This window comes from Nothobranchius furzeri, chromosome 10 (genome assembly GCF_043380555.1).
Source record: "Nothobranchius furzeri strain GRZ-AD chromosome 10, NfurGRZ-RIMD1, whole genome shotgun sequence".
NCBI classification, from domain to species: Eukaryota; Metazoa; Chordata; class Actinopteri; order Cyprinodontiformes; family Nothobranchiidae; genus Nothobranchius; species Nothobranchius furzeri.
The window spans coordinates 33,942,617-34,086,795 of NC_091750.1; the positions used below are offsets into that span (position 1 = coordinate 33,942,617).

The 144,179-nt window shown below is 39.0% G+C and overlaps 2 protein-coding genes and 1 pseudogene across 4 annotated transcripts; 2 read left to right on the forward strand and 1 right to left on the reverse strand.

Moving 5' to 3' along the window:
- Positions 1–39,271: 39,271 nt before the first annotated feature.
- Positions 39,272–88,794, reverse strand: nf2a (NF2, moesin-ezrin-radixin like (MERLIN) tumor suppressor a). The gene is made up of 16 exons (XM_015960552.3): positions 88,463–88,794; positions 87,675–87,800; positions 87,449–87,571; positions 79,090–79,173; positions 70,493–70,561; positions 70,278–70,360; positions 67,191–67,266; positions 65,321–65,455; positions 65,087–65,161; positions 64,882–64,995; positions 64,310–64,432; positions 63,914–64,131; positions 61,475–61,580; positions 59,472–59,590; positions 52,444–52,603; positions 39,272–39,763 (listed from the first exon to the last, which is right to left on the reverse strand). The coding sequence occupies exons 1-16, from the start codon at positions 88,574–88,576 to the stop codon at positions 39,713–39,715; spliced, it is 1,776 nt and encodes a 591-aa protein (XP_015816038.3). The 5' UTR covers positions 88,577–88,794; the 3' UTR covers positions 39,272–39,712.
- Positions 88,795–89,646: 852 nt separating this feature from the next.
- fbxo21 (F-box protein 21) lies at positions 89,647–102,003 on the forward strand. 2 transcript variants are annotated; one of them, XM_015960549.3, is made up of 12 exons: positions 89,647–89,915; positions 90,429–90,564; positions 90,745–90,854; positions 90,950–91,071; positions 91,333–91,479; positions 91,713–91,846; positions 91,926–92,062; positions 95,561–95,740; positions 97,579–97,711; positions 97,929–98,119; positions 98,208–98,365; positions 101,170–102,003. In XM_015960549.3, the coding sequence occupies exons 1-12, from the start codon at positions 89,692–89,694 to the stop codon at positions 101,409–101,411; spliced, it is 1,914 nt and encodes a 637-aa protein (XP_015816035.3). In that variant the 5' UTR covers positions 89,647–89,691; the 3' UTR covers positions 101,412–102,003. The 2 variants fall into 2 exon arrangements, with proteins under 2 accessions (XP_015816035.3, XP_015816037.3); XM_015960551.3 differs by having other exon boundaries at positions 90,760–90,854.
- Positions 102,004–102,373: 370 nt separating this feature from the next.
- LOC107386259 (nuclear factor 7, ovary-like) lies at positions 102,374–104,623 on the forward strand (annotated as a pseudogene). Its single transcript, XR_011521699.1, has one exon. The product of XR_011521699.1 is annotated as a nuclear factor 7, ovary-like (transcript).
- The last annotated feature ends 39,556 nt before the right edge of the window (positions 104,624–144,179 follow it).

Genomic DNA, 144,179 nt, shown 5'->3' on the forward strand with positions numbered 1-144,179 from the left:
TCTAGACGCAGCCGTGGTGTGGAGTGTGTCGAGTTTGGTGGCAGGAGAATCTCGTCTCTGCTTTTTGCGGATGATGTGGTCCTCCTAGCTTCATCCAGCTCTGACCTTCAGCTCTTGCTGGGTAGGTTCGCGGCCGAATGTGAAGCAGCTGGGATGAGGATCAGAACCTCCAAATCTGAGACCATGGTTCTCGACCGGAAAAGGGTGGCTTGCCAACTCCGGGTCGGGGGAGAGGTCCTACCTCAAGTGGAGGAGTTTAAGTATCTCGGGGTCTTGTTCACGAGTGAGGGTAGGAGGGATCGGGAGATCGACAGGTGGATTGGTTCGGCGTCTGCAGTGATGCGGACGCTGAGCCGATCTGTCGTGGGGAAGAGGGAGCTGAGCCAGAAAGCCAGGCTCTCGATTTACCGGTCGATCTACGTCCCAATCCTCACCTATGGTCATGAGCTTTGGGTAATGACCGAAAGAACGAGATCGCGGATACAAGCGGCCGAAATGAGTTTCCTCCGTAGGGCGGCCGGGCTCAGCCTTAGAGATAGGGTGAGGAGCTTGAACATTCGGGAGGGACTCGGAGTAGAACCGCTGCTCCTCCGGATCGAAAGGAGTCAGTTGAGGTGGTTTGGGCATCTGGTCAGGATGCCTCCTGGACGCCTCCCTGGGGAGGTGCTTCGGGCAGGTCCTGCCGGCAGAAGGCCCCCGGGTCGACCCAGGACACGTTGGAGAGGTTACATCTCCAATCTGGTCCGGGAACGCCTTGGGGTCCTGCCGGAGGAGCTGGTGGACAAGGCCGGGGAGAGGACGGCCTGGAGCTCCCTAACTGGGATGCTGCCCCCGCGACCCGGACCTGGATAAGCGGAGGAAGACGAAGACGAAGACGATGTTTTCATTTTGGCTTTCCTTAAGGTGTTTGACCATGGCAAACCTTTTATGTGACGAACATCTGATGCTCACAAAACAGTTTCATTCTGCATTTTCCTTCACATTTTTAGATCTGGTTGTTTGATTTAAGCCCACTGACATCTGGGTTAACCGTTAACCTGGTTTATAGCATTTACTTACATCAGTACAACCATACCTACAAGCTGAACTTGTAAAAACTTTTACAAAGTGTTGCAAGTATTAGTCAGTTATTGAATCACCTTCTGAAGACCCTTCTCTACATGGAAATAGGAGGAAATGCTAACTTCTCCCTGGTTAAAATCAATTATTCAGAGTCTTCTCCGGGGATGTGCAGCTCTTGGCAGCTTCCTAGGATGACCCAAAGTGTGTGTGTGTGTGTGTGTGTGTGTGTGTGTGTGTGTGTGTGTGTGTGTGTGTGTGTGTGTGTGTGTGTGTGTGTGTGTGTGTGTGTGTGTGTGTGTGTGTGTGTGTGTGTGTGTGTGTGTGTGTGTGTGTGTGTGTGTGTGTGTGCAAAAAAAATTGTACAATTGTGAGTATTCAACATGAAGAGTGTGTCCAGAGAAACACCCCCTTCCGCTGCAGCCTTCTCGTGACTGCCTCTCAGACGGGTCCGCAGGAGCAGATAGGAAAAGGTTATTGAGCAAGTTCAAACGCTGTACGTGTTTAACCCTCTGGAGGCAACGTTAAAACCTGCCTACCTGGTTACTCCACATACGTGTTTCATGAGCATTTTAACTCAGAAGTTCCCCTGAAGGACTTAGTTGTTCGTCCTTTTATCAAAACTTATTTTGAGCTGAGAGGGTTAAGAAGCATGGCTGCTCAGTATTATTTTCATGTGGCTGGAATGGTTTTCATGTTATTTTTGCAGCTCTTTCATTAAGCCCCAGAAAAAAAACAGTTAAGAGTTTTTATCCATTCAAATTCATTTCTAATGAGAATAATGTTTATAAATTACATCTGAGGTTTAAATGATCTGGTTGAGAATTTTAAACTAATACAAAATCAAACAAGTTTGCAAACTCTAAATGTAAATGTAATGTTTTTTTTACTTAATTTGTAAAATTTAAAAAATAATTAGCATCTGCGTGATGAGTGACTATTTTAACACAAAATTTTTTTTTTAATCTTTCAGTTGTTTGCTATTAGAGATACGTCGTATATTTTAAACAGGTACAACAATAGGTAAATGAAAGATTTATTTGATTTTATGTTATTAACCAGCTTGTCTGGGGCACAGGTGAGGATCTCAGTCTTATCTTCATTCAGCTGAAGAAAGTTCCCACCATCCAGGTTTTGATAGAGTCTAAGCAGGTGTGTAACAGCTGCAGCTTAGACATCTCATGGGGCTTAAAGGAGATGTACAGTTGGATGTCATCTGCATAAAGATGGTAGGAGATTCCTTTGAAGGAGCTCAGGATGTGCTGAAGAGGAAGCAGATAGAGGAGGAAGAGCAGAGGCCCCAGCACAGAACCTTGTGGGACACCATGGGTAAGAGAGGTGGTGGAGGACCTAAACTTGGAGACGGCCACAGAAAAGGAGCGCTCAGAGAGATAAGAGGAGAACCACTCCAGAGCAGATCCTGATAGGCCTACCCAGTCTCTCAGCCTCTCCAGTAGCAGGTGATGGTCAACAGTGTCAAAGGCTGCAGTCAGGTCCAGCAGGACCAGAACAGAACAGTCCCCTGCACTGTGGGTCAGAAGGTCATTAGAGACCCTAAGAAGAGCTGTTTCAGTAGAATGAGCTCTACGAAAACCTGACTGGAAGCTATCATAGATGTTATGTTCATCAAGAGCAGCTGTGAGTTGTTTAGCCACAACCTTTTCCAAGATCTTGGAGATGAACGGAAGTTTAGAGATGGGTCTGAAGCTGCTATGGAGAGAGGGGTCGAGACTCGGTTTTGTAAGAAGCGGGTGGATTACAGCGTTCTTAAAGTAAGCAGGGACCTGACCAGAGACCAGAGAAGCATTAATTATAGAGAGCACGCTGGGACCGATGGACTGAAAAGCACTTTTAAACAAAGATGAGGGTAAGATGTGGAGGGGGCATGTAGAGATCTTCATAGAGTTAACTAGTTTGGTTAACTCAGGCAAAGAAACAGGAGCAAAGCTATCTAGGATGATGGGCCTGGTTGGAGTCGGGAGAGGCAGCGATAAGGCTGAAGGAGAGATGCTAGATCTAACCTGATTGACTTTGTCCACAAAGAAAGACAGAAAGTTCTCACAGTCTGCAACAGAGTGGATGGAGGCTGTAGGAGAGGCAGGAGAGACGATGCTGCTGATGGTGTTAGACAGCACCTTGGGGTTCCCTTTGCTCTGGGACACCAGGTTGGAGAAATAGGAAACCCTGGCATCTCTGACTGCAGAGTTAAAGGATGTCAGAAGATCCTTTAGGTGCAGCAGATGGACGTGGAGATGGTTTTCTTCCACAAACGCTCAATGTTTCTGCAGTGGCGCTTCAGGCTGCGAAGGCTGTCATTAAACCAGGGACTAGAGTTCACTGCAGGAACTGATCTGGTTCTGACAGGACAGATGTTGTCCAGAATGGACCATAGAATGGACGTAGATCGAGAGTCTGGCTTTCTGGCTCAGCTCCCTCTTCACCACGACAGATCGGCTCAGCGTCCGCATCACTGCAGATGCCGAACCAATCCGCCTGTTGATCTCCCGATCCCTCCTACCCTCACTCGTGAACAAGACCCCGAGATACTTAAACTCCTCCACTTGAGGTAGGACCTCTCCCCAACCCGGAGTTGGCAAAGTTAATTCTGTGATTATGAACTAATGTACTCAGTTTTTTATAAAATGTAATAAAAAGATAAAGTATTTTATATTCAGATATAATTTCAAGCTCCAAAATTGTCCCTTTTGTGTGTGAATGTGTGTGGTGGTAGAACAGTAAGATGTGTCAGCAGACCATTGGGGAGCAGCGCTCCTAATTCCTGCTCAAATCCATTCCGACATTCCGATGCAGACAGTCCACTGACAAATGGACCTCTCACAAAGAAGCAGCTCAATGGAGCCCCTCCTCCTCCTGCCTCCCTGACACAAATCTCCCCCTCAGAGGAGCGTTTCCTCCAGGTAACAGCCCGCGGTCGATAGCTCACTATTGTGAAAGAATCTGTTTCATTGTGACACCATGACTCCGCGTTCGCAGCCAAGTATCGACACAGATGGACCAAGTGCTATTTCCTACCCTCTCAGTCTGTGGTGGATAGTAACACGTTGTGTGACTGATGCACGTGTGATCCTTTGGAGAGCTCTGCCTTCAGTCATCACTGTGAAAACTGCAAAAACATTCACTGCTTGTTCTGTGGGGATTGGTTCTTTGTAGGATGAGTCTGTAGGTCTAAAGTTTGCTAAAGCGGTGTTTAACCCTTCTGTGGTGTTCGTGTTTTTGTCACTCAGCCAGTGTTCATGCACATGATGGGCCCTCTAGAGTTTCGGCTTTGCACATCAACACCATCAAACTAATTTACGTTAAAATGCTCAACAGATGTTTACTTCATCCCAATTACAAACCATTTAAAGAGCAAACATGGTTAATATTTGGCCTTTACCTTTCTTACATCACATTTATCAATTAATGTACTCAGTTTTTTATAAAATGTCATAAAAAATAAAATATCTTATGATAAGTTTAGTGAGTTCACATTTTACACATACAGCAACATTAGGGCAGCAGTAGCTCAACAGGTTGAGCGGGTTGTCCAGTAATCGGAAGGTTGCAGGTTCGATCCCGGCACCGGACAGAGAATGCTGCTGTTGTGTCCTTGGGCAAGACACTTAACCCTCCTTGCCTGCTGGTGGTGGTGGTCGGAGGGACCGGTGGTGCCTGTGCTCGGCAGCCTCGCCTCTGTCAGTGCGCCAAGATGGATGGAAGAAGAAGATCTGAGTGAACGGGATGGCGTGTGAATACTTATAAGGTCTGAGATATATGGAGGAGAGAGGTTATGGATGGCTTTGAAGGTATGGAGGAGAATTTTGAAGATGGACCTGACTTTAACTGGGAGCCAGTGAAGCTGTCGGAGAACCGGGGTGATGTGGTGAAAGGAAGGGGTTCTGGTGATAATACGGGCTGCTGAGTTCTGGACCAGTTGAAGTTTATGAAGGAGTTTGTTGGAGAGACCATAAAGAAGTGAATTGCAATAACCGAGACGGGAGGTGACGAGGCTGTGGACGAGAATGGCGGCAGTGTGAGGGGCAAGGGAGGGACGGAGACGGTTTATGGAACGTAGATGGAAGTATGCTGTCCGAATTATGTTATTAATGTGAGCTTGAAAAGAAAGTGAGCTGTCGAGGATGACACCCAGACTCTTGACATGAGGGGAGGGGGAGACTGTGGCGCTGTCAATAGTTAAAGAAAAGCTGTCAGATTTGGAGATGGTGGATTTAGTGCCTTGGATTTAGTGATGCCTAAGGAAGAGTGTCTATTGAGGAGGATGGGATGAGAAATTGAAGTCAAAACTTCAATTAGCATTTCATTCTCTGGATGGAATTAACTGAAGGATCAGGAAAGTCTGAGGAAATGTTCTGCTCTACAGGTTAGGGTTGGGTTAGGGTTAGGGTACCACACAGTCACGGCAATCTGCTGTAAAACTAGCCTGGAACGTATGTACTGCCCCCTAGTGCCAGGAAACTACACTCTGCCACTTTAATGTGCACGTAGGTTTGATTTTTCTCTCAATGCATTCAAAACTCAGCGGGATGTTCGATGAAAACGTTCCATCTGCATGAAACGTAATCATCAGGATTCTGTTAACCAGCAACTAATAAGAAGATCGTGTCACAGTGGTGAACTTGGTTTTTCATCCAGTCATTTTTATTAAACAACCTCGTAAAGTTTACAAACTCCACACAGAAATACCCGCACAGCTGATATTCTAACTAGAAACCACATTTATTTTGGGTTCTATTCTTAAAAGCCTGAACATGAGTCAACACGGCCTCTCATACAATAAAAGCTTTATTATTACGATTGCAGCTCCTGTTGTCATGTCTCCTCGTGTTTAATCTTGTTCCGTTTCTAATTTCTTCTAGTTACTGAAAAATAATTCTCCATCACTCCTTGAAGGTGTGACACACCTCTTTTCTGTTAGAAACGCTGGTGTTTAATGTGTTTGGGTCAAACTTTGAGCTGATTGGTTCAGTCTCACACAATCTGACTCTCGGCTATCCAGGCGCGTATCTGTTCTCACCGCCTGTTCTGGTTTCTGGGCTCTGCTGGGCTGATTCCAAACGTTTTAACAAAGACATCATTCCATCAGTTAGAAGTCAATGTTGAGGAGGACTCTGCAACAGCCTCTGCAAAACATGGCTTCATCTTTGAAATCTGATCTTGTCAACAAATGGTAAGTGTAAGTTGTTTGTTTTTATTTATTTGTTTGTTTGTTTGTATTTATTTTTTTTATTTGTTTGTTTGTTTGTTTGCTTATTTTAATGTATTTATTTATTTACAATGACACAGATATGCATCAGTAATTGTTCCTTACAGTTAATGACATTTAACTTGTTGCCTGTTTTAAAATTTTGAGAACATTTTTCAATGATTCAAACAAAAATTGTGTTAATTTTAATTTGTACATCATCTCATCATCAGGCTATGAGCGTTAAAATAGGAATTATGGTTCATTAATAAAAAAAAACATCTTCTAGTTTTAAAACAACAAAAGACAAAACAAACATTTTTGGGCCGTTTGGCCTGAAAAAAGCTATATGAAACCATCTGGGTGTGAATGAAGCAAATCGTGTTAAAAAACATAAAAGTAAACATCTTTTTCAACAGTTTTGAACGACTTGAAACAGAAAAAAGTGAAAGAGGAGCTTTTGGACAGAGCGAACCTGCAGTTCTGAATATATTTTCTAACAAAGCAGCATCACATGGTTCGTGTCGTGTGCTTTTACCGGAGCTGCCCCACAATAACAGCCCAGCTTTGTTGCAGCCAGCGGACCATAAAGATGACTCGGCCTGCGTACAACAACGTTGTGCTGCTGCTGAACAGTGAGCCATAAATCACCGCTGATCACATAAATCAACGAGTGTTACACACCAGGCGGAGCCAGCGACTGTATCATCTCATATAAGCTGTCTCCCTGCATTCCTAACGTTTTCTGCTCAGCCTTAATATTCGCTTAACCGACAGTGATGACAGGGTGTCAGTCAGAGCTTTACAGGAAAATGACGAGGGGGAGTTTCCGAGCTGGTCCTGATCCATCTGCGTCTGCCTGGCTGTATTTACGCCAAACAGCAGCTGGATGGACAGGCTAATCTATTTCTGCCTGTCAGGAAATATCAGCTGTGCGTCTTGTGGGACGGCTGACGAGCCTTCATTAGTGTGAAAAGGCAAATCGGTAAATCTCTGCCTCCCTGAGCAGAGATTAGGGATTATGTTGCTTTGGCATTCAGGTAGGCCGTCTGACAGGACTGGGTATTTTCAGAAAGAGTGTCTGAATTTTTAGACTTGCAAAAGAATAACATGATATCGAAGACGAGCAGAGACGAGGAGTGCTCCTCACTAGCTTTAGGAGAATGCCGATGAGGAGACATCAACTGGAAATATGACAATATAATCTGCAGATAAAGGTGAGGTGTGGTTTGTAAGAGCAGGCCCAAGACGAGAGGAGAGAACACGCCATGCTGGATTTCAATCATCTCATCTCTATATTGCTGATTTTATGTACGACTTAAACGGGACCAAGAATCTAAACCAACATTTTCTTGTTGATTGTGAACAAAGACAGCTCGGGTGGTCAGAATTAGCATGCTAGCCTAAAAGTCTGAGCTGTGTGTGACCTACTTTTTATGTAAATTAGAAAGTTTTGAAAACGGAAGAGAGAAACGTTCATGTCTGAGAAGCCTCTCATAAAAACGTCACACTGTGGAGCCCTTCTCCATCTGCAGTCTCCAGTGTCTGAGGCCTTCTGGTTTAATCCAACCAATCAGGAAGCATCTCATTAGCATATACATGTCCTGGCCAGGTGGGAGGGGTAAACAGCTTTTATTCACAGCATTTAGGGGCTTTAGAGTGGCCAAGGCTCCGGGGACAGATGGAAGCCAAAAGAAAGAGTCTTATGTTTCTCAGAGATTCAAAGCAGTGTTTTAGATTGTCCCCTTTAACTTAATATATTGTTTTCTTCTTGTATTTTCTTTTTCTGAGTTTATATTATCCATATCCACCAAGATGTGAATTTAGAGGATAAATAGGTGGAGTTATGTGTTCTAAAATAAGTAATTTTCTTAACGACATACTCAAGAATATCATATTATCATCTAAACCGAAGTTTTTTTGCATAAAAGGCTCTGATTGGTTGGAGGATTGAACTCTTCCGTGGTGCTTTTGTATTTCTGCAGTGTTCACCAGTTATTAAAACCTTTCAAATGTTTCCCACCAAAAACTTCCAGTTCCTTACAGAACAAGCAAGCCATCAGTAAAAGTGGACATGTTGTCAGAAGTAAATCAGAAGGCAGACTGTTGCCCAGTCCTGGTCCAGGAGGGCTGGAATCCTCCATGTTTTAGTTTCAACTCTGCTTCAGCACACCTGATTTCCATCAGCAGGTGATTAGCAGGCTTCTGCAGAGCCTGATGAGCTGCTGCAGAGGTGACTCAACCACTGAATCAAGCGTGTTTGAGGAGAGAACCCACTAAATGTGCCGGATAGCATCCCTGCAGGACTCACCCCTGGATTAAACAGTAAACTGGGTTGCATTAATAAAGTTCTTACAACGTTTTAAAGGCTTGAAGCAAAACTTTCTTACGAAATAAAGAAGTCCAGTCTGCTCCTTCAGGATGTTTCTGTTGTCATCGTACAGTTAAGCTGGTTCTCCCGACAGCCGTTACGTGCAGTGGGGCTGCACCGATCACGTCGAAGTGATCTTTGTTGATCTGCTTTCTAGTTTGTAGTCTATATTTCAGTTCCGGTGTCGGCGTGTGCATGAAGCGCCGCTGTCAGTCACAGCCTGAGGTGTTGCTAAACTCAGCTCCGTGATGGGATAAACGAAAAGCTTGTGGAAAACAAATGAGACAGGACGGAAAATGAGTTGTTTGATTTAAATTCGGAGCTTATTTTCTGGCATCAAACTACTTTGATGCAGCAATCTTGGAGAATGGAAATTTTACACAAAGCTGAAATATGCTGAACTATCAGTCTTTTCAGTCATTTCTCCAAAATCGTTTAAGTAAAATTGTCCAAGAAATGTTATTTCACGTGACTGCATGCTTCAGATTTTACATTTACTCTCTAAGTTAAATCGAATATTGATAAAACCTTTTAGCCTGTTTATCAACATGTACACGTGGGACTAAACTCAACAGACTCCAAATTACATTTTCACTAATATTCTGAACATATTTTTACAGAAATTCAAACGGTTTTGTTATCATTTCAATCATGTTTGCACAAAATATCAAACAGACCACATAGAGATGTTTACATGACTCTGTGTGAAACCGAGGCATGATGACACCAGGCGTAGTAAACACCATATCAGTGATTTTATACTATTTAATTGGCATGCTGACATTTTCTGAACCAGCTGTGGAGATTAGAATGAGAGTGCTTGAAGTCTGTTTCAGGTGAGAGAGGAATGAGAAGAAAGGTTCGTCACGTGAATCGTGGAGAGAAAAGAGAACCAAACTGTTGCTTGTTGAATGGGATTCAGGACCGCCATGTCAGATATAATCTCTGTTATTAAAGCGACAGATTATTTACTCCTAGTTTCCTCCGATCAGAGCAGCTCCGGACCAAATCCTTTATTCCGCTAACAACTTCCTTTCAAAGTGGTTTTCGCTTGTTGGCTTCTGTCCACGTTCAGACGCCGCCGCTTCCAAACTCATTACGACTGGACAGCTGTTCCACGGGGAACTTTCCAGAATCAACACTCCGTTTCTGGACAGCACCTGACAGCCGCTGCTGGCTCAGGCAACGCTGTCGGAGAGACGCTGGCTATGCCGCGTCACATTCCCAACACATCTCAAGTTGGCATGCCAAGGTGGGCTGTGACTGTCGAGGGAGGGTGAAGAAAGTTGGCTTTCCCTGATTGTTTGTGACAAAGACGGTGAAAAGATAAAGTCCTTACAGCAAATTAAACTAATGAAGTCTCCAATTTGTGCCTGTTGTGTTTTTCCCCGCTGATTAACGCACATGACTGTTCATTATTATATTCTGCTGAGAGATGGCCGCCTCGTCGTGATCCCGCACTAATGCTGGGAATCACAATGCTTCCTAACAGAGAGGCCTCATTAGGGGTTTCTTTGTTTGTGGGGGAGATTTTGTGGATGATGGAGCAAAGTACGTTCTGGCTGAAGTTCCTCACCTTCAGATGTTCGGCACGGCAGTGAGGGAAACGTGGTGAGGTCGGTCCTCTGTTAGCCCCCCAGCATGCACACAATCCCAGGAATTTTTGTGTATATTCTTATTGTAAAATTACTGAAATGACTGTTTGAAAAACTGTCGTTTTCTGAAATGTTTGTTTTTCTCTAATCTGAGGTGAGTGAAGGAGCGGTGCTGCAGGCAGTTACTACAGGGACCGATGTAGTGTGCCACCCCAAACTTTCTACTAGCCTCACCTAGCCCCCATGAGCATTTCTTAGGTGTGCCCCTGACTATAGTTAAAGAAAGGAACCAGCAGGCACTCGAACCTCTCCAGACCAGTCTGTGCATCTTAACAAGGTCTTCGTTGTGCATTTGATTGCTTTTATTAGCTGAATGTATGCAGCAGGACTGGGACGTGCATAATTCAACAGCACCAGTGGGTCACTCTACGCTGAGGAAATTTCCATAAAGCTTCATAATTGGAGACACACAGCTGACATCCAGACGCTGCTCATGCTGGCACTCTGGCCTGCATGGATTCAAACCTTTCAACAGCAACTCTGCCAGGTAAACGTCTGCAGAGCTTCAATCTGAGAGGAAACAGGAAACTACGACAGATGATGCAACCAACACAGAAGAAAATATTTCCCTAGGAGGTTAAAAAATGAGAGAGCTCACAAGAAGTGATGTTTTTATTAGTAATCATCTAATCAGTACGTACTTTGTAGTTCCATTAGGTTTTAAAACAAACACCAGACAAGAAAAATATAAGATTTACCATCTTCATTATCATTACTACTATTAATACGACTACCAACACTAGTACTACTAATAATCCTAACACTAATACTACTACCACTGAAATAATAATAATAATAATAATAATAATAATAATAATGATAATAATAATAATAATAATAATAATAATAATAATAATAATAATAATAATAATAATAATAATAATCATAATAATAATCATAATAATAATATTATTATTAATAATAATAATTATTAATATTATTATAATATAATATTAATAATGACAATTATTCTGTTTGTGCTATTTTTAAAAAAGTATGTATGTTTTCTTAGTTTGAAATAAACTAAACTAATAAAATAATAATAATAATAATAATAATGATTATAATAATAATGATAATAATAATATTAATAATAGTAATAATAATAATACAAAAATAATATTGCTGCAGACCAAAAACAAATCATTGTTATTAGCATTAGTTAATAGTATTTTGTTGAAGTTGCAATTCTTTTATTACAGATTAAACATTTATTTTTTAATAAACAACCCCCTGCCACTAAAACAAACTATTCAGAATCAGTTAAACAACTAATTAACTTTTGGATTCAATCTAATTAAGAATGGCCACCAAGGCTAATCTACAGACCATAAATCTGCCAATAACTAAGTAAATTTCACTGATATAGATGCGAAACCTGCTGCCGCTGTGACTCATCTATGAGCTAATAGATCATGTGAAAACCAGTTAACAGTGGCGTGTCCAGATCTTTTAAAATGGGGTGGCCCATGTGAGGCACTACTTTGTGCATGGGTGGCACCAATGGTTATGCTTTTTTTGTTTTACCCCAAGCTTTTGTGGACAATAAAAAGACTATTTAAAGATAAATTTGTGTGGTGGCACCTGGGGTGGCCAATCAGATTACAAGGGTGGCATTTGCTACCCCAGGCCACTCCCTGGACACGCCCCTGCCAGTTAAAGAGATAATGCATGAAGATGTTTTTATACTTTGACTAAAACAGCTTGAACTCCAGTATTTGCCTGGAGTTGCCTGGGGTTTGTGCATCACCTGAACTGATGCTGAACCTTCATTTAAATGACATTTTATTTTTCCTGAACGTAAGCTGAGAAACTTAAAGGCATTTAAAAGCTGCAGAATTCTCACAAAGTGGCATTTCTGGCCAAATGGCAGAAAAGAATGTTTGAATTTTTTTCGTATTTGTTTTTTATTTAATCCCCAAACAGTTGGCATTACTGAGCCACAGACTGGGTCTGACTGGAAAACATCAGGAGGAATTTCCTACATTCTAACCCCATGCAGCGCTTATCTTCTGCATCTAAAGCGCAGGACTTCCATCAGATTATCGTAAATAAGTAAAAGTAATTAATAAAGTCATTCATCATCTCACCAGGTGTCCTGTTATTCCCCCAGTTCGGCAGCCCGTGTCTAATTGTTGCTTCCCTTTTAGATGTAAACAACATAATATGCCATTATGCAAATGTGCAATTTTGAATGCTTCTGCTCTGCGATGGTGTCGGGGCTCGTGGATTCACGCAGTCAAGGAAGAAATGCCAGTAAATCTATCAGTGTGTACGCTAAATCTCTCTTGTGCTGGGGTTCTAATAACGGACCTTGAGATGCTCCAGGTGCAACTACTGACACAGGTATGTGTTAAAGAACTGCAAAACTATATATATGTTTGTCTTTCTGAGTGTTATATAAAGTTGATTTGTTGGGAAAAAATCATTTTCCTTGTCAGGTTTTTAATTTGTTTTGTTATTTTTCCTCCAGTAAAAGTTTTTAACATAGAGAAAAACCTGTTGGGGAAACTACCATCAGGCACATTTACGGACCGTAATCTCATTTATGGTGCAAGTTTGAAGGTTTAAAAAATTTTTAGATTTTCGATGATTTTTTTAAAAGAAAAGACAAAAAACTTTAATTTTATGTCAGATTTGTGGCACACAGGAATGAATGTGAACTTGTAAAAGTTACTACTTGACTGTTGAATTATTTGTATTAAAGTGACAATGTGTAGTTTTTACCATTAACCTCTGGAAATAGCCATTGAAATGTTGAAAATGAGTTAAATGATGCCCAGTTGTTGGAAAACATTGGCGCCTTTGTAACATATGACCATAAAAACCAGGTCTAACATACATGGGAGCGGGTCTAAGTCTCTGGGCAGCACCATATTAGACACCATGTTACTTTCTACAGGAGCCTCTGAGGTCAAAATGCATGTACGGGTTTTCACCACTCTTAAACAAGGGATGCACCGATACCGATACCAGTATCGGTAAAAGTTAACCAATACCAGGAACCGATACCAATGCAGTTGCTTGAAAATGGCTTCACTGTAACTTATCATTTCTGTTCACCTAATATTTTAGTTTTGTGATCATTTCTATTCATATATTTTACTTTTTATCTACCTCACAGTCTTTTCCTGTTGAAAGCAGAGAAGGAAATAAAATCTGTATTCCATATCATTGCATTTTTTTGTGTGGTAGAAGTATCGGTATCGGTAATCGGTATCGGCGAGTACTCAGATCCAAGTATCGGTATTGTATCGGTTTGGAAAAATGTGGTATCGTTGCATCCCTATCTTAAACATTGTTGATTTAAACATTTACCTCTTCACTCGGGAGTCTGATGTGCTTGTCATTTTCCTGGAGGTTGCACTCCCAGGGTTTTTGACCCTAATGGCCACCCGTAGGAGAGGTCTTACTCAAACATAAAAATACTGTTTGCTTGCAATCATTTAGGTATGTACTGACCCCTATCGCTAGGGAAAGTACATGTTGTCACTTTAAATGAAACAAAATGAATTGCTTAGGAAATGCTAAAACCATCTTTCACATGTCACCTCAGATTAAGGTTGTGTGACTCTTTCCTCCAACGTCGTCCTGTAAAAACTCCAACCAGATTAAAATGACCAAGTTTTTCCATGAAAAGGCTGACCGGCAAAAACTGAACTTATCAGGAAAAACAAAACAGAAAAGTGTCTTTGTTTAAAGGAACTCTCTGCAGATGAAAGTCACACACGTTTTTGACATTTTTCATTGAAAAGTCATCCATAAAACCACACGACTGGTTTGTTTAAGAACACGAGAATAAAAACAATGGAGATGCGGTATGTTAGCCTGACTGCAACAAGATGGTAAATCAAAACGATAGCAAAAATGAGCAAGTCACAGAAAGTAATTCAGGAAAAGAAATGAGGAGAAAACTGTCGTAATGAGGTGCGTACCAAGGACGCAGTGAAAAGAGATCAAACTAAAGAGACCTTGATGAAGTAAACGCCTGATGTGACATGGCAGGAGAGTAAAACACTCGACTCCATCTTTACTCATGCAACACCTTCCAGACGAGGATGTTACACCAAAATGCTGTTTTAACACACAAGACATAAAATCATGGAACCAAACTGCATGTTGGATCTCCTTGCAGTACACACCCCAGCAGGGCTCTGAGACCCGTAGGAAGCAGCCAGCTGGTAGAACCGGGTCAGAACCAAACAGGGTGAAGCTGCTTTTAGCTACTGTGCTGCACACAACACCAACCCTAACCCTCGTGACCTCAAAGGTGCCCCAGCTCTAGAAACGTTCAAATCAAAATTGAGAACTATTAACGATTGTCTCTTATGCTGCGCTCTACCTACTCCCCCTTTAAATTTGCCTTCTGTCTCATTCTTAAATCTGAATTTCACTTGTATTTTTTATTAGATCTACATTTATTTGCGTGTTTTAATCATGCTGCCATGTTGATTTTGCTGTTCTTGCTCCTGGAAAGCACACTGAACAGCTTCTGTGTGTGACATGTGTTACAGAGAAAGCCAGCTTGCCTGTGCGACAGCCAGAAACACACAGTGTGGTCCCGCTCATGACTCAGATTGTCCTTATAGGAAACAGTTTATTTGTCTGTTTATTAATAGACCATTAAGATGTCTTCTGGGTGCACATGAATCAGGCCTGTGTGGTGTTTAGAGATATTTTAGCCTTTTTCCACTTTGTCAGGCAGGTTCTATTGAATTTGGATCTTTATTCCACAGGTCTGGCAGCAATCTGGCCCACGAAACTGAGCTCAGCTTTTCATATAAGCTGATAAATCACATTTGATTCATGACATGCATCACCATACTTATTTCACATGGAAATAGGCTGGAATGGAGAGCTTTGTTCAATTTTTTTCAGATTTCAGATTTATTGGCCAAGTAAAAGTACATTTACAAGGAATTTGTCTTCGGTAGATGTTCGCTCTCTAAAACAGACAACAACCACAATAAATAAGAAAATAAATACCTAAAAACACATAAGAACATGTATACCCACACAGATGTTCATTTACACACACACATATATACATATATACACACACACACACACACGCACGCACGCACACACACACACACACACACACACACACAGATATCCATAAGCATACTGAATAAGTATTAAAAACTATAGTAAAAGGACGGTAAAAGAATCGACAGATTCAGGAGAGAAATGGCTGAAGGAAAGAAACTGTTCTTGTGTCTGGTGGTTTTTGTGTACAGCGATCTATCGCGTCTGCCAGATGGGAGGAGATGGAAGAGAGTAGATGCAGGATGTGTGGCATCTTGGACAATATTCCCTGCCTTTTTCCTGATCCTGCTGGTGTACAGTTCCTGGACAGAGGGCAGTTGGGCACCAATGATTTTTCCTGCTGTTTTAATAATACGCTGTAGTCTGCATTTGTCCATTTTTGTGGCTGACCCAAACCAGACAGTGATGGATGAGCAAAGTATGGATTCGACTGCAGCAGTGTAGAAGATGATCAGCAGCTCTTGTGGTAGGCCGTACTTCCTTAGTTGCCGTAAGAAATACATCCTCTGCTGAGCCTTTTTGACGATGGAGTTGATGTTTGTTTCCCACTTCAGATCCCTGGAAATGATAGTTCCCAAGAACTTGAATGAGTCCACCATTGACACTGGGCTGTTGGATATTGTGAGGGGGGGGCAGCACTGTGGGAAGCTTCCTAATTGATGATTTAATTAATTAAATCATCTTTTGAAATTTTGCGTTTACTTACATTTTGTCAGATGCAGAATTTTATTGGAAACATTTAAGTGTAAGAAAAGTCAAAAACTGATAAACATCAGCTAAGTGGAACTTTTCTGGCCACTAGACCAAAAACAGCATTTCCTCCAGTCCTATCCTGAACGTGGAGAGAAAGTAAATCCAGATGCAACTATTGGAGCTGGAATCCAGACTCCTAGTCATTCACGAATGCTTCATGCGTAAACTACTTAATTTCAAAAGCATTCTGACTGTTGAGTGTGAAACATCTCGTCTCTGCAGGACAACGCCGACATAACAGACCAGTAGATAACAGCAATGGCCGTCGTCACTTTTGTCTCTTTTGTTGAGCTCATGATCGGTTTAAGAAAGATCTGCATCAGGCTTTCCTTCCTGTGTGTGTGTGTGTGTGTGTGTGCGTGCGTGCGTGCGTGCGTGCGCGCACGTGTGTGTGTGTGTGTGTCTCTGTGTGTGTGTGTGTGTTTAGATGGAAAATCCCCCGTATGTAACAGTGGAGTCATTAACATTCAGCTCAACACACTGCTGAGGTTTTTCTTGAGGGTGGACGGGTTTTTCTCAGGCTTTACCTTCTCTTCATGTCTTTTTTCTCTCTCCTCCCTCATGTGAGTCACACAGTCAGTTGTACACACACACACACACACACACACACACACACACACACACACACACACACACACACACACACACACACACACACACACACACACACATGCCTGTCTTTCTATCATAGTGAGGACCCTCCATTGACTTCAACTAATTTTTGTGATTTCACCATGCCTAACCCATACCCCAACCCTACCCATAACCAATCCTGATCTATTCCCAGACTTAACCTTAATTACAACTTAATTCACACCGTACCTCTAACCGGTATAGTAAGCTTCTGGTATGCTTCTAAAAAAGCGAGGACCAAAAAAATGTCCTCACTTTGTAGGGAACATTTTCAAAATGGTCCTCAGTATGTGGTATGTACAAGAACACACACACACACACACACACACACACACACAAACACACAAAGACTCTTCAGTAAATCTACTCACATCCTTCGCGCCCAAATGCTTTTCTTCCTGCCTCAGATTCCTCTCACTCATGAACACACGTATCTGCGGAGCTGCAGTGAAACTGCAGCAGAGTCCAGTTTAGAGAAAAAGAACCCGGAGGAGGGGTCCTACAACACAGAGAAACCGTTCTAGCATCAGAATTCTGATTTAACAGAGTAAAGAAGACGCTCCTGAGGAGGAAAAGATGGATTTTTGTTGGGCTTTCTAGAATAGCTTTATTAGATTGTAGTTTTTAATTTCTCCCTTCATATTTATTATGTTTTCTGAAGTTACACATCACCCAAAAAGACCTGAACATTTGTGTGTTTGGGCTTTTAAATATCCAATCAGCACAAGTGATATTTCCAGGCTTCCTGGTGAAAGCCAGAATTCACCAAACAGCCGAACATGAGTAAAAATTCACAGCATGACCTTGACAACAAGGTTGTAGTTGTAAGAAATGGAACAAGCTCCCTGTTGTGGGAAAATGTGGTTAGGATTAGATGAATAATTCTTGACTTATGCACTGAGTAACCCTCCGGCTCACTCATGTTCACACCAAACACTTTCTGTTTGAACAGGAAAGGAAGTCACCAGGATAAAGTTGTGACTTAGATTTGGAAGTATTTAAAACTTAACTCAGGACATAGGGACCTTACTAATCCTGCCTTCCATGTTAAAAGTCAAACCTGGCATTTGACATGTTGTTTGTGATCGGGCCAGCTCTCCGTTCGCGCTCCTGATGAAGAGCTGCTGTCTTCTATATGGAGCATTTTAGGTTTCATGAAGACGAAGTCATTCTATCAGGCTGTTGTTAGGGTTCCAGCCAGAACACTGCGGATGGTGCATCTTCTGCTCCCCGTTCCAGCACCATGGACAGCGCTGTAAAATACTTCTGCTTTAGCCTGATTTATACTTTACCATGAGCTCCGCTACAGAGAGAGACACACGGTGTGTCGGACAGGTTTTCACATTCAAAACAGAACTTTGCAAAGCAATTCCCTGCCAGGACAACAGAGGGCGTAGCGCTTTTCTGTGGTGTCCAGCCACCATAACACTCACGTATCTGGTCCACGATAGTTTATTTATTAATGTGCATGGACGTAAATTTCACTTTAGAAGTGCAGGGGACACGGGGGGGGGGGGGGGGGGGGGGGTCTTTACAGTATGTTCTAATGGGAAACAGGCTTCAACACAAACGGTTGTTTTCCGCTTGGTCCTAGAGCTCAACCAGTGTCAATTTAATATAGCGTAACATTGTTTTTGGATGGTAAAAAGTGCAGGGGTCAAAACTTGACTTTGGAAAAAGTGGGGGGGGACATGTCCCCCCTGTCCACCCCCAAAATTACGTCCATGCTAATGTGTTTATATGTTTCAGAGACTTTAAAACATAGACAAATTAGACCTTCATTCTCCTCCACCTCTTTGTGCAGTCATCACCTCTGAACCCACATTTCCCATCATTCCTGTCCACGTTTTCTCCGTATTTTGTACTTGTTCACTCACGGGTAAATAAATGTTCATATTCTCAGACTTTTTCCGTGATGCATTCTTCAATCTGTTCTGGGTCTGCCGCTAAATATCTTTTTACTTTTTAACAGAGCTACAGTGCCGCTGGTGACGAACTGACAGGAAGCGGCATCCTGACCAATCACAAGCTTGCGGTCTCCATCACTTTCGACGGATGTTTAAATTTTTGGCATGTCTCCGTTACCCTCTGTGAGCCCGTCGCAGAGCTGACGCTTAATGGCGTTGCGTGTCACCGCACCGACGCAGACGGAGGAGCATACATCAGGCTTTACCTTTCCTCTCTCCTGTGCAACGTGCACAGCTGATCACAACTAGTGATCACCAGAAGAGTCTTCAAAAAGCTCAGAGAACCAGACCTGCATGGGGCTGAGTGGAGCTCTAAGGCCCCGAGAACACTTTGTTTTGAGCCTGCCCGTGATGCCAGTGATCATCTTAGCCGAACATTCGGTTTAAAAAAAGTCCCATTCAAAGGGAAACATATGGAGCTTACACCGGTGAGTTGGCAGGACTCAGACCCACATCCTAGGTGCACAAACACGTCACATACACTAAAGCAGGAACTGTCAGGTAATGTTTTGTCTTATTTCATTTAGTTTTTCTTTTGCATAATTTTCTGTGTTGATTTTTTTCCTTTATCTGTTTGTCACACCTGCTTTTCATCTGATTAATGAGTCCATTTCCTCTCTACCCAGCTGCACCTCCTCTGCAATCAGCAGTTAAATGCTCCTGTGTTTCTCAGTCTCTTCTGTTTCAGTCGTCTTCTGTCTCGTCACCAGCCCTGCTGCTGCCATAGTTGTTCACCATGATTCTCCTAATCACCATGTTCCGGTTTTTTATAGTTTTCTTCTCCTGCTCTAACAAAAGATTAGATTTGTTTTAACACTAAATCAGCGTTGAGTGATTTCCCTGCATGCCAGTCTGCAGTTTGGGTCCTGTTACCATTCTTTATTCGACTGCTTAGTTTCATGAAGTCTGTCCCAAACTTTAAAATTTCCACCAAAAGTCTGTAAAGACTCAGTGTGTGTATCAGACCAAACATAATACACATTTTAATTTCCATCTATTGTTTTTTTTTTTAAACAAACCCTCTTAGCGAACACTCTGCTGCGTTTGTGGCTGACTGTCACAGGAAGTGGGCCGGAGGAGAACTGAGGACTCAAATGCAGGCACGAGATGAAACGACCTGGTGATTAAAACTTTCCTTTTAATGAGCTGAATGTCAGAAAATCTGGAGCAAATGAATCCGCTTTGGTGAGAGAGTAAGGAGCCAACAACACAAAGACCTGGCAGTGAAAGAGACGGAATAAGTGCAGGGATTGTGATGATTACAAATCCAGAACAAGAGCGATGAGAGACACAAACCAAAATGATCAAATAGTAAAAAAGGTGACACAATAGAGCAAGACACCTTAAAGATGAAATCTAAACCAGGACACCAGCGTGTTGTTTCCATGAATCAGATGTTCTCTCCCATGATGTCGTTTGCCATCAAAGTCAAATACGTTGTATTTTATTCCACAACACTTCAGAACAACACGTTCCCTTTGGTGAAACTGCCGCTGATCTTTTTATCTCATAATGTTGTCAGACATAATAAAAAAGATGAAAAGGAACGCCATGACTGCCCTCTGTCATCATGTCTCCATCGTGCCGCTGCGCGTGTTGATGTCGGTTCTCAGCACCACTAATACTTCTGAGCCCATTTATCATATAGAAACAAGCAAGAGACGAACTAACGAGGCCTTGCATCCAGACAGGATGCAGCTGATTCATCTGGTCAAGTCTCCAAACTCCAAACTTGAGAACATGATTGGAATTCCCTCTTTTAGAGGTTATCCGTGTTTCTATTGCTGTGCACAATAGATTAAATGGCTTAAATGTACCAAAATTTTATCTGTTTGGTTAATTTACTTTAAAGATTTAAATGTAAAACCATTCAAATCTATTTTTGACAGGATATTATTAGATTTTAATTGTACTGATTATTTTTCTTATTGTGTTGATAATTAATAAATCAAGGATATCAAGTGTTCACAAGTGTTCAAAATCTGTTATTCAAGGTTGTGATTTCTGCAAACTGGACTCTAATTTCATCTCCAACTCATAAAATTTTAATTCCATCCTCATTTTCAAGTCTGCCCTTCCAAAAAGTTCAAAAGAAACCTTCAGGGTTTGTGTTTTCCTGAACAACCTCTCACACAAGTCAGCAAATGTCTAATCAGCTCATTACCTCCCAGCTGAACCCCAAGCATGAATGAATGTGATGTCCTGACCTGTTCCTGTGCAGCCTAAAGTTTCACGAAACGCAACATTAAAAGGCAGACGAAGCTATCTGAAGGTGGCAGTAACTGGTGCTGGTGGGTAACTCTTTAGGATGAACGCATCCGTCCACCAGGAGCGTTGGCTTTCCACGGGGATAAAAATCCAGTCAGTTAAGTTTAGATAAATAAAGAAGAGGCTGCTAATTGGTGTCAAAGTGGAAAAGCAAAAGGTGGGAAAGCGTAAGTGTGTTGAACGTAAGGCAAGCAACAAGAATATGTTATATGTGGGATATGCAAAAGGGAAGCAGCACAAGAGTCACCGGTAACCGTGGAAGGACGGAAACAACTTCATAAAAGTAATGGAACGACACATTTATGTCTGTTAGAGTCAAACATGAGGACAGCGTGCTCACCTTGTCCCTCTGTGTGATTCTGCATCTTAAAAAATTCATCTCTGGATCACTCTGTGTCAGTGGCAGCGTGTTGTCAGCGCCAGTCTTGCGTGGTTAACTGTTTATAGAAAAACAACTTCCTGGACTTTCTTCTTTATTTTACTTATTTATTATTTTTGAATCAGCGGGCTCATCACCCACACTGCCTGTAAACCGACCAAGTATCTGCTTCACTAACAGCATACATTTAAAGGGGATATGTGACTTACAATAGGCCTGCGGTCAATACAAATCATGTTTATGCTGAAAATCCCTCTCACATAAAATCATTTCAGCTGTTTTAGAACTGTTTTACAGTTTCAGTACCTTCCATAATGAGCCGTTTCAGGGCTCTGTCACTTTAGGAAAACAAGCGGGAGCTGGCCACGCCCACCAATCTCCCAATCAGGCTGCTATAAACTGAGAAGATCCAATATCTGGGAGGGGCTTGGAGTGGAGCTGCTGTTCCTCCAGCAGCAGCTCTCTCTTACACCTGAGAGTTGGGTTTATGCTAATTTCCCTGTTTGTGACATCACAAATGGGGACTTTTTGTTTGGTTTTAGATGACATAATTCCTAAAACCAAACACTGACAGAAACCAGACGGGGAATTATGGGGAGTTTATAGAGGCAGCAAAGACACACATTTAGCACAATATGTCCCCTTTAAAAGCCTAAAGGACGAGCATCTGTCTGCAAGCGTAGTGTCGCTGTGGGTTCAGCTGTTGGTTGAGATCCTTTTGGGGTTTGGCTTTGATGTTGTGCTGGTAAGTTTAAAACAACAGAAAGAAAAGTCAGCGGTCTAGTTATCTAGCTGAGGTTGTTTTAAAAGCTTTAATTAGCAGGATTAATTTACCCGCATCCATAAAATGACTGCTTAAGCTTGAAGGTTTCTCCTGGACCAGGGCTTTCTTATTGTTTTTCACATTGAGGTTTACTTTTCTTACCCTTTTCATTAAGATTTTTTCTTAATTAATATTCTGCAGGGTGTGCAAAACCCATAAAATCGCATTCATGACAACGTGCTGCACCAATAGGAAGGGTTTAATTTGCATGTGCTGCATTTGCACCTGAATCTTGTGAAATGTTGAGCACTCAAGGACACCTACTGTCTTCCGGGTGGCCTTGAACATACAGCTAATTAGTAACAGCATTGATTATGCACATTCACACAACAGAGGGCAAATTAATTGTGCAAATCAGGAACGAGGGGCTCAACAAACAGCAGCATTCGTGAGCTGCTGGGCACACATCACGGATAAAAACAGATGTGAACTATGTCTGCCTCCTTTCAGCAGCCGATTAAAGCTTGGAGGAGCTTCCTGGATTGCTGACGTCTCGTTTCACTGAAAACTTTTTCTATTCTGTGACCTGGGACGTGTGGGTAGTTCTACTTTTGGAAAGAAATCACAAAAATCACCTTAAATATGGAAACCATTGTTCCCAGGTGGTCATAAAAATAACAGTGGGTCAAACATGTGTTTTTGCATTACCTGTGTAAACTAGTTAGGGTTCCAAAAGAATACAAATACTCTGGCATTTTCTTAAACTGAGCTTTAAAAAAGAAATGAAGTACATGAGAAAAAGGAATCCTGAAGAGTGAAGGCGTTCCTCACAGTCGTCATCGTGTTGCATGAAAACAAAGAATACAACTTCGTTATTTCTGTGCAGAATTAATTAGCTTTGCTGCTTAACACAAGCCAACAGCTGGAGTGTGAAATAGACACGAGCACGTCTTAATTCCCATTTGATTTAATTGTTTTTTCTTCTTTGTGTAGAAAATCCAACCCCCACGTCTCTAAAACACACACACACACACACACACACACACACACACACACACACACACACCATCTTTTGTTTCTGAAACCAGACATGATGCTTTTTGCGCGATACGGAGACTCACGAGAGACAAATGTTGAAGGACAGTGAAGTGTGGAGTCTTCTCTGGAGAAAACTTCAAAGGGGGGGGGGGGGGGTCATCAGCAACAAGCTGCATGTTTAGCAGAAGCTGGGAGGATTTCTCTTCTAACAAAAGTCTCCCAGATGGTAGCGACTGCAGCAAAAAGACGTGAGTGGGAAGCATTGTGGGAATGTCGGGAGGAAGTTTCATCAGCAGCGTGGATTCCTGCCGACACAGCTTCACGGTGAAACCGTCTCACAAAAGAAAAACGTACTGTTCCTTTTGCTTGCTGACATTACAACACTGTCAGTGTGATAGCTGGCCAGTTGTTACTGCGTAAAAGTGAGAGGCATCCTTACTGGTAGAAAACGTCATGAACAGCCACAGTTCAAGCTGGCCCTGCAGAAACCTGCAGGCAAGCACCAGCAGGGGGTCCCCAGGCCACTAGGGAACTAGCCTGGCCTGCCAGACTCGTCCGCCGTTTAATTCTGCACACAGAAAGAGTCTGGCGACTCACGGGCTGCGACGCATATGAGGGGCGGGACTAGGCAGCTCAAAAAGAACCACTCAGAAAAAAGACGGAAATGCTGACTGTACCATGCGACGCTGTCGTTGTTTAGCTGTAGTAAAAATAGGCGTCTGGCAAACATCTTTTATTTTTTTTAGAAGAAAGGCTTTTAGCGCGTCTACTTGTGGTTTTAAAGACATTCAAGTCATTTAGACGAGAGGAAAGAGCCGCAGCGAACTCCGCTTCAGTCGCCATGTTTATGACAAACTCAGCGTTGTGGTGTGTGACATACGCTACTCAGCGCTGATTGGCTGGGTTAGAATTCTCAGGGGGCGGGGTTATCTGAATAGGAGAGTTCCCAGACCCGTTCTCTGTACAGGATTAAACAGAGGAGGAGTCTGGCAGGCCAGGGCACTAGGGAACCCCAGAGGGTCGGACAAACGTTGAACCAAGTCAGAGCCACAACAGTAATGAGACAGGGAACCGGTTTCATTTGACAGCTCTGTCTCAGAGACCGCCCCCAAACCCCCTTCATACCGCCATCACCAAATCTTTTGTAAAAAAGGACACGATAACGCAACATTACCGTCATGGTCTGTGCACACCGACCTAAGGCTCTCTGATGCCGCTGCGGCACTGCGGCAATGTTTTCTAACATGGGCTATAGTTGCTAAAGGGGCCCTCTGCATCCCTCCCTCCCGACAGCTCCGCCACGCTTGCGTGTCCTCGTCGGACAGAAGGTCTGTTTTGCTTGTGACCCCGAGAGACCATTGCAGCGCCACTGAAAACGCCGTTGCTTCCTCTTGGTTCATTCATGAAGATTTATCCCTGATCCCAAAACGAACGAGCGTGAGCTTCTGCTTTTATCAGATCAGATTGTTTACGTTTATGTATATTTGTCTGACATTCCTTCAGGAGTCGTCTCTCTGAGTTTTATTTAAGGGTTACTATTAACATTATGTTTTCTGAATTTGTAATGAAAGTTGTATTTTTTAGTCATGTTAATGTGCAATAACGGTTATGATTAAATGTTAAGCAGCCGTTGACTTGATCACCCAAAGGAGTACTATTGACCAAGGTGGGCCCTCACGTTTCTTATTTCTCTGAACTGAGGCCATTCAGGAAGCTTTCTAAAATATAGCACGCTGAGTTTTAACTTGCACACAGGTCCTCGTTTAAAATGCTAAAAATATGGCTTTAACACAATTTACACAATAATAATAACAACAACAACAACAACAACAATAATAATAATAATAATAATAATAATAATAATAATAACAATAATTTATAACAATAAAAATAATTTATAACTATAATATAATAATAATAATAATAATAATAATAACAATAATTTATAACAATAAAATAATTTATAACTATAATATAATAATAATAATAATAATAATAATAACAATAATAATAACAATAATAGTAATATTACAATAATAATAATAATAATACAATAATTTAACAATAACAAATAATTTATAACTATAATAATAACAATAATAATAATAACAATAATAACAATAATAATAATAATAATAATCTGCAAAACCGCACAGGTAAAACGTGTTTTGCTCAGTTTCAACATGTAACAATATGATTTGATAAATTCATGTAAAGAAGGATTTTCAACCTGATTAACAGCAAAATGTTTATTTGTCTCTGCATGCGGGCATGTAGGAAACATCTAGTGTGTGTATTTTCTCAGATTAATAAACAAGTTTACAGCCAGAGAAATAAATAACGACATCACACACAACCTCAAACATCCTCTGTTCATTCAGCCGTGCGCGCTGGCAGCTGAAACTCCTCGTGGCTCCCCTTCAGCTCTTCTTTTCACCACAGTCACATTCATTTCACCTTGTTTATGTTTGCAGCCGTTCTGAGGGTAATGGAAACGGGCAGGAGAGCCAATTGTAGGCAATCCCGATGAAATTACCCCTGAAGAACAAGGCTCCCAATCCCACACACTCCCCGTTGATAGCCCCCAGATGAAACCGCTTCCCAATTAAAGTCACTGATGTGTTAAGAAAATCCGAACTAATACCGTCCCTTTGGCCGACCGGGACGGGCAACAGGGAGGCAAATGGAATTTCAAGTAACGTACTTTTTTCTTTTCTTCTGTTCTCATCTGGTTTTCCTCTGAGGCGTTTGGGCTGCAGTCCGCCAACAGAGAAGCTGTGGTTTCCAGAGGGTTTGTAAAGCGTTTTAGTGATGCAGTTAAACACTTTTGGTTGCATGAAATTTGTTTTATTGTAAAAAAAAAAATATATATATATATATATATATATATATATAAATAAAAGAAGAATGCTTTTAAAACCCTTCATGAGTACAAACATTTAAATAAATGGCTTCTCTGTTGTTTTGGGTAAGGTAAATAAACAGATGAGGTGACGAAAACACAACAAACAATTCATGTTATTGACAGAAACACTGATGATGATCTTGTTTGGGGATGTTTTAGGAAAAGAAGCTACATCTGTAGAAGTTTGCTTTTAAAGGCTCTGGCTTGTTTTCTTCAGTTACAATGGTTCCATTGTTGATTAACATTTCTTTGCTTTACATTCCTCTCATATGAAGCGCTCAGCAGTTTTATTGTTAGCATTTCCAGAACCTTCTAGAATAAGCCATTTCAGGGCTATGTCACTTTAAGAAAACAAGCTGGAGCTGGCCACGCCCACCCATCCCCCACTCACACTGCTACAAGCTGAGAAGCTCCTATATCAGGGAGGGCCTAGGAGTAGAGCCGCTGCTCCACCTGCAGCAGCCCTCTTACACGTGAGAGGTGGTTCTATTCTAATTTTGCCAATTGTGACATCACAAACAGGGACTTTTTGAAATGCCTCATTTTAGGCTCTCAGTTCTTGACAGAAAACAGACGGGTGATTTTTGTTTGGGTTTGGGGTGTTTATAGAGGCAGTAGAGATCCACATGGTGGCATAATAGGATCGAAACGATGAATTTTGTATAACGTCTTTTGTAACTAAATAAAACAGCTTAATCTTTAAAAATCAGTATTAAAAATCTAAATTTACTCTACATCAAAATCTGGATGAGTCCTCCACATGCTGATGGAACAAGATGCATTTAAAGAAAACTGCCAGAAGGATTTCAGATATTGTGGAGAGGATAGCGTATCAGCTCGGACATGCTCACCTTTAAGGTGCGTGTGTGTGTGTGTGTGTGTGTGTGTGTGTGTGTGTGTGTGTGTGTGTGTGTGCGTGCGTGCTGGAGGTGACGGAGATCTCCAGCGGCATTGCTAGAAGCTCACAGACATGTCAGGTGGTAAACAGAAGCCTGGAGAGTAGCTTGTGGCGTCAAAACCACGAGTGGACCTGCGAGCACCAGCTTCGATGCTCAAGGAGCGTGAAATCGATGAGAGCAATTGTGACGCAGGTATCGCCGCGCATCTGCACAGTGTTGCTACCAGAGTGGTCTGAGGCGCGTGCTGCCATGATTTCACATCTGTAACTGGGTTTGACAACGTGCCAGCTTTGTGTAACACTGCTGTGGTTTATTTGAACCCACATGAAACAGCAGGAAATGTGCTGTATGAAGGTTTACAACTCAGTCTGGGTTCTACCTTGCATCTACGTCTCTCCAACCCAAACTAACTCAGAACACTGAATATAATAAATCATCAAAACTGCTGTTTGACCAAAACCCAGTCCAACTGTCGATTTGAACATAAATACAAAGGGAAGAAGGCTGGATGTGGATGCGAGCAGCTGAAATGAGCTTTTAGCAGGACAAGCAGGCTTAACCATAAAGATGAAGTCAGGAGCTCAGAGATGAGCTGCTGCTTCTTCACATCAACAGGAGTCAGCGGAGATGGCTCAGGCGTCTGACTAGGTTACATCTCGGTCACCTTCTTCTGGATGATTCCCAGTCAGACTCTACAGGGAGGAGGTCTTTGAGAAAATCTAGAATTCTCTGGATGGAGCAAGGTTTTGAATAAAGGGATACAACTTACCTTTTTCAGATTATGAAATCATTTCTTGAACCAGTATGTGCTACAATGACCCTTTACAGAATACTGCATTTGCAACTTCAGAATGCCGGGCCACCACCTGTAGACTTAAGAAATGTGAGCTTGCATACCTGGCGCTGCAGTCTGCTTCCAACACATTACCTGCATGTTTTAGAACATAAGCACACCTGAACTGTTTAATTTAGTGATGAACCACTCTTGCGGAGCAGCAAGGATGGACACTAATGAAGGCTGAGGAGACATTTCAGCAGTTAGATTGAGATGTTTGCACAGCGAGGAGATACATTTCACTTTTTTGACCACATTTACTTTAACGTACGCTAGGGGGCGCTAAAATTAAACAAAACTGCATCCCATGTGGATAATCTCAATCCTACATATCTGCCTTTCTGCAGACTTGCTGATGGCAATAGAGACACTTCTGTGTAAATCAGTTGAGTCTGTGAGACACAAAGAGGTGACGAGCCAGAAAGCGTTACACTCACTGAATAACAACAAGTAGGTCACCAAACCACAACCTACAGCAGGGAGAAAAGGAAGGAGGATGTGATTCACCGAGCAGACAAAGACGAGTCTGGAGCAGAAAATAAGCAGGAGGCTGACAGCAACTGCTGAGTCGAGCAACGGCTATGAAAAGCCTCTCATTAAATCCCACCGCAGACAAACTCACGCCATTTCCTTTCATAATATGTTCGCTTGTGACCAAATGAGTCATATGACATTTATTATAAAGTTTTTCGTTTGAGGTTTTGTCAAAGTGTGTGTGACTCTGCCGAGACGGAGGCCGAAGGAAAGCGAAGCGGAGCCGCAAGGGTGGAGAAAAATCCGACAGAGCGAAGAAAAAGAGATTTTTCTCACGAGGATAACTTTCAACCTGCAGAAGGAAACGATGCATGAAGCAGAACTGAACTGTGCTGGTTTACCACCAGACTGAAAATAGGGGGAAGGCACGGCACTCCCAAACCTGACTGTGGTTGCAGTTGTGTTTCTTGAGCTGTTGAGGGAGAGAGAGAGGATATCATGGAGGGAGCAGGAGCCTCTGCCATGTGCATGTGAGTGTGAATCCCTGATGCTCAGCCAGGGATGCTGGGACGTCTGCCACCAGCCGCGCATGCATGAACAATGCAACCGACACCCTTCTTCAGCAATACAACCTTCTGGGCTGCCTGCTGACCCAAACCGCGCCAGTAAATGTTAAATAATGAAAATAAAAAACATACTTTGACATCCAAATTCCCTGGAGAGCAGATAAACAGAGCTGGCAGGCCTGGATTTTAAAAAGCATCCTTGTTTTTGCTGTTTTGACTTCAAACATGGAGCAAAGTCTTTTGGTCTTAAACTTTATTATTTCATCTAGGTTTAAAACCGTTATCTCAATAATGCAGCTTCTTTTTCACGCTGCAGCAAACAAACACAAAAAAGATTATTAGAACTTCTTCTAAACTGCAAGGCTCTAAAAATTCTGTGTAATTGTTTTTGTGTAGGAAGGAAACTACATCTGTGTTCATTATTTCCTCATTTGAGACATTTTTTGCATACTGGAGCATAAATGTGAATATGAATAAAAGAAAAAATTGTTAAGCTCATATTAAGTCAGAGAGGAAGAATATTGCAGCGCTTTGTTTATTGTTTTCTTTTTTCATGTGTTTATTATGATGAAGCAAAAAAAAATGCAGAATCGATATCAAGTTTTAACTTCTGTTCCACACATGTTCTTTGCAAATTTTGTGGGTGAAATACATTTAATTAAATAAAAGTTTATTAAATTAATTTAAATTCAACAATATTGAAAAGTAATTTAAAATTATAAATGTTTTGATAAATCATCACTTTTTTATTATTATTATTATTCTACTTTTACTCTGGGATTGTTGTACCAAGCTCACCTTTGCAAAATTTTAATTTCTTTATATTTTTTAACTGTTTTTTTATCCAGAAACATAATAATAATCATAATTATGTTTAACACATAAACTGATAAATGAATAAGGATAAATGGCTATTTTCTAAATGTGAACACAGATTTTTTATTTTGTTTATGTTTTTATTTTAAATCTATTTTTTCCTGCAGTAGAATCAGTGGTGCCCCAAAGGGGTGGCCAGGGGTGGCCACTGACCCACCCAGGAAAGGCGTCGCCCACTTAAATAAATCTTGTTCATGTTCACACAAAGCATTCATTAAACTTATTTAAATATAAAATCCAATAAATTAATCATTCACGTAGGTGTGTAGGAATTTTTTCTTAAGACAACAAGCAAATTAAATTGTTCTCAAAATACAGAAACAGTAATCATTGAAATTAATTTGTTGAAATGACTGAAATGTTTGTGTTTCTCAAATCTAATGTAAATGTGTGATGCGTGTCGTTTTTTAATGACAAAGAATGAAGGAGCAATTTGATGCACAGCTAAAGGCTAAACGCTCCCAGAGTTACCACAAGGACCAGTTTGGTGTGCCAACTGGCCCTCTCATGAATTTCACTAACGATAAATGTGTGACAGACTGCTGTAAGTCGTTACGAGTTCCTGGATTTAACTGAAAATCCAGTTATTACAAGGTCCTTTCATGTTAATGGCACAATAAGTAATTCATCCATCCAGCTTAACAGATACTCTTTATCGTTCACACGTGACCTGATATTTATCAGTAAACACTTTTAAGTTGAAGATTTCCACACTAATCCACATTCCTGCACCATAAACTCTGATGCACCTGCAAAAAACCAGCTTTTGCATCTCCTCTCCTGAGCTTCCCAGCGGTGTCCCAGAGTCACCAAACCAACACAAAGGTTAAAAGTTTCCACTAAAAGCAGCTCTCTGGTAGAACTTGCTGTGGCAGTCGCCTCCAAACAAACTAGCTGCTATTTTCTCACGGAGGATATGCTTGAAAATCATTTGGAGGCTTTTTTAGACCACTCAGCAGTCACTTATGGGTCTACTAACAACAAAAAGCTTTTTAGATCTTAGCATGAAAACACACCTCTGCGCAGAAAGACAACATGTAAGAAATGTCAGCGCTTTCGAAATTTGTGGGACGGCTGTCCTTCAGAGGAGGTGCGCGTTCTTTGGACGCGTTGATTCTAGTTTATTGTGTCTGACAGACGATGAGGTGAATGTTGGCTTACAGGTGTCCTCGTCCTTCTGAACAGGCCACAAGATTTTATTTTGGTCAGATAAAAGTCAGAAAAATAAAAGATCTTTTAACCTATAAAACCACAAACATTTGATTACACAAACAGTTTCTTCCCCTCAGCGGTCAGACTTCTGAATGCAAATCCTAGAACTGCCCATTCTTTTGTCCGTCTGAATAACAACGTAGTTCCAGCTGTTGTTGTGAGTGAATTATTTCTTTTTTCATTCTGTCAGAAACAAACAGATTGTTCTGATTGTTGGTCAGCATTGTTGGCTGATGTAGTTTAAAATATTCTGATGAGAGTCAGATCAATTCAGACTGAATATTCACAGCTTTAGTCTTGTATTAAATCTGTTTACACATCTCTACCCATATGAATAAGATCATATATCCTACATTTACAGTATTAAATAAAAATAAAACAGTACTGACACATAAACAGCTTTTTTATAATTAAAATGTCCACGTTGGCCCGTAATCACCTGGATCTGGCTCATGGGGAGCCAACGTCTCCTCCCCTTCTGGCTGGCTCATGGGTCCCCGATCAAAAAAAAACCAGAATGTTAGCGAACTGGGCTATAAAAGTTATTTTCTTGTCTTTCTGGGCTTTGCCTTACGCCCTGAGTCACATCTGTCAGGCTTTCTAATCCTGGAGTTTCACAGTCTATCAGATTTTCTATCAGAAGCTAATGCAGGAGATAGCGGTAGGAGACTATGTTCCTGTTCAGCCTGCATGAAACACTCAGTGGCACGCTAGAATCAGAAATAATCATTAAATGTATTTATTTCAGTGAGGTTGACCTATATATTGACCTACAACAGATTTGTTAGATTTCCAAAATGTGCCCCCCCACCCCCACCCCCCCACCCCCTCCCAATATTAAACTCGTTCCTATGCCCTTGACTTTCACTGAAGTTAAATTTGGCTCCACAACCTGCAGGCTGCAAATTGTGGATTCATCAATAAGCCTCCATGACATAAATTAGCATGCAATGTTGAAGACCATTAATAGAATTAAAATTAGGAGAAAATGTTCACAGTATTGTGTATTTTCTGAACATTTAGACCAGTGGCGGCGCCAGGGAGGGCGCTAGAGGGCGCTATAGCTACCGCTGGATTAGTCATTGCTAGAGCCCTGCACGGGCCTAAAATCTGAGCCCGTGTCCGGCCCGGCCCGAGGGGGTGGAGCCCCAGCCCGACCCGGCCCGAAAAGATTTTCAGGATTCTCTGGCCGACCCGAGCCCGGCTTTTTTTTAACCAACTAAATGAAAACAAAGTGCTTCAATCTTGACTAATGTGTTAAAAGACGTGCAGGATCCGATCAATTTGTTTTTCCCTCATTTATCATCACGGAGATAACGGCGCACTGGCTCTGGTGTTAATCAAGTTAAATTATATCTCTTTCCAACAATTTTCACAAGAAAACAGAACAGTTAAAAGCAGGGCTTGTGTTGACCGGACAGTTCCCGTATTTGACCGTTCATTTTGACGGAGAAAGAATAGAAAGAATTACCCCGACGCATGCAGACGAACTGACACTTTATTCTACGCACATCGCAGATGTAGCTAAATCACCCAAGAAAAGATTCCCATCTGAACAACTGAGCTGGACACTGCTCAGCGCAGCTCGCTGTCAGCGTGTATGTCCACAGCGAGCTGAAGTTGTGGAGACTGGCTTGGAGCGCGTTGCAGAACCAGAGCGCATGCGGGAAGGTTCCTCCGACTGAAGCGAGTGTTTTCCAAACCCTGTCTCTCAGAGAGACTTGTCACTTAGAAAATGTTCCCTGATGATGAAACTTTGGCTGAATAGCGCTTGTTCCTGTCTCCAATGTGGCAACACATCCAGGAACCGTCTGAGGAGAATCCCAGAATCTCTTCAGCTCAGATGATTACGCACAAGCATGACACGTTAACCCGGTCTCACAGTAAGACCGGGTTGGGCCTGCTCAGGTTTATGCAGACAATCTTTACATAGAATTGGCATACAGATATAAAATTAATTCAGTAAAATATAAAGCATTTTATTTAAATATCCATTCATTATTTTACAAGCACAGAGAGCCGCATCAGATGGATGGAAGAGCCGCGGGTTGTGACATGTTTTCTCCAGGACCAGAGAGGACGCAAACTCAATACATCTCTTTTATTGTGAGGTAATAATTTCTCCGAGTTTTGCGGTTGCGGGCGGGAGTAGACATGCACGCTGCGGGTGCGGGCGGGAGTGTAACACACACGTTGCGGTTGCAGGCGGTAATGGTCAGAAATTCAGCGGAGCGGGCAGGAGCGGGATGAAGAAAACAGTCCCGCGCAGGGCTCTACTGCTGCGTTTGTGTTTCAATTTTTTTAATGAATTTGATTGAAAATAAAGGTGCCCGGCCCGGCCCGTGTCCGAGGTGATTACACAGTTGTTGGCCCGACGGCCCGAGGGCCTAGGGCTTCAGTGCAGGGCTCTAGTCATTGCACCCCCGAGTAAATATTAGATTTTTTTTTTTACAACTTAATTTTAATGTAACATGTGGATGTGATAATATTTAACAAACAAAACAAAAATAATCAGTAAATTATCATATAGATAGTAAAAACTTAAACCGAAACAGGAAATTGATGTTAACCTTTGACCTCATTTTCCACCTGTGAACGAGTGAAGGGTAGCGTTAGTGGTAAGATGGATCGGTGTTTGTTGCCCACACGGGTTCAGTCAGAAACGAATGAATGTTTGGAAGTTATCTCAGACCCACAAACACGTATGGATCTGGATGAAGAGAGTCGACCCTCAACCGCCGCAGCAGTCCAGGGTTCTACCGCTGGAAATGCTAACGCTAACGTTAGCTAACCTTGCAACACTATAGATGGTTTTCTGTGTGGCTGTATGTGTTTATGATTTCATGGAAAAGTCAGTGGTTGTTCATATGTTTATGATGTATATTAATGATTGTTTCAGGTGTTGTTGAGGTGTTGTGCACGCATGTGTATCTGCTAGTGTTGAAGGTGTTTTAGAGAACAACAGGTACGCACGGCCACTTCCTTCATAGCACCCTCAATAAAAACACTAGCTCCTTCATAGCATCTGCAGAAAAGCATTTCTGGAGCCGCCACCGATTTAGACGTCTTCTTGAATGTGTGCGGCTACAATGAGGCCAGATCTCTCTGAACAGTAGATGTAGAGATGTGAGATGGAGCATTTTCTTCTCTTTTTAAATGTTTTATGCAGTTGATAACAACCTCCACTGCATCTCTACCTCTTCAATGTTTGACCAGCGAGTTGCTCCTTCTGCTGTTGACTTTACTTTATTTATTCAAGAGGGACATTGTACGTGGGTGAACATTTTAGATGAACAGTATATTTTATGTCAGTTTAATGAATTGCAGCCAGAAGCTATTTTGCATTGTTAGTCCGTGGTGCCAGATGGTTCAGGCTACATATCCTATCCTACAAACACATTAAACTGTAAACACACACACACACACACACACACACACACACACACACACACACACACACACACACACACACACACACACACACACACAAGAAATAAGAGGATATTTAAAGGAAGTTTGATGTAGCTTCTTGGTGCTGACGATGATGGTGTCTGGTGGAAACAAGCTGAAGCAGGGCAGTTTTAACACACTTGTTAGACAATGAAAGGCCTCCAGAAGGAGGGAAAAAAACACCCTCGTATAAATGTCTTCCTTCAACGGCAGACAAATAGGCAGCTGCAGAAAAGGGTCAGTAAAACGGGTCAACCTGGAGGAAAAAGGAAGTTCTGACTCAGTTTGTTGAATACCACCGAGACTTTTTAGAGCCACATAACCTCAGAATGCACAAGCACACATTAGTGTGACGACTGGAGATGAGGAAGTATAATCTAACATGCAAGATGATGAGTAGGCAGGAAAGTTTGTAAAAATAAAATATTTTGTCATAAATGAAGAAGAAAATGTGCGTTCAGCTTTTTGGTGGTATTTGTGTTGTCAATCAGCACAAAGGTGTTTTCTTCATTAATATTTCACAGCTCACTCGTCACGAAGCTTAGTGCCCTGACAGACAACACAAATCTCTTCCTCCGGTTGTGAGGAAAGAGGGATAACAGCAAAAAAGGACCTCCGACTCCCGTATCAGCACCAACTCCCAAAGAGCGCTGAAATAAGCATGGAGATAACTGATGCTGAGGGGAAAATGAGCGGAAATGACTCAAGATCGAGTAATATCGTGAGACAGACCCGCATAGACGCTCACGCTGTAATTCATAACAGGCTGAGACAATCATAGCAGAACACGCTGTTATTAAGGGTCACGAGAAAATGCATTCAGAATCCTTAATCAAGAAGTCAGGGGACGTAGTCAAAGCAGGCAGCAGCATCTCTCCAGTCTAATGAGAGGACGTTTGCAAAAAGGGGATTTCATTGTTATTATTACTATTATTTTATTCTAAAATCATTTCTGTGCAATCAAACCCTGCAGGAAGCACACTGAACCCAATAACGGTGATTTTTCACTGGTATTTCACACGGAGACGTGGTGAACGCCAGGCATGAAAGAAATCCTAATTTGGCTTGAAGGACTAGAGAGGATTTTTGTGAGACTGCGAGTTTAAGGCAGTCTGTCAGAATGTGGGTGAGACATACACACACACACACACACACACACACACACACACACACACACACACACACACACACACACACACACTCACACAGCTGATGCATCGCCACAGAGCTTCCAGGTGTATTCACATTGCACACACATCTTACCACACCTCTTGCCCTGGAGGAGTTTAATCAGGTTAAACGTGTGTGTGTGTGTGTGTGTGTGTGTGTGTGTGTGTGTGTGACAGTGATGCACTAATACATGAATGACAGTGTGAAGTCAATAATGGTGTGAAGTCTCATGCAGAATATCTAGAGATTAAAACCTGTTGCCAGAGTAAAGGCTGCTGCAGCTCACCTCCACACGCTGAAGTCATTCACCAGAGCAGGTTTCGCAATCAAACAGTGGATGGGATGTCCTGCAGGGATCCTTTAACATTCAGATGTGCAGGTGCTTTGAACATGTGTAGGCCTGCATTTGCATTTTTAAAATGTATTTTTCTTTGCTTATGGAAAAACAAACCCACTGTTTTTTAAACATAACTGAAATCCTTGAGTGGGCAGAAATGCTGAATAGCTTTAAAAAAAAGAAATGAATGAAAATATTTGTTATTCTATGATTTCTTGTAATTTGTCCTAAAATGAAACATTTTAACATGTACAAAAATTTAAAGCTCATTTAAAGCTCCTTAATGGAATTTCAGCTATTTTTAAAGGCTGAATTATTTTAATAAACATCACTTAAATAATTTTGTTGTAGTTTCAAAATCTTATTTTTTCCTGCAAATTCTGTTTGACTTTCAAAATAAAATAAAAAAAAACCCTAAGAAGGTTTGCCCTATGTGTTATATAATTTAAACAAATACTTATTAGAAATATATTTATTAGACCTATAAATGCTAATGAAGATCCCAACAGAAAATTGGCTTCAATTAAAAAAATTAAACAATAAACGTGGATTTATGATCTAATTTGTATGGACATTTTTCAATTGAAAAGCAGCAGCTTGTTGCCTCCCTTGTATAGTTCAAAGCATTTCAATAAATGAGCAACAGGCAAAAGGTAAGAACAAGAAGTAAAGGGAAGAAGGAGGTCACACAAAGAGCAGGATTCAAAAGCAAACTCCCTCGGGGAGAAGCAGGCTGGTCATGAAGGAAATGCATGAAAGGACGGAGCAGCAATGTGGCTGAGCGTGGCTCCAAGGGCAGGTCCGACTGTGGCTGAGCTGTGAATGAGAAAATGTACGTGCGACTTAGAGAAAACCAAAAAATGATGTTATCACAGCTAAGGACGTGTCCCTTTATAAGCTCCTCTGGTGACAAAGAGGTATCTTCCTGGTGCCCCAGCAAGATAAGCCTCAGGAAATTGAATAAATATAAAAACAAATACAATTTTTTTTAATTCAATGAAAATATGTTTCTGTCTTCGATGAAATAGCTACTAAAAAAGAATGAAAATGTTTTCTGTGTTGGTGGAAAGAGATTAACAGAAGTAGATTAGAGGCATCTACTGATAAGACTCCAGGAAATAGCCAGTGCCATCACAGCTGGTGCAGATATAAAGGACACAGCGAACGGTTTAGAAATCCAAATGCATTAAAGCGACAACGTGTAGTTTTTAACCATTAATCTCCAGAAATATCCACTGAAATGTTGTTGAAAAAGAATTAAATGCTGTCGAGTTGTTGAAAAATGTTGGTGGCTTCGTAACATAACCATAACAATCTGGTCAAAAACACTCCATCCAAAACTGGCCTTAATAAAACAGACATGAAGGGTCACTTATGAAGTTGCTATTTTTGGTTATTTATTTAGGACAGTGTATGTTAATGAACATACATGTGGGAAAAAATTACGTCATGTAAACACACCAGATTATAGCCTGAGGCTAGTTTGCATGTGTTGTCCTCAAGGATGGGTCACATGAGGGCCAATACACATTAAACAAAACGTATAACAATATAGATCCACATCCCATTAAAATATTAAAAGTACACAACAAAGCAGAAAATCACAGCCAATAAAAAAAGAATACATAATAAAAATTATTAGTAAAAGTCAAGGGTTTAAAATGCCTGGTAGTAAACGTGGGCATCATAAAAAGGCCCAGCAGAGGACTTCCTGTGGCAGCTAAAGAAATTCAACCAACCAGTCCAGTCGATGAGGCAGCTCTAGTCCACCCTCACCTCCTCCATCACTCTGTGGTACGTTGGAGCTACCACCAGGGACAAGAAGAAGCTGCAGCGCGTCGTGTGCTCTGCTGAGAAGATCATCTGCTGCAAACTCCCCTCCTTACAGGACCTGTACATCTCACATTGATGCGTGCAGGTCCGATAACCGCCGAGTCGTCTTGACTCGCTCAGATCTATTCGGACCAGAACCTCTCGCCACAACAAGTTTCCTCCTCTCTGCAGTTGGACTCATGAACGACTATCCTAGGGCTGCCCACTCCAGTCACCTGGCCTGGTGTTGTGTTGCTACCTGAACTGTTCGCTCTGATTAGTACGTATACTGTAGCCGTTTCTCTAAGTATCGCCACTTTATATTATTATTTTATCATTATTTTCTTACTTCCTATATTTGCTCATCTCTTATTTTTATCTTTCTGTTTTGCACCGAGTAGCGCAGCAGTGTCCTGATGTTGTGATTTCTCACACATACGGCAATAAAACCACCTGATTGTGTTTGTGCGTGAACGGCCACATGACGTCAGCTGTGGTCCCTTGAGAATAGATAAATGTCTCAAGATGTGACATTTTTTCCTTCCATCTTCCTTCCTGCTCAAGTGACGGAGCTGAGGGTCACTGAAGAAGAATCTGTCAGTTCGCCTGAAGCCCCTGCACAACCCCCACCTCCGTCCCTCTGCAGAGTTCCAGAAGATCCCACTCTGTCACAAACGCTGACAACGCCCGGCGACGGCAGCCATTCGCCGTCTCACGCCGAAGGTGACACCGTCTGAGAGGAGCCCCGTATGCATACCGCTTTCCAGTAGCAAGCCACCAAAAGCTACAAGCAGGAACTCACATTCTGCACAACAGATGTCAGGAGAGAGGAGGCACACCCAGTTCACCCACGCATCTGTAAGTAAACCAGCACACACACAAAGACCTTGTCACTCAGGCAAACAGGGTCTGTGATCTGACACGAGATGGAGGGTGCGTATGCAACACTTGATTCATTTCAGAGGTGTAATTGGATGCCTGTTTGGGTCGGGTGAAAAAGGCTCCTGGCACCAGAAATATCAAAGCTGACATCCATCAAAGTCTGCCAAAATAACACGAAGATCTTTACGGGAAAGCAAAAAAACCCAGACACATGAAGTCGGACGTGATGTTTGTTTATTTGACATGAAAATAAAATCAGAATACACACATGTTAGATTTTCAGTAAACATGTAAATGTAGTGATGAAACTATGCAAAAGTTTTGTTTTAAATACTGTTGATTATCCCTGGAAAACCCAAATAGACAGAAAAATACATATTTTTTTCACATTAAAACTCCACATTAATTGCTTTCTGAGGGACAGCAACGCTAACTCCAAAGAAATGCTAATTCATGTTTTTGAGTAAAAAAAAGTGTTTTTCAAACTTACGTTTTACCAAAATAGGATCTCTAATGACCACTCGGTCCAAAAGTCCAGTTTCCAGAGCAGAACATGAACTCCCCATCTGAGACTTCTGCTAAATATCACGTAAACACATATTATATAAAATAAGTGGATTTCTGAGTTAAACAAAAGTTCACGAGGGATCATGAACTCTGGATTACTCTGCTTTAATATAATGATGTCAGAAAAACGATCCGCATTTGCTCCTGAAACGTTCAAATTCTATTAAAAAAAGTTATAAATCTTAATAAAACTATCATATCATCTATGTTGTAGTATACTGAGTCACATACTGAATACCAAAGGCTCAGTTCACTGTAAGGTTAGTGGTTTATTTCCTGATAAAAACAGTTCATGACTGACGAAGCGGTTTCCTTCTAATTCACATTTATTATCCTAAACTCCAAAAATACATTCTCACTAGACTCACGGTGAAACTAGAGCAAAACCGTTCCCCTTTTCAAACAGTCAGACTTCTATACTTGTCTATAATGAAGTCTGCACGCGTTCTGTAAACACAAACTCGTTACATCACATCTGATCCTGCAGACTAAGTTAGTGGTTCTGTTTGTGGAGTTCTTTTGGTTATTTGTACATGAGGTCTTTGTAGTTTGGTCAGGACTGACCAGGAATGCAGAATGAAGACGTAGTTTAAAGCTCTTCAAAGAAGGCCACCTTGGTCTTGGTGCTCTGTAGCGTCAGCTGTTGATGAGATAAAGACAAAACCTCAGAAAGGTTCAGACAAAAACAGATCTTATTATAAAACTCACAGATGCAAAGTGGACGCATGACGGGTCCTCCTGTGTGTGGTATCCGGCCACACGGCAAGAACCACAAACTCACACATGAGCGTTCCAGGTCGGCCAGGAAATCTTACAAAACCTCTCAAAACCAGACGTGACTTCAAGGTAAACAGACATGGTGGCAGAGGAGTGGGAAACGTGCGTTTTTCACCTCACTTTCTAATCGGCTCTGTATCAATTCAACTTTCAGGATGCTTGTTTGTCCTTGAAATTGGACCTAGACAACCCGACACATCTGATAACCCAGATGTACGATTAGCATGGTCCAGCCTTTTAAGCATAGTTTATACGTCTCATATGTGGAGGTGTGGAGACACGCAGCTAGGGTTGGGCATCGGGAATCGAGCATCGATTGGAACCGGATCCAAATGTTCATTTTTCCCGGAATCGCTCGACGTTTTATTATTTCGATTCCTAGAATGCCGACGGAAGAGGAATCCGCGGCCGATCTCCATGAAAAATAAACGTGATCAGAGCTGATCACACCAGTTGTCTGTGTGCAGCACCGTCCCCCCTCCCCCACCCAGATATAAACAAACGCGTCTGCCGAACTTTTACTCCGTGATGTAAACGTTAACTCCTGCAGCGTAGAGGACACGTGTTAAATACGTCAACACGGTGGATTTAATAGCAGTTTAAAGAACAAACTCTGGACGGTGTGAGGTGAGTTTGTCTCACTGCAGAAAAAAAACACACACGGAGCGTCAGCAGTCAGACGCAGCCGCTCACCAACACTCGTGTGTGTGTGTGTGTGTGTGTGTGTGTGCACTTCCTGTACAACTCTGCCGTTGACATTCCTTGCAGATTAGAAAAACACCCAGCTACTCTGCATCCGGACGTCCTTCCAGACACTTGACAAGGGAAAGACCTGCGCACGTGCATGCAGCATGATCACGTCACCTTGACTGACCAATCATAAACCTTTCTCGGTTGATCACCCACTCACAAAACAACTTACAGCTTTTACAAGGAAAACTCATTTCAGATGAAAGCCACATCCGTATTGGACGTTTTAAATACATTTTTTATGTCAGACTTTGAGGAGAAAACAAAAACCACCACATGATTTTTTTCAGCAGCATGCCAATGAGGAGTGACATCACTGACAAGCAAATTAGTGTGTGCCGTCTTCTGGTGACATCTAGCAACTTTCTGGGTCATCTCTCGCTAGAGACAGTCGGCAACACTGGATGCAACCTTAAGATTGCCTGAAGGGGAGAATCGGGTCAACAATCTTGCCGTGTGGACCGGGACTTAGGAAAGCAGACTGCCAGAACTTGTGTTTCTTCTACATCTCCAGCTGTCTGCATGCCTTTGGATTCTGTAATTACAATCATCAAAGCGTGCTGAGCAGCATCCATTCATGCTGAATCATGGAGTTGGCTGTAGTTTCGAGGTTTGGGAGAGTTCCACCATTGAGATGTCTCAAACTGTGATGACTAAAGGACCAAAAGCTTTGATTCAGTTCAGGCTCAGGAGACGCTGCTTTCATCAAGTGTCTCTCCAAATGAATAAACAATTAAGGCTCCTGACTCCAGTAAAAGTACTAAACATTCAAAATGACTTCATCTCTAAAGTCATTCATTAACAATCTAATTATTGAAAAAATATTTGTGCTGAACTGTTTTTGAATTCTGTATAAAGAAGGTAAATATCTGAGAACACATGCTGTATTTTATATAGCGCCTTCCATGATTCTACAGCCCCCCAAGGCGTTTTACAACACTCATCCACACACACACACACACACACACACACACACACACACACACACACACACACACACACACACTGGTGGTGATAAACTACAATGTAGCCACAGCTCTACAGGGTGCACTGACAGACGAGAGGCTGCCGAGCACCACCGATCCCTCCGACCACCACCAGAGGCAAAGCAGGTTAGGTGCCTTGCACAAGGACACAACTGCAACAGACGGGACTCAAACCTGCAACCCTCCAGTTACAAGGCGGGTACTCAACTCCTCTGCCAGTGACAGAGGGGAAGAGTTTAGAAAATGAAGGTTATTTTAGTGAAGTATGGATACAGGATAGGAGTAAAGGTAAGGAGAGAGGAGCGATTTGCTGGGTAATATTTACTGGTTGGCTTGTTTTCTCGCTGCTGACGGGTAAGCTGAACGTCTCTAGTGAACAGAAAACCCTGACTGTGCGTTTATCTACGCTTAATTCTTCTGTGCTGCAGCTCCTAAAGGGATGCTTCTTTTAGTTTGGCTATTGAAGCTGAGAATGGAAGAATACAAGCTTATTGTCATAAAAGTGATCAGTCAGTCGGTGAGAATGAGTCTCCCTAGTTGACCGTCCCTTTAGATGCTCTGGTGTTGGGATTTAGTAGCTCTGCTGGAAGGAGACGATGCTAGCAGAGCAGAAACCGGTCTGGAAAAGGTGCACTGAGCTGCACTAAGAGGGCGGGCATTAATCTTTGACAGAAAGGGAGTGTAGATGCAAAGGAAAATAAAAACATTGCCCAAGGTTTCTAATACTTCTGCCAACGTTTCCTCATAACCCTCCCACCGTCCAACAACCTACCAGTCATCAAATTCAAAGCTTTCTCTGCACTTTTCTATAATCTAGGGTTTCCCAAACTCATTACTATCTGAGCATGTGGGTTCAGCTTCAGCCTTCCCTGAACTTCACCATCTACCCTCTCCCTTCGTGGGATCACAGCAACTCTGAGTCTTTTTGTGATGAAGGTGTTGTAGCTGCTGTCTGGCACTTCAACTGAAATACACACATTTTCCTAAACAATAACCAGCATGTGGCTATCAAACAGTGTTTGCAGTTGTTATAATTGGAGAAAACAGATCCACCAAATGAATGAATGCTCTAAATGTTTTCCCCAAATTCCAACTACGGGTGTGCGCTGACACAGGTTACCCCAGGACTCATTGCAGGTCGAACAGGAGATTTTTGTTCTTGTAACAATGACCGACGAAACGGGAAAGGAATACAGTTTTAAAAGTAAGTATATTAATATACGGCAGTACAAAAATGAAAAGCTTACAGCTGTTGTGTTGTTAGGCTTTATTGTTTGTTTTTTAACCCTCCCACTGTCCTAACGGGGTGAGGTGGTGCCCACTCCTCACTCCTGCTACGTGGACCTGCTCATTGGTTGACTTTCCTGGCGGGGTCACCCCCGTTAGGACAGTGGGAGGGTTAAATGTATTTTTTGTCAAAAATAAGAAAACTCCTCGTAAACAAGCTCGCATGGCGGGCCCCGTAGTTTTTCATGTGTTGCTGCTAAGTTTAGTTTTAACCGCTGTCATGGTCGCTAAGCAACAGAAAATACGTTGAGGTAGAGGCAGGAATAAATATAAACGTCAAAGCCGCTCTCTGCAGGTCACGGCCTGAGTGGACTGGGTAGGACGCTGACCGCGATATTAGACTCAGCCATCTTAGCTTCCTTTTACTTCACAGACATGGACACAACCTGCTGAGTGAATTTACATAAACTCAATAGGAAGCTACTGATAAGAGTCAGTTTCGTGAACAGTTGTCCCATTCTGCAGTAGAATATTTTACCACGACTCATTTAAACTAAGAATTAAAAGCCAAAGGGTCATCCTAAATCTAGAAATGGTTCAACTCAAGGAAATAAGACCGGGCCTCAGTTTCCTGACTTCCCTCCCGTCTTCCTGTAACACCACGTGCCACGGTCCCCCAGTTCCCTCCAACAAGATGAATGCAGACCACCTCTGGTTGAATTAAACCAACACTTTTAACTCTGCTCCTTCTCCTCTTTCATGTCACAGTAGCCTCCATCAATCCAGATGACTAATGATGAAGCAGAAATCAATTAGAGCTGCCTTAACGAGTACATTTTACACTCAGTGGCAATATGGACTATACAGTTTCCTACTAAATGTGCAGGTTACATGGATCAAATATTTAATAGGATTTTCTCTCTAGTAGAATTAGAAACACACGAGAGTGGGAAGACAAAGGAGATCATCAGAAGAAAGGGCAAACAAACATAACGCCTTTAACCAATCCATTTTAAAATCCGTCAAGCTTTAAGAGTTGGGTTTGGAACAAATTAAGATCATTTCTCACTAAAACTGAGTGATATGAAACATAAAAACAGTCTGACCAATCAGTTACTGTGTTTTCATTGTGAGACACCCAAGGCAGATGACCACTGAGGGCTTTCAGAGGTCACAGTAGAAGATGAATAATTGCTCCATCCAACCCAAAAGGCTCCATCGAATAAGAACCTGAAGGGTGAAAAATGAACGATGGGCAAGTGGAGACATATGCTGCTGAAAAATGGTTGAGAATCAAACAACCGCTTTGGTGTTACAGGCGAGGAACGGTGAATGATACACGGGGGTGGGGGGGAGTGTGTGGGGGGGTACTAAATGTTGGTAGTCATCTTTACTCTTGAATTAGAGCTTCACAGTGCTCTCAGCGTATGTGTGCGTGAGTCTACCCTAAAATGAAGGGTTCCTGACATGCAACAATAAACCAGTTTCAGTCGTACTTCATCAGTTTGCAGAAGCAGACCATGATGGGTTTGGTTTCATCGTATGATCGTGGTGGGTAACAGCAAAGTGTACAAATCGGGGCGTGGTAGATGTTTGGAGCTAGCAATAGAAGTTATGATGAAAACTTTGTAGCAAAGTGGAACGTGATGAAGGCGCTATTCCACCGACGGTTATTTACCCTCTCCTCAGATGCCTCTGACACAGAACTAGTCTGCAGGAGATAACCCTAACCCAACGTCTCCTGCATCTGCTTCTAAACTGTTTCCTTTCCAGCCCAAGAGAAGAATGAAGACAAAGGACTCTCTCCTTTTAATAAATCAAAGAACTCTATTTTTAATGAGCTAATCAAACAAAGTGTTAATCAATAATAAAATGTGAAGCAATCTGTGAAATGAAAATATTACTTACTTGATATTATAATCCTACAGAATATAATAAGTAATATGACTTTCATGGCGGTTAAAACGAAGAGTCGGAGTACCCGGCCCGGAGGGTTACCGGGGTCCCACCCTGGAGCCAGGCCTGGGGTTGGGGCCCGTGAGCGAGCGCCTGGTGGCCGGGCTTTCGCCCATGGGGCCCGGCCGGGCCCAGCCCGAACCGGATACATGGGCTCATCCAACTGTGGACCCACCACCCGCAGGAGGAACATGAAGGGTCCGGTGCAATGCGAATCGGGTGGCAGACCAAGGCGGGAGCCTTGGCGGTCCAATCCCCGGACAAGAAAACTAGTTTTTGGGACATGGAACGTCACCTCGCTGGCGGGGAAGGAGCCGGAGCTTGTGGCAGAGGTTGAGTGGTACCGGCTAGATATAGTCGGACTCACCTCGACACATTGCATTGGCTCTGGAACCCGAGACCTGGAGAGGGGTTGGACACTCTACTTTGCTGGAGTTGCTCCGGGTGAGAGGCGGAGGGCTGGGGTTGGCTTTTTGTTAGCCCCGAGACTCTCTGCCTGTGTGTTGGGGTTTACCCCGGGGGACAAGAGGGTAGCTTCCTTGCGCCTTCGGGTCGGGGAACGGGTCCTGACTGTTGTTTGTGCTTATGGGCCAAATATCAGTTCAGAGTACCCACCCTTTTTGGAGTCCCTGGGACAAGTGCTAGATAGTGCTCCATCAGGGGACTCCATTGTCCTGCTGGGGGACTTCAATGCTCACGTGGGCAATGACAGCTTGACCTGGAGGGGTGTGATTGGGAGGAACGGCCCACCTAATCTGAACTCGAGCGGTGTTTTGTTATTGGACTTCTGTGCAAGCCGCAGTTTGGCCATAACGAACACCATGTTCGAACATAAGGATGCCCACCGGTACACTTGGTACCAGGGCAGCCTAGGTCACAGGTCGATGATAGATTTTGTAGTCGTATCATCTGACCTGCGGCCGTATGTTTTGGACACCCGAGTGAAGAGAGGGGCGGAGCTGTCAACTGATCACCACCTGGTGGTGAGTTGGATCAGATGGCAAGGGAACATGCCGCGTAGACCTGGCAGACCCAAACGCATAGTGAGGGTCTGCTGGGAACGCCTGGCAGAAGAACCTGTCAAGACGGTCTTCAACTCCCACCTCCGGCAGAGCTTTGACCACGTCCCGAGAGCAGTGGGGGACATTGAGTCCGAGTGGGCCTTGTTCCACTCTGCGATTGTCGAGGCGGCTGTTGCTAGCTGTGGTCGTAAGGTGGCCGGTGCCAGTCGTGGTGGCAACCCCCGTACCCGCTGGTGGACACCAGAGGTTCGGGGAGCCGTCAAGCTGAAGAAGGAGGCCTACAGGGCGTGGCTGGTCAGTGGGTCTCCGGAGGCAGCAGACAGGTACCGGATAGCCAAGCGGGGTGCAGCAGTGGCAGTTGCCGAGGCAAAATCTCGGGCGTGGGAGGAGTTTGGTGAGGCCATGGAGAAAGACTATCGATCGGCTCCAAAGAGGTTCTGGCAAACTGTCCGGCGCCTCAGGAGAGGAAGGCAGCAACTCGCTCACACTGTTTACAGTGGGGATGGGGAGCTGCTGACGTCAACTGAGGCTATAGTCGGACGGTGGAAGGAATACTTTGAGGAGCTCCTCAATCCCGCCAATGCACATTCCGAGGAGGAACCAGAGCTGGGAGGCCTGGGGATGGACTGTCCGATCTCGGGGGCAGAAGTTGCTGAGGTAGTCAAACAACTACACAGCGGCGGAGCCCCGGGGGCGGATGAGGTTCGTCCTGGGTATCTCAAGGCTATGGATGTTGTAGGGCTGTCATGGTTGACACGTCTCTACAACATTGCGTGGTCATCGGGGGCAGTTCCTAGGGAGTGGCAGACCGCGGTGGTGGTCCCCATCTTTAAGAAGGGTGACCTGAGGGTGTGTTCCAACTATAGGGGGATCACACTCCTCAGCCTCCCTGGAAAGGTCTACTCCAAGGTACTGGAGAGGAGGGTCCGATCGATAGTTGAATCTCAGATAGAGGAGGAGCAATGTGGTTTTCGTCCTGGCCGTGGAACTGTGGACCAGCTCTATACCCTTGCAAGGGTGATGGAGGGGGCATGGGAGTTTGCCCAACCAATCCACATGTGCTTTGTGGATTTGGAGAAGGCTTATGACCGTGTCCCCAGGGGCACCCTGTGGGGGACGCTCCAGGAGTATGGGGTGGGTGGCTTTCTGTTAAGGGCCATTCAGTCCCTTTACCAGAGGAGCGTGAGTTTGGTCCGCATAGCCGGTAGTAAGTCGGACCTGTTCCCAGTGAGGGTTGGACTCCGCCAGGGCTGCCCTTTGTCACCGGTTCTGTTCATCACTTTTATGGACAGAATTTCTAGACGCAGCCGTGGTGTGGAGTGTGTCGAGTTTGGTGGCAGGAGAATCTCGTCTCTGCTTTTTGCGGATGATGTGGTCCTCCTAGCTTCATCCAGCTCTGACCTTCAGCTCTTGCTGGGTAGGTTCGCGGCCGAATGTGAAGCGGCTGGGATGAGGATCAGCACCTCCAAATCTGAGACCATGGTTCTCGACCGGAAAAGGGTGGCTTGCCACCTCCGGGTCGGGGGAGAGGTCCTACCTCAAGTGGAGGAGTTTAAGTATCTCGGGGTCTTGTTCACGAGTGAGGGTAGGAGGGATCGGGAGATCGACAGGCGGATTGGTTCGGCGTCTGCAGTGATGCGGACGCTGAGCCGATCTGTCGTGGGGAAGAGGGAGCTGAGCCAGAAAGCCAGGCTCTCGATTTACCGGTCGATCTACGTCCCAATCCTCACCTATGGTCATGAGCTTTGGGTAATGACCGAAAGAACGAGATCGCGGATACAAGCGGCCGAAATGAGTTTCCTCCGTAGGGTGGCCGGGCTCAGCCTTAGAGATAGGGTGAGGAGCTCGGACATTCGGGAGGGACTCGGAGTAGAACCGCTGCTCCTCCGGATCGAAAGGAGCCAGTTGAGGTGGTTTGGGCATCTGGTCAGGATGCCTCCTGGACGCCTCCCCGGGGAGGTGTTTCGGGCATGTCCTGCCGGCAGAAGGCCCCCGGGTCGACCCAGGACACGTTGGAGAGGTTACATCTCCAATCTGGTCCGGGAACGCCTTGGGGTCCTGCCGGAGGAGCTGGTGGACAAGGCCGGGGAGAGGACGGCCTGGAGCTCCCTAGTTGGGATGCTGCCCCCGCGACCCGGACCCGGATAAGCGGAGGAAGACGACGACGACGACTTTAAATGTTTCCACTAGAGACTGATCACACGTAATGTTAAGAAGTCACATGACACATTTCCTTTAGCTGATCCATTCAGAAGCTTCCAGATCTGACGGAGGCGTGGTTTTGGTGGTGCTTGGTAAATCTGTCCCTTTTTGATTCGACCATAAACCAAAACATCAGAAGTATAAAACTATGCCCACGTCATCTTTAACGCCAGTTCAAAGCGTTCTAGAGAAGTTGTCGGAGTGGCCAATCCGTAACTTTCCTCTTCAGCCGAAAGAACCAACGACAAGCTGGATAAAATCTGTTGCTGTTCCACCTGCTGCAACGGTTCCTTTCAGAATAAAAGCTGAACCATCACAACCCAGGTTTGGGTCTTGCTAGAAGCCAACAAAACTGTCGTGACCCGGAAGTATCTCAAGACTGGACTGGTCGGCAACCGCTGCTTTTCCTACAGGCTTCAGTTCCAGAGAGGGTGAAGCTGGACCTCGACGTTCCTGATCTAACGAGGACTTCCGCAAAGGGTACGTAGGCCGACAGAATGGCGTCTCAATGTGTTTATGAATCTCCAAATCAAAGCTTAGCATGAAACATCATCTTCACTCCCATCAGAACTAATCATTTCTCCGGATCTGCTGGTTCTGAAATATTCACACATACACCATTCTCAGTCTTACCTCACCTTAGTTACACCATACACCTAGTGTTGAGGTTAGTCTAGTTTTAAATTGTTTAGTAATAAATCTTTAAAATTTAAAACTTGACTCACTCTCTTTTCTTGAAGTTAATACAAAGTGTTGCTCAATCCCTGCAATGAAAAGATCCGATCTTCTGATTAAATTAATTTAAAGAACCATTACGGTGATATTTCACATTTTATGGTTTCTAATTAAATGTAGGAACATCTTCTCTACAAAAGCAAACCATGAGAAGGAATCTTTTAGAGCTTTTAGGGTTACGACATTGGATTGTGGACTTGTAGGCTATTTTATTGGAGGACATTACATGGACCCTTGTGGATGTAGACTTTTTGGTCAAGACAGCATCTTTGTTGTACAGGTGCTGGCCAGTAAATTAGAATATCATCAAAAGGTTGAAAATATTTCAGTAATTCCATTCAAAACGTGAAACTTGTACATTATATTCATGCAATGCACACAGACCAATGTATTTCCGATGTTTATTACGTTTAATTTTGATATTTATAGGTGACAACCAATGAAAACATCAAATCTGGTATCTCAGAAAATTAGAATATTCTAAAGGCCAATGAAAAAATGTTTGTTTCTCTAATGTTGGCCAACTGAAAAGAATGAACATGAAAAGAATGTGCATGTATAGCACTCAATACTTAGTCGGGGCTCCTTTTGCCTCAATAACTGCAGTAATGCGGCGTGGCATGGACTCGATCAGTCTGTGGCACTGCTCAGGTGTTATGAGAGCCCAGGTTGCTCTGATAGTCGTCTTCAGCTCCTCTGCATTGTTGGGTCTAGCGTATTGCATCCTCCGCTTCACAATACCCCATAGATTTTCTATGGGGTTAAGGTCAGGCGAGATTGCTGGCCAATCAAGGACAGGGATACCATGGTCCTTGAACCAGGTGCTGGTGGTTTTGGCACTGTGTGCAGGTGCCAAGTCCTGTTGAAAGGTGAAGTCTGCATCCCCATAAAGTTGGTCAGCAGCAGGAAGCATGAAGTGCTCTAAAACTTCCTGGTAGACGGCTGCATTGACCCTGGACCTCAGGAAACAGAGTGGGCCAACACCGGCAGATGACATGGCACCCCACACCATCACTGACGGTGGAAACTTTACACTGGACCTCATGCAACGTGGATTCTGTGCTTCTCCGCTCTTCCTCCAGACTCTGGGTCCTTGATTTCCAAAGGAAATGCAGAACTTGCTTTCATCAGAAAACATAACTTTGGACCACTCAGCATCAGTCCAGTCCTTTTTGTCCTTGGCCCAGGCGAGACGCTTCTTGCGCTGTTTCTTGTTCAAGAGTGGCTTGACACACGGAATGCGACACCTGAATCCCATGTCTTTCATGAGTCTCCTCGTGGTGGTTCTTGAAGCGCTGACTCCAGCTGCAGTCCACTCTTTGTGGATCTCCCCCACATTTTTGAATGGGTTAGTCGTCACAATTCTCTGCAGGGTGCGGTTATCCCTAGAGCTTGTACACTTTTTTCTACCACATTTTTTCCGTCCCTTCGCCTGTCTGTTAATGTGCTTGGACACAGAGCTCTGCGAACAGCCAGCTTCTTTAGCAATCACCTTTTGTGTCTTGCCCTCCTTGTGCAAGGTGTCAATGATTGTCTTTTGGACAGCTGTTAAGTCAGAAGTCTTCCCCATGATTGTGGTGCCTTCAAAACAAGACTGAGGGACCTTTTAAAGGCCTTTGCAGGTGTTTTGAGTAAATCAGCTGATTAGAGTGGCAGCAGGTGTCTTCTATATTCAGCCTTTTCAGAATATTCTAATTTTTTGAGATACCAAATTTGGAGTTTTCATTAGTTGTCACTTATGAATATCAAATTTAAATGTAATGAACATCGGAAATACATTGGTCTGTGTGCATTGCATGAATATAATGTACAAGTTTCACGTTTTGAATGGAATTACTGAAATATTTTCAACCTTTTGATGATATTCTAATTTACTGGCCAGCACCTGTAAATCAGGTGAGGTTTGGAAGGGTCGGCTATTTGGCATTTCTGAGCCATTGGACAAAAGCATTCAAAGGTTTATGATTGTGATTGTATCACGCCCCCCCCCCCCCCAAATAAAAACAAACACACTGATGTGAAGACTATAATTTACCACTTGTGGTGTATTAAACACCAAAGACTTAACTGTCAAAAAGACGACAGGAGTGCAGCAACCTAAAGTGATTTTTAATTCCTGTACGTTTCAGTGTATCAATAAATTTAGCAAGATTAGAAATAAATCGTATTGATTGATCGGATTGCTACACTAAAATCCAATCAATTATGGACAAAAACCGATCAAACTCAAGGTGTGTGATTTTAAAATCCCTTCATTAAATCTATTACATCCTAAATCTGAAATAAAAAGGGACTTTGTGTGAGGACGGAGTTGCGTATCGATCTTTTTGCACAGCTTTTATTATTTCCTGCCCACAGGCTTGTTTGTTTTCCCTCCACAGACTGTTGCACCTTCTTTGCACAAATCAAAAACTCTGTCGCAGAGATGGATTCAGTCTGATTCCATGTTTACCCAACGATAGAAATGTGATTTTATTTTTCTGGGCTTCAGATTTCTTCTATACTTTTGGTTTAGCTTGCTTTGGAGTTACAGTTTGTTATTCTGATGTGTTTCTCCATTACTGCTCTTTATTCTTACAAACCTAACCCTTAAATGCCAAACGTATCGTTTTTTTCTAAACATATTTAAAAGTTTCTTAACTTCTTTATCTTTTAACAGGATTGGTGCATTCCACAGACTTCTGCTCAAGTATGGGCTCGACACACGGGAGGCGACAAACGACCGCGATCAGCAAAATTCGTCGCTGTTGCTTTTATTACCTGACACACGGGAGGCGACCCGCGGCAGCGGCAAAGCCGTCTACGCGTTCTGTTCCATGGCGAAATCGAAACTTCCGTTGTTTTGTTTGGCTGTGTCAGGTTGGAGGGAATTAAGGTTATTTAAGCGGTTCAGAGTTAAAAAAGCGGTAGATATGATGTTTCACAAGGTGCTGCTAGAGTTATGTCAAATCTTACTTCTGAGTTTACTATATAAAAAAAACCAGAGAATGGGTTCTTTGGTAGAAATATGTACAGTTCTGGGAAATCCGTCACAGCAACTATCAACTTCTCCTCCATGTTTGCTCAGAGATGTACGGAGCATCCTGTCCGCTCATTGGTCAGTGAATGAAACCTCCGTTGATTGGTCCTCGACCGAGCGACAGCGATGAAAAGTTGAAAATATTTCAACTTTCTGGGATTGCGTCGCTGGGTCGCCTGTGCACGACACGTGCACGAGCGCAAAATTTCACACACATGTTTTTCGCGTTTCGCTTGGTAGGAGGGAGATCCGCGATTATCGCTTTGTCGAGCATGTCTCATTGAATATGAATGGAGGAGAGGCGACGTCGCCTCCCGTGTAGCCCATTAACCTCTGTAGAAGTCTTCTGCCTCCTTGTGGAGGATCTAAGTACTGCTGGGGAAAAGTGCCACTTATATTCTGTGATTAATTTAGTAATATTTTAAATTTACCAACTAAAATGTTTTTAATAACTGTATAATAGTTTTATTAAAATTAACAGATCAATTTTTTAAATGAAATAAAAATAAAAATCTGATGCTTATTTCATGTATCAGTATTTAAAGAGTTAAAAGAAAAAGTTTTTCTACAAATTCTGAAGGTTTTGGTGCATACAGAACAACAGAATCATTTTCCTGCGTGGTCTGAGGTCATTCTGTGACCGTACCTTTTTAAAATTGCTCTGCTTGCTGGTTCCCTGCTCTGTGTTCTGGTTGTGAATGATGTCCAGAGGAGTCTCCCTCTCTTTCAGCTTCAGACTCTCGATCTCCGTCTTCAGCTCATTCAGCTGCTCCTGCAGATGTTTGCTCTTCTCCATGTACTCCACTCTGTTCAAGGACAGATAAAAAGTTATTGATTTGTATTTATAGAGCCCGGCACATAATGTCGCTACTGTTAACCGTCCAACTGAGCTTTAAAATAAATAAGTTACATGCATGGTTTATTAATACACACTAATACGTTTGTTATTTTGTAGGTTTTGTGTCGCTTTTTATTTTTTTAAATTAAAAACCTCATTTTCAAGGGAGTCCTGGCCAAGAGGCGGCAAAAGTTTCAGTTACACATTTTTCTGCTACACACACCTTATGTACTAAATTACAGAAGGCAGTTACAGCACCGGGAATGTGTCTCCATGTTTCTCAGTCTGGTTTTAAATGTATTCAAGGAAACAAACTCCAGTATTAAAGTAGTAATTTCCAGTCTTCCTGCAGCCTGTTCCATGCAAAATGAGCAGTCAGCGAAAGCCCTTTTGCCCAGTTCAGTGTGAGCAAACAGCACACAAAGTAACAGCTGATCGTCTGCACGCAGACTGTGAGAAGTTACACTTTTCCGTGAGATTAAGTTACAGATGTAGTTAGGAAGCAATCCAAGCATGGCCTCATAAATGAAAGTGGACCAATGTCCCAACCTCCTGGTCCCACTTGAGAATACAATTCACAATGATGGGTCAGTGGTCTAGAGTTAGTAACAAACCTCAGCGAGGCACGATACACCACATCAACCTTACCAAGACACTGTGCCGAGGCATTCATATACACAGGGTCTCCATAATCCAGAAGACAGAAATGTTGGGAGTAACTAGTCGTTTTCTTGCCTCAAAAGAAAAACAGTTTATTAAAAAATCATTCTGAGTTTGAGTTTCTTCTCAAGATTATCTGTATGGTGCTTAAAGGGGAGCGTCATCGAGCCAGACACCAAGGTATGCGTATGTGTGAACCACCTCTATGATATTTACCTGAAGAGTGGACGCTGAGGGCTTAGAGGTCTTTTTTTGAGTTAGAAAACAACATCAGCTTAGTCTTGTCAGCATTGAGGGCCAATTTTAACTGCAGAAGTGTTTGTTGGACCTCATTAAAAGCTTTCTGTACGAATTCAACAGCTTTAGTGGCGGATGTTCCAAAACAGTAAATGATTGTGTCATCAGCGTAAAAGTGCAAATTAGCATCCGACACATTTTGACCTATGTCATTAATATACATAATGAAGAAGAGGAGTCCCAAAACCGAACCCTGTGGTACTCCCTTGTGGACACCCAAAAATTCTGAGGACAACCCATCACATTTAACGCACTGAGTTGTATCCTTCAAATAGTCTGTGAACCATGAGATTGCATGTTTAGATAATCCCAAACAAAGAAGCTTGTTTTAAAACTGCATGGTCTACAGTGTTAAAGGCTTTTGACAGATCAGTGAAAAATGAAGCACAGTACTGCTTTTTCTCCAGAGCAATAAGTATGTCATTGATATAGATAGATATATTCACTATAAATGTGTTGGTTTTGCTTAAGTGTGTGTGCCTACATGCAATCTAAATAATTTACACATCATTTATGTTAACTGTTTTCTCATTAAACAGTGAATTCCACCAACAGACTCACTAACATCTCTCCTGGGGCGCTGGGAAAAGTGCCCCTGAGCTGCAACTAAACAGCCAATCTGTTATGATTCGCCCCTTTTTGTGCTTGTGTTTAACTTTTTCTCTGTTGTTTTTGTTCAGGTCAGCTGCAGCTCCTCTCAGGAATCCTCCCCTTCCCTGTGAGCCTCCTGGAGTGCTGCAGCTGAACCACATCATCTTGATTGCCCCTCATTCTATTTCAGGCCACTGCTGCCAGTCATCAGTGTGGAGTTGTCTTTGCTGAGTTGTACATGTATGGATTGAGTTTGGTTTTGGTTTTTGGTTCCCACAGTCAGTGGAGGAAGTTTTGTTTATTAAATCTTTTTGAACTCTGGATAAAGGATCTTTATTCCTGCAAATGGGTTACTGCAGAGGCAAACCGTGACATTACAACTCCACCAAGATGTCTGACCCAGCAGGAAGAACCCAGAGACAAGACCCTTCCTTACCTGCCTCTGGTGAGGGTGCTGCAGGAGAAGCCAGCCTTCCTGTTCTGACCCAGGAGCTCCGCAGCTGCATGTCAGGGTTGCAGCAGTTGCATGGACGTGTAGCCAGACTGGAGCAAGCGCCTGCTCCCCCTCGACAGGTTCGTTTGGGTCGTCCTGAAACTTTTTCTGGTACCGCAGAGGATTGTCGACCATTCCTCACCTCCTGCCGGCTCCATTTTGACTTTAATCCAAGCGAATTCCCCTCGGAGCAGAGCAAGGTGGCTTTTGCCTTGAGTTTCCTGACGGGCAGAGCCAAGAGGTGGGGGCTGGCTGAGTGGGATCGTGGAGCGGAGGTGGTTCGTTCCTTCCGGGCCTTTTCCACTCAACTCCTCGTGGTGTTTGATCCCTCAACACCGCACCGCGCGGCTGCTTCTGAGCTGCTCCGGCTCAAACAAGGAGACGACAGCGTGGCGTCCTATGCAGTACAGTTCCGGACGCTGGCGGCAAGCTCCCGCTGGCCTGATGATGCACTGGTCGACGTCTTCCTTCAGGGGCTCTCCAGCGAGCTCAAGGACGAGCTAGCCGCGAGGGAGGTTCCTGAGGAGCTGGAGGATCTTATCGATCTGGCTGTACGCATCGATCGGCGGAGGATGGAGCGCCTTCATGATGAGCTCCGCCCACTGACTTCTTCACCTCGTCCTCACCCGATTTCTGTGAGTGTTTCTCACCTGGGCAGTGACGCCCCGCCCTCGGAGCCCATGCAGCTAGCGGGTCGGGTGTCATCCTTTTCTCCGCCCTCACGACCGCCCACCAGTGTGCGGTTGACATATGGGACGAAACACGGTGAATATGACACCCTTATTGACTCCGGCTCTGATGGGGATCTGATGTCCCAGGCAGTGGTAAGCGAACTTTTGATTCCAGTCGAGGAGGTGTTTCCTGCATTGTCCATCCATGCTGTAAACGGTTCCCTTATCCACAAGGTGACTGCACGCACTGTTCCTGTCACTGTGACGGTCTCTGGGAACCACACAGAGCGGATGTGTTTTTTTGTGGTTGACTCTTTAGTGCCTCCTGTGATCCTGGGTTACCCCTGGCTAAGCAAACACTGTCCCCATATTGACTGGGTTTCTGGCCGCGTGTTGACGTGGAGTCCTTTTTGTTTATTGAACTGTTTGTCTGCTGCTCCTGTTCGCCCTGTTTCTAGCCAGCCTCCCTTGGAACCACCTGACATCAGTAATGTTCCCCCCGAATATACAGACTTGGCTGCGGTGTTCAGTAAGGTTCGTGCTAAGAACCTGCCCCCTCACCGTCCTTACGACTGTGCTGTGGACCTCCTTCCTGGTGCTCAACCTCCTAAAGGCCGTCTCTATCCTCTGTCCATCCCTGAGACAACAGCCATGGAGGAATACATTCAGGAGGGCTTACAGGCAGGCATTATTCGGCCATCCTCATCACCTGCGGGGGCAGGGTTTTTCTTTGTGGGCAAGAAGGATGGGGGTTTACGGCCGTGTATTGACTACAGGGGTCTGAATAGCGTCACGGTTCGTAACACTTACCCCCTGCCTCTCTTGCAGTCTGCCTTTGACCAGATTAGAGGGGCTCGGGTGTTCACTAAGCTGGATCTACGGAACGCTTATCATCTGGTGCGCATACGGGAGGGGGATGAGTGGAAAACAGCCTTCAACACCCCGTGCGGCCATTTTGAATACCTGGTGATGCCTTTTGGACTGACAAACGCACCAGCTGTGTTTCAGTGTTTTATTAATGATGTGTTGAAGGACATGATTAACAGATTTGTGTACGTCTATCTGGATGACATTTTAATTTTCTCCCCAGACCGTAAAACACATGTGCAGCACGTCAGGGCCGTTCTGCAGCGCCTACTTGAGAACCAGCTTTTCTGTAAGGCTGAAAAGTGAGTTTCACACCACCAAGACTAAGTTCTTGGGGCATGTGATCACGCCTGGAGAGGTACAGATGGACAGTGACAAGGTCAAAGCGGTTCTCGAGTGGCCTACACCTACTGGTCGGAAGCAGCTTCAACGCTTCCTGGGGTTCGCCAACTTCTACAGGCGCTTCATCAGAGGTTTCAGTGGCGTGGCTGCACCCCTCCACAGACTCACCTCGGCTAAGGTACGTTTTGTCTGGGACACTGCTGCCGACATGGCCTTTGCCGAGCTCAAAAGACGGTTCTCTGCGGCCCCTATCCTGACCCAGCCTGACACCTCCAAGCAATTCATTGTGGAGGTTGATGCGTCTGAGTCAGGGGTGGGTGCTGTGCTGTCACAGAGAGCGTCTGATAATAAAGTACATCCCTGCGCGTATTTCTCCTGCAAGCTCACTCCTGCAGAGAGAAATTACGACATAGGGAACAGAGAGTTGCTAGCTGTTAAGCTAGCACTCGAAGAATGGCGCCACTGGTTGGAGGGTGCTGAGCAGCCGTTTTTGGTGTGGACCGACCATAAGAACTTGGAGTATGTACGGACTGCCAAGCGCCTTAACCCCCGCCAAGCACGGTGGGCTCTGTTTTTTGACAGGTTTAACTTCAACCTCTCCTTCCGTCCGGGCAGTAAGAACATTAAACCTGATGCCCTGTCCCGCCAGTACCAGCAGGAAGGTGAGGCTTTGGAGTCAGAGTCCACGTTCATCGTGCCGCCCAACTTGGTCCTTGGGGTCTCTCGTTGGTCCTTGGAGCGCAGAATCAATGCTGCAGTCCGAGACCCCACTACCATTCCGTCTGGATGCCCCCCGCACTGTTTGTTTGTTCCCCCAGGTTTTCGCCCGGCGGTGTTGAAATGGGGGCATTCATCACGCCTGGCCTGCCATCCTGGGGTAACCAGGACTGCCTTCCTGGTAGCGCAGCGGTTCTGGTGGCCTACGGTGTCGTCTGACGTTCGAGCTTTTGTCTCCTCTTGCCCAGTGTGTGCCAGCGTCAAGTCACCCAGAACTCCTCCGGCTGGACTCCTGCAACCTCTACCTGTTCCCTCCAGACCTTGGTCCCACATTGCAATGGACTTCATCACTGGACTACCCAACTCTAAGGGTAAGACTGTGATCCTGACTGTAGTGGACAGGTTTTCAAAGATGGTGCATGCTATACCCCTGCAGAGATTGCCATCGGCTCAGCAACTGGCGGAGGTGGTGGTGCGGCATGTTTTTCGGCTGCACGGACTTCCGGAGAACATCACCTCGGATCGAGGACCCCAGTTTGTTGCAGCTTTTTGGAAGGAGTTCTGCAGACTCCTTGGAATAACGGTCAGTCTGAGCTCTGGTTTCCACCCTCAGACAAATGGTCAAGTAGAGCGCTTTAACCAGGATCTGGAGACCACCCTGCGTGCTATGTGCCTGAAGAACCCCCAGACTTGGTCCTCTCAACTCCCCTGGGCTGAGTATTCGCACAACACCCTGGTTAATTCTACTGGCTTCTCCCCCTTCCAGGCTGCCTACGGGTACCAACCACCTCTCTTCCCCCATCAGGAGAGGTCGGCTTCCACCTCCGGTCCTGCAGCATTCGTGAGGCGCTGCCGTCGTACATGGACTGAGTACCGTTCCCGACTGGTTCGGAACCAGGAACGGTTCACCTCCGTGGCTAACCGCCGGAGGTCTGCTGCTCCGGAGTACAAGGTGGGTGACAGGGTTTGGCTCTCTTCGGCTGATCTGCCACTGAAGGGGGGTGCCAGGAAGATGCAGCCCCGATTCATCGGACCCTTCCCCATCACCAAGGTCATCAACCCAGTAGCCGTCAGGTTGGAGCTCCCTCGGGCACTGAGAGTCCACCCTGTGTTCCATGTGAGCAAGCTGAAGCCTGAGAGACTCTGTCCCCTGCAGACGCCACCTGCGGTCCCTCCAGCTCCCCGCATTGTGGATGGCGGACCTGTCTACAGCGTGAATAAGCTCTTGGCCTCGAGGAGAGTGGGCAGGGGCGTCCAATACCTCGTGGACTGGGTGGGTTATGGCCCGGCGGACAGGCAATGGGTCCCAGAACGCCACATCCTCAGCCGTGATCTGATCGATCAGTTTCACCGGGAACACCCCACCCAGCCGAGACGTCCGTCTGGGAGCCGGACTTTGTGAGGGGGGTTATGTTATGATTCGCCCCTTTTTGTGCTTGTGTTTAACTTTTTCTCTGTTGTTTTTGTTCAGGTCAGCTGCAGCTCCTCTCAGGAATCCTCCCCTTCCCTGTGAGCCTCCTGGAGTGCTGCAGCTGAACCACATCATCTTGATTGCCCCTCATTCTATTTCAGGCCACTGCTGCCAGTCATCAGTGTGGAGTTGTCTTTGCTGAGTTGTACATGTATGGATTGAGTTTGGTTTTGGTTTTTGGTTCCCACAGTCAGTGGAGGAAGTTTTGTTTATTAAATCTTTTTGAACTCTGGATAAAGGATCTTTATTCCTGCAAATGGGTTACTGCAGAGGCAAACCGTGACACAATCGTGTTTGGTTGCTAGGGAGAACAGGATAATCTTTGGCCAATCAGCATCACTGAATTTAATGTTTCCAGGGAGCTGGCAAATAGCATACTAGCATGCTAGAAGGTGCTAGATCTACTTTCTACTCTCTCTCTGTCACTCCATCATTCACACACTCACTGAAATCCTACCTGCAGCTGCTGCAGTAAAATGTGTTTCCTTGTTCTTTTTAATATGATTATAATGTTTAAAACTGGATATCTAGGTCAAGAGCCCTGGTAATCCCAGTAGCTACTGATAAACTGACTTAATGGTGGAAGCAAAACCAGCACTGCTCAGACTCTAAAACGTGCTCCTTCATGTGCAGCACAGCATCAGAGCCTGACACGTATAACCAGCCCACTAAACTTCCTAAAACAAAAGATGTTAAAAGAAATCAGCTGAGTGGGGTGGCAACTCACTTCTCCTTTTCGATTTCCATGGAAAGGCGTTTCATGTCGGTGTCTTTGAAGTCAAAGCTGAGGTTCTCTCTGCTGTAGCTCAGGTCAGGAGGAAAGCTGTCGGATGGCAAAACCGGAGACTAGGATGAAGAGGAAGAAGGAAAGAAACCGAGATCAGAGGGAAGGATGAGAACAGACGAAACAAAAAATACAAGAATGTGACAAGATAAAGGGAGATTATAATGTATCAAAATAAAATATGTGAAAACAACACCTGCAAAGATGACATAAGAAGAGGAAAGACCGCTGAGGTCCATGAACATGCATTAATATGCTTCTGAATGCAAACATGGTGAACGCATCAGTAACGTGTCACCTCAGAGTCAGCTGGAGAAGATCTGATCCTAATACACAATATAAATGTAAATCTGGCTCTCAGCATGGGAACCAAACTGTAGGTGGAGTAGATTCAGCGTCGGTGTCGGGTGAGGGCACGGGTGGCAGTCTGAACAGAGTGAATGCTGATGGAAATAAAAATAATGTGTGCAGACTTTTCACCCAGTAGTTGATGGTTAAAGTGCAGCAGCAGCACATGCTCTGTGTGTGTAGAGCAAACGTTTCATTTATAGGATGATACGAGTCGAGCAGCTGCTGTGTGTGTGTGTGTGTGTGTGTGTGCATGTGTGTATGAATATGAAACACGTGCGTTTTCAACATGTTAGAAGCTCCTGCGTGGGCTGCCTAATGCTCTGCTTGATCTTATGTAAGTACCTCTAGATCAGCGTGGATATTACCCTGGTGTTACTCATGTTAGTGAGTTTGAGTAAATCTGTCAAACCGATAAATTCATAGTAAGAAAAAACAATATTTTTCAGTAAAAACGGAACTCGGTCGTGTTTACGATCATGTGCGCCTCCTCTATGCCTGCATTTGCACTTCAGGCCTAATTAATGTTTTAAAGAAAATATTTCTGACTTTAAAAAAACTGAACATTTTTGCACTGAACTGTAAGAACTAAGGATAGACTGATATATTGTTTGGTCGACATTTACCAATCTTATCCAATGTCGGTATCGGCCGGTACACCTCTTTATGGCAGATTTAAAGTCAGGCAAAGCTGCAGACAGCCCTGTGATGTTGCAGGATTTTATTTAGATGTTTCTGAAAAACACCTTCCCAATAAATGCTTTAAAGGCCTCACTTGTAGTTTTACTTGCTTGTAGCTCCCCCTAGTGTTTGATAATAATTCACTGTGGTTAAACCGAAAGTGAAATCTATCTCCTCGCTGTGCATTTGTCTTTTTAACACCTTAACCTAACAGCTGAAATGCTTTCTCAGCCTTCATTAGTGTCTACAGAAGCGGTTCATCACTAAATAAAAAAAATCAGCTGTTTTCATGATCTAAAACATGCAGGAAACGTGCTGGAAGTGTACTGCAGCGCTAGCATGTCAGTTCCACTCCACTCCACAGCTCCCTCCACCAGCAGGCACTGGACTGGCTACTCTGATGTTGCAAGTGCTGTATTCTGTCCACAGAGGGGGGTGAGGTCTGAGTGACATTTCATTAACCCTGTAAAAAGTCATCTTAGCACATAGTGGTTCAAGAAAATGATTTAAAAATATGAAAAAGTTGCCCTTCACATTAGTATGCCTTTAAAACCTTTAGTGGCCTGTTTCGTATCTTTACTACTTGGTCTGTTGATTGATTTGTTTGATTATCTTTGATTAAATGTTTGATCTTAATCTTGTGCACAAAGTTAGCAAGCAGATAAGGCGGAAAACGTCTAGATATCTGCCATAAAAATCAGCCATCAGCTGAACAAGACCACAACATGTCTGCATCGGTATCAGTAATGGAAAAACCATATCGGTCCATTTCTAATTAGAACAACTCTTCTTGTTAATCAGTCAAATCTAATGTTTCACCCTTCTGTTTTTCTTTACAGGTTTAAATTAGAGTTGCACGATTTTTTGCACATGAACACCAGAGCGTGGGGTGACATGTCCGCGTGTGGCTGAGCTACCGCGTTGATAGCTTTGCTTGTAATCTCCAGGAGTTTATTCCTCGCTCTGCGCTCCGACTCTCTGGCCTCCTGCAGGTCCTGTTTCAGCTGCTCCGCTTCTTTAGTCCTGACAGACAAGCAGAAGCAAAAAGAAACACGTTTATTGTTTATATTTCGGACTTTTCAAAGAAAACAGAACAATCTAAAACAATACCAATCATTCTAAAAAACGTGTTCTTTGGAACTGTGGTTATTACCCAAAAAATCTTCCAAACAGCATTAAAGTAGAATTGATGACGTCACCGTTTAGAGCTCACAGATGTAATAATATATTAGACTAGTAATTATGTTTTTTTATTTTTGAACACTCTCTGATTCTTTGCTGCCTGAAGCATTTGAGTGCATGTGGTCATTTACACGAGTGGTGCAGGAAAGTGCTCCTCCTGAAATTGCAGTTTCAGATAAGTGGCTAATGCTGGCCGTTTGAAATGATTGCCTAATAAACTGTAACGCAGAAGCTGTGGAGTGATATCAGCAATAGCAACTACAGTGTTTAGTTATGTAGATGAAAGGATCGTCCTCTATTTGGAGCAGATGGGGAATTATGCCGTTCCAAGACACTATTTCCACCTGAGCTCCAAACACTCAAGTGTCGAGCACAAGACGTACTTGATTTGATCGATTCCATAAAGGATGAACTGCTTCGAACCGACTCGGATGAAAACAAGAGAAATCTTTTTATCGGTGTAGAGATTCAGTGTGAAGTAAAAGAGAATATCTGATGGGGCTTCCTCTGTCAGTCGATTCCTCTAAAAACAATAAACTACAACTAGGGTCGTCGTCACGGTGTGAAGATTTAACCTCACGATTATTGTGACCAAAATTACCACGGTTTTCGGTATTATCGCGGTATTTTTTTAAACGTGTCACATTTCACACAATTAAATAAACCCTGTATATCAGGAAATATTGTCCTCAGTTTGTGTCTAAATTTAGCCTAAAATGTGTTATTTTGTAATTATGTTGTTTATTTGTTTACATTTTCCCCCTTTAGTCTTTAAAATACCAATATTTGCCCATAACTTCTTATTTTATGTCTGTTTGATGTCATCATTTTAAAAATATTAGTTCAGATGATACTCAGTACTCAAGTAGCCTTCTAATCAGATACTTTTTTTTACCCTTACTTGAGTAATAAACCCTATATCAGGAAAGTATCGTCCTCGGTTTGTGTCCTTCCAGTGAGCTTTGCAGATGTGGGAAAATGTCATCAGGCAGTAATCGTTGTTAAATTCATAATTATTCTCGGAGAGAGACCAACTCTTATCGGCCCCTGGGAGCCCCGTAATGCATAGCGTCATTTCAACATGGCGGTGTCCGCGACACGGTTTATATGCAGGTAGCGGCGCTGCGGCTGCTTTATATAGCGACTCGTTGCGTTCTCCCTCAACCCAAATCCTCGGATCACGCATTTTAGCTAAAACGCTAACGTTATCTCGTCTTGCGTTGACTGTAGAGTTGTGGGTGATGGTCACGCAGATGTGTCATGAGATTTGAAGCGTTGCTGCCTTTCACAGACACTTTTTCTGCTCGTGCTGCAAACAGGATAGCCGTCTTCTATCGGCTGTCCCTCGACATTCTTCAAATATCTAAAAGATGCCCGTACTTCCCACTTTGTCTTCTTTGAGGGATAATAAATGTCCTGAGCGCTGCCGTCTCCTCCTTTGGCCATTATTTCAGCTTTAGCTTCAAGAAAGTTTTGGTTGTAAACAACAAAGTGCGCATGTGCCGCCGGCAACTTCAGCAGATGATACGGTGGCTGGTAAGGGTCACCGCGCCTACACCGCAGCCACGGTAAACCCACTGAGATGATATAGTTTTTTTTTAAAAGAAGACGGTTATTATTATTGTCAACTTTTTTTACTGGGGTTACCGTGACAACCCTAACTACAACAAATAAACTGCTGTGCCTCCATCCAATAAGGGAGATCTGATCATGAAAGCTCTGCCATTCCCTGCTTTTCCGACACTGAGCAAGAACAAAACCTCTGAAATTAAACGATTAAACAACTTAACATTTCCTATTATTTGTTTTAGCAATTAATTCTGCACCCTGAGCAAAGTGAGTTATAACTTTCATGTCAGCCGAGCAGACGTGAAGCAGAATGTTAGCAAACCCTCGTGTTAAACAACATAATAACTGGAAAAGCTGTTTGATGGGGGGGTTGCTAGTTATGTGAGTTGTTTATAACATGTCTCCGCTAGGAGAGCTGCTCTGCTTGAAGGATTCAGATTTCAAAACATAAAGAAACTCCTGGAAAGTTAGGAGGACGGGGGGATGAGTTATTAAAAGATGTACGAATACTGCACGCTGTGTGTGAGAGCTAGAGTTAATCCTGGAAAGTGACAGAAACAAAAGCAGATGTAATTGTGACTTCATTAATCCTCTCAGTCCCCCACCTCCTCTCTGACTCTTCAGACTCCTTGAGTGCTCGCATCTCGGCCTCCAGCATCTTTTGTTCCATCAGGCGCCGCTCCTCCTGGCCGCGCATGGCGGTCACTTTGATGCGCTGCATTTCCGTCTCGACCTCAGCAGCTTTCTGGGCCAGCAGCTTGGCCTCCTCCTCCGCGATCTGGGCCTTCTCAGCCAGCAGGTCCGCCGTCTGCTCCGAACGCAGCTGGAGAGGAGGGGAGGGGGTGCGGGTTAAATGGCAAACAGGAATAACAGGGAAGTGACGATGGTAACGGAACACCTGTGACTTATGAAAATACGTGTGGAGAAAGGTATAAAATAAAAACTACGGGAAGATGCTTTTGAAAGAGTGATTTTATTTGTGTGGACGGCTCAAACCTCACCAGAGCCTCGCTGGCCATGTGAGCCTCTTCCTGCAGCTGAATCAGCTTCCTCTCCATCTCGGCTCGGGCTCTCTCTGCCTCCTTCCTCAGCTTCTTCTCCCTCTGAAGACGCTGCCACTCTGCCTGCATGATGCAGGAGTTTATTTAGAATACGGCAAACATGCATGTGTGAAATTACAGACAGCATTACATTTGATAACAGGGTGGAGCTGTATGAAAATAAAACAAGTTAAGAGTAAAAATATTTAAAATGCATGTCTGTACTGTAAGAAAAACAGCGAGGAAATGAGAACCTAAACAAAATGATCTGATCCTGGGCTGATTGCATTCGGTGTGGATAATTGCGTTTGCCTTCCACCTGTTCACAGAAATCCATTGTGACAGAAATCTGATTAAAGTGATTTATTACAGAACAAGTTTCTAACACTCAGCTGCACTGGAAAAGAGTGTGTACTAATTAGAAAACAACACCTGGAAAAAAGACTTTGAAAGTATTTTGGTTCTGAATAAAAACATAAGAAAATATTGAAGATTAGGATTTGGTTTAATACACTAAACGTGTGCATCACCACCTGCTTCCTGGCCCTCTCTTTCTTAGCCTGAGCCTTCAGCTGCTGGATTTCGAGGGAATCCACTTGACGTCGACGCATGAACAGGTCATGGTTCCCTATGCACAGCTGGAGGATCTAAAGACAGAAATAACAACAAGAATGGGATTATTTTCCCCCGAATAAACTGATTTACTGCCACTTAAGCCATAATCTGAGCTGAGCTCACCAGCTTGTTGACGCGAAGTCGTGAAGAGATGAACTTGAAGGTGTTGCTTTTCTTGCCCACGGGTTTGATGGTGAACTAAACATCAGGAAAATCCCAGAATCTTTATCATCGTACAGAAAACGGACACAACTGGATGGTAGATCAGGACTTTCATTTTTATTTTTGGAACAGCAAAGCCATTTTTAAACATGTAAAAGATTCAAATGTATTTATTCCTGCAGCACGCTCCCCCACCTCCTTGTCGCTGTAGGATATGTTACGGATCTCGTTCCATGGGAAGGAGCACTTGGGCGTCAGCTTGTTCTCCGGCTCATAGATATGGAGACCCAGAGCATCGACTCCCAGCAGAAGACCCGTTCCCTTCTTGTTCTGAGTCACATAAGAAGTAATAAAGCTGTATTACTGCTCAACACGAGCGGGCGGAGGGGAGCCCGAGATCCCAGCCAAACTTCACTTTCAGCTGATGATGAAATCTTTCATTCAAACATAAACCTACAGTTGGAAACTGGACATGAAAACGTCCCCGGTCCTAGAGCATTTGTTGGAAAATTAGGCTTTTTTTAACTGTAAGACCGTCCAGAGCTATTTTTACTGTGTCAAATTCAAGCCACAGATGTTTGTAAAGGTCTCGTTCACTCATTTTGTTATACGTCTGCTGTGATTTCTAGTATGAATGAACGACTCGTGAGCTCTTGTGCAACAGCAACGCCACTTCTACAGCTTCTTAATGACACTTTATCTGAGCTGGCTCATTCTTCTTTTCTACCTCATTTTACCCGTTTTGGGTTGTTTGAGCTGTTATACAATGATTAATGATTTAGGAGATGGATTTTTTTATATCTAAGAATATATTCAGCATTTTATCTTACTTGACCTTAACGTGTATCTAATTTAATTCATTTGATTTGTATTATAATATTTTTATTTGTAAAGCAGTTTGGTCAACAACGGCTGTAAATGTACTACAAATAAAACTGACCTTGACTCTTCCACTTGCTGCGTTCGATCGTTTTCCTTGAGCAAAAATTGTAACGTTGATGTTTTATCTCCATTAATAACAAGCCAGAAGGAGTTCTGCTGTGTGGTGGAGTTGCTAATGCTAACTGTTAGCTTCTACTAGCTGAGATGTGCTCTGCTCTCTGCTGGTCACAAATACAACAAGGCCTTCAATGGTCTCAAGCCATGGTGGGCGGGGTCATGGATGCTAATTTTCCCCGTGACGTTAAAGAAACCGTGTTTTTCTGACCCGGCTGTTTCCTCGTCTTTTTGCTATCTCCTGCTAATGCAGGTGATGGCAATGTTCTCGTTCTGCGTGAATGTGAAACTCAGAGTGACCCGGGTCATTTCAGTGTAGGACACATTTGAAAAGAAGCAGAAACACTAAAGGCTGAGTCATGCTTCTCCGTCAGCTCCAACAGGGAGAGACACGCACGGATTGACGGAGACATTTTGTCCTCATACTTCTCCTGGGGAGTGTTGCAAAGCAATTCCCCGGCAGGACAGCAGAGGGCGTAGCGCTGTTCTGTGGTATCCTGTCATGTATCGGTCCAAGATAGTGTGTTTATATTGTGTTTTTTGTATATAAGAGACTTTTTAACACGGACATATTTGTCTCTCATCCTCCTCCACCTCTTCATGCGCTCCCCACCTCTAAACCCACGTTTCCTGTCATTTCTGTCCACAAATAAAACGCTTGCTGTGCATCTTTTCACTCCTCCAGTCACGGGGAATTAAACGTTCATATTTTTAGTTTTTTCACGAGGTATTCTTCAAGCTTCTCCGTGTCTGCCGCTAGTTATCCTCGGCTCTCTTTATGTTTTTGAGGGCGCAATGGCGGCGGTGTAGATGACAGCGGTGCCCTGACCAATCACAAGCTTGCGTTCTCCGTCTCAACGGATGGATGTTTAAAAAATTGGGCTCAATTGCGTGCCTGCCGGGGCCCTACGCAAGGACGGATAATGGCGTTGCGTGTCTCCGCGCTGACGCAGACGCATGAATCAGCCTTACGTTTAACAGCTTTTCAAAGCCATTTCACAACACAGTAAAGCTCACAATCTTTCAAAGATCACCTCGTAAAGAAAGTTGCAAACCAGCACGGACTCACCCTGATAAGGAAGTAATTGATGCCGTACATGTCCAGGTCCTGAGCTATTTTTAAATACTCCATCTCAGCTTCATCCCTGGTTCAAACAGAGAGAGAGAGAGAGAGAACGATTGAGAGGGATCCAAGAGAACGGAGAAGGGAAGTGGAGGAGAGGAGACGCATCAGACCTTTGGTGTGTTTTTGTGAGCAGCATCTGTTACCCTGTATCATCTCTAAAATCTCTGTCACAGTGAAAAAGAACACAGAAACGACGGTACTGAAACAAAACTCAACTCCACCTCCCTAACAGGCTTTAGGGGTCATGTTTGATGGGAACCAAGACTTATTCTGACGCCTCCAGGATAGTAAAGACAGCTGGAGAGAAAACAAAGGCTTCTCTTCTTCCTCTTTTCTCTCAGCTTGCTGGCAGATCTGCTATCATTTCAGGGTCAAACAGGTAAAAAAAAGATCATTAGAATACTTGATGACTGAGGGAAAATCGGGACGCGGTGCTTGAACTTGTACAACAAGATGCTGCGTATGGTTACTGACGATTTCAGCCTCACGGGTGTTTTGAAAGGCAAAAGCGTTGTGCCAAGTAAACAAAAACAAAACTAGGTTGGACAGCGCGCCGACTCAAACTTCCGTCTGGATCAGAGGAAATTCAAATAGTGCTGCTTAATTTATGCAGAGAAGTCCACAGCAGGAGAGCTGATGGTCGCGGCCTATGAAGAACATGCAGATGGAAGGTCAGCTGGTTACTTTGATGTGGAGCATTTCAATTTTAAATCCAGTTCTAAAAACATGTGGAAGAGTATACAGACGAGGGTACACCGGCGAAAAGAAGGCTCCTTTTCCTTTGGCAGAAGCAGCGCGGTACAACAAACAAATATAAGGCAGGTCTTCGTAGACGGTTTGCCCTGATTATAGAGACTGAGATCTTACGATTCCAGCTGCAGACCAGAGGAACTGGTCCAGTTATATTTAATGTCACTATCGGTGTGTTTGGTAAATATATCATGGAAACGCGAGTTAACCGTGTGTCTGCTGGGATTTTATGTTTCTGTGACTTCAGATATGAGTTTGAATAATTTCTTATCCCTGATTAATCTGATGCAACGGAGGGTGAAACTGGAACAAATCTAAATGCCACTTGTAGCTTCCCATTAGTGGGAGTGTGGAACTCCAAGAGTAAACTGTTCGGCGAAAAAGACTTACTTCATTTTTAAAACTTAGCATACATATAACACAATTTCATCACATTCAAAGAAGATATTCCCTAAAAATCTTCACAGACCAAAATCTTTACATTTTACATAATTACAGATAATCTAAACAATAAAATCTAAAAGTTTAAGCTAAAGCTTGTGGTTGAAGGCAAATTAACCACACCCCTCAAGCTACCCACTGTGGCCCCGCCCACAACAAAGGTTGACCAATTACGCTTACTTTATTTCGCCCTGGGCATTGGATGTGCTTCAAAAACGTAGCTCACAGATTTGGATTTAGATATATACTTTTGATTTAGATTAAACATTTAAGTTTAGATTTAAACTTCTAGATTAAAATTTACCTTTTAAATTTAGATTTAATATTTAGGTTTAAAACGTACGTTTACATTTAACTTATTCTAGATTGATTTAATATTTAGATAAAATTATTTTGAATTAAAACATGTTGGTATATAACGAACTGTAGGCAATTCACATTTTAACTTTGAAGAAAGCTTTAAAATACCACAAAAAAACAGACAATTTAGCTCTCCTGTGGAGACACATTAGCTCTGTGTTAGCCTACTAGCTAGCGGCTGCATGTTATGGCGTCTGAATCCCTGCCTGCCATAAATTGTGTGACATAATGGTGTGATTTCGTCCAAGAAACAAAGAAAACTGATGTAGAGCAACTTGTTGAAATAAAAACTAAGCAATTGTTGTTCTGTTTGAAAATCTCTATCTCAGAGTGAATTAAAAAAGTCATAAATGTTATGTCCTTTGAAAATCACATATTTGGGCCTGTTATCCGATCCCGTGATAACATTGGAGCATAGAAAAATGTGTATTTCAAGGAATTTGGTTAGAGATTAAAATGGAACCAAAAGTAAACCAATACAGACCTACAATACCCATGCTACCTAGTGAAAAGGGTGACTTTATACATGAGAAGTGTAAGAGAAAGTGATGTTCTCTAAGCACATTTGCCATGAATACATCCCATAAAACACAGCCCAGAATTCCTTTTGGCCAGGAGTATTCAATTCCGGGCCTGGAGAGCCGGTATCCAGCATGTTTTAGTGGTTTCTCTGCTCCAACACACTGGATTCAGTGGTTGAATCACCTGTGCAGCAGCTCATCAGGCACTACAGAAGCCTGTTAATTACCTGCTGAATGATATCAGGTGTGTTGAAATAGAGTTAAAATTAAAATGTGCTGGATATCGGCCCTCCAGGCCCGGAATGGAATGCCCCTGCTTTAGGCTTTAGCGTGAGTTTTACTGGGGAGCAAAAACGGATGGAGTTTACTCGTTGGATCGCGCATGCGGGACTGCATCATCGGAGAGGGGAGAGCGGGCAGCAGAGGGCGACAACGTCCTCTGCTGCCCGCGGATAAACGGAGAAGGAAGTGACGCCACCATCAGCGTCGGCCTGACGAAGTTTGCAGCCGCAAACGAAACGTTGCAGGTAAATAAAACCTTTCTGTGTTTTAAAAAGAACCAAAAGATGGAATTAGAGTTTTATTTGTAGTTTTCTGCTCTGAGTGAAGTTACTAGTACTTTGTTCCTCAAATCCTTCAGGATGAAAGGCTTGTTGGTCTGCACCAGTGCTGAGGTTTGCGCCTATTGAAGTCCAAAAATATCCCACCCACTAAATTTTAACACACTTCACATTCCTGCAATTTCTCCACGTCCACTTTTAATTTAGCTCAGGGAAGCAGTGAATTTCTCAATTATCCAGGATTCTGTTAGAAATTAGTCTTTTACAACTTTTTTCTGCACCTGACTTCCAAAATAGACCCCAGCTTTGCAGAACACGTGTTTTAAAATCTAAAACTTTAAATTGTGCTTCTGACTGTTCAACCTCGCAGTACTTCAGTCATGAGCATCAGTTTCTACCTCGTCCTGCCTCTGTGCTCTGCATAACACACGGTGATTCGCTCCTCCCACATCTCTGCAGTCATCTGGTACAAGTTGATCACCTGAAATTGAAAAAGGCCGACACAAGCTTCGTATGAAACGTACGGGCTGTGGAGTAGATATTAGAATACCGTCACACAGTGAGAGTATGAGACATATGTCAGCATCCTCACTCACGCCTGACAGGGACTCACCCTTTTTGGCAGCAGTTCCTCCTCCGCCAGGAAGCCTGGTTCATGAACATTAGGGTCATAGTCTCCATACTGTATAAGAAAAAAAATATGAATCAGCTTGATTCCAAAAGGTTGAATTAATCCAAACCCAAAGGCATGAACCAATATGAAATGGATGTCCAGTATTAATACAGCTGTTGTTATCGATAACCAATATTTATTGATATTGTGTATCATATATATCTCCCTAAACCTATAACACTGTGTAAAAGTAACCACACCACCTACACTGCACCTCTGTTTTAGCTAAACTCGCCCTACACTCCTTAGCTGCATCACTATCCCAAGGCTCTTTGTCTGTCTTCGGGTGTACGATGCTTCTGCATTTTTTCTGGAAACTGGGAATTATTAAAAATGGACTTTTGGTCTCTCAACGCAACTGACAACATTTTTTCAACGATAAGAACGGGAGAAGGGGCTCCCGGGTGCCCCTCTGGGACAGAGCCAGCTGGGCATATCATGGACTCCTGGAAACAGTGGAACCTGATCTGCCTCTCTCAACTGTCTGTAGAGGATTCTGAAGACGTCTGGATATTCGTGGTGTTGGTGTCAGGTTTCCTGCTTTTTGGCCTGGGAGGTTACCTGGCTTATCGGAAAATTAACGAGCTGTCGAGGAATATTGGCTCTTTCCCGGAGCTCAGGGATGGATTGCACCGCTCTGTGAATGCACAAACTCATATAATTGTCGAGATGAATCGTAAGCTTGGAACTTTGGCTGAGAGTCACTGTGCCCTCTAAACCCAACGACCTCCTCCCCCTGTCCAGACTGAGGTGACGAGCGCTGCTGATCATGGCTGCATGCACTGATGTGAGGAGAGTCCCCAACCCTACCACCCCACCTAGTGGACACTGATGTTGTGTTATGTCTGAGATCTGTTGCGTTTCTATCTGAGGTGACTTTTGCAGAGCAAAGCTGCTCTCCCTGTGGAGGGTAACTCTGAAGTGCCTTTTCTTTCCTCCACCTGACCCAATCCTCATGTAAACCCCTCTGATCTCTATTAAGGTAGCGCGACTCGGGTTGCGAATGACCACAGTCACCAATTCTTGTCATGTGTCTATGCCTATGTATGTATGTCTGATCTCAGAATTGTGTGTACTGAAACTCTAATTTCCCTCTGGGATTAATGAAGTATCTTTGAATTGAATTGAATCATTGTGATCAGTATCAGTGTTATTATTGACTCCGACCTGAGCTTCTCTGGACTTATTAAGGCAATAACAAAATCAGCGTTTTATCACCTTCATCAAATATCAAAAGTCAGAGGTCTCATGTCCAGACCAGACTTAGAGAAACGTATTCATGCTCTTATTTCTAGTCGGCTGGACTACTGCAATGGTCTCCTAACTGGTCTTCCCAAAAAAGCTGTCAAGCAACTGCAGCTTGTTCAGAACGCTGCTGCTAGAGTCTTAACATGGACTAAGAGAACGGAGCACATCACTCCTGTTCTTAGATCCCTGCACTGGTTACCAGTAAACTACAGAATAGGCTTAAGTGCTCTTACTAGTTTATAAATCACTCAACAGCATGGGACCAAAATACATGTCTGATCTCATTCCTGTATATACACCCAACAGGGCTCTGAGTGTCATGTTCTGTGTCCCTTTGGTCCCCAGCCCCCTGCTGGCTTCCCTCAGGTTCCCCCCAGTCCCTTCACTTTAGTTTTCTATAGGTTCAGATTTTCTAGTTCATATCTCCTTTAAGCCGGGCGGACACTGTACGACTTTTTCACTTTTTTGAGCCGATTTTCCACTCGTGCGAGAATCCAAGAGATCGGGGCGAGTTTTGAGCTGAGCGTCGTGTAGTGTACAGGGGGTTACGAGAGGCGATTAACACCACGTGACCAGCTACCGATCAGCAATCGTGAGCTCGCACGGACTTCTGGCGTGTTTGATATTTTGCTCGTCCCTCGTGAGGGTATCGCACTGTTGAAGCGGCGCTGCGACCCAAAAAGTACCAGAACCGCTCATGGCGCATGCGCAGTCCTGCATCAACACTGCTCGCCCGCTATTTCCCTAATAACACACGTTGTTCGTTTTAATTCCTACACGTTTTTTTACTCACAAAGATTGTCTAGAAAGCGTGTTTGTCGTGTTCGTGTCAAATTAAACTGATCACAAAACACAGATTTACTTTCTTTATTTCGTTTTCCTCATCCAACCCCCATAAATCCCTGTGTGTCCTCCTGCAGCACTCCCGAAGGACAACAGGCACGACAAAAAAGTCTGACGTGTTGAGTAAAAACTGCTATTTTAGCATATTTTTAGGTCCGACGTGTTGCTACCAGGCGTACAGTGTGAGCAGTCAGGTCGCATCCGAGAACTGGGTCGTACAGTGTGAACGCACGACTCGTGAGATCTGCCCTGCGAGGAAGTCGTACAGTTTGAGCTGAAGCTGAGTGCTACGAGGGAAAAAGTTGCACTGTCCGCCCAGATTAAGTGTGTTGTGTTTCCTTCCCCATTTAGGTCATTAGTTTACTCATCTTTAGATCTCCTGGGTCTTTGCTCTACGGTGTTTAGGAATAGTTTAATTTAGTTTTGCTTAGTAGCTTTTGTTTTACAGGATTTAGATCTGGGTCTCTCCCCTGCTTGTTTCTGCTCCTCCTCTCAGTTCATTAGTCTCACCCGCGCCCAGTTCCCTTAATCACCCAGCCCCTGTGTATATAACCCTGTCTTGTCTCTCTGTTTGCTGTGGGTCCATTGTCTTGTGTGCTCTAGGTTCCTGCTCATAAGTGAGCTTTTGTTTGGTCACTCAGTGTTTTTGTATGCGAGGCTTAGATTCCTGTCTCTTTGGATCTTTGCACCTCATCCTAAACAAAGGAATCTTATTTTTGCAACCGCTCCTGCCGGTGTAGCTCTTGCATTTTTGGATGCAATCCTCCTACCCTCATGCTGGAAACAATCAGCTGGTAGAACCACGAATCAGAACAAAACATGGTGGAGATGCTTTAAGTTACTATGCTGCTCACATATGGAATCAGGGTCCCCATGACCTCAGATGTGCCCCAACTCTAGTGTTGTTTAAAACAAAACTAAAACCCTCATGTACTCATCAGCCTTTAAATGACTTGTTTCTTATGCTGCGTCATCTCCACTGTAACCTGCCCTGTAACTGTCTTCTCCTTTAGCTTTAAACTGTAATTCTGTGTGTTTTTATGTTGTTTTCATATCATGTCCTGATCATTGTAAAGCACATTGAATTGCCTCTGTGTCTGAAATGTGCTCTATAAGAAAAGCTGCTTTGCCTATCACTGTCACCGGCCCAAACAAATACGACATGGCCAACGCCCCTCCCCCAAACACACAAGCAAACAGCAACAATATGGAGATAAATATCAGTTATTAGTATTTGCTCGGTTTGACTTACCTGATCAACATTGGTATGTTTATGATGTGTTTCAGCGCCTTGGCTCCCTGACAGTCCCGGAAGGTGCTTTATAAATAAAGATTTGATTTGATTGATGTTGAAAAAGACTGACATCGATATTGATGTTGAAATATCGTGGCTCACTAACTAAAACTCTTTTGTGAATTGGAACAATCATATTTGCACAAACATGCAATAATTTAACAATTTAAAGGGTAAATGACCTGTTTCAGAATCACAAAAGTTCTGCACCCAGCCATGAATTTTTATAGAACATCACGTTTATTTCATGGTTTGAGATAAGAAATTAAAAAAAAAACGACGAGTACAATTCCAGTTTACAACAAGGGTATTTTCAACAGACATCCAAAGCCTGTTTAATCATGAAAAATAAGATTTTCAAACACATTCGGCTACAGTCCTATCTTTTGTTTTCCCATTTGTAGGATTTTAGCTTTTATGATAAGAGTTGGATTTTGTTTGAGTCTGAAAGCTCTACATAATGGAGCTCACTTCCATAAGCTCGGTTTACACACTGCGAAGCCGCGAACACCAGTGCAGTGATTACCAGAATTGAGTTTCTCTGGATAATTTAATTAGATTCTGTCTCTTCAGTCCCCCACCACCTCTTCGGCTCCCCGGGGTTTCTCACCTGCTTATTTCTAACTGCTAAATAATTGATGATACATCGACTTATTGAAGTCGCCTCACTTAAAGAAGACAAGGTGGAACAATGTTCTCTGAAACTTTTATTGGATAACCTTTCTCCCAATTATTTTAAATAATCTTCGACTAACAGGAGCAATCCGATCCCACAGACGGGTTAATGTTGATTTTTTTTTTTTAGTTGTCAACAGCAGCTTATAGATTATCTTTTTTCAACAAAGCCATAAGGAATGTGTCCCTGACAAATATGAGAAGGAAAAGGACGCATCCTTCTGCCCCGGTGAATCATTAATAGCAATTCTATTTGGTTATAAAATCACTTCTTAATGATTATTTCTCTGTGTATTTGCTAACTTTTTTTGTACGTTCCTTCTGTGTAATCCGTCAAATTCCATTGCTTGGTTCTTTTCTAAACACAGCGTAGAAAAGATTTGGTTTTACCTTTTAAGTGGAGAAGTTTCGGCAAGCATGGCCGATGCTCTGAGGAAGGCATTAAACAAATCTTTACTACACTGTTTCGGCAAGAACCAAGCAATGGTTTTCACTAACTGTTTAACTTCTTCGTGCAATCCGTATTTTACATCAGTACCCTAAAACATTTTAGGGTACTGATGTAAAATAACTGACACATGACTTGTGGGGTAAAGGTAAAACTGCTCACTCTTGTAAAAATATATCATAATCATACACTGGTTAGGAATTCATTGGAGCCTCCTTAGAAAGTATTGTTTCTTGCCAATCATAGCGCTCTTATCGGTTTGGTGGACCAATCACAGTGCTGTGACTGAGTGAAACAGCAAAGACGGCGGTGGCACATTTGAAATGGTTTTGGCATCAAATTTGGACCATTTAGACATCAGGGTTTCCCCCAGCACAGGCTTATGCCTGGCGGCCCGCCAGGCTAAGCGCCATGCCCCGCCCTCCCCGACCCTACCGTGTCCGCTGACATGAACGGCGCATGGCAGTGAAACAAAGGTAGGGCCCTCCATCAGCTGACACTGGTGAGAAACAGCAGCGGATCGTGTGCACGTGCACGCACCCCCCCACCCCCCGCTGTCACGGATAAGCAACGGAATTCATACACCAAGCCCCCACCTCCACCCCCGCTCTGACGGTCCGGTCCGCCAGGCTTTACTCGTTTTCTGGGGGAAACCCTGAACATGTTATTTTATTTGAGTCAAGAGCAGATGTTGGTACTTAGGTCCTTTATTTAGAAAAAGGATGTATTTGTGTCATCTTCAACAGTGTATGGCGGTCTGCGCTGTTGACTGACATCCATAGAGGTGAATATGTTGTAATGTTTGTTGTCCAATAGAGCGCGGAGACAGTTTAACAGACAACCATAGATCCCGCCCCAAAACTGATCTCTGTTTATGGGTCATGGCCTAACTTTATATTCACATATATAAGATGACTTGTCAGGCTAGCATTTAATAATATCACTAGAAGGTGTGTCACAGAAAAGGGGGAGGGGTCATAACTGAAAATAATGGTGGCAAAATGACGAGTGTCACATGCTGCTGCAGTGCTGACTTTGTTGTAAAAGTCCTTTCACAGGACTTTTAAAAGAAGATTAAATCTGTGTATTTAAAAAAGGGCGTGACATAATAAACGTTTGCTTGCTAAATTGAATGTCATGACATAACTTTCATATTAAGGTTTTGTTGTTGCGTGATGAAATCAAATAAGAAATCCTCTCAGTGGCCTATTATGAAACAGGAAATAAAAGCTACAAAGTGGACAAGCCCAGTGATTAAACTTTCAAAAGGTTTTGTTTGAAGCAACCATGATTTCCATCAGTGCCATATACGCCAGTCTACCTGCCCCATGCCTCATCACTTTGAAATGGGTGAGCAAAGCACCCTCACCCCCTACTGTTAAACCAACCTGCCAACCAGTCTCTCTTTTAATTTTTTAAACCCCAGCTTTTGTTCTGATACTTCTGGTCCTTGGGACAACGCATCTACTCTGAAAACAAAGCCCAACTGTGAAGAAAAGGATGAAAATGTTTGCGTTCTTCTCAGATCTACTTGTGTTTCTGTTTGTTTTTAAAGAGCAAAAAACATCTTACAACACTAGACTGAAAAGTGATTCCAACCGTGTGTGTGTGTGTGTGTGTGTGTGTGTGTGTGTGTGTGTGTGTGTGTGTGTGTGTGTGTGTGTGTGATATACTGTCCAGGCCGTCATCATCCCAACTAAAGATATCATGGCACCAAAGTAGATTACAGTGTGTAGTATCCTCTACTTCACTGGCTGCACAGTGATTGTGCTCAGAAACACTTCAGGAGGAGATGAGAAGAAGGAAAGTGTGCCAAAAACCTCTCAACAGCTGCCATACTTAACAAGTAGCTGTTTCCCCTTTACCCTGCCAGTTTAGTCGTATTGACGCTAATGCAAGCTGACTGTTGATTTAATGAAAACAGACTGGGGCCTCACATTTGTGCTGCTTCCTCAATGAGGGTGCTGACACCGAGGAGCACAGCGCACAAGCTGATTTGCTGATTTTTCATTGATCCACACTGTCTCTTTGAAACCTGGCTTGTTAAATTGGCACGGGAAAGACGAGTCTCCCAGGACTCTCGGCCAAATCTTTAAGGTAAAGCTTCGCTCTGTCAAGAACCTATGCTACAGTACTCCTAGCATTGTCAGAGGGACTTCAAAGAGATGGGACCCTTCAAGCAAAACGACTGAGACTGCTTGAGGCTTGTTAGGAGTTTTTTTCAGTGACTCTTGGATGCATGTTTGTCTCTAAACTTGTAAATTAATAATCAACTAGAAGCCCCTAAGACCCGGTTCGCACAGCAAGATAAGTATGCCAATTTTTGACCCGATTCTCCTCTCCCGACAATTAAGGCCACACCTAACTCCCGTAATGGCTCTGAAAATCCTTCCTACCGTGTGTGGTGTGTTAAGAGAACTCTGGTCTGCTCAGAAGGACCTCTCTGATCATAAAAACATGACATTAAACACGTTGGATTGTCTTGCTTGTTTAATTAAGTGGAAAAACCTTGACCAGTGTCGCTCAATAGGCGGCCCGCGTGCCAGGTCCTTTTTCCGACCCTGAAATCACGATTTTTACCTTTTACTGAGGCAGCGTGGTATTGTGCTGGCTTTATTTAAATAATAACAGGAAGACCACGGCCCCTGTGTCAGCTCCACAACACAGCAACAGTACAGTCTTCTCCATGCTAAAAACAGTCCCTTGCATATTAACACAGCATCTGCTTGAGTGATGCGTTTTACTTTCCCTTTCGAAGCTGCTTGTTCAGTGATTATTTTCATATTCACTCGTCATTTTTCTCCATCCAAAAAACTGCCGAGGAATAGACAATTTAAAGATGAATGGACAGAACAATTTGCATTTATTCTTCCTCCATCAGACCCATGTGCTTAATTTGTCAAGAGTCCATTGCAGTGATAAAGTTTTCCTATTAGAAACGGCATTGAGAGGCATCACATGGAAACTGTATCGTATGCTTGTTGCTGCTCTGATTGAAGAAGGCAAGTTGTGCTCAAGCAAATTTTATTCAGGCGTGTTGATTGACAAATTATAATAAATGGACGTCTGGCTCATTGAAAAAGTTAATGTGGCCCTTCGAGACTTGTATTTGAGCCCGCCTCTAACCGGAGGGTTGCCCCTGTCTGTCTCTGTTCCTGTACCCTTGGTGGTGGTCAGGGGGACCATCACCATCAGTGTGTGAATGTGTGTGGGCGTGGATGAAGGACTGTTGCATTGTAAAGTGCCGGGTGGGGGGGAGGGGAGGGGGGGGGGGGGAATCTGAAGGCACTATATAAATACAGATCATTAACAATACCACACAGACAGTAGGACCAAAGTTGTTAAATCCATGATTTTTTATCACCCCCTGTGGGTTCTCTCATGCTTTTTCAAACGCTTCCCTGTGAACTGGGCCTAAACCATATCTGCCCTACGAGTTATCCCATCCAGTTCACAAAGTTTTCCATTATTAACAAATTATGCTAAATCAAATGAGGCAGTCAGGTAAAGACCAAGTTGAAAAGGAGTTAATGAACAAACCAATCAGAGCCCTTGCAGAATTGAAAGCCTGACATGGAAGTTAAGAAGCAGCAGAGATTGTGAACTTGATCATCTAAAACCGTCACTGTCCCTAGCTCCGAATCCTCTTTAGTTAGAAAATAATGAAATGTTGCACCAGCAGGTGCTGGTCTAGTTAAGTTAGAATCAGCAGGTCTGAAGCTGAGAAGGTTCGCATCAATGAACTGATCAGAGATTCTGAGTTGTGTTGGTCACTGCTGTCGGGGGTTTGGTGAAGATATTTGCAAGTGGAAACTGCAGATGTGTTGACTGTAAATCTATGTATACAGTTATGTTAACAATTGTATTGTTTTTTAACAATAAAAAAGTGTTTTAGAAAATATTCAGCACCTTATCATTCCAAAATAGTATGTAAGATTATAGAAAAAGTTCTTGTTGAGTCATAGATGTATGACTGGAGGTTTAAATGACTGAGAATAAAGTCTTGAGCCCAGAACAACGAGTACCCACCTTGGCGTGGACGGCGTAAGAGGCCAACAGCACAGACGCTTCAGGAGGACAGTGAATCTCTTCCTCGAGGATCTTCTTCTTCACCTAATGAGTAACCAAATCCCATCAGCGTGGAAACGTGACGGAAATCCCCTGATAATTATCCCAACTTTTATTTTACAAACATTAACTATGATATTAACCCTCTGGAGGCAGGCGCTGCAGATTTGCAACAGTTAAAACCTACCTACCTGGTTACTCCGCATACCGTATTTTCCAGACTATAAGTCGCACTTTTTTTCATAGTCTGGCTGGTCTAGAGACTTGTATACCAAAGTGACTTGTATACCAAACTATGTAAACTAAACCGCGCTACTGCGGGCCGGCTCTGGACCAGGAATGAGCTCCCCTGCCCCGCTATCACCTACTGGAGACCGTTGCGCGCTGCTGTGGGCCGGCTCCGATCCAGGTTTCAGCTCTTCTGCCCCGCTGGGAGGGTTTCAAACACCGCCAACCTCTGCTGGAGACTGCGGCGCGCTGTTGCGCCCTGATTGTTTATTCTGTTATTGTTATCGGTACTTGTCTTGCAATGTGAAATGCTTGGTCTCAGATTTTGTAAGAAAATAATAAAATTTTCCCCCAAAATGTGACTTATAGTCCAGTGCGACTCATATATGTTTTTTTTTCTTCTTCATTTTACATTTTATGCCTGATGCGACTTATACTCCGGAGCGACTTATAGTCCGGAAAATACGGTACGTATTTCATGATCATTTTTAACTCAGAAACTAAGGACTTAGTTGTTTTATCAAAACTTATTTTGAGCCTGAGAGGGTTAAAACTACTGATATTAAATCTGCAGCCATTATTCTGGTTTTATCGCTGTATGGTGTGATTAATGAATTGACCTTTTAAACAGCATTATTTCATTTGCTTTTGTTGGTATTTAAAGTGGTAAAAATAATGAACTCTTTTTGAGTATGTCACTTTTTCTATATAATTTATTCTGTATGATAGAATCTGTTTAAAATATTTGTTCAAAAATAAAGAAAAATGTACATTTTTCATGACTGAATAGCCTTTAAATTGCTAACTAAATGTCCGGAGAGCAGCCAGTTTTCGATGCTTCAGCAGACCGAGTCAAATGAATATTCAAAGACTTAAATAAAACAGTCACATGGGGGCCTATTAGCACCAAGCAGCAACATTTCATTTGATCATTAAGCTGATCCAAGAATATCACTTTGCTAATCAGAGGAGTGACAAGACAGAAAAGAAAAGCATGATAATTAAAAGGGAACGCCACCCATTTTAATCATTCGGTCTATTCCTGGAGGCTGATGGTGCGTTTGTGGACTCACTTTAGTGAAAGTGAAAGTTTTTATAGTTTAAGTAAAGACTGAGGCAAGTGTTCAGGGGTCGCTGTAATACCAGGAACCGTTTCAGCAGGCGTGAATTCTCTATAATAAGATCTGATTAGAATGAAGCTCCTGTCCGGCACAACCACATCACACCAGAACAGAAAAACTCGCATAACTACACACGAATCAGAGCCGAGCTGTGAGGTTAGCTGGGGCCAACGCGCCTTAATGGCAGTTAGGTAAGCGAGCAATTTACTGCTTCTGACCTCGTCATTTACGAAGCCAGTCATGCTGTCTTCTCTTGTTTTAGACTAACAGAGGTGTGAAGCCAGAGGTGACAGACTCTAATCATAACAAGCTCTGAGCGGCTGAGGCTTAAACCGGCTGACGTGACGAAGATGTGCGCGTCTGTTTGTGTAAGTGCTCCAGAGTGTGAGCGGTGTCGGCTTGAGGGCACACGTATCTGGATCGGTGATCATTTTTGATAAGCGCTAATCCAGCTGTCACGCTTGTGACACTATCTGAACCGGGGGGGGGGGGGGGGGGGTGACTGAATGGAAATTAACAAGAGCAAAAAATAAGAGGGCATGATGCATCACCTGTTGCTTTCTTCTCCCTTGTAGCAGGATGTTGCCCTAAATGAGCGGTTTGGCAGCTGAAATCAAATCTCTGTCCACTATATTTAATAAATAAGGCACTTAAGTAATCCTACTCCATATTGTAAACAGATTAGAGCCTTCGAATGTTGGCACACTTCAAGCACAACAGGTCTGACATCATGGAGCTGGTGGGAATAACAATGTAGGGATTATGTAATAATATAGTGATTGTGTAATGAACCTCCTCCCTGCATCCACTTATACGAACATTGGCTTCTTGCATTAGAATATTTTATTTTCTTCAATTTAGACTTTTTTTTATCATTTAGAAATATTTGATATAGAATTTAAGTTTTTAAAAAATCTTTTATTTCAGTTTTTTTCTAGGAAACCTGTCAATATTTTTATTTAATTTTATTTTACATCACACCAAATACAAATCCGGGTCTCAGGAGGTTAATCGGGCCAAAACTTGAGCCTTTAGAGCCTATAATTATAAAATGTGACTGGACGATGAAAACAAGTAACAAATCCATCTCTTGCTGGAGGAATGGTGTGGTGGTGATCTCTGGGAGATTGTGCACGGATTTCGCATGGCTGCACACAATCAGAGCAGGACGGTGAAGAAAGTACATTACACAGGGTTCAGTCAAACAACTTAAAGAAAGGTAAGATAAGCGTAAGCTGTCATGAATCATCTTAAATATGCAGTGTCTTAAATGCTTAAAGTGCTGAAGGTCAGCTGCATTTTGAAATTATCCTTATTTAAATAATTATTTAAATCCTGAGGGTTTTTTTTTTGTGTTTTCCTACATAAAAGCAACTCGATGGGTGAAGGGAAACCTAACTTCTTATGTGTTGGATGCTCATGCGTCCAAGCCTCTAATAAATTCAGCTTTAAGCCTAATTCTTCATCATATGTCCACATGTGAGTGTATGTGAGAAAAGTCCCTTTTGTGAAAACAATGAAACAGCGTGTGAGTCAGCTGTCTGGGTTCAGAAGGGGTATCATTCCTCTCAAAATGCAGACAAAGGAACAATTTACTGGTCGTTAGAGAACAGAAATGTGCTGTGTTTTCATAAAAGCACCACTTCATAAGGTTTTCATGCAATAACACGCATAATAAAATAATTTAGAACATAACACATTAAGATATTTTAGAAAGCAAATACCAGTTTAGCAATAATTTCATGCATTTACTAAATTATGATAGGAACTGCGCTGCTCTGGGTGGCTGCATGTTGGAGTAGCTCTGTTGACTGTATGTAAGTTTTGCCTTTTCTTGGACATTTTTTCTTCTAGTTTCTCAAGAAAAACTGTATTTTTTGACATTTTACTTTTCTGTTTCTGGTGCTGTGAAGCTTGGAGGATTTTTACTGCAATTTTTTCACTTTTTGAGCATTTGTTATGATGCGTAACCATGGCAACAAGCTGGTTTACAATCGAGAGCAGCTGATTAACATTGGAAAGGCTGAAATAATACCTCAACTGAAGCCACAAATCCCTAATAAGCTAAAACGCAAGAAGCGTGGGTGCAGAGCGGGAGCAAAACGGAGACAGAGAAAGAGGAAATTCAAACCATCTCTTCCATCGATCATAATGGGCAATGTGGGATCACTGGCCAACAAGATGGAGGAACTCCAAGCTTTTTCAAAGACTCAGCCAGAGTTTCGGCAGTGCAGTGTTATGTGCTTCACTGAGACGTGGCTGCAGGACCATATCCCTGATTCCAGCATCTCTCTGCCAGGATTCCTGACTGTGCGAGCAGACAGAGATCTGAAGAGGAGCGGGAAAAGAAAAGGAGGTGGAGTGGCAGTGCTTGTCAACAACAGATGGTGCCATCCAGGTCATGTTTCAGTGAAATGTCGTCTCTGCAGCCCAGATGTTGAACTCTTGGCAATAAGTTGTCACCCATATTATTAGCCAAGAGAGTTCACCAGTGTTGTCTTGGCAACCGTTTATATTCCACCTTCAGCCATTGCTGAAAATGCATGTGATGCCATCAGTTCCGTTGTCGCTAAGTGCCTCGCGATTTTTATCTTGAGAGGCGCTATAGAAATGATACTTTCTTCTTCTTCTTCTAAGCTACAAACCCAGCACCCCAATGCATTTATAGCTATATCTGGTGATTTTAATCATGCCTCACTCTCTGCTACACTTCCAACATTTCAACAGTTTGTCAGCTGCTCCACCAGAGAAAACAAGACATTGGATTTGTGTTATGCAAATGTAAAGAATGCCTACATGTCCAAAACAAGACCTCCTCTGGGACAATCAGATCACAATCTTGTTTTTCTCTGCTCAGAATACAAACCACTTGTTCAGAGGCAACCTGTGACAAGAAGAACTTTGAGAAAATGGTCACAGGACGCTGAAGAAGCCCTGCAGGGTTGTTTTGAGACCACAGATTGGATGACTCTCAGCCAAGGATATAAAGAGGACATCAATGCCATGACTGGATGTGTCACTGACTATATAAACTTCTCTGTGGACAATATCATACCCACCAGAACAGTGAGATGCTTCGCTAATAACAAACCCTGGATCACCAGTGAACTAAAGAATCTGCTAAATGAGAAAAAAAGAGCCTTCAAGGAGGGAGACAGGGAATTATTGAGGAGTATACAGAAGCAACTGAAGATCAAGATCAGAGACAGCAAGGAGGCATACAGGAAGAAGCTGGAGAACAAACTACAGAGGAACAATATCAGAGATGTCTGGTCAGGGAAGAAGAAGATCACTGGCTTCAAGCAGAGGAAGGATTGCAGAGATGGCAGCCTGGACACAGCCAATGAACTGAACAAGTTCTTCAATAGGTTCAGTTCAGGAACAAACCCAGCATCCTCCTCGCCTGTCCCCAGCCAATCAGAAATCCCATCCTCCTCTGATCCAACATTTTCCTATCACACGCCAGCTCTTTTGTCCACTAACACAGTCATGGACTCTTCTGGTTCTATAAATCTGTCTTCAACCAAGTCAGGAGATGCTGCTGCCCCATTTACCTCCCCCTCCCACCTATCTGTCTCTAGAAGTCAGGTGAAGAGGCAGCTGGAGAAACTGAACAGGAACAAGGCTGCAGGTCCAGATGGTGTCAGCCCCAGGGTACTGAAGGCCTGTGCAGAGCAGCTCTGTGGGATTCTGCAGCACCTCTTCAACCTCAGCCTGGCCCAGGAGAAGGTTCCAGTCCTGTGGAAGACATCCTGCCTTGTTCCAGTTCCAAAGAAAACTCGCCCATCAGTCAATGACGACCAAGGGCGTCAGTTTGTTTTCAGAATTGCTGGGGACAATAACCATACACTTGGGTGGGGTTTAAAAATTGCTGGGGACAATAAAGTAGGCTAGCACAGGGGTCGGCACCCCGCGGCTCTGGAGCCGCATGCGGCTCTTCCATCCATCTGATGCGGCTCTCTGTTTGTAAAATAATGAATGGATATTTAAATAAAATGCTTTATATTTTACTGCATTAATTTTACATCTGTATGCCAATTCTAAATATAAAGATTGTCTGCGTAAACCTGAACAGTTCCAACCCGGTCTTACTGTGAGACCGGGTTGGCGCGTCACGCTTGTGCGTAATCATATAGGCGCATTCTGAGCTGAAGAGGATGTGAGATTCTGGGATTCTCCTCAGACGGCTCCTGGATGTGTCGCCACATTGGAGACAGGAACAAGCACTATTCAGCCAAAGTTTCATAATCAGGGAACATTTTCTAAGTGACAAGTCTCTCTGAGAGACCGGGTTTGGAAAACACTCGCTTCAGTGGGAGGAACCTTCCGCATGCGCTCTGGTTCTCTGGGTGGCTCTGGGGTTAATCAAGTTTAATTGTTTCTCGTTGCAACAATCTTCACAAGAAGGCAAAACAGTTAAACGGCAGGTTACAGATATTTCCATTTGACTGTTTATTTTGACAGATGAACTCAAGGATGTTGCTTGGTTTGAAAGAATTACCCCGACGCACACGGATGCGCATGGATGAGCTGACATTTTAATCGTTAACGCACATCGCGGAGGTAAAATATTCCCATCAGAACATCAGAGCTTTATACTGGACACTGTTCAGCACGGCTCGGAGCGCCCACGGTGGACAGTGAGCTGAAGATCTGGGGTTTGCAGCGCAGTGCAGAACGGCGCATGCGATAAGATTTCCTCCCACTGAAACAGTCTGGAAACCCGGTCTCTCTGAGGGATGTGTCACTTGGAAAAATGTTCTTTTTATGAAATTATGAAACTTTGGCTGAACAGCGCTTGTTTCCATCTCTAATATGGAGACGCATGACGCGTAGAGACATTTGATCACGCACAAAGTTTATGTGGAGCAGAAGCGGTCGGGCCACGGCAGGTGAAACGTTCCTAGCCTACATGAAGTGTAACTGTTTAATTGTAACATTAATATGTTACTGGACACGCTGGTCTGGTTGGTTAGACCAGTGTTTGAAGTGGAACACACACACACACACACACACACACACACACACACACACACACACACACACACACACACACACACACACCAATTAAAACAATGCTGATAGCGTGGACTAGAAGACAGGTGATGGTTTACGTATTTAAATGATGATCAGGCTGCTGTAAAATGTAATCTCCATCCACATCCAGACACAATCATCCTCTATTCTTTCTCTATTTGCTCTGCTCTTGTCTGGGCCGATCAGCTGACGGTGCGCGCGACAGGCCTAAATAGCGGCTGATGCACATTTTACGCATTTGGAGAGGTGGGCTGGATGCTTTGCGTTTACTGGAAGATGGTCCACTTAACGCACGGGTGTAGACTACATATTAATGACAAATGAATGAAAATTAAATTGTGAGTTTTTACTTCATATTTTATAAATAAAAAGGACGGGGGAACACATTTATGACGTCTTTTTAAACGACATTTTCTAGCGCGACCAAGTCGCTGCTTATTAAGGTCCGTCCAAAATTACTATGGGAAATGGGTAATAATGGCTCTTTGATGGGAACAGGTTGCCGACCCATAAGATCTGAGCTGGTAAAACAAAAATCCTCATCAGCAGGCGTTTTTGAAAGTGGGGGGGACACAGCTGCCAATCACAAATTTTGCCGGGGACATGTCCCCGGCGTCCCCGGTTAAAATGACGCCTATGATGACGACTACAGACCGGTTGCCCTGACATCCCCCATCATGAAGGTCCTGGAGAGACTCCTGTTGGTCCACCTGAATAAGCAAACTAGGAAATATCAGGACCCGCTGCAGTTTGCTTATCGCCATGGAGTTGGAGTTGAAGATGCCATCATCCAGCTGCTTCAACCAACCCACGGTCATCTGGACAAAGCAGGCAGCACTGTGAGGGTCATGTTCTTTGATTTCTCCAGTGCATTTAACACAATCCAGCCTGATGTACTTTGCCAGAAACTCCAGAAGACACAGGTGGGGGCCTCAACTATCACCTGGATTAAAGACTACCTGACAAACAGACCACAGTTTGTGAGGCTGAAGAACTGCACATCAAACCAGGCGATCAGTAACATTGGAGCACCACAGGGGACTGTACTCTCACCATTCCTTTTCACCCTGTACACCTCAGACTTCCAGTACAAATCAGAGACCTGTCATCTACAGAAACACTCAGATGACTCTGCAGTTGTTGGGTGTATCAGAGATGGACAGGAAGCTGAGTACAGAGAGCTGGTGGAGCGCTTTGTGGCATGGTGTGGAAACAATCATCTGACCTTGAACGTGAACAAAACAAAGGAGATGATTTTAGACTTCAGAAGAAACAGGGTGGAGTCAAACACTGTTTCCATCATGGGAGAAGAAGTGGAGGTGGCTGAGGAATACAAACACCTTGGAGTTCACCTGGACAACAGACTGGACTGGAGAAAGAACAGCGAAGCCGTTTACAAGAAGGGACACAGCAGACTGCACTTCTTGAGGACGCTTAGGTCCTTCAATGTCTGTAGCAAGATGCTGCAGATCTTCTACAAGTCTGTTGTTGAGAGTGTAATCTCTTCAGCCATCGTCTGTTGGGGTAGCAGCATCAGAAGCAGGGACCTGAAAAGGCTCAACAGCCTAATAACAAAGGCTGGTTCTGTTCTGGGGACGACTGTGGAACCGCTGGAGGAGATCATGCAAAGAAGGATTCTCCAGAGAATCAAGAACATGATGGACAACCCTGAGCGTTCTCTTCACAAGACTGTCCGACAACGGAAGAGTGTCTTCAGTCAGAGGCTTCTTCAGTTTGGCTGCAACACTGACCGCTACTGCAGATCCTTCCTGCCAACAGCCATTGTAATATACAACAACTCTTTGATGACTTGATTATTATTATTATTCTGAGCTACTACAGCAATCAGTTTCCCTCTGGAATCAATAAAGTATTTTTGAATTGAACTGAAATGAATTATCACCATTCAATTCCTTATTAATATGTTTCATTACCTGTAGGAAGAAGAGACGCTGAGTGATTTCTTGTACGAGCTCCTCCTCAATATTCTCAGGGTAAAACTTGACCAGAAAGAAGAACGTGATGGGCTCCTCGTTGGGCACTTCCTGATCTAAAATCTGAAACAGTGAAGAAAAGGTTTCTCCACAATAAATGTTTTGGTTCTAGCAAATGTAAGAAATGCTCACTCATGTTGTACGACAAGTAAAACACTGGATCGACCTTCTTTTCCATCTTTAGCCAAGCCACGGTGTCTTTTATTGTGTACTGCAGGCCAAAGAACCACGTTTCCCATAATCCTAGACTCCTGCACACCAAGTCAAACAGGTCTTTTCCTTTCCATTTGACCTAAAAGATGCATTAATCATAAATAATGGCCATTAAAAATGATAAATGCAACCACGTTAAAGGTCCAAGGAAATAATGTTGGTGAATCCTCTCATACAAACTGAATACTTTATATTTGAATTGGCTTTTAATCATGCAGCACATTTCATTTAAAAATAAATACATATTATTTACTAAACCAGTAGTAAATCCTCCTTCCAACACTGAAAATAGAAATCAGTAACTAACATTATGAAGCTGTTTGCAATTACCAAACCCAAGCGATAATCAAGGAGCGGTTCCTCCCTTTTAAATACAGACATGGTGCTTGCAAGTCACTCAGTCCTACCACATAACACATCTATATAGTAGATGTACAAACAAGGAGTAAATGTATCTAATAAATTTCTAAATGACCCTATATTTACAGATATATTTTAATAATACTACAAAAAAGAAGAAAAACAAAGCATTTTTTAAAAGCATGTTCAGGTGATGCTCTGTTATTTGCTGCCATCTAGCGTCAGTGAGCGAGAACTGCAGGTTTAACATCCAGATTTCTCCTGCGTCGTATCTGTGGTTATGTGTAAACAAATGACTCAGTTAAAGACACAAAGCTGAAACACAATTCGGGGTTTCTAACTGAGGGTGGCAGAAAATATGCTCGCACGTGTTAAACTTACCTCGCAGTTGAACTCTTCCTCTGACTCCATGGTGCAGATCCTGACTCTGAAGTTCCTGGCTTGTTTTCTCAGCAGGGAGTTAAATCCCATTTTTGCTGCCAAGGCACTTGCCATTGCAATAAGTTCACAGATTTAACAAAATCAAGTACTTTCGATTCTCCCCTTTAAGCCGAAAGGTCAAGACATTTTTCCTCCCAGTTTCCTTAACAAGCTGAGACAGGCGATGGGAGAACTACTGGACATAAGTACAGATGTGCATGTGACGTTTCAGCACATTTAAATAACTGTAGTCATATCTCACTACATATTTTAAGCTTCTCCTAATGACTCATTACATTATTATTTACAATTAATTGTATTTTCCCTGGTTGAAACAAAAGCAGACGTTCACAAACACGTTTAGCAGAAGACCGCAGTGTCCTGGGCTGGTAGCTAACGATGAGTAAAAAGTAAATTAGCTTACTAAAGTTAGTCACTTCCAAAATAAAATGTCTGACTGTCTCTAATTTGACACGACTCCAAAGGAAAGGTCTTACTAATACACATGTAAGTGTATGAGAAACGTTTAACCCTTCAATCCACAGACTTCACGCGAAAAGCTAGGCGACCTGTGGCTAACAACTTGTAGCTATCTTAACCAAAACTGTGCTGCGTTCACGTGTTGTCTATTATGTAGTAATAAGTGTGTAAATGTTTAAAACTCACTTTGGGGATCAGAGTTTGTAACTTTTCTCAAAGGTTGTATAAAATGTTGCCACTATTATAAATTATAATGTTTGTCATTTTATAATGAGCTCGACAGATTTTAAAATAGTTTTTCAATTATCTGATCATTTTCTAGAGTAAGTAGATTGTCCTTACAAATCGTCATGGCTAAATACACCTAAATTAAGGGATGGATCAATGACTTGTTAATTACCTTTAACTTATTGTATGGCATTCTATCCTAAATTACTCTGTATATTTTGAAAATAATAAGATAGATACAATTTGTTTTTCTGCATTTACAAAAATTAGGTCAAAGGTTTACCCAGCTTTTTGTAAAATGAATTGCTTAGTTCCCAGGGACATTGAATGCATCATCAGCAGGAGCGTCCCACCATCGCCTTTCTCTCTAACTTAACAACCAATAATATTGCAGGTTGTGGCAGATGCCCCGCCCTTAGCCCAGCCCCTGCGCCATAAGGAGGCGGTGCCTAAGCGATGAGGTAATGGGGTAAACAGTAAAAATGGCGACGTCTGTAGCCCAAGAGGAGCAACCGATTCTAAACGGGAATATTTCCGAGCCCCAAACTAAAAAACTGACATATTTGCCGACCGAGTTGCTTGAACATATCTTGTGCTTCCCTGTCCTCACACACGTCGACATTTGTAACGTTTCCTGCTGCTGCAAACGACTGCACGACGTTAGCCATGGAAGGGGAAAGGTCTGGGAACACCAGTACAAACTAAGGTGCTCCGATTGTGTGAAAATCCATGCTAGTTCTGGTTTGTGTTGGTTTTTTATGGATTTAGTTAGATAACAATGTTGTTACTGATTTTACCCGTCCTGTTTAGGGCTCTAAAGCCCTTTAATGCCTACTTGACATGAGCTCGTTTCCTGCGAACTGAAACTGTCAGCGAATACATTCTGCTGATGCACCAGATTTATCCTTGAGCTAATCCGGGTACCGGGCATCCCTCTAGACACCCATGACACATGGAATAAAGCTTGCTAGTGACATATAATGTGTTTTTCTTTGAGTATTCAAAAGAAGCATCATCTTTGACCTTGAATCTCTGGGAACCGCACAGGCTCATTCACTGGCTGCTTGGTTTTTCTCTCAGCAAGGAGGCAGCTGCTTCTACAGCAGGAGGACGGACAGTTTTAAAGCGCTGCATGCACCGATTATGGCAGGAAGTGGCCTGATTCTCAGAACACCCTTGCATGTTTCTGAAATAACAAATCTGCTCTTTGCATCAACAGATGGCCGAGATTGCAGAGGTTTTACCGTCAGAACGAGAGCTGCGACTGGCTAAGGGAGTACAAAACACGCCACAGGGTCGGTATACAGATACGAAGGACTGTGGAGTCGATTTCAAAAAGATTTTTCACAGAAGTTGTAAGTAATATGTTTTCTCATTACATTGGAACTTGGTTAACTCTAATCAGATTACTCTGTAAGATGTGATATATTACATCCAGATGTTCCTGGTTGCCTCCAGTCTGTATGTGGGTGCATGCTTGTGCAGTAACATGTATTTTTAAATGTTGCAAACTAACCCAGAGATCTGTAACTCAGCCTTGCGTTGGCCAGGTGTTGGGAGACAGCTTTGCAGAGATTGAATCACTCGGGATGCCGGAGCACTTCTGCGAAGATGAGCTCCTCTTCATACTCAACTCCGACAAGAGGTGAGAGCAGTTTTGTGTGGCTATGAAAGCCTTTGTTGCATTGCGCCCTCTTTTCTGTATCATTAAAGTCCGTCTCTTTCTCCACCGTCTGTTAGGAAAAGCTTGACACTGAAATACTATGCAAGAAAAATCCTTTACTTCCTGAGACAGCAGAACATCTTGAGGAGTCTGAAGACCTTTCTGGAGCAGCCTGCAGAGCAACAATCAGCTCTGGAAGGTGATCCATCAGTACTGACCGTTTGCTGGGTTCTGCTGCACCTCAGCTCAGCTCAGCTACATCTTGTTTTACACACATGTGTCCTGTTTTTGTCTGTAGTATAAATATCTATTTTACAGAGATCTGAATGTATTATCCTGCAGTAATAATTACCATATGAAAATAATTTTAAAAAAGCTTAGAAGGAATGAAAATATGTTACATTGTTCGGGCATTTTCCTTTTTTATTACCACTTTTGATTGTTTTGTTTGCCTCTTTAGGTGCTGTGCTGGTGGATCAGTACTGTAACCCACTGGCAGACGTCACACTGGATGGTGTTTCAGTTCAATTAGATGAAATTATAGAAAAGGCAAAGAAGATGCTAAGAATCAAAAATCCATCTCATCCCAGTCTTCGCATCGCCAACGGTGAGATTATAAGATAATATAGGACAAGAAAAGATTTATTCTTTGTATATATGTGCCTTTTTTCAAAGATTTTTTATTTATTTATTTATTTTGCAGAAAGTTTATTGCATAACTAGACATTTAAAACATTAAGACCTGTGTTTGCACCTGCAGCAAAGTCTGAAACAGCCATGAATCTGCACAGATTTTTGTGTGAGCCATCTTTTAAGAGTTTAGTCTTGTGTGTGCTGTAGGTGACCATGTCATTGAGGACTTTGAGCTCCAGAGGCAGGTGCTGTTTGCTCTGAACTCGGTCTTGTATGAGCAGCTTCAGTACAAAGGCAACGAGTGTGACTATTACAACCCGCTCAATTCTTACATCCATCAGGTCAGCCTTAAACAGGTTTTTCACTAAATTATCAATAATGCATTTATTTTAAAACTATTTTCACTTCCTTTTTACTTAGGTGCTCCTTCGGCATACTGGCATTCCCATCAGCCTCTCTGTTCTTTACATGACCCTGGCCCGGAAGCTGGGCGTTCAGCTGGAGCCCGTCAACTTTCCCAATCACTTCCTGCTGCGCTGGTGCCAAAAACCAAGAAAGTATGACTGGATCTTTCTAAATTAAATTCACATTAGAATAGAATAGAAGTGGCCTTTATTTTCAGGAAGTTCAGACGTACCAGATACAGGTAATTACAGGCATGCATACCCACAGAAATATAAAAGAAAGATATAAAACCAGAAAAATAAGAGGAGGAAAAAACATCAACAGACTGTTTACACACCTGGAAACCCACACAGACACATGGTTGTTATTTTAGCATTTGCTAAAAGACAAAGTGTTGTTTTTTTTCATCTTTTGACTCAGTTTTGACATTTTAAAACGTATGTTTATGTATTTAGCAGACGCTTTTGTCCAAAGCGACTTACAAGTAATAATCGGCATATTGCCCTTGAGGCTAACAACAATAACCAATTTCCAGTCAGTCGTAGGTGGCAGTGAGGCAGCATGATGAATCATGGAGAGGAGGGAACAAGGAGTGGACAGTAGAGAGGGGGGACGGGTGCAGGGGGGGTGCTAGTTTAGAAGATGCTCTCTGAAGAGCAGGGTCTTCAGGAGTTTCTTGAAAATCAAAAAGGAAGCCGCTGTTCTGGTAGTGCTTGGAAGGTCATTCCACATTTGTGGAACGATGCATGAGAAGAGTCTGGATTGTCCTGAGCGTGGTGTAGGCACTGCTAGCCGACCATCCTGTGATGACCGGAGCGGCCGGGCCGAGACGTAAGCCTTTGCAAGAGGATTCAGGTAGATGGGAGCCGTACCATCTCGGACTTTGTATGCTAGTGTTAGCAATTTGAATTTGATGCGTGCTGCTAGCGGTAGCCAGTGGAGCTCAATGAACAGAGGGGTGACGTGTGCTCTTTTAGGCTGATTGAAGACCAGACGCGCCGCTGCGTTCTGGACCATTTGAAGAGGCCTGGAAGACCAGTTAGAAGGGCATTGCAGTAATGGAGGCGGGAGATGACAGTAGATTGCACCAGGAGCTGGGTGGCATGTTGTGTTAGGTATGGTCTGATCTTTCGTATGTTATACAGCGCAAAGCGGCATGAACGGGCAACAGAGGCAACATGATCTTTAAAGGTCAGGTGTTCATCAATCACAACACCCAGATTTCGAACTGCCTTTGAAGGAGCCAGAGATAGGAAGTCATTCTGGATTGAGATATTGTGTTGTATGGATGGTTTTGGTGGGATGACAAGTAGTTCAGTTTTAGAGAGGTTGAGTTGGAGATGGTGGGATTTCATCCATTTTGAGATGTCAGAGAGACAGTTTGATATTCGTGCAGAGACAGTGTGGTCGTCCGGTGGAAATGACAGATAGAGCTGGGTGTCGTCTGCATAGCAGTGGTAGGAGAAGCCATGTGATCGAATGATCTCACCCAGTGAGGTGGTGTATATGGCAAAGAGAAGAGGTCCTAGTACAGAGTCCTGGGGCACTCCTGTGGCAAGATGGTGCACGGTAGAGGATTGTCCAAGCCAAGATACACAGAATGATCGTCCTGTGAGGTAAGATTCAAACCAGGTGTGTGCTTTCTCTGTGATGTCCATGCTAGAGAGTGTGGACAAAAGGAAGCCATGGTTGACAGTGTCACATGCAGCTGATAAGTCGAGCAGGATAAGCACTGAGGATTTGCCAGTCGCTCTAGCTTCTTTTAAGGATTCAGTCACTGCTAACAGAGCAGTTTCAGTGGAGTGGCCCTTTTTGAACCCAGATTGGTAAGGGTCAAGCAGACAGTTTTGTGAGAGGTAGTCTGTGATCTGCTTGAAAGCCGCCTGCCTTTCAATGATTCTGGACAGAAAAGGGAGGAGAGAGATAGGTCGGTAGTTCTCCACATGATTTGGAGGAAGAGATGTTTTTTTAGCAGCGGTTTAACCTGAGCATGCTTGAGAGAGGTGGGAAATGTACCGGATGTCAGTGAAGCGTTGATCACATGTGTGACTGCTGCGGCTACTGTAGGAGCAATAGCTTGGAGCAGCTTAGTCGGAACGGGGTCGAGTGGGCATGTAGTAGGGCGGCTGCACGTGAGAAGCTTGGACACACAGTTCTCAGTGAGAGGGGAAAAAGAGGAAAATGAAGCAGTAGGGTCTGAGATGGTTGGGCTAGAAGGAGTTTGTGGTAGTGAATGTTCAGGAGTGGCCAGTTGAGTAAACTGTTTGCTTATAGCTGCCACTTTGTCAGTGAAGAATGAGGCAAAGGTGTCTGCTGATAGATTGTTGGTAGGAGGTGGAGATGGAGGGGCAAGCAGAGGTTTGAATGTTGGAAATAGTTTCTGAGAGTCAGTAGAGCTGAGAATGTTGTCAGTGTAGAAAGCTTTCTTTGCATCAGTGATGCTGGCAGAGAATGAGGACAGTAATTCCTGAAATTTCAATAGATCACCAGGATCTTTTGTTTTGAGCCATTTCTGTTCCGCAGCACTAAGATTGGTGCGTAGAGCCCGGAGGGTATCATTTAGCCAAGGGTGTGACTGAGAGGATCTAGCAGGTCTAGTGGCTAAAGGACACAAGTTATTAAGACAAGAGCAGAGTGTGGAGCAGAGTGACTCGGTGGCTTCATTCACTTCATAAGCAGAGAATGTGCTGGGAGATGGAAGAGTGGAGGCAACAAGAGAGGAGAAGTGGTTGGGTGCCAGATTGCGGAGGTTGCAGCGGAATGAGACCATTGGGGAGGAAGTAGTGGACCTCCCTTGTAGAGTCGTGCTGAAATGGATGAAGTAATGATCGGAAAGATGCAGCGGTGTGACAGAGATTGTGTCTATGACACAGTTTCTGGTGAGAATGAGGTCAAGTGCTTTTCCAGCTTTGTGAGTTGGAGGACTTTGTACTAGTTTTAGATCAAATGATGACATTAGTGACAGGAAGCCTGATGAGCTGGGATTGTCCAGGTGAATATTCACGTCTCCAAGGATCATTGTGGGAAAGTCGTGCTCAGGAATGGAGGAGAGCAGGGTTGGCCTGGTTGGCGATATATGACAACCAAAAAGAATTTTTTCGGTACAGTTACCTGGATGGCATGGTATTCAAAGGAGTTGTATTTAGTGATGGGAAGCAAATGACTGTATATCCATTTGTTGGACATTAACATGCCAGTTCCACCACCTCGGCCAGATACACGAGAAATGTGGGAGAAAGTGTGGTTAATAGAGGGAGCAGATGGGGTAGCATTGTCACATGGTTTGATCCAGGTCTCAGTGAGGGCCAGTGCATCGAGTGACTGGTGGTTTGCATATGCGGTAATGAAGTCAGCTTTGTTTACAGCTGATTGGCCGTTCCAAAGTCCCATAGACAGGCGGATGTCATGGGGGGGGGTTAGCGAGCGGAGGTTTTGAAGGGTGCGAAAGTGGTTTGCTGTGTGTGATCTTCCTCTGAAGCCGGTGATCCCAGGTATAGGGTAATGGCGCATTTTGCTAGGTGTCGACGGATCAGCGTCTGGGTCGAGATTGTTTGCTCTGTGTTCCTGCTCGATCGTGTTTTTTGAAAGCACAGTTAGATAAGGTCACACATTGTGTTCTTCCTCATCCACATGTGTTGCCATACCGACAGGAGTGAGGACATCTATGACTTTGTCTACATCGATGCCTTTGGTAAAGGCAAGCAGCTGAAGGCCAAGGAGTGTGAGTACCTGATTGGCCACCAGGTGACAGCAGACTACTACAACGCCATCAGCACCACAGAAGTTCTGCTCAGGATGGTGGGAAACCTGCTCAACATTGGCAAAAGAGGGTAAAAGTAAAACTGGTTCAAACGTTTAACTTGGAGCTGCCTGATGGGACAGATGTTCTGCTCATCCTTTTGGCCGCAAAACCTTTCATTCAGTCTTTTATCTAAAGTATGAGTTTGGTTGTGAAACTAAACTGAATAAATTGTTAGGCTGGTTACATTTTGTTTTTCATCATTAGATCTGCAAATGTTTAAGAACGTTTTTCATATAAACTTGTTTTGAGGAATAAATGTTTTCTATGAATAATTCATGATAATTCTGAGAGTTCAATAAAAGCAAATCAGAATTAATTCAGTTTCTTAAAGATCTTTGACGTCTCACCTGAAACTCTTCATCATTCCTGATAGGGCTGCTCGATTATGGCAAAAATGATAATCACGATTATTGTGACTGAAATTGAGATCTCGATCATTTAAGACGATTTTTCAATGAATGTTGATTTTATTTGTTTTATTTATTTATTCAGTCATAAAACTGCTCAGGGCACAATCAGGGCAACACGATGATGACAAAACCAACTCCTGACTCCTAGAATAAAAAGGCCAACACACTTGCTTGTAGTTTATGACCCAAAGGACAGAGTTTAACTCATTTAGGCCCCAAATATCCAACCAGTGTCTTACAAATACTAAATTATACAGTGGCATTCATAACATAAATAAAAAACATATAAACATATATGTTTTAGTGACGGTCATGTTGCGTAATATTTATTTAGTCCTGTCAAGCGGTGCTGCATGAGTGTGTACACTAGCAACGTGTCTCAGAGAGATTAATTCATATTTATCAGCGCGAGAAACTTATTTCTATCTATTTCTAAACTATTTATTTATTTACAGGTCCCATCAGCCACAGCACCCCCCCAACCCCCAACCCAGTCTCACTGCAATCAAGGGCGAGCCGCGCGTGTGTTTAGCGCACCACAGGTGCACATTATGACGTTTTTAGCGGCTCAGGAGCCTGCAGGTACGGTGTGTGTCACTCCGGTTAATCCAAGAGGAAGCCGGCTCTGAGAGCGTTATTTATTTTTTATTTTTTTTGCGACCAACACATCACATCATTCCCTTTCCTAATGTCCTGAAGAACGGTCCGGAGCACAGGCGGAGTGTTTTGCTAACCTGCAGGAAATGTCGACGACAGTTTTCCAGAAAGTAGCTAAGGGTTACCAGAGATGTTTCTACGTTGTTTGTGAGCATGGACGTAATTTTTTTGTCCCCCCCCCCCCCCCCCCCACACACACACACACTTTTTCCAAAGTAAAGTTTTGACCCCTGCACTTTTTACCATCCAAAATCAATATTACGCTATATTAAAGTGACACTGGTTGAGCTCTAGGACCAAGAGGAAAACAACCGTTTGTGTTGAAGCCTGTTTCCCATGAGAGCATACTGTAAAGATACCCCCCCCCCCCCCCCCCCCGTGACCCCCTCACTTTTAAAGTGAAAATTACGTCCATGTTTGCGAGGTACTTTTATAATTTAAAAATTCAAGAAGGGGGTCTAAAAAGATGTTAGAAATAGAAACTAATTTGCTAAATTGGCAACGAGGTGGGAGGAGCGCTTGATTTGTAACTTGGAGCAGCACAAGAGGGAGGAGAAAATAATCTGCTCGTTTTGTTTTGTAATCGTTCCAATCTCAGATCGTAGTTGGGATTAAAATTCGATTGACTGAGCAGCCCTAACTCCTGAGTGTCTATAGCAGACCCAGTTGGAGGGGAATAAACATAAAAGGTTAAATAGTTGATTAGTAAATGGCAAGAAAAACGAATAAACAGAATCACAGGAAGCTGAGTTCTGCTGAAGTGAGTGAATAAATGAATGTAATCTGTGTCTTTATTCAGGGAGGGCAATGAGAAATCCTACCAGCTGCTGAGGGACTCGCTGGATCTCTACCTCACCATCAACCCCGATAATGTTCAGTATTTGCTGCTGCAGGCACGGCTTTACTTCCACCTGGGAATCTGGCCAGAAAAGGTCAGGTTAAAGGTTATTGTTGCTTTGTAGAAATCTGCTTCTGGATGAGTCAAACTCACAGGAATGTGTGTGTTGCCTCTGTCCTCTGATTAGGATTTCTCTTTATGCTTCTGGTGAAAATAAAACCTTAAAGAGCCTTACATCTATGTTTTTGCTGCTTTTTCACATTAATATCCAGAAAAACTCTACTTTCTGCTCACTTTTCATTTAAATCCAGGTGCTGGACATCCTGCAGCACATCCAGGCGCTGGATCCCTCCCAGCACGGTGCCGTGGGTTACCTGGTGCAGCACACACTGGAGCACATTCAGCACAAGAAGCATCCAGCAACACCTGAGGTGAAGAGGCGCAGTGCTCCAGAACACCTGGAGGTCCAGTATTCAGTCGGGCTCATAATGAAACACAAGCGGTGGGTCGCACAAAGACGTACAGAGAACATAAATCCTATAAATTCTCCCTGAATGCAGCCATTACATAAAATCTCTCTCGTGTTTCAGCTCAGGTTATAACTGTGTGATTTATGGATGGGACCCTAAATGCACCATGAGCCAGGAGTGGATCACCACCATGAGGGTTCACCAGTTGTCCAATGGAGCTGACCAGCCTTTCTACAACGTGCTAGTGCAGGACGGGACGTGCCGTTATGCCGCACAGGGTACGTCAGCACGCCGTGAAGCATCTCGTCTGCGTCTGAAGATAGATGAGTCATTTATTTGTCTCAGAGTGAAGTTCATAGCTCTAGCAGCTTCAAAAGGGATACGATAAAAGACGTAAAAAACCAAGGCTGAACAATTAAATGAAATTAAATCTACAATCTCAGTCGGGGTTTGAAACCTGCAGCTCTGGATTCACACCTGTTTCTTAATGACTTTGGCTAAAAATAGATATAATAGTAAATGCAAGTTACTGCAGCTTTTCATGCATCATAGAATAATCACTTTAAATTTCCACAAAAGAATGACATTAATATAATTTTACACATATTCATGTTTTTATACTTTTTTTGCAAACATCAACATCCCGTAGGAAATAAATATCCATCCTCTTTTTGATAAAGTTTCATATTTCTAAAAGAGAAATTGATTTTCAAAAATAACAGTAATAGATACTATTACAGTAGTAGTAGATACTTCGAGAAGAGGGGAAAACATTTCTGACTTTCATGTCAGAAAAAAAATATGATCCTGGTTTTGATTTCAGAATTGTCAACATCCCGTGGGAACTTTAGATGTGGAGTACCACATGTCCAGGAGGGGGAGGAGCCAACCTTACCTGGATGTCCTATGTTTTATATATTCTGGAAGTTGTGCAAATGCAGGGATGGGCGTAGATATTCTGCTGGGGTGGGGCTGGGTTGGTGCCCTCGGACTCCGTGAGGCTCTGTAATGCTGCTGCTTTGGGCCCTGGCAAGATGGGCTGGGGTCTCCATGACCTGGGTGGCATTTTGACAACAGAGGTGCCTATTGGGGCCAGTGGGGGAGCTGGCTCCCTGGAGGGCTAAGCCCAACCAGCCATTCCTCCCCATCCCCGCATATTTCTCTCCTCCTGCTCCCTCACATCAACACACAAACTTGCACATAGGACCTTGGGGGGTGGACAAGTCAGGGAGTGCGGGTATGGATCCCATTTCCACATTACTGTGGCAACCTGCCCCCCAATTTTATTTGCACCTTAAACACTTCCACCAACGATATTCCACGCAAACACACACTTAGGGCCTTGGGAGTGAGCACATCCAACGGCACTTGGCAGGGGGATTTCTCATTCTCATCCCGAGTGCAGGTGCCCACTTCCAATTTTAAACTGCACTTAGACACCGAGGGCTGTGGGTGCAAGTGGGGTGGTGCGGTGGCATCAGCTGGCATAGGCCAGGCGATGCCCACACAGCTCGCTCACCACAGCCATGGAATACACCTCATCAACACACAACACTATATTGGAGCAGGCGGAGGGAGACTAGGGGTCGTAGCACACCTCTGTTGTGGCTAGGCCTCCTGGGGCTGGAGGCTAGGAGGGAGATCTGGCCGTCTGGTTGGGGTCTGGGGTGGTGGGTTGCTGTGCTCAGCGTTGGGCGGGGGAGCCTGCTCATCAGCACCCCAGCAGAAAGGGTTAAACTCTGGTAACCGGTGATGGTTGTACCCCATGTGCAGCAGTACCGGGACCAGAGTGAATAGGGTGTGTATGGGGAGCATGAGTGGGTGTCCTGCGTGCATTTTTGTAAGTCTTTGGTTGTATGTGTATGTGTGAGCATGAGGGAGGGAGTGTGTGACGGTGTTTGTGTATGACTGTATATGTCAGGTGGGGCCTTTGACTCCTCCCCTCTCCTGGGACTTCTTATGATGATATAGATCTTCGTCTCCCCTCCCCCCGCCTCACCTGGTGTGGAGTGCGGTGCCTTGGTCTGCCTGAGTGTTCGTGGCTCCCGGGTCAGGGGGTTTAAGATTTTTTGGCATCTGTCTGACCAATCCCAGTGGCTGTCTGGTGGGGTCTGGGTCCCTGGGCTCTGCTGGGTCCCCGGCGGGGGTAGTCGCCCCTGGGTCCCGGGTCTCTGGGTTCCGGCGGGGGAGGCTGCGGGTGGGTCTGTGGGCTTGCTGCTGATATCTCCAGGGGCTCTGCCGGCTGCTGGTTGTGGCCCCCCTGGGCGATCCTCTGCGCCTCTCGAGGGGGGCGGGGGCCTTTCTGGTCGCAGTCTCCCTGGGGTTCCTGTGCTCTGGGGCAGCTCCTGGATCTCTGGAACTTGGAGCTCCCCCCGTCTCCTACACATCTTTGGGGGGCAGATCTGTGGTCCCTCACACTCTACTGGACGTTCCTATAGAGAAACCTTACATAAACAAGCGTGTGTACACACACAGGTGCTCACATGGTGCTCTCATAAGTATGGGCTTGGGCACGTTAAACACATGTCTTAAGGCTATGGTTGCCCCCCCCCCCCCCCTGTCTCTTCCTTTCCCTTTCACCTCTTGACTCCGTGTCTGGTCGGAATTATAAAACATTCAGCAACAATAACAATAAAGTTTTAAGTATCAGGCGTGACATTAGAAGCAGACGCTTTGATGCTCCACCTGAGAGTAAATCTGTAAGGCTTGTCACCGGCATTCAGACATCAATTCTGTTTGCTTCACAGCCAGACAGGACACAGGGAAAAGAAAAAATAAAGATGTGGAGTACCATTCTTGGACCTTTCTAGCAGATTTCCAAAAAAATTCCTCTATTTTTTTTAACAATTTAATTGATTTCAAAGTCAGGAAAGCAAAAATTTAAAACAAATATCACAAATCTTCAACAAGGAGCTAACACAAAAAATAAAATGAACACAGATCACTGAGATCTTCGACATCCACTGGTCTTTAAGGTCTTAGCGTTTGTGATGACTACTATAACATCCACACTCCTCAGGCTGCTTTGCAGTGAAAAATTAAATAAAATCTGAAAATTTCTTATACTTTATTTGATTGTCAGAGAACCTGGAGCCCCACTCATCCCCATTGGAGATCGGACACCCGGAGGTGGGACGCTACTTCTCAGAGTTCACAGAAACTCACTACGTTGCCAATGAAGAACTGCAGGCGCGATACCCAGAGGACACGGGGGAGACCCTGGACACGGTGAGACAGCTCTACCACAGAAACGCTCCGGGTTCAGGGAGCCAAGAGGGGACTCCTGCTGAGGACCAAAACCACCAACAAGCCATGTTGATGTAGCAAGTGTCCAGCCCGCTGCAGCTCAGTGTTAACCCATCACCCGTTCTCCGTTCACAACCAACGTAGCTGTCCCTGTGGTGCACATTTAGGTGGAGACCGGTCCAAAAAACGTGATTTTAGTTTAATTTATTTGAAAGAAGAAAATAATGTTGATGTAAAAAATCATCCTGTTGCTTATTAGTCTGTTTAAAATCCAACCACAGAGCTGAAAAAATGATGTGGGGAAAAAAACGTCAAAGTTACACAAAATAAAAGGAAGTAAAAAGTTCTGCTGAGCAAATGAAGGACGAGCACCCAGGTGCTGTAAATCCTCCTCTTGTCTGAACGTAAGGAATGCTTCTGCACCCACATCTCGCGTCCTGCACCGTGTGTACCAGAAGCCCAGTGCCACAAAATCATGAAGGAAACGCTGACTTCCCACTTTCCGGCTTTTAACTGTTCCATGCACTCATGAAAGTCAGACTCACATTCCCTGATTTCTTTCTTTACATTTATAAATAAGTCCTGTACCATGTGGTTCATAGAGGCTAAACACTTGAAACAGAGATGACTCAGAATCACAAGGAAACAAAATAAATCCTTTCAAGTTTTACAGTTTCTTTTGTCTTGTTTTGCATCGAGCTGAAGTTGGTTCCCGTTTGTGGTTTCTGAGTCAGAAAGAACAATGTTTCTGATCCCTGAGCGTCTTTAATCGGCTCTAGCTGTAAAACTACAAAAGTTAAACCTGAACTAGATCATTCTGAGCTAATAGCAGAATCCTTTAATTATAGTTAGAGGTTTGTGAAGCTTTTATTTTAACTTGTAAAGTTTAATGAAGTGCCATTTCTGCACAAATGTATGATTTTTGCATTTTTTTCTTTTCTCATAAATAAAATGTAAAAGTATGACCTTTTCTTCTGTCACCTGTGAAAATACAGATGAAGGGATAAAAATTGGGTTTTGGGCAGATTTTTGAGGAATGCATGTTTTTAAATGAGATATAGTAAAGAATTGTTTTAGCAGCACCATCTGAAGGCATCTTTGTTAAATGTCATTCAACCAGTTCCACCCATAAGAAGCTAAACGAAAGTGAAAGATTTAAACCGGAGATCGTCATGAAAGAACACAGAAAAGGAGATTTGTAAGTCACGATATTGTGTCTTCTTCTGATTTAGTTATTTTTAAATATTTTCTATAAGAAAAGGCAAAAAATGGCTGAGAAACTCGCTCTTGTTGAAGATTATCTACGTTTGTTCAGAGACTTTCAGAGATCCTGTGTCTCTGAGCTGCAACCACAGCTTCTGTTCAAGCTGCCTGCAGAAGTTCTGGAAACAAGCTAACACCAGAAACTGTCCTGTTTGTAAAAGAAGGTCTTCTAAGGACATCTTAGTGAATTTTGGACTGAAGCAACTTGCTGACTCTTTTGCTGGGAGGCAGAAATCTGGATCATCTGAGACAGAAAAAGGAGAGAAGACGTTGCAGGTGGTGTGCAGCAAACATCAGGAAGAGCCTAAACTGTTCTGTGAAGACGAGCAGAGAGCTGTGTGTCCTGTCTGTGACTTTTCTCTCCACCAGAGTCACAAAGTGGTTCCTGTAGAACAAGCAGTCAGTGAGCTGAAGGAGCAGCTGGAATCGGACTTAAAGTCTCTGCAGGACAAGAGGAACAAATACAAACAAGTGGAGGAAACATACGATGATGTGATTCGACACTCCAAGAAGCAGCTGGTGTCCACAGAGAGACAGATCAGAGCAGAGTTCAACAAGCTCCACCAGTTCCTGAAAGAGGAAGAGGAGTCCAGACTGGCAGCTCTGAGGGAGGAAGAGGAGCAGAAGGAGAAGACTATCAGCAGAGAGATGAAGAGGATTCAGCAGCAGATCTCCTCTCTGTCAGACAGCATCTCTGCTGTTGAAGACGAGCTGCAGAAAGACAACGTGGCGATCCTCAGCAGCTATAAAGACACTCGGACCAGAACCAGAACCCAGAGCTCAGTGTCAGATCCACAGCTGGTCTCAGGAGCTCTGATAGATGTGGCCAAACACCTGGGCAACCTGTCCTTCAGAGTCTGGGAGAAGATGAAGGACAAGGTCCACTTCAGTCCTGTCATCCTGGACCCAAACACTGCCCACCCCGGGCTCTATGTGTCTGATGATCTGACCAGTGTGAGACGTGGAGACACATGGCAGCAGCTTCCTGATAATCCAGAGAGAAACACTATGTATTCTGATGTTTTTGGTTCTGAGGGCTTCAGCTCAGGGAGACACAGCTGGGAGGTGGAGGTGGGAGATCTTCCTGAATGGATTATTGGTTTGGTTAAAGAGTCAGTGGACAGGAAGGGAGAACTAAAAGCTTCACCAGAATATGGGATCTGGTGTATATGGCATTTTGGTGGAAAATACATTAATGGTTCTGGTCAAATTATCTCAGTGAAGAAGAATCTCCAGAGGATCAGAGTCCAGCTGGACTACGACAGGGGGGACGTGTCCTTCTACGACTCTGAAGACATGTCTCACCTCTACACTCACAGAGACACTTTCACTGAGAAACTTTTCCCTTATTTCTTTGTTTTTCAAGCTGGAGCTGCTAAAACCTCTGAGCTCAAAATCTACCAAATGAGTAAGTTTTAGATATTTGAAAGCGATCGGGTAACAGGTAAGCACTTATAGAAGCAAAAGTAAGATTTAAAATTAAAAATAGTCTAGATGCCACCTTTCCGAGCATCCCTGAATGCATCATTTTTAGAGCAGTGCAGCTCCGTTCTGTAATTACGTTTAAGACTAATTAGTGGTTATTAGTCTGCTGTTGTGTGAGGAGATGCTTCTTGATTCAGTGAAACTGGCTCATTAGTTTAAGACGGATCATATCTAACAACATTTCATTTTCTGTTTTCTTTTTCCCATTTCTTCACAACACACACTTACACACATTTATCACCCACACACTGACTGGTCTCCCAACCGTCACATACCAGTCAGCACCAGTTGATGTAACAGTTCCAGACTATCAGAAATACATCTTTAAGTTATTTCAATTAAAAAAAGTCTGAAGCTATAGGGATTAAATATTTTTATATTATGGGGTCAGTTTTATTAAGGTTTATTGTAAAACTGCTGAACCTTTACTAAACTGAAACACACGACAGTCATCAGGATTAAATGATTCTGATTTATTTTCTTCAATTTGAATTCATGAATTTCCTCATATTTGGTGAATAAACACTTCCGATGTTGGAAAATGTTTGGGTTGAATTTCTTGGTGTGGATGTTATGAAAAGAAGAGCTAAGTTGAAACCCAAAACCGCTCCCTTAGGTTAGATGTTGGTTTTTCTTGTTCGACAAGGGTGACTTCCTCACTCCCCTCTTCTTTCCTGCACTCATTTAAAGTCAGGCTGTAGTTGGAAAAAACCTGAACGTCCCTCCTAGTCCTCATCTGTCTCGGGTGTCCAATAGCAGCACTGATGTGTACAAGTCATCTAACTTAATCTATTTCTTTATCTTTAGTGAGATTGCTGACATCTTCCCTCTAAAACACGTTGTGACAACCTGAGGTTGCACCGCATTGCTCATTTCCTGCCTCCTCTCTGCCTCGATGGCAAATGTTCAGCACCTGTGCGCCACGCCCATGTTCACCTTTCAAAAGGAAAGCCACACTGTGTCTCTCCTGTTTTTTTTTCCAATCGTTTCCTTTGATTCCCTTGGATGTAAAGTGCTGGAGAAAGAGTCAGCATGTGGAGCGTCTTCCTGTGACGGCGTGGATTCACCCATCATTCCTGTTGGGTAGTTTTATCAATCCAGGATTACCTTAGGGAAAGTTCAAAGCACAGGGGGTCATAGTTATCAATCGATTAACACCAACACCAATAATCAACAATCAATTTAGACTTTGCAAAGTGGAGAGGAAAAGATACACAGTTCATTCTCAACGGACAGACGTCCTCCGAAAAGCATTTGTTAAGCACACACACACAAAAGATGAATGCACACACACATTTTGACATTTCTTAGACTCTCAGACAGAAAGCCGTAAAAAAGGGAGACTAAGCTTTCTCCAGGTGCACTAAATCAACAAAGCAGTTCCTGCACTTTCTCAAGAGTTTTACTGATAAAGGTTGTTTCAAGGCTAGGTCATCCCACTAAAACCTCCTCCCTGTGAGTCCTGCAGGGGCCTGTCATCTGTCAGTGGAATAAATGGATGAAGCTACGTTTTAAACACCAGATGCTTAACAGTCAAGACATTAATATCAATTCAATAATGTTAATATCAGTTTTTATCCATCAATTCCAGAGAATAGATTCTGAATTGTGTCCTGCTAGAAGAATCATTCACACCCCGGTCAACTCCTTATTCCATGGCAACGACAAAAGAAGATAAAAAGGAAAATTAAAATGGAGCTACACCAAAACCAAGGACCAGACTGCTGATTTGTCTTCATGGACTGTGCTGTATTCTTTATTCGGCTGGTTGCCTACACTTTTTATAGAAATTGAGGGTGTATACAAAATCATTTTAAGTATTTATCCTTGTGTGACAAAGGAAAACTGTGTTCAAAGCTCATTTCTTAAACATTCACCATCGTCCTATAACTCAGGAGGGTGACCTGACTGGCACCCCATAATATTAACCTAACCAACCCAGATGAGAAACTGTTACGTTTTCACATGCAGGTCAGATCTAGATCTGAACCTTTAACTATGTGGTTATTGATAATGATATTATAATTTATTGTCATGACCAGCAAATGCTGGCTGTGGGCATTTAGGGGAGAAAGTGTCTGTTTTATTATCAAACATGTACGTTTTATTATCAAACATATATGTTTTGTTATCAAACATGTATGTTTAATTATCAAACATGTATGTTTTTTTATTAAACATATATGTTTTATCATCAAACATGTATGTTTAATTATCAAACATGTATGTTTTATTATCAAACATATATGTTTTCTTATCAAAAATACATGTTTTATTATCAAACTTGTATGTTTAATTATCAAACATGTATGTTTTATTATCAAACATGTATATTTTATTATCAAACATGTATGTTTTGTTATCAAACATGTATGTTTCGTTATCAAACATGTATGTTTTGTTATCAAATATGTGTTTTCTTATCAAACATGTGTTTAATTATCATACATGTATGTTTTATTATCAAACATGGCTTTTGTTATCAAACATATATGTTTTATTATCAAACATGTATGTTTAATTATCAATCATGTATGTTTTATTATCAAACATGTATGTTTTATTATCAAACATGTATGTTTTATTATCAAACATGTATGTTTTATTATCAAAAATATGTTTTATCATACATATATGTTTTATTATCATACATATGTTTTATCATACATATATGTTTTATTATTATACATATATGTTTTATTATTATACATATAAGTTTTATTATTATACATATAAGTTTTATTATCAAACATGTATGTTTTATTATCAAACATATGTTTTATCATACATATATGTTTTATTATTAAACATGAATGTTTAATTATCAAACATGTATGTTTTGTTATCAAACATGTATGTTTTATTATCAAACATATGTTTTATTATCAAACATATGTTTTATCATGCATATATGTTTTATTATCATACATATATGTTTTATCATCAAGCATATATGTTTTATTATCAAGCATATATGTTTTATTATCAAGCATATATGTTTTATTATCAAACATATGTTTTATCATACATGTATGTTTTATTATCAAACATATATTTTATCATACATATATGTTTGATTATCATACATATGTTTTATCATACATATATGTTTTATTATCATACATATAAGTTTTATTATCAAACATGTATGTTTTCTTATCAAACATGTGTTTAATTATCACACATGTATGTTTTATTATCAAACATCTATGTTTTATTATCAAACATATGTATATTTTGTTATCAAACATGTATGTTTTGTTATCAAACATGTATGTTTTGTTATCAAACATATATGTTTTATCATACATATGTTTTATTATCATAAATATGTTTTATCATACATATATGTTTTATTATTATACATATATGTTTTATTATCAAGCATCTATGTTTTATTATCAAACATATGTTTTATCATACATATATGTTTTATTATTAAACATATATGTTTTATCATCAAACATGTATGTTTAATTATCAAACATGTATGTTTTATTATCAAACATGTATGTTTTATTATCAAACATATATGTTTTGTTATCAAACATGTGTTTTCTTATCAAACATGTGTTTAATTATCACACATGTATGTTTTATAATCAAACATGTATTTTATTATCAAATATATATGTTTTATTATCAAACATGTATGTTTTATTATCAAACATGTATGTTTTATTATCAAACATGTGTTTTATTATCAAACATAGATGTTTTATTATCAAACATGTATGTTTAATTATAAAACATATATGTTTTATTATCAAACATATGTTTTATCATACATATATGTTTTATTATTAAACATATATGTTTTATCATCAAACATGTATGTTTAATTATCAAGCATGTATGTTTTATTATCAAACATATATGTTTTATTATCAAACATATATGTTTTGTTATCAAACATGTGTTTTCTTATCAAAAATACATGTTTTATTATCAAACTTGTATGTTTAATTATCAAACATGTATGTTTTATTATCAAACATGTATATTTTATTATCAAACATGTATGTTTTGTTATCAAACATGTATGTTTCGTTATCAAACATATATGTTTTGTTATCAACAACATATTTGTTTTGTTTTCAAACATGCATGTTTTATTATCAAACATGTATGCTTTATTATCAAACATGTGTTTTATTATCAAACATGTATGTTTAATTATCAAACATGTATGTTTTATTATCAAACATGTATGTTTTATTATCAAACATATATGTTTTGTTATCATACATGTATGTTTTATTATAAAACATGTATGTTTTATTATCAAACATGTATGTTTGATTAACAAACATGAATGTTTTATTATCAAATATATGTTTTATTATCAAACATATGTTTTATTATCAAACGTATGTTTTATTATCAAACATGTATGTTTTATTATCAAACATATGTTTTGTTATAAAACATGCATGTTTTATTATCAAACATGTATGTTTTATCATACATATTTGTTTTATTATCATACAAATATGTTTTCTTATCAAACATATATGTTTTATTATCAAACAAGTGTTTTATGATCAAACATGTGTTTAATTATCAAACATGTATGTTTTATTATCAAACATGTATGTTTTACTATCAAACATATATGTTTTGTTATCAAACATGTATGTTTGATAATAAAACATGTATGTTTTATTATCAAACATGTATGTTTTATTATCAAACATGTATGTTTTATTATCAAACATATGTGTTTTATTATCAAACATGTATGTTTAATTATCAAACATGTATGTTTTTTTATCAAACATGTATGTTTTCTTATCAAACCTATGTTTTATTATCAAACATGTATGTTTTATTATCAAACATATATGTTTTGTTATCAAACATGTATGTTTTATTATCAAACATTTGTTTTATTATCAAACATGTATGTTTTATTATCAAACATATGTTTTGTTATCAAACATGTATGTTTGATTATAAAACATGTGTTTTATTATCAAACATGTATGTTTGATTATCAAACATATGTTTTATAATCAAACATATATGTTTTGTTATCAAACATGTATGTTTTGTTATCAAACATATATGTTTTATTATCAAACATGTTTTATTATCAAACATGTATGTTTCATTATCAAACATATATGTTTTGTTATCAAACATGTATGTTTTATTATCAAACATGTGTTTTATTATCAAACATATTTGTTTTGTTATCAAACATGTATGTTTTATTGTAAAACATGTATGTTTGATTATCAAACATGTATGTTTGATTATCAAACATGTATGTTTTATTATCAAACATGTATGTTTTATTATCAAACCTATGTTTTACTATCAAACATATATGTTTTAATATCAAACATGTATGTTTTGTTATCAAACATGTATGTTTTATTATCAAACATATGTTTTCTTATCAAACATATGTTTTATCATACATTTATGTTTTATTATCATACATATATGTTTAATTATCAAACATTTGTTTTATCATACATATATGTTTTATCAAACATATATGTTTTTATCAAACATGTGTTTTATTATCATATGTTCATGTTTTCATTACACTAACTAATGTGATATCTTTATCATGATGTATGATATTTTTTTTCATGTTTTCATGACACATTATAATGTTTGATGTTTTTATCATGTTTTCCTGACACATGGTAATGTATGATGTTTTTATCATGTTTTCATGACACATTCTAATGTATGATGTTATCATGTTTTCATGACACATGCTAATGTATGATGTTTCTATCATGTTTTCATGACACAGTCTAATGTATGAATTTTTTTATCATGTTTTCATGACACATTCTAATGTATGATGTTTTTATCATGTTTTCTTGACACATTCTAATGTATGATGTTTTTATCATGGTTTCATGACACATACTAATGTATGATGTTTTTATCATGTTTTCATGACACATACTAATGTATGATGTTTTTATCATGTTTTCATGACACATTCTAATGTATGATGTTTTTTCATGTATGATGTTTTTATCATGTTTTCATGACACATACGAATGTATGATGTTTTTATCATGTTTTCAAGACACATTCTAATATATGATGTTTTTATCATGGTTTCATGACACATACTAATGTATGATGTTTTTCTCATGTTTTCATGACACATACTAATGTATGATGTTTTTATCATGGTTTCATGACACATACTAATGTATGTTTTTAATCATGGTTTCATGACACATACTAATGTATGATGTTTTTATCATGTTTTCATGACACAGTCTAATGTATGATGTTTTTATCATGTTTTCATGACTTGCACTATTGTATGATGTTTTTTCATGTTTTCATGACACATACTAATGTATGATGTTTTTATCATGTTTACATGACAGTCTAATGTATGATGTTTTTATCATGGTTTCATGACACATACTAATGTATGATGTTTTTATCATGTTTTCATGACACATACTAATGTATGATGTTTTTATCATGGTTTCATGACACATACTAATGTATGATGTTTTTATCATGTTTTCATGACACATTCTAATGTATGATGTTTTTTAATGTATGATGTTTTTATCATGTTTTCATGACACATACGAATGTATGATGTTTTTATCATGGTTTCATGACACATACTAATGTATGATGTTTTTGTCATGTTTTCATGACACATTCTACTCGATGATGTTTTTCTTGTATGATGTTTTTATCATGTTTTCATGAAACATACTAATGTATGATGTTTTTCTCATGTTTTCTTGACACATACTAATGTATGATGTTTTTATCATGGTTTCATGACACATACTAATGTATGATGTTTTTCTCATGTTTTCATGACACATACTAATGTATGATGTTTTTCTCATGGTTTCATGACACATACTAATGTATGATGTTTTTAATCATGGTTTCATGACACATACTAATGTATGATGTTTTTATCATGTTTTCATGACACAGTCTAATGTATGATGTTTTTATCATGTTTTCATGACACAGTCTAATGTATGATGTTTTTATCATGGTTTCATGACACATACTAATGTATGATGTTTTTATCATGTTTTCATGACAGTCAAATGTATGATGTTTTTATCATGGTTTCATGACATATACTAATGTATGATGTTTTTATCATGGTTTCATGACACATACTAATGTATGATGTTTTTATCATGTTTTCATGACACATACTAATGTATGATGTTTTTATCATGTTTTCATGACACATACTAATGTATGATGTCTTTATCATGGTTTCATGACACATACTAATGTATGATGTTTTTATCATGTTTTCATGACACAGTCTAATGTATGATGTTTTTATCATGTTTTCATGACAGTCTAATGTATGATGTTTTTATCATGTTTTCATGACACATTCTAATGTATGATGTTTTTATCATGTTTTCATGACACATTCTAATGTATGATGTTTTTATCATGGTTTCATGACACATACTAATGTATGATGTTTTTATCATGTTTTCATGACACATACTAATGTATGATGTTTTTATCATGTTTTCATGACACCTACTAATGTATGATGTTTTTGTCTTTGTTACATGACACATACTAATGTATGATGTTTTTATCATGTTTTCATGACACATTCTAATGTATGATGTTTTTTCATGTATGATGTTTTTATCATGTTTTCATGACACATACGAATGTATGATGTTTTTATCATGTTTTCAAGACACATTCTAATATATAATGGTTTTTATCATGGTTTCATGACACATACGAATGTATGATGTTTTTCTCATGTTTTCATGACACATACTAATGTATGATGTTTTTATCATGGTTTCATGACACATACTAATGTATGATGTTTTTAATCATGGTTTCATGACACATACCAATGTATGATGTTTTTATCATGTTTTCATGACACAGTCTAATGTATGATGTTTTTATCATGGTTTCATGACACATACTAATGTATGATGTTTTTATCATGGTTTCATGACACAGTCTAATGTATGATGTTTTTATCATGTTTTCATGACAGTCTAATGTATGATGTTTTTATCATGGTTTCATGACACATACTAATGTATGATGTTTTTATCATGTTTTCATGACTTGCACTATTGTATGATGTTTTTTCATGTTTTCATGACACATACTAATGTATGATGTTTTTATCATGTTTTCATGACACAGTCTAATGTATGATGTTTTTATCATGGTTTCATGACACATACTAATGTATGATGTTTTTATCATGTTTTCATGACACAGTCTAATGTATGATGTTTTTATCATGTTTTCATGAAAGTCTAATGTATGATGTTTTTATCATGGTTTCATGACACATACTAATGTATGATGTTTTTATCATGTTTTCATGACACATTCTAATGTATGATGTTTTTATCATGTTTTCATGACACATTCTAATGTATGATGTTTTTATCATGGTTTCATGACACATACTAATGTATGATGTTTTTATCATGTTTTCATGACACATACTAATGTATGATGTTTTTATCATGTTTTCATGACACCTACTAATGTATGATGTTTTTATCATGTTTTCAAGACAAATTCTAATATATGATGTTTTTATCATGGTTTCATGACACATACTAATGTATGATGTTTTTCTCATGTTTTCATGACACATACTAATGTATGATGTTTTTATCATGGTTTCATGACACATACTAATGTATGATGTTTTTAATCATGGTTTCATGACACATACTAATGTATGATGTTTTTATCATGTTTTCATGACACATTCTAATGTATGATGTTTTTATCATGTTTTCATGACTTGCACTATTGTATGATGTTTTTTCATGTTTTCATGACACATACTAATGTATGATGTTTTTATCATGTTTTCATGACACATACTAATGTATGATGTTTTTATCATGGTTTCATGACACATACTAATGTATGATGTTTTTATCATGTTTTCATGACACAGTCTAATGTATGATGTTTTTATCATGTTTTCATGAAAGTCTAATGTATGATGTTTTTATCATGGTTTCATGACACATACTAATGTATGATGTTTTTATCATGTTTTCATGACACATTCTAATGTATGATGTTTTTATCATGTTTTCATGACACATTCTAATGTATGATGTTTTTATCATGGTTTCATGACACATACTAATGTATGATGTTTTTATCATGTTTTCATGACACATACTAATGTATGATGTTTTTATCATGTTTTCATGACACCTACTAATGTATGATGTTTTTGTCTTTGTTACATGACACATACTAATGTATGATGTTTTTGTCATGTTTTCATGACACATTCTAATGTATGATGTTTTTTCATGTATGATGTTTTTATCATGTTTTCATGACACATACGAATGTATGATGTTTTTATCATGTTTTCAAGACATATTCTAATATATGATGTTTTTATCATGGTTTCATGACACATACTAATGTATGATGTTTTTATCATGTTTTCATGACACATACGAATGTATGATGTTTTTATCATGTTTTTAAGACACATTCTAATATATGATGTTTTTCTCATGTTTTCATGACACATACTAATGTATGATGTTTTTATCATGGTTTCATGACACATACTAATGTATGTTTTTAATCATGTTTTCATGACACATACTAATGTATGATGTTTTTATCATGTTTTCATGACACAGTCTAATGTATGATGTTTTTATCATGGTTTCATGACACATACTAATGTATGATGTTTTTATCACTGTTTCATGACACAGTCTAATGTATGATGTTTTTATCATGTTTTCATGACAGTCTAATGTATGATGTTTTTATCATGGTTTCATGACACATACTAATGTATGATGTTTTTATCATGTTTTCATGACACATACTAATGTATGATGTTTTTGTCATGGTTTCATGACACATACTAATGTATGATGTTTTTATGATGTTTTCATGACACATTCTACTCGATGATGTTTTTCTTGTATGATGTTTTTATCATGTTTTCATGACACACACTAATGTATGATGTTTTTCTCATGTTTTCATGACACATACTAATGTATGATGTTTTTATCATGGTTTCATGACACATACTAATGTATGATGTTTTTAATCATGGTTTCATGACACATACTAATGTATGATGTTTTAATCATGTTTTCATGACACAGTCTAATGTATGATGTTTTTATCATGGTTTCATGACACATACTAATGTATGATGTTTTTATCATGTTTTCATGACAGTCAAATGTATGATGTTTTTATCATGGTTTCATGACACATACTAATGTATGATGTTTTTATCATGTTTTCATGACACATACTAATGTATGATGTTTTTATCATGGTTTCATGACACATACTAATGTATGATGTTTTTATCATGTTTTCATGACACATACTAATGTATGATGTTTTTATCATGTTTTTATGACAGTCTAATGTATGATGTTTTTATCATGGTTTCATGACACATACTAATGTATGATGTTTTTATCATGTTTTCATGACACATTCTAATGTATGATGTTTTTATCATGTTTTCATGACACATTCTAATGTATGATGTTTTTATCATGGTTTCATGACACATACTAATGTATGATGTTTTTATCATGTTTTCATGACACATACTAATGTATCATGTTTTTATCATGTTTTCATGACACCTATTAATGTATGATGTTTTTGTCTTTGTTACATGACACATACTAATGTATGATGTTTTTATCATGTTTTCATGACACATTCTAATGTATGATGTTTTTTCATGTATGATGTTTTTATCATGTTTTCATGACACATACGAATGTATGATGTTTTTATCATGTTTTCAAGACACATTCTAATATATTATGGTTTTTATCATGGTTTCATGACACATACTAATGTTTGATGTTTTTCTCATGTTTTCATGACACATACTAATGTATGATGTTTTTATCATGGTTTCATGACACATACTAATGTATGATGTTTTAATCATGGTTTCATGACACATACCAATGTATGATGTTTTTATCATGTTTTCATGACACAGTCTAATGTATGATGTTTTTATCATGGTTTCATGACACATACTAATGTATGATGTTTTTATCATGGTTTCATGACACAGTCTAATGTATGATGTTTTTATCATGTTTTCATGACAGTCTAATGTATGATGTTTTTATCATGGTTTCATGACACATACTAATGTATGATGTTTTTATCATGTTTTCATGACACATACTAATGTATGATGTTTTTGTCATGGTTTCATGACACATACTAATGTATGATGTTTTTATCATGTTTTCATGACACATTCTACTCGATGATGTTTTTCATGTATGATGTTTTTATCATGTTTTCATGACACCTACTAATGTATGATGTTTTTGTCTTTGTTACATGACACATACTAATGTATGATGTTTTTATCATGTTTTCATGACACATTCTAATGTATGATGTTTTTTCATGTATGATGTTTTTATCATGTTTTCATGACACATACGAATGTATGATGTTTTTATCATGTTTTCAAGACACATTCTAATATATGTTGTTTTTATCATGGTTTCATGACACATTCTAATGTATGATGTTTTTCTCATGTTTTCATGACACATACTAATGTATGATGTTTTTCTCATGTTTTCATGACACATACTAATGTATGATGTTTTTATCATGGTTTCATGACAAATACTAATGTATGATGTTTTTAATCATGGTTTCTTGACACATACTAATGTATGATGTTTTTATCATGTTTTCATGACACATACTAATGTATGATGTTTTTATCATGTTTTCATGACACATACTAATGTATGATGTTTTTATCATGTTTTCATGACAGTCTAATGTATGATGTTTTTATCATGGTTTCATGACACATACTAATGTATGATGTTTTTATCATATTTTCATGACACATTCTAATGTATGATGTTTTCATCATGTTTTCATGACACATTCTAATGTATGATGTTTTTATCATGGTTTCATGACACATACTAATGTATGATGTTTTTATCATGTTTTCATGACACATACTAATGTATGATGTTTTTATCATGTTTTCATGACACCTACTAATGTATGATGTTTTTGTCTTTGTTACATGACACATACTAATGTATGATGTTTTTATCATGTTTTCATGACACATTCTAATGTATGATGTTTTTTCATGTATGATGTTTTTATCATGTTTTCATGACACATACGAATGTATGATGTTTTTATCATGTTTTCAAGACACATTCTAATATATGATGTTTTTATCATGGTTTCATGACACATACTAATGTATGATGTTTTTCTCATGTTTTCATGACACATACTAATGTATGATGTTTTTATCATGGTTTCATGACACATACTAATGTATGTTTTTAATCATGTTTTCATGACACATACTAATGTATGATGTTTTTATCATGTTTTCATGACACAGTCTAATGTATGATGTTTTTATCATGGTTTCATGACACATACTAATGTATGATGTTTTTATCATGGTGTTATGACACAGTCTAATGTATGATGTTTTTATCATGTTTTCATGACACAGTCTAATGTATGAATTTTTTTATCATGTTTTCATGACACATTCTAATGTATGATGTTTTTATCATGTTTTCTTGACACATTCTAATGTATGATGTTTTTATCATGGTTTCATGACACATACTAATGTATGATGTTTTTATCATGTTTTCATGACACATACTAATGTATGATGTTTTTATCATGTTTTCATGACACATTCTAATGTATGATGTTTTTTCATGTATGATGTTTTTATCATGTTTTCATGACACATACGAATGTATGATGTTTTTATCATGTTTTCAAGACACATTCTAATATATGATGTTTTTATCATGGTTTCATGACACATACTAATGTATGATGTTTTTCTCATGTTTTCATGACACATACTAATGTATGATGTTTTTATCATGGTTTCATGACACATACTAATGTATGTTTTTAATCATGGTTTCATGACACATACTAATGTATGATGTTTTTATCATGTTTTCATGACACAGTCTAATGTATGATGTTTTTATCATGTTTTCATGACTTGCACTATTGTATGATGTTTTTTCATGTTTTCATGACACATACTAATGTATGATGTTTTTATCATGTTTACATGACAGTCTAATGTATGATGTTTTTATCATGGTTTCATGACACATACTAATGTATGATGTTTTTATCATGTTTTCATGACACATACTAATGTATGATGTTTTTATCATGGTTTCATGACACATACTAATGTATGATGTTTTTATCATGTTTTCATGACACATTCTAATGTATGATGTTTTTTAATGTATGATGTTTTTATCATGTTTTCATGACACATACGAATGTATGATGTTTTTATCATGGTTTCATGACACATACTAATGTATGATGTTTTTGTCATGTTTTCATGACACATTCTACTCGATGATGTTTTTCTTGTATGATGTTTTTATCATGTTTTCATGAAACATACTAATGTATGATGTTTTTCTCATGTTTTCTTGACACATACTAATGTATGATGTTTTTATCATGGTTTCATGACACATACTAATGTATGATGTTTTTCTCATGTTTTCATGACACATACTAATGTATGATGTTTTTCTCATGGTTTCATGACACATACTAATGTATGATGTTTTTAATCATGGTTTCATGACACATACTAATGTATGATGTTTTTATCATGTTTTCATGACACAGTCTAATGTATGATGTTTTTATCATGGTTTCATGACACATACTAATGTATGATGTTTTTATCATGTTTTCATGACAGTCAAATGTATGATGTTTTTATCATGGTTTCATGACATATACTAATGTATGATGTTTTTATCATGTTTTCATGACACATACTAATGTATGATGTTTTTATCATGTTTTCATGACACATACTAATGTATGATGTTTTTATCATGTTTTCATGACACATACTAATGTATGATGTCTTTATCATGGTTTCATGACACATACTAATGTATGATGTTTTTATCATGTTTTCATGACACAGTCTAATGTATGATGTTTTTATCATGTTTTCATGACAGTCTAATGTATGATGTTTTTATCATGTTTTCATGACACATTCTAATGTATGATGTTTTTATCATGTTTTCATGACACATTCTAATGTATGATGTTTTTATCATGGTTTCATGACACATACTAATGTATGATGTTTTTATCATGTTTTCATGACACATACTAATGTATGATGTTTTTATCATGTTTTCATGACACCTACTAATGTATGATGTTTTTGTCTTTGTTACATGACACATACTAATGTATGATGTTTTTATCATGTTTTCATGACACATTCTAATGTATGATGTTTTTTCATGTATGATGTTTTTATCATGTTTTCATGACACATACGAATGTATGATGTTTTTATCATGTTTTCAAGACACATTCTAATATATAATGGTTTTTATCATGGTTTCATGACACATACGAATGTATGATGTTTTTCTCATGTTTTCATGACACATACTAATGTATGATGTTTTTATCATGGTTTCATGACACATACTAATGTATGATGTTTTTAATCATGGTTTCATGACACATACCAATGTATGATGTTTTTATCATGTTTTCATGACACAGTCTAATGTATGATGTTTTTATCATGGTTTCATGACACATACTAATGTATGATGTTTTTATCATGGTTTCATGACACAGTCTAATGTATGATGTTTTTATCATGTTTTCATGACAGTCTAATGTATGATGTTTTTATCATGGTTTCATGACACATACTAATGTATGATGTTTTTATCATGTTTTCATGACACATACTAATGTATGATGTTTTTGTCATGGTTTCATGACACATACTAATGTATGATGTTTTTATCATGTTTTCATGACACATTCTACTCGATGATGTTTTTCTTGTATGATGTTTTTATCATGTTTTCATGACACATACTAATGTATGATGTTTTTATCATGGTTTCATGACACATACTAATGTATGATGTTTTTAATCATGGTTTCATGACACATACTAATGTATGATGTTTTTATCATGTTTTCATGACACATTCTAATGTATGATGTTTTTATCATGTTTTCATGACACATTCTAATGTATGATGTTTTTATCATGTTTTCATGACACATTCTAATGTATGATGTTTTTATCATGTTTTCATGACACATTCTAATGTATGATGTTTTTATGATGGTTTCATGACACATACTAATGTATGATGTTTTTATCATGTTTTCATGACACATACTAATGTATGATGTTTTTATCATGTTTTCATGACACCTACTAATGTATGATGTTTTTGTCTTTGTTACATGACACATACTAATGTATGATGTTTTTATCATGTTTTCATGACACAGTCTAATGTATGATGTTTTTATCATGTTTTCATGACACATACTAATGTATGATGTTTTTATCATGTTTTCATGACACATACTAATGTATGATGTTTTTTTCATGTTTTCATGACACATTCTAATGTATGATGTTTTTATCATGTTTTCATGACACATTCTAATGTATGATGTTTTTATCATGGTTTCATGACACATACTAATGTATGATGTTTTTATCATGTTTTCATGACACATACTAATGTATGATGTTTTTATCATGTTTTCATGACACCTACTAATGTATGATGTTTTTGTCTTTGTTACATGACACATACTAATGTATGATGTTTTTATCATGTTTTCATGACACATTCTAATGTATGATGTTTTTATCATGTTTTCAAGACACATTCTAATATATGATGTTTTTATCATGGTTTCATGACACATACTAATGTATGATGTTTTTCTCATGTTTTCATGACACATACTAATGTATGATGTTTTTATCATGGTTTCATGACACATACTAATGTATGATGTTTTTAATCATGGTTTCATGACACATACTAATGTATGATGTTTTTATCATGTTTTCATGACACATTCTAATGTATGATGTTTTTATCATGTTTTCATGACTTGCACTATTGTATGATGTTTTTTCATGTTTTCATGACACATACTAATGTATGATGTTTTTATCATGTTTTCATGACACATACTAATGTATGATGTTTTTATCATGGTTTCATGACACATACTAATGTATGATGTTTTTATCATGTTTTCATGACACAGTCTAATGTATGATGTTTTTATCATGTTTTCATGACACATTCTAATGTATGATGTTTTTATCATGGTTTCATGACACATACTAATGTATGATGTTTTTATCATGTTTTCATGACACATACTAATGTATGATGTTTTTATCATGTTTTCATGACACCTACTAATGTATGATGTTTTTATCATGTTTTCATGAAAGTCTAATGTATGATGTTTTTATCATGGTTTCATGACACATACTAATGTATGATGTTTTTATCATGTTTTCATGACACATTCTAATGTATGATGTTTTTATCATGTTTTCATGACACATTCTAATGTATGATGTTTTTATCATGGTTTCATGACACATACTAATGTATGATGTTTTTATCATGTTTTCATGACACATACTAATGTATGATGTTTTTATCATGTTTTCATGACTTGCACTATTGTATGATGTTTTTTCATGTTTTCATGACACATACTAATGTATGATGTTTTTATCATGTTTTCATGACACATACTAATGTATGATGTTTTTATCATGGTTTCATGACACATACTAATGTATGATGTTTTTATCATGTTTTCATGACACAGTCTAATGTATGATGTTTTTATCATGTTTTCATGAAAGTCTAATGTATGATGTTTTTATCATGGTTTCATGACACATACTAATGTATGATGTTTTTATCATGTTTTCATGACACATTCTAATGTATGATGTTTTTATCATGTTTTCATGACACATTCTAATGTATGATGTTTTTATCATGGTTTCATGACACATACTAATGTATGATGTTTTTATCATGTTTTCATGACACATACTAATGTATGATGTTTTTATCATGTTTTCATGACACCTACTAATGTATGATGTTTTTGTCTTTGTTACATGACACATACTAATGTATGATGTTTTTGTCATGTTTTCATGACACATTCTAATGTATGATGTTTTTTCATGTATGATGTTTTTATCATGTTTTCATGACACATACGAATGTATGATGTTTTTATCATGTTTTCAAGACATATTCTAATATATGATGTTTTTATCATGGTTTCATGACACATACTAATGTATGATGTTTTTATCATGTTTTCATGACACATACGAATGTATGATGTTTTTATCATGTTTTTAAGACACATTCTAATATATGATGTTTTTCTCATGTTTTCATGACACATACTAATGTATGATGTTTTTATCATGGTTTCATGACACATACTAATGTATGTTTTTAATCATGTTTTCATGACACATACTAATGTATGATGTTTTTATCATGTTTTCATGACACAGTCTAATGTATGATGTTTTTATCATGGTTTCATGACACATACTAATGTATGATGTTTTTATCACTGTTTCATGACACAGTCTATTGTATGATGTTTTTATCATGTTTTCATGACAGTCTAATGTATGATGTTTTTATCATGGTTTCATGACACATACTAATGTATGATGTTTTTATCATGTTTTCATGACACATACTAATGTATGATGTTTTTGTCATGGTTTCATGACACATACTAATGTATGATGTTTTTATGATGTTTTCATGACACATTCTACTCGATGATGTTTTTCTTGTATGATGTTTTTATCATGTTTTCATGACACACACTAATGTATGATGTTTTTCTCATGTTTTCATGACACATACTAATGTATGATGTTTTTATCATGGTTTCATGACACATACTAATGTATGATGTTTTTAATCATGGTTTCATGACACATACTAATGTATGATGTTTTAATCATGTTTTCATGACACAGTCTAATGTATGATGTTTTTATCATGGTTTCATGACACATACTAATGTATGATGTTTTTATCATGTTTTCATGACAGTCAAATGTATGATGTTTTTATCATGGTTTCATGACACATACTAATGTATGATGTTTTTATCATGTTTTCATGACACATACTAATGTATGATGTTTTTATCATGGTTTCATGACACATACTAATGTATGATGTTTTTATCATGTTTTCATGACACATACTAATGTATGATGTTTTTATCATGTTTTTATGACAGTCTAATGTATGATGTTTTTATCATGGTTTCATGACACATACTAATGTATGATGTTTTTATCATGTTTTCATGACACATTCTAATGTATGATGTTTTTATCATGTTTTCATGACACATTCTAATGTATGATGTTTTTATCATGGTTTCATGACACATACTAATGTATGATGTTTTTATCATGTTTTCATGACACATACTAATGTATCATGTTTTTATCATGTTTTCATGACACCTATTAATGTATGATGTTTTTGTCTTTGTTACATGACACATACTAATGTATGATGTTTTTATCATGTTTTCATGACACATTCTAATGTATGATGTTTTTTCATGTATGATGTTTTAATCATGTTTTCATGACACATACGAATGTATGATGTTTTTATCATGTTTTCAAGACACATTCTAATATATTATGGTTTTTATCATGGTTTCATGACACATACTAATGTTTGATGTTTTTCTCATGTTTTCATGACACATACTAATGTATGATGTTTTTATCATGGTTTCATGACACATACTAATGTAAGATGTTTTAATCATGGTTTCATGACACATACCAATGTATGATGTTTTTATCATGTTTTCATGACACAGTCTAATGTATGATGTTTTTATCATGGTTTCATGACACATACTAATGTATGATGTTTTTATCATGGTTTCATGACACAGTCTAATGTATGATGTTTTTATCATGTTTTCATGACAGTCTAATGTATGATGTTTTTATCATGGTTTCATGACACATACTAATGTATGATGTTTTTATCATGTTTTCATGACACATACTAATGTATGATGTTTTTGTCATGGTTTCATGACACATACTAATGTATGATGTTTTTATCATGTTTTCATGACACATTCTACTCGATGATGTTTTTCTTGTATGATGTTTTTATCATGTTTTCATGACACCTACTAATGTATGATGTTTTTGTCTTTGTTACATGACACATACTAATGTATGATGTTTTTATCATGTTTTCATGACACATTCTAATGTATGATGTTTTTTCATGTATGATGTTTTTATCATGTTTTCATGACACATACGAATGTATGATGTTTTTATCATGTTTTCAAGACACATTCTGATATATGTTGTTTTTATCATGGTTTCATGACACATTCTAATGTATGATGTTTTTCTCATGTTTTCATGACACATACTAATGTATGATGTTTTTCTCATGTTTTCATGACACATACTAATGTATGATGTTTTTATCATGGTTTCATGACAAATACTAATGTATGATGTTTTTAATCATGGTTTCTTGACACATACTAATGTATGATGTTTTTATCATGTTTTCATGACACATACTAATGTATGATGTTTTTATCATGTTTTCATGACACATACTAATGTATGATGTTTTTATCATGTTTTCATGACAGTCTAATGTATGATGTTTTTATCATGGTTTCATGACACATACTAATGTATGATGTTTTTATCATATTTTCATGACACATTCTAATGTATGATGTTTTCATCATGTTTTCATGACACATTCTAATGTATGATGTTTTTATCATGGTTTCATGACACATACTAATGTATGATGTTTTTATCATGTTTTCATGACACATACTAATGTATGATGTTTTTATCATGTTTTCATGACACCTACTAATGTATGATGTTTTTGTCTTTGTTACATGACACATACTAATGTATGATGTTTTTATCATGTTTTCATGACACATTCTAATGTATGATGTTTTTTCATGTATGATGTTTTTATCATGTTTTCATGACACATACGAATGTATGATGTTTTTATCATGTTTTCAAGACACATTCTAATATATGATGGTTTTTATCATGGTTTCATGACACCTACTAATGTATGATGTTTTTCTCATGTTTTCATGACACATACTAATGTATGATGTTTTTATCATGGTTTCATGACACATACTAATGTATGATGTTTTTAATCATGGTTTCATGACACATACCAATGTATGATGTTTTTATCATGTTTTCATGACACAGTCTAATGTATGATGTTTTTAATCATGGTTTCATGACACATACTAATGTATGATGTTTTTATCATGGTTTCATGACACAGTCTAATGTATGATGTTTTTATCATGTTTTCATGACAGTCTAATGTATGATGTTTTTATCATGGTTTCATGACACATACTAATGTATGATGTTTTTATCATGTTTTCATGACACATACCAATGTATGATGTTTTTGTCATGGTTTCATGACACATACTAATGTATGATGTTTTTATCATGTTTTCATGACACATTCTACTGGATGATGTTTTTCTTGTATGATGTTTTTATCATATTTTCATGACACCTACTAATGCATGATGTTTTTGTCTTTGTTACATGACACATACTAATGTATGATGTTTTTATCATGTTTTCATGACACATTCTAATGTATGATGTTATTTCATGTATGATGTTTTTATCATGTTTTCATGGCACATACGAATGTATGATGTTTTTATCATGTTTTCAAGACACATTCTAATATATGATGTTTTTATCATGGTTTCATGACACATACTAATGTATGATGTTTTTCTCATGTTTTCATGACACATACTAATGTATGATGTTTTTATCATGGTTTCATGACACATACTAATGTATGTTTTTAATCATGTTTTCATGACACATACTAATGTATGATGTTTTTATCATGTTTTCATGACACAGTCTAATGTATGATGTTTTTATCATGGTTTCATGACACATACTAATGTATGATGTTTTTATCATGGTGTTATGACACAGTCTAATGTATGATGTTTTTATCATGTTTTCATGACAGTCTAATGTATGATGTTTTTATCATGGTTTCATGACACATACTAATGTATGATGTTTTTATCATGTTTTCATGACACATACTAATGTATGATGTTTCTGTCATGGTTTCATGACACATACTAATGTATGATGTTTTTATGATGTTTTCATGACACATTCTACTCGATGATGTTTTTCTTGTATGATGTTTTTATCATGTTTTCATGACACATACTAATGTATGATGTTTTTCTCATGTTTTCATGACACATACTAATGTATGATGTTTTTATCATGGTTTCATGACACATACTAATGTATGATGTTTTTCTCATGTTTTCATGACACATACTAATGTATGATGTTTTTATCATGGTTTCATGACACATACTAATGTATGATGTTTTTAATCATGGTTTCATGACACATACTAATGTATGATGTTTTTATCATGTTTTCATGACACAGTCTAATGTATGATGTTTTTATCATGGTTTCATGACACATACTAATGTATGATGTTTTTATCATGTTTTCATGACAGTCAAATGTAAGATGTTTTTATCATGGTTTCATGACACATACTAATGTATGATGTTTTTATCATGTTTTCATGACGCATACTAATGTATGATGTTTTTATCATGTTTTCATGACACATACTAATGTATGATGTTTTTATCATGTTTTCATGACACAGTCTAATGTATGATGTTTTTATCATGTTTTCATGACAGTCTAATGTATGATGTTTTTATCATGGTTTCATGAAACATACTAATGTATGATGTTTTTATCATGTTTTCATGACACATTCTAATGTATGATGTTTTTATCATGTTTTCATGACACATTCTAATGTATAATGTTTTTCTCATGTTTTCATGACACATACTAATGTATGATGTTTTTATCATGGTTTCATGACACATACTAATGTATGATGTTTTTAATCATGGTTTCATGACACATACCAATGTATGATGTTTTTATCATGGTTTCATGACACATACTAATGTATGATGTTTTTATCATGTTTTCATGACAGTCAAATGTATGATGTTTTTATCATGGTTTCATGACACATACTAATGTATGATGTTTTTATCATGTTTTCATGACACATACTAATGTAAGATGTTTTTATCATGTTTTCATGACACATACTAATGTATGATGTTTTTATCATGTTTTCATGACACAGTCTAATGTATGATGTTTTTATCATGGTTTCATGACACATACTAATGTATGATGTTTTTATCATGTTTTCATGACACATTCTAATGTATGATGTTTTTATCATGGTTTCATGACACATACTAATGTATGATGTTTTTATCATGTTTTCATGACACCTACTAATGTATGATGTTTTTGTCTTTGTTACATGACACATACTAATGTATGATGTTTTTATCATGTTTTCATGACACATTCTAATGTATGATGTTTTTTCATGTATGATGTTTTTATCATGTTTTCATGACACATACGAATGTATGATGTTTTTATCTTGTTTTCAAGACACATTCTAATATATGATGGTTTTTATCATGGTTTCATGACACATACTAATGTTTGATGTTTTTCTCATGTTTTCATGACACATACTAATGTATGATGTTTTTATCATGGTTTCATGACACATACTAATGTATGATGTTTTTAATCATGGTTTCATGACACATACCAATGTATGATGTTTTTATCATGTTTTCATGACACAGTCTAATGTATGATGTTTTTATCATGGTTTCATGACACATACTAATGTATGATGTTTTTATCATGGTTTCATGACACAGTCTAATGTATGATGTTTTTATCATGTTTTCATGACAGTCTAATGTATGATGTTTTTATCATGGTTTCATGACACATACTAATGTATGATGTTTTTATTATGTTTTCATGACACATACTAATGTATGATGTTTTTGTCATGGTTTCATGACACATACTAATGTATGATGTTTTTATCATGTTTTCATGACACATTCTACTCGATGATGTTTTTCTTGTATGATGTTTTTATCATGTTTTCATGACACATACTAATGTATGATGTTTTTATCATGGTTTCATGACACATACTAATGTATGATGTTTTTAATCATGGTTTCATGACACATACTAATGTATGATGTTTTTATCATGTTTTCATGACACATTCTAATGTATGATGTTTTTATCATGTTTTCATGACACATACTAATGTATGATGTTTTTATCATGTTTTCATGACACATTCTAATGTATGATGTTTTTATCATGTTTTCATGACACATTCTAATGTATAATGTTTTTCTCATGTTTTCATGACACATACTAATGTATGATGTTTTTATCATGGTTTCATGACACATTCTAATGTATGATGTTTTTAATCATGGTTTCATGACACATACCAATGTATGATGTTTTTATCATGGTTTCATGACACATACTAATGTATGATGTTTTTATCATGTTTTCATGACAGTCAAATGTATGATGTTTTTATCATGGTTTCATGACACATACTAATGTATGATGTTTTTATCATGTTTTCATGACACATACTAATGTAAGATGTTTTTATCATGTTTTCATGACACATACTAATGTATGATGTTTTTATCATGTTTTCATGACACAGTCTAATGTATGATGTTTTTATCATGGTTTCATGACACATACTAATGTATGATGTTTTTATCATGTTTTCATGACACATTCTAATGTATGATGTTTTTATCATGGTTTCATGACACATACTAATGTATGATGTTTTTATCATGTTTTCATGACACCTACTAATGTATGATGTTTTTGTCTTTGTTACATGACACATACTAATGTATGATGTTTTTATCATGTTTTCATGACACATTCTAATGTATGATGTTTTTTCATGTATGATGTTTTTATCATGTTTTCATGACACATACGAATGTATGATGTTTTTATCTTGTTTTCAAGACACATTCTAATATATGATGGTTTTTATCATGGTTTCATGACACATACTAATGTTTGATGTTTTTCTCATGTTTTCATGACACATACTAATGTATGATGTTTTTATCATGGTTTCATGACACATACTAATGTATGATGTTTTTAATCATGGTTTCATGACACATACCAATGTATGATGTTTTTATCATGTTTTCATGACACAGTCTAATGTATGATGTTTTTATCATGGTTTCATGACACATACTAATGTATGATGTTTTTATCATGGTTTCATGACACAGTCTAATGTATGATGTTTTTATCATGTTTTCATGACAGTCTAATGTATGATGTTTTTATCATGGTTTCATGACACATACTAATGTATGATGTTTTTATCATGTTTTCATGACACATACTAATGTATGATGTTTTTGTCATGGTTTCATGACACATACTAATGTATGATGTTTTTATCATGTTTTCATGACACATTCTACTCGATGATGTTTTTCTTGTATGATGTTTTTATCATGTTTTCATGACACATACTAATGTATGATGTTTTTATCATGGTTTCATGACACATACTAATGTATGATGTTTTTAATCATGGTTTCATGACACATACTAATGTATGATGTTTTTATCATGTTTTCATGACACATTCTAATGTATGATGTTTTTATCATGTTTTCATGACACATTCTAATGTATGATGTTTTTATCATGTTTTCATGACACATTCTAATGTATGATGTTTTTATCATGGTTTCATGACACATACTAATGTATGATGTTTTTATCATGTTTTCATGACACATACTAATGTATGATGTTTTTATCATGTTTTCATGACACCTACTAATGTATGATGTTTTTGTCTTTGTTACATGACACATACTAATGTATGATGTTTTTATCATGTTTTCATGACACATTCTAATGTATGATGTTTTTTCATGTATGATGTTTTTATCATGTTTTCATGACACATACGAATGTATGATGTTTTTATCATGTTTTCAAGACACATTCTAATATATGATGTTTTTATCATGGTTTCATGACACATACTAATGTATGATGTTTTTCTCATGTTTTCATGACACATACTAATGTATGATGTTTTTATCATGGTTTCATGACACATACTAATGTATGATGTTTTTAATCATGGTTTCATGACACATACTAATGTATGATGTTTTTATCATGTTTTCATGACACATACTAATGTATGATGTTTTTATCATGTTTTCATGACACATACTAATGTATGATGTTTTTATCATGTTTTCATGGCACATACTAATGTATGATGTTTTTATCATGGTTTCATGACACATACTAATGTATGATGTTTTTATCATGTTTTCATGACACAGTCTAATGTATGATGTTTTTATCATGTTTTCATGACAGTCTAATGTATGATGTTTTTATCATGTTTTCATGACACATACTAATGTATGATGTTTTTATCATGGTTTCATGACACATACTAATGTATGATGTTTTTCTCATGTTTTCATGACACATACTAATGTATGATGTTTTTATCATGGTTTCATGACACATACTAATGTATGATGTTTTTAATCATGGTTTCATGACACATACCAATGTATGATGTTTTTATCATGTTTTCATGACACAGTCTAATGTATGATGTTTTTATCATGGTTTCATGACACATACTAATGTATGATGTTTTTATCATGGTTTCATGACACAGTCTAATGTATGATGTTTTTATCATGTTTTCATGACAGTCTAATGTATGATGTTTTTATCATGGTTTCATGACACATACTAATGTATGATGTTTTTATCATGTTTTCATGACACATACTAATGTATGATGTTTTTGTCATGGTTTCATGACACATACTAATGTATGATGTTTTTATCATGTTTTCATGACACATTCTACTCGATGATGTTTTTCTTGTATGATGTTTTTATCATGTTTTCATGACACATACTAATGTATGATGTTTTTATCATGGTTTCATGACACATACTAATGTATGATGTTTTTAATCATGGTTTCATGACACATACTAATGTATGATGTTTTTATCATGTTTTCATGACACATTCTAATGTATGATGTTTTTATCATGTTTTCATGACACATTCTAATGTATGATGTTTTTATCATGTTTTCATGACACATTCTAATGTATGATGTTTTTATCATGGTTTCATGACACATACTAATGTATGATGTTTTTATCATGTTTTCATGACACATACTAATGTATGATGTTTTTATCATGTTTTCATGACACCTACTAATGTATGATGTTTTTGTCTTTGTTACATGACACATACTAATGTATGATGTTTTTATCATGTTTTCATGACACATTCTAATGTATGATGTTTTTTCATGTATGATGTTTTTATCATGTTTTCATGACACATACGAATGTATGATGTTTTTATCATGTTTTCAAGACACATTCTAATATATGATGTTTTTATCATGGTTTCATGACACATACTAATGTATGATGTTTTTCTCATGTTTTCATGACACATACTAATGTATGATGTTTTTATCATGGTTTCATGACACATACTAATGTATGATGTTTTTAATCATGGTTTCATGACACATACTAATGTATGATGTTTTTATCATGTTTTCATGACACATACTAATGTATGATGTTTTTATCATGTTTTCATGACACATACTAATGTATGATGTTTTTATCATGTTTTCATGGCACATACTAATGTATGATGTTTTTATCATGGTTTCATGACACATACTAATGTATGATGTTTTTATCATGTTTTCATGACACAGTCTAATGTATGATGTTTTTATCATGTTTTCATGACAGTCTAATGTATGATGTTTTTATCATGTTTTCATGACACATACTAATGTATGATGTTTTTATCATGGTTTCATGACACATACTAATGTATGATGTTTTTAATCATGGTTTCATGACACATACTAATGTATGATGTTTTTATCATGTTTTCATGACACATACTAATGTATGATGTTTTTATCATGTTTTCATGACACATACTAATGTATGATGTTTTTATCATGTTTTCATGACACATACTAATGTATGATGTTTTTATCATGGTTTCATGACACATACTAATGTATGATGTTTTTATCATGTTTTCATGACACATTCTAATGTATGATGTTTTTATCATGTTTTCATGACACATTCTAATGTATGATGTTTTTATCATGGTTTCATGACACATACTAATGTATGATGTTTTTATCATGTTTTCATGACACATACTAATGTATGATGTTTTTATCATGTTTTCATGACACCTACTAATGTATGATGTTTTTGTCTTTGTTACATGACACATACTAATGTATGATGTTTTTATCATGTTTTCATGACACATTCTAATGTATGATGTTTTTTCATGTATGATGTTTTTATCATGTTTTCATGACACATACGAATGTATGATGTTTTTATCATGTTTTCAAGACACATTCTAATATATGATGTTTTTTCATGTATGATGTTTTTATCATGGTTTCATGACACATACTAATGTATGATGTTTTTCTCATGTTTTAATGACACATACTAATGTATGATGTTTTTATCATGGTTTCATGACACATACTAATGTATGATGTTTTTATCATGGTTTCATGACACAGTCTAATGTATGATGTTTTTATCATGTTTTCATGACAGTCTAATGTATGATGTTTTTATCATGGTTTCATGACACATACTAATGTATGATGTTTTTATCATGTTTTCATGACACATACTAATGTATGATGTTTTTGTCATGGTTTCATGACACATACTAATGTATGATGTTTTTATCATGTTTTCATGACACATTCTACTCGATGATGTTTTTCTTGTATGATGTTTTTATCATGTTTTCATGACACATACTAATGTATGATGTTTTTATCATGGTTTCATGACACATACTAATGTATGATGTTTTTAATCATGGTTTCATGACACATACTAATGTATGATGTTTTTATCATGTTTTCATGACACATTCTAATGTATGATGTTTTTATCATGTTTTCATGACACATTCTAATGTATGATGTTTTTATCATGTTTTCATGACACATTCTAATGTATGATGTTTTTATCATGGTTTCATGACACATACTAATGTATGATGTTTTTATCATGTTTTCATGACACATACTAATGTATGATGTTTTTATCATGTTTTCATGACACCTACTAATGTATGATGTTTTTGTCTTTGTTACATGACACATACTAATGTATGATGTTTTTATCATGTTTTCATGACACATTCTAATGTATGATGTTTTTTCATGTATGATGTTTTTATCATGTTTTCATGACACATACGAATGTATGATGTTTTTATCATGTTTTCAAGACACATTCTAATATATGATGTTTTTATCATGGTTTCATGACACATACTAATGTATGATGTTTTTCTCATGTTTTCATGACACATACTAATGTATGATGTTTTTATCATGGTTTCATGACACATACTAATGTATGATGTTTTTAATCATGGTTTCATGACACATACTAATGTATGATGTTTTTATCATGTTTTCATGACACATACTAATGTATGATGTTTTTATCATGTTTTCATGACACATACTAATGTATGATGTTTTTATCATGTTTTCATGGCACATACTAATGTATGATGTTTTTATCATGGTTTCATGACACATACTAATGTATGATGTTTTTTTCATGTTTTCATGACACAGTCTAATGTATGATGTTTTTATCAATCTTTTCATGACAGTCTAATGTATGATGTTTTTATCATGTTTTCATGACACATACTAATGTATGATGTTTTTATCATGGTTTCATGACACATACTAATGTATGATGTTTTTAATCATGGTTTCATGACACATACTAATGTATCATGTTTTTATCATGTTTTCATGACACATACTAATGTATGATGTTTTTATCATGTTTTCATGACACATACTAATGTATGATGTTTTTATCATGTTTTCATGACACATACTAATGTATGATGTTTTTATCATGGTTTCATGACACATACTAATGTATGATGTTTTTATCATGTTTTCATGACACATTCTAATGTATGATGTTTTTATCATGTTTTCATGACACATTCTAATGTATGATGTTTTTATCATGGTTTCATGACACATACTAATGTATGATGTTTTTATCATGTTTTCATGACACATACTAATGTATGATGTTTTTATCATGTTTTCATGACACCTACTAATGTATGATGTTTTTGTCTTTGTTACATGACACATACTAATGTATGATGTTTTTATCATGTTTTCATGACACATTCTAATGTATGATGTTTTTTCATGTATGATGTTTTTATCATGTTTTCATGACACATACGAATGTATGATGTTTTTATCATGTTTTCAAGACACATTCTAATATATGATGTTTTTTCATGTATGATGTTTTTATCATGGTTTCATGACACATACTAATGTATGATGTTTTTATCATGTTTTCATGACACATACTAATGTATGATGTTTTTATCATGGTTTCATGACACATACTAATGTATGATGTTTTTATCATGGTTTCATGACACATACTAATGTTTGATGTTTTTCTCATGTTTTCATGACACATACTAATGTATGATGTTTTTATCATGGTTTCATGACACATACTAATGTATGATGTTTTTATCATGTTTTCATGACACATACTAATGTATGATGTTTTTGTCATGGTTTCATGACACATACTAATGTATGATGTTTTTATCATGTTTTCATGACACATTCTACTCGATGATGTTTTTCTTGTATGATGTTTTTATCATGTTTTCATGACACATACTAATGTATGATGTTTTTCTCATGTTTTCATGACACATACTAATGTATGATGTTTTTATCATGGTTTCATGACACATACTAATGTATGATATTTTTCTCATGGTTTCATGACACATACTAATGTATGATGTTTTTATCATGTTTTCATGACACATACTAATGTATGATGTTTTTAAACATGGTTTCATGACACATACTAATGTATGATGTTTTTATCATGTTTTCATGACACAGTCTAATGTATGATGTTTTTAAACATGGTTTCATGACACATACTAATGTATGATGTTTTTATCATGTTTTAATGACACATACTAATGTATGATGTTTTTATCATGTTTTCATGACACATTCTAATGTATGATGTTTTTATCATGTTTTCATGACACATTCTAATGTTCGATGTTTTTATCATGGTTTCATGACACATACTAATGTATGATGTTTTTATCATGTTTTCATGACACATACTAATGTATGATGTTTTTATCATGTTTTCATGACACCTACTAATGTATGATGTTTTTGTCTTTGTTACATGACACATACTAATGTATGATGTTTTTATCATGTTTTCATGACACATTCTAATGTATGATGTTTTTTCATGTATGATGTTTTTATCATGTTTTCATGACACATACGAATGTATGATGTTTTTATCATGTTTTCAAGACACATTCTGATATATGATGTTTTTATCATGGTTTCATGACACATACTAATGTATGATGTTTTTCTCATGTTTTCATGACACATACTAATGTATGATGTTTTTATCATGGTTTCATGACACATACTAATGTATGATGTTTTTAATCATGGTTTCATGTCACATACCAATGTATGATGTTTTTATCATGTTTTCATGACACAGTCTAATGTATGATGTTTTTATCATGGTTTCATGACACATACTAATGTATGATGTTTTTATCATGTTTTCATGACAATTACTAATGTATGATGTTTTTATCATGTTTTCAAGACACATTCTAATGTATGATGTTTTTATCATGGTTTCATGACACATACTAATGTATGATGTTTTTCTCATGTTTTCATGACACATACTAATGTATGATGTTTTTATCCTGGTTTCATGACACATACTAATGTATGATGTTTTTATCATGTTTTCATGACACAGTCTAATGTATGATGTTTTTATCATGTTTTCTTGACAGTCTAATGTATGATGTTTTTATCATGGTTTCATGACACATACTAATGTATGATGTTTTTATCATGGTTTCATGACACAGTCTAATGTATGATGTTTTTATCATGTTTTCATGACAGTCTAATGTATGATGTTTTTATCATGGTTTCATGACACCTACTAATGTATGATGTTTTTATCATGTTTTCATGACACATACTAATGTATGATGTTTTTATCATGTTTTCATGACACATACTAATGTATGATGTTTTTGTCATGGATTCATGACACATACTAATGTATGATGTTTTTATCATGTTTTCATGACACATTCTAATGTATGATGTTTTTTCTTGTATGATGTTTTTATCATGTTTTCATGACACATACAAATGTATGATGTTTTTATCATGGTTTCAAGACACATTCTAATGTATGATGTTTTTATCATGGTTTCATTACACATACTAATGTATGATGTTTTTATCATGCTTTCATGACACATTCTAATTTATGATGTTTTTTCATGTATGATGTTCTTATCATGTTTTCATGACACATACGAATGTATGATGTTTTTATCATGTTTTCAAGACACATTCTAATGTATGATGTTTTTATCATGGTTTCATGACACATACTAATGTATGATGTTTTTATCATGTTTTCATGACACAGTCTAATGTATGATGTTTTTATCATGTTTTCATGACAGTCTAATGTATGATGTTTTTATCATGGTTTCATGACACATACTAATGTATGATGTTTTTATCATGTTTTCATGACACAGTCTAATGTATGATGTTTTTATCATGTTTTCATGACACAGTCTAATGTATGATGTTTTTATCATGTTTTCATGACACAGTCTAATATATGATGTTTTTATCATGTTTTCATGACACAGTCTAATGTATGAAGTTTTTATCATGTTTTCATGACAGTCTAATGTATGATATTTTTATCATGGTTTCATGACAAATACCAATGTATGATGTTTTTATCATGGTTTCATGACACATACTAATGTATGATGTTTTTATCATGTTTTCATGACACATTCTAATGTATGATGTTTTTATCATGTTTTCATGACACATTCTAATGTATGATGTTTTTATCATGGTTTCATGACACATACTAATGTATTATGTTTTTATCATGTTTTCATGACACATACTAATGTATGATGTTTTTATCATGTTTTCATGACACATACTAATGTATGATGTTTTTGTCTTGGTTTCATGACACATACTAATGTATGATGTTTTTATCATGTTTTCATGACACATTCTAATGTATGATGTTTTTCATGTATGATGTTTTTATCATGTTTTCAAGACACATTCTAATATATGATGTTTTTATCATGGTTTCATGACACATACTAATGTATGATGTTTTTCTCATGTTTTCATGACACATACTAATGTATGATGTTTTTATCATGGTTTCATGACACATACTAATGTATGATGTTTTTATCATGTTTTTATGACACAGTCTAATGTATGATGTTTTTATCATGTTTTCATGACAGTCTAATGTATGATGTTTTTATCATGGTTTCATGACACATACTAATGTATGATGTTTTTATCATGGTTTCATGACACAGTCTAATGTATGATGTTTTTATCTTGTTTTCATGACACATACTAATGTATGATGTTTTTATCATGTTTTCATGACACATTCTAATGTATGATGTTTTTATCATGTTTTCATGACACATTCTAATGTATGATGTTTTTATCATGGTTTCATGACACATACTAATGTATGATGTTTTTATCATGTTTTCATGACACATACTAATGTATGATGTTTTTATCATGTTTTCATGACACATACTAATGTATTATGTTTTTGTCATGGTTTCATGACACTTACTAATGTATGATGTTTTTATCATGTTTTCATGACACATTCTAATGTATGATGTTTTTTCTTGTATGATGTTTTTATCATGTTTTCATGACACATACAAATGTATGATGTTTTTATCATGTTTTCAAGACACATTCTAATGTATGATGTTTTTATCATGGTTTCATGACACATACTAATGTATGATGTTTTTATCATGCTTTCATGACACATTCTAATGTATGATGTTTTTTCATGTATGATGTTTTTATCATGTTTTCATGACACATACGAATGTATGACGTTTTTATCATGTTTTCAAGACACATTCTAATGTATGATGTTTTTATCATGGTTTCATGACACATACTAATGTATGATGTGTTTATCATGTTTTCATGACACATACTAATGTATGATGTTTTTATCATGTTTTCATGACACATACTAATGTATGATATTTTTATCATGGTTTCATGACACATACTAATGTATGATGTTTTTATCATGTTTTCATGACACAGTCTAATGTATGATGTTTTTATCATGTTTTCATGACACATACTAATGTATGATGTTTTTATCATGTTTTCATGGCACATTCTACTCGATGATGTTTTTTCTTGTATGATGTTTTTATCATGTTTTCATGACACATACAAATGTATGATGTTTTTATCATGTTTTCAAGACACATTCTAATGTATGATGTTTTTATCATGGTTTCATGACACATACTAATGTATGATGTTTTTATCATGTTTTCATGACACATACTAATGTATGATGTTTTCATCATCTTTTCATGACACATACTAATGTATGATGTTTTTATCATGGTTTCATGACACATACTAATGTATGATGTTTTTATCATGTTTTCATGACACATACTAATGTATGATGTTTTTATCATGGTTTCATGACACATACTAATGTATGATGTTTTTATCATGTTTTCATGACACAGTCTAATGTATGATGTTTTTATCATGTTTACATGACAGTCTAATGTATGATGTTTTTATCATGGTTTCATGACACATACTAATGTATGATGTTTTTATCATGTTTTCATGACAGTCTAATGTATGATGTTTTTATCATGGTTTCATGACACATACTAATGTATGATGTTTTTATCATGTTTTCATGACACATACTAATGTATGATGTTTTTATCATGTTTTCATGACACATACTAATGTATGATGTTTTTGTCATGGTTTCATGACACATACTAACATATGATGTTTTTATCATGTTTTCATGACATTCTAATGTATGATGTTTTTATCATGTTTTCAAGACACATTCTAATGTATGATGTTTTTATCATGTTTTCATGACACAGTCTAATGTATGATGTTTTTATCATGTTTTCATGACACATACGAATGTATGATGTTTTTATCATGTTTTCATGACACAGTCTAATGTATGATGTTTTTATCATGTTTTCATGACACATACTAATGTATGATGTTTTTATCATGTTTTCATGACACATACTAATGTATGATGTTTTTGTCATGGTTTCATGACACATACTAATGTATGATGTTTTTATCATGTTTTCATGACATTCTAATGTATGATGTTTTTATCATGGTTTCATGACACATTCTAATGCATGATGTTTTTATCATGTTTTCATGACACATTCTAATGTATGATGTTTTTATCATGTTTTCATGACACATACGAATGTATGATGTTTTTATCATGTTTTCAAGACACATTCTAATGTATGATGTTTTTATCATGGTTTCATGACACATACTAATGTATGATGTTTTTATCATGTTTTCATGACACATACTAATGTATGATGTTTTTATCATGTTTTCATGACACATACTAATGTATGATGTTTTTATCATGGTTTCATGACACATACTAATGTATGATGTTTTTATCATGTTTTCATGACACAGTCTAATGTATGATGTTTTTATCATGTTTTCATGACACATAATAATGTATGATGTTTTTGTCATGGTTTCATGACACATACTAATGTATGATGTTTTTATCATGTTTTCATGACACATTCTACTCGATGATGTTTTTTCTTGTATGATGTTTTTATCATGTTTTCATGACACATACAAATGTATGATGTTTTTATCATGTTTTCAAGACACATTCTAATGTATGATGTTTTTATCATGGTTTCATGACACATACTAATGTATGATGTTTTTATCATGTTTTCATGACACATACTAATGTATGATGTTTTATCATGTTTTCATGACACATACTAATGTATGATGTTTTTATCATGGTTTCATGACACATACTAATGTATGATGTTTTTATCATGTTTTCATGACACATACTAATGTATGATGTTTTTATCATGTTTTCATGACACATACTAATGTATGATGTTTTTATCATGTTTTCATGACACATACTAATGTATGATGTTTTTATCATGGTTTCATGACACATACTAATGTATGATGTTTTTATCATGTTTTCATGACACAGTCTAATGTATGATGTTTTTATCATGTTTACATGACAGTCTAATGTATGATGTTTTTATCATGGTTTCATGACACATACAAATGTATGATGTTTTTATCATGGTTTCATGACACAGTCTAATGTATGATGTTTTTATCATGTTTTCATGACACATACTAATGTATGATGTTTTTATCATGGTTTCATGACACATACTAATGTATGATGTTTTTATCATGTTTTCATGACACATACTAATGTATGATGTTTTTATCATGTTTTCATGACACATACTAATATATGTTTTTGTCATGGTTTCATGACACATACTAATGTATGATGTTTTTATCATGTTTTCATGACACATACGAATGTATGATGTTTTTATCATGTTTTCATGACACAGTCTAATGTATGATGTTTTTATCATGTTTTCATGACACATACTAATGTATGATGTTTTTATCATGTTTTCATGACACATACTAATGTATGATGTTTTTGTCATGGTTTCATGACACATACTAATGTATGATGTTTTTATCATGTTTTCATGACATTCTAATGTATGATGTTTTTATCATGGTTTCATGACACATTCTAATGCATGATGTTTTTATCATGTTTTCATGACACAGTCTAATGTATGATGTTTTTATCATGTTTTCATGACACATACGAATGTATGATGTTTTTATCATGTTTTCAAGACACATTCTAATGTATGATGTTTTTATCATGGTTTCATGACACATACTAATGTATGATGTTTTTATCATGTTTTCATGACACATACTAATGTAATATGTTTTTATCATGTTTTCATGACACATACTAATGTATGATGTTTTTATCATGGTTTCATGACACATACTAATGTATGATGTTTTTATCATGTTTTCATGACACAGTCTAATGTATGATGTTTTTATCATGTTTTCATGATACATAATAATGTATGATGTTTTTGTCATGGTTTCATGACACATACTAATGTATGATGTTTTTATCATGTTTTCATGACACATTCTACTCGATGATGTTTTTTCTTGTATGATGTTTTTATCATGTTTTCATGACACATACAAATGTATGATGTTTTTATCATGTTTTCAAGACACATTCTAATGTATGATGTTTTTATCATGGTTTCATGACACATACTAATGTATGATGTTTTTATCATGTTTTCATGACACATACTAATGTATGATGTTTTTATCATGTTTTCATGACACATACTAATGTATGATGTTTTTATCATGGTTTCATGACACATACTAATGTATGATGTTTTTATCATGTTTTCATGACACATACTAATGTATGATGTTTTTATCATGTTTTCATGACACATACTAATGTATGATGTTTTTATCATGTTTTCATGACACATACTAATGTATGATGTTTTTATCATGGTTTCATGACACATTCTAATGTATGATGTTTTTATCATGTTTTCATGACACAGTCTAATGTATGATGTTTTTATCATGTTTACATGACAGTCTAATGTATGATGTTTTTATCATGGTTTCATGACACATACTAATGTATGATGTTTTTATCATGGTTTCATGACACAGTCTAATGTATGATGTTTTTATCATGTTTTCATGACACATACTAATGTATGATGTTTTTATCATGGTTTCATGACACATACTAATGTATGATGTTTTTATCATGTTTTCATGACACATACTAATGTATGATGTTTTTATCATGTTTTCATGACACATACTAATGTATGTTTTTGTCATGGTTTCATGACACATACTAATGTATGATGTTTTTATCATGTTTTCATGACATTCTAATGTATGATGTTTTTATCATGTTTTCAAGACACATTCTAATGTATGATGTTTTTATCATGGTTTCATGACACATACTAATGTATGATGTTTTTATCATGTTTTCATGACACATTCTAATGTATGATGTTTTTTCATGTATGATGTTTTTATCATGTTTTCATGACACATACGAATGTATGATGTTTTTATCATGTTTTCAAGACACATTCTAATGTATGATGTTTTTATCATGGTTTAATGACACATACTAATGTATGATGTTTTTATCATGTTTTCATGACACATACTAATGTATGATGTTTTTATCATGTTTTCATGACACAGTCTAATGTATGATGTTTTTATCATGTTTTCATGACACATTCTAATGTATGATGTTTTTATCATGGTTTCATGACACATACTAATGTATGATGTTTTTATCATGTTTTCATGACACATACTAATGTATGATGTTTTTATCATGTTTTCATGACACATACTAATGTATGATGTTTTTGTCTTGGTTTCATGACACATTCTAATGTATGATGTTTTTTCATGTATGATGTTTTTATCATGTTTTCATGACACATACGAATGTCTGATGTTTTTATCATGTTTTCAAGACACATTCTAATATATGATGTTTTTATCATGGTTTCATGACACATACTAATGTATGATGTTTTTCTCATGTTTTCATGACACATACTAATGTATGATGTTTTTCTCATGGTTTCATGACACATACTAATGTATGATGTTTTTATCATGTTTTCATGACAGAGTCTAATGTATGATGTTTTTATCATGTTTTCATGACAGTCTAATGTATGATGTTTTTATCATGGTTTCATGACACATACTAATGTATGATGTTTTTATCATGGTTTCATGACACAGTCTAATGTATGATGTTTTTATCATGTTTTCATGACAGTCTAACGTATGATGTTTTTATCATGGTTTCATGACACATACTAATGTATGATGTTTTTATCATGTTTTCATGACACATACTAATGTATGATGTTTTTATCATGTTTTCATGACACATACTAATGTATGATGTTTTTGTCATGGTTTCATGACACATACTAATGTATGATGTTTTTATCATGTTTTCATGACACATACTAATGTATGATGTTTTTATCATGCTTTCATTACACATTCTAATGTATGATGTTTTTTCATGTATGATATTTTTATCATGTTTTCATGACACATACGAATGTATGATGTTTTTATCATGTTTTCAAGACACATTCTAATGCATGATGTTTTTATCATGGTTTCATGACACATACTAATGTATGATGTTTTTATCATGTTTTCATGACACATACTAATGTTTGATGTTTTTATCATGTTTTCATGACACATACTAATGTATGATGTTTTTATCATGGTTTCATGACACATACTAATGTATGATGTTTTTATCATGTTTTCATGACACAGTCTAATGTATGATGTTTTTATCATGTTTTCATGACAGTCTAATGTATGATGTTTTTATCATGGTTTCATGACACATACTAATGTATGATGTTTTTATCATGTTTTCATGACACATTCTAATGTATGATGTTTTTATCATGTTTTCATGACACATTCTAATGTATGATGTTTTTATCATGGTTTCATGACACATACTAATGTATGATGTTTTTATCATGTTTTCATGACACAGTCTAATGTATGATGTTTTTATCATGGTTTCATGACACATACGAATGTATGATGTTTTTATCATTTTTTCATGACACAGTCTAATGTATGATGTTTTTATCATGTTTTCATGACACAGTCTATTGTATGATGTTTTTATCATGGTTTCATGACACATACAATGTTTTATGATGTATGATGTATGATGTATGATTTTATGATGTATGATGTTTTTATCATGTTTTCATGACACATACTAAGGTATGATGTTTTTATCATGGTTTCATGACACATACTAATGTATAATGTTTTTATCATGTTTTCATGACACATTCTTATGTATGATGTTTTTATCATGGTTTCATGACACATACTAATGTATGATGTTTTTATCATGTTTTCATGACACAGTCTAATGTATGATGTTTTTATCATGGTTTCATGACACATACGAATGTATGATGTTTTTATCATGTTTTCATGACACATACTAATGTATGATGTTTTTATCATGTTTTCATGACACAGTCTAATGTATGATGTTTTTATCATGTTTTCATGACAGTCTAATGTATGATGTTTTTATCATGTTTTCATGACACAGTCTAATGTATGATGTTTTTATCATGTTTTCATGACACATACTAATGTATGATGTTTTTTCATGTTTTCATGACACAGTCTAATGTATGATGTTTTTATCATGTTTTCATGACAGTCTAATGTATGATGTTTTTATCATGGTTTCATGACAAATACTAATGTATGATGTTTTTATCATGGTTTCATGACACATACTAATGTATGATGTTTTATCATGTTTTCATGACACATTCTAATGTATGATGTTTTTATCATGTTTTCGTGACACATTCTAATGTATGATGTTTTTATCATGTTTTCATGACACATTCTAATGTATGATGTTTTTTCATTTATGATGTTTTTATCATGTTTTCATGACACATACGAATGTCTGATGTTTTTATCATGTTTTCAAGACACATTCTAATATATGATGTTTTTATCATGGTTTCATGAAACATACTAATGTATGATGTTTTTATCATGGTTTCATGACACAGTCTAATGTATGATGTTTTTATCATGGTTTCATGACACATACTAATGTATGATGTTTTTCTCATGTTTTCATGACACATACTAATGTATGATTTTTTATCATGGTTTCATGACACATACTAATGTATGATGTTTTTATCATGTTTTCATGACACAGTCTAATGTATGATGTTTTTATCATGTT

Excerpts from the sequence above, each read along its gene's own strand:
- nf2a (XM_015960552.3), bottom strand. The coding sequence starts at position 88,576 with ATGGCAAGTGCCTTGGCAGCAAAAATGGGATTTAACTCCCTGCTGAGA. Across the intron at positions 70,361-70,492 it reads AGGAACTGCTGCCAAAAAGG|GTGATCAACTTGTACCAGAT; the intron begins GTGAGTCCCTGT and ends TTTCAATTTCAG. Across the intron at positions 65,456-67,190 it reads TCAATTACTTCCTTATCAGG|AACAAGAAGGGAACGGGTCT; the intron begins GTGAGTCCGTGC and ends TATGTGACTCAG.
- fbxo21 (XM_015960549.3), top strand. The coding sequence starts at position 89,692 with ATGGCGACGTCTGTAGCCCAAGAGGAGCAACCGATTCTAAACGGGAAT. Across the intron at positions 97,712-97,928 it reads TGGGAATCTGGCCAGAAAAG|GTGCTGGACATCCTGCAGCA; the intron begins GTCAGGTTAAAG and ends ATTTAAATCCAG. Across the intron at positions 98,366-101,169 it reads GTGCCGTTATGCCGCACAGG|AGAACCTGGAGCCCCACTCA; the intron begins GTACGTCAGCAC and ends TTTGATTGTCAG.